Source organism: Chlamydotis macqueenii, chromosome 8, assembly GCF_036417535.1.
Source record: "Chlamydotis macqueenii isolate bChlMac1 chromosome 8, bChlMac1.mat, whole genome shotgun sequence".
NCBI lineage: Eukaryota > Metazoa > Chordata > Aves > Otidiformes > Otididae > Chlamydotis > Chlamydotis macqueenii.
This window is the reverse complement of record NC_141563.1, coordinates 17341894-17457936: the sequence shown is the minus strand read 5'-3', so window position 1 is coordinate 17457936 and position 116043 is coordinate 17341894. Positions and strand designations below refer to the sequence as shown.

Below are 116043 nucleotides of genomic sequence, written 5' to 3'. Positions count from 1 at the left end.
TGAAATTACACCACTAAGAATAAGCATGTTACCTCTCTGTGGTGTTCTTTGGGAACAGCATCCAGTGAACATGATGCAAACCACACATGTTCTTTAGTATTTGCATGCCTGCATGCCCTTACTGAGTTCAGTTCAGTGTTCCCAATGAAAGGGTGGCTGACAGAAGAGCAATTCATAATTCTTAACACTCTATTCATGTGATTTTATTTTTTTTCATTTTCATGCAATAAACAGGCAGAAGGACAGGCTGACAATACTTCCCACATCACAAAGACAGAAAGCAAAACTGATACTGCATTTCTTAATGTTAGACAACATATTGTGAAAAAAATTACACAGTATGTAATTATAACACACTAATAACATGTAGGTCAAGTTTTTATTATATCCATATTTTAAAGTTTCCCTACCCTGCTTAAAGTACAGTGCAAGTGTGCTCTCTTGTTCAGGGAGATGTGTTACAGATAGATGCATTTAAGGGCAAGCTAATAGGCTGAAGATACATGAATTGTTAGAAATGTCTATATTCACACTATTTATTTGAACGGTTAGCAAGTATTTGAACTCCCTTTCTGAAGTTCAGTACTTAGAAGTTATGATTAGGGAAGGTCTATATTATAATATCTCCGCTTTTGAGCTGTTGCAGTACGGGGCTGGGAAATTTTTATTTTCATGACACAATGCATGACAGATGTCGTTTGATCGAAAACATTAACAGGATTGTCAGCCACATTATTTTTTTAATATGCAAGAGGCATATAAAGTATTTTTCATAATGTACTGAACTTCCCAAAATTTTTGATAATGATATTGAGGTTTATGTCCTACTATAGCACTAGCTTTTTACTGTGTTCCTATATCATTATTTGTCATTTATCATTTCAAGGTATGTCTTGTAGCTCCTGTGGTTTAGAAAGTAGGAGCAATATGGTAGAATAAATTGTTCTGACTTGATGAAAACACTTCAAAATTGAAAGTGTGGCTTAAGAGCTATGACTGTTGAAAAAGATTTTCACAAGGTGTCAAGCTATGTACATTGGCAATAACACTCTTCCAGTGTTGGGGAAAAAAAAAAACAAACCCCATGGGAAATTATTCAGTAAAACCTTCCTATGTTATGACTCATAACTTTCCACTGTTTTATAAACTGCATTGCTGATAGAGACTGCATCTTTGTCACTGCTAGTTTATTTTTTTAATTGAACAGTAAAATTTCAAAGATAAATCACCACTGTGTACACAAAAATACATATGTTATGGAACTTCTAAACATGCCCATATGTGCTTCTGCACAGATTAGTTGAGCATAGTTTTAGTGACAGATAAATATTTTAAATAGGAAAAAAAAATATGTGTAATATTGGTTGACTTTGCTGTTAAGTAGCAACAAAAATAAGATTTGAGGTTATAACTGGGGGAGGTTGGTGGTTTGTTTGGGTTGGTTTTGTTTTGTTTTAATTACAAAGCTACTCAACACTTTGTCAAGCCAGATAGTTTAAAAACGAAGAGGAAAGAAAGCAATGTTAAATCTAACACTTATGAGGTGATATTTATCTAGATAAACTCTATACCTAAGTCATAATCCCCTAAAAATAGCTGACTTACATTGACTGATCCTGAACTGTATTTTAATTCATTAGTATAATTCATATTATACATTCAAAAACTTCTAGTAATGCAAAGTTATAATTGGTAAAAAATGTTTTAGAAATAAGCTAAACAACTTTAGTAAGAACTATGAATCCATTGTGTTCCACTTGATCCATATGGTATTGAGACTTTTTTTTTCTTCCTCCCAATTGAAATAATTTTGACTGTTACCAGTGTTCATACAGTTAATAGCTCTTGATTTATTCAAAGATTATTAACTTGAGCATTCAAGTAAAATAATGTATCATTCTTGCACTGCATGTTGTAATGTAAAATGGAAAGATGAGTTTTACATGTCTGTCTAGCACAGCAACAACTGATTTTAGAAAATGTCATTATTCATTTATTTCTGAAATGCACAAAATAAAATTATTTCAGAGTTAACCTTTTCATGTGGTTGTCTGGAAAAAAAGCCAAACATTAGAGATGCTGCTGCTTGTTTGGTTGTTGGCAATTTTATACACATCAGAGAGATCATTAACTCCTCAGGTCAAATATTAGTAACAAAAAGTGCTAACAAAAATAATCAATTAATTAAAAAAAAAACCAACCAACAAATACATAAGCTTGAGCCCTACACACAGATTCTTATGATTGTGTTGATGTTGGCTGTCTCAGCTGGGTTTGAGTGGGATTGGGCTAGAAGAGCTCTACATGTCCCTTCTATAAATTATTGTGTAATTTTAAGTTACAGTATTGCAAATTCCCTAAAAGAACAGTCCTAAGGTATACTGACTAACAGCTGCCCAAGTGACGCAGTAGTTAAACTTGTCACTGTAGAGAAGGAATTACACTTGCCAGCTCTGCTCTGTAAAATCAGAGTCTCGCAGCACAGGTGACTCGGATAGATAAAATGTCTTTTGCAGCTACCCCCTTGCAGTGCATGCTTTATAAAATTAGGATTTTTCTAACCCTCTGTTCAACCATTTCCTTTAAGTATTTTCTATTATTCTATTCTAGAATACTTTTGATTTAAAATATCCTAGTGAAAAAAAAATTGTTAAGGAAATGTAGAAATGACCGGTTTCTGAGTTGCTAAGAAGTGGGGGAGCTGGTAACTTGTAGCTGTGAAACGTCCTGGCACCTATAGGAGCTCCATCGAGGAAAAAAATGGATGAAGTGTTAAGTGTCGATGGGGCAGGTTTCTGCTGCGAGCGGGAAACACATTTTAGTCAGAAAATTTGAGATCTGCCCGCATTGCCGTGTTATTGAAGGTCACGCTGGAGAGAAAGCTACCCTCTTCACCCGAGAAAGGCCTTCCCCTTTCCAGCCGGCTGCTGGCCGGGCTGCGGGCCCAGCGGCCGACCCTACGGTGGCTCCCCCGCGGCCGCGGCCTTGGTGCTGGGCGGCGCCCCCAGGCCCGTCTCCTCAGTGCCCGCCCGCCGGCGGGAAAGCCGAGGGGCGGGTGAGGGAAACGCGCCGCTGGGAGCGCTTTCTCCCTCGGCGGGCCAGAGCGCGGGAGGCTGCGCCGCAGGGCGGCCTGTGCGTCAGCGGCGTGCGGGGCAGCGGGAGTGGGCGACAGAGTCGTAGGGTGGGTGTGAGTGGGAAGGGACCTTTAAAGGCCACCCAGTCCAACCCCCCTCTACCAGGAGCAGGGACATCTCCAACCAGATGAGGTTGCTCAGGGCCCCTCCCAGCCTTGCCTTGGGTCATCAGGTTGGTAGAGATACAAATAATTAAAACTGTGTGCTCCAACCAGCCTGCCACTGTGTCTGGCATTTACTGCGGCTACTGCGTAGCTGTGCGTTAGTTCACATTTAAAAGCTTATTTGGGTTGCCTTCCTGAGCGTACCTCCCTTTCGGGGCACAGCCTGCATATGTCCCCCTCCGCAGGGCAGCGGAGCGCCTCGTAATGCAGGAGCAACCATTAGCAAAACACAGCCCTGCTAGGGCATGATGAGAAGAGTCACTCGGAGAAGCCTCCCATAAACCTGCGTGAGTTGTTGTTCAACACAAAAAGCGGGTGCAGCACCATCCAGGGTAGCGAGTGTTCCATTATGGGTGAGCTCCACCTCTACTAGGGAAACAGGTGAAACTTGCCCTGATGGACAGAAAGGTGTGTTGGTTTTTTTTTTTATTTTAAATGAGCCTGTAAACAGGAGGAAGGAAAACGGATTTGCCTATGAGTATTTGGTTATTTGGTTTGTTGTGCAAACTTCGGAGCTTATACACCTTTAATTTTAAGGTAGCAGCATGAGGGAGAGCTCAGCCCTGAGAGTTACTCACTGTCTGTGAGACTTACCTGTGTGTTTGGTATTTCACAGAAGGTGCTTGCTAAATTAAAGCAGAGGCTTTGTGTAAAAAGGCAGCTGTCCAAGTGGAGCGGTGTCCATTTAAAACGGTGAAAGGGAAACTTGATTTCAGAGCATGAGCAGCATGTACAATGCTGAACAAGGTGCAACTTCTTTGTTACTTGTTTTAGTAATTACTGTTTCTCACAGGGCCAAATTCCACAGCAGAATTAGCATGCAAACTTGCCAGCAGTTGTGGTAAGAAAACGAACCTGAGAGAAATACAGGAAGAAAACTGTGCCGCTGGTGGTTAGTCAGGTGGCACTATTCGCCATCTGTACTGCTGCAGTCTTGTAAGTTTCTGTAGGCACTTCCACAGTCCTGTTGCCTGGGATGCGTTTGTCTCATTCTGTAATGCCTCCTTGAATGCTTTTCTTTCAGAAATGTTTTTGTGATATGTCTGTGCTGTCTACAACCTTTCACCTACCAGTGGCTGTTCACCCTGTACAGTAATCTCAGAGTACTATACAAATGAAGTTTAGGATTATTGACTGTATTTGACAAATAGTAAAATTGTTTACCTCAAGTCATGTAAGCTTATGTAATTTGTGAGACCTAGGAGCACTTCCCTTCTCTGTGCCTGTGTGTGTGCCACACCAATATCTCAGTACAACTTCAGACGGAGACACTATTCTCCCTATAACTCCTTTTTGCCATGAGAATGAAAGCTGGCCACGAAAGAAGAGAACTGTGCTGGAGCCTGGCAAGGGTCTTAAGTTGGATGGCCTGAGCTCCAAGTACTAGTAGAGGTAAGTTCCTCATATTAAATTTTGTAACAAACATAGATTCCTATATTTCTGAGTTCTAAGTCTGATTTCGGCAAATAAACCAGAATCTAACTTTGTGTAGTGCTGAAAAACGTAAGATGGCATCTTGTAATCAGTTCTAGAGGAAGAAAGATACTTGCAATCACTTAGGACTCACAGACTTGTACGTACAGTTATTTTAAAGCATGATGCTCTAGAGTGGGGAATGATAACAGTGGAAGTCTTTTTTTAAAGTGTTTTTTTAGAGTCACAATCACATATAAATCTTTCTTTCAGCATTCTTGAATTTTTATTTCTTGCAAGTGACCTCTCAAGGGAAAGGTTTCTACAAAATGAACAATCTGTTCTGTTGTAGGGTATATTTAGGAGCTGTTTGAGCTGTTTTTAAAATGTCTTTGTAATTGTTCTTACAACCATTTTCTGTAAGTTCCTACTTACAGCCTAGACCTGGAGAGTAGTATCTGCTCATATAACATGCAATAAAAAAATTGTTTTTAAATGCAAAAGTATGTCTCACAGCTGCTTGCATAACACCCTGAAGAGTAACATAATAACGAGGTAGTATTGTCTTAGCAAGATCAGTCATTGGAGGGCATTAGGAGATGAACTGTTGTTGAGATGTTTTGTAGTATTATGCCTGAGGAGAGTTTGGAGTAGAATTTTGAAATAAGTTGGTATATAAGTTTTGTGTGGATGTGAATGATTGATTTAAACATTGTGGGTGACACAGGAAAGGCTCTTACTTGAATGTATGGTAACTCAGAGACTAGCACTGTGGGCTGGCTGGAGGTAAACGTCTCAGTAGAAAGCTGGGGATAGAACCGGTAAGAATAATGTAACTTTTAATCGTAGCTGAAAAATTAACTTTTCCAACTTCATAGCAGTGGGTGGCGCCACTTTGCCGCTTTCCATTGTTAAGGCTCGTGCTAAGACTCAAGCTCGGTTAAGACCGGGCTGTTCCGTTCTGAGAAAGGCACTGTATTTCTGTACAGCCACATTCGCTTCTCTGTGTTTTAATGGCTGAAGTCTCCGATCCCGCGGGTCAAAATCGTAATAATTGTTTTAGATGTTTAGAAAACATTTTGGTGATATATACTTACGTTGAGGAAGCGGAGAGGATTAAATTTTTGACAGTTTGATGTTTTAAAGTGATAATTGAAGCTAATGAGTAGATTTCAGTATTAAAAAGTTCAGGAATCTCTTCATCTCTTCAAGAATCTATTTATCTCCTAAAGAATGGGAAATGCTAGGATATGAAACAAGGTGTATGTTAAGCTTTTTTTTTTTTTTGCATCACAGTTCATCTAATGATTCTGTAATTGCTCATATTTGTATCTGTCTCCTTATGTTTTGTTTATATACAAATAAATTTAATGTGACAGCTGAAAATAATTATGCCTGGGCAATCTTTCACTATAACTGTGGTTATTTTAAATTAAGTATTTTGTTACATGGATTTTTTAATGACATTCAGCTTGCACACAGCATTTTTCTAGGACAATCAATTGCAAATGGAGAGGCTAAAATGATGAAACTGTAATTGAAAAGTAATAATTTGGACTCAGGAAAACTGTGTAGTGCTCAATTTAGTTGCCAGAGTTTGCTTTGAATGCCTTTGTTCTCATGAAGTATGAAAGATTCATAGGCCTGAGATTTATGTTGTGATATTGTTAGTTAAAAATAAATGTAAGGCTGTACTCTGGGAATGAAAGCCAGTAAAGGAGAAGTCCAGATAAGAATACGTAATCTGGACGTACACAAGCACTGAGACGTGGTAAGAAAAAAAGGATAGAGTGATATGAGTTAGTAGATCATTTTAAGTGGCTCAGAGCAGCTTTATATAAAATACAATAACAAAATAAAAAATAGAGTCTGTAGCTGAAAAAATCTAGAGGTGCATCTCTCCTACAGCTTTAAGTTCTAGCCATCAGCTTTATGTGTTTTTAACGGGCTACATTTTCTAGCAGTTTTTCCAGTTGCTGAAGGTGAGTGGGAACGCCACATTTTCCAGATAATTTTGTAATTTGTAAAGCCTGTAATCAGACCTACTGTGACAGCTGTTAAAGAGGTAGTTTTGCTTTCTAGTAATGACTGTCTGGCTAGTACTGCTCCAGGTCTCTCCCCAGGCCTCTGGGGGCCATATTGGTGTGTTTGGTGCAGTTAGGTTACTCCAGAGCTTTCCCAAGCCCTCCAGGTACCATTCACTTAAATTTAAGCTGGATCAGAGTAATGTAGGGTAATTTAATTTCCATGCCTTGAGTAATCACAGGTTTACTTTTGCATAATTCTGGCTTTGGACAATTTATACACCTTTAAGCAGCAGTTAAAAGTAGAAATCAGAAGTATTAATGCTATAAATTGTTGTTTGTTCCAGAGTAGGGGAGCCTACACTGTGATTTAATACATTGTCACAATAGGTTCTTTAAAATAGTCATACATAGGGGATTTTTGCCTTTCTTGAAATAAGAAGTGGTACTTTTGTAAGAATCAGTACAGAACAGACTCTTAATTTCTCCTGTATTCCCAAAAAGTTGATACAATTGTGTACTTTGAATTTTCAAATTGGAGAAAAGAATCTGCAAGAATATTAAAACCAAATAAAAGCTAGTTGATGAAAAGGTGTATGTGTTAGTAGGAGTAGACAGGTCTTCATCTGATTGTTTCTATGATGGTTTCAAAGCTGACCTTTGCACAAAAATTCCCTAAAAACATGAAGAGTTTGAAGATTTTATGCTGGTGTTATTAGAAAGTTTTATTCTGTCTGTGCTGGAAGATGGACTAGAGAAGTTTAAAAGTTATAGTATTTAAAAAGTAAATGTTTATTCGTTTAGTAGCTGAGATAAGAAGCCTTCAGTCAGGTAATTAAACCTCTCTTCCAAATTTCACCACATACTTTTCATCAGTGATGAAGTAATTGCACTTAAATATTTGTTGAGAGGGAGAGCCACAGCATTGCTGTTTGGAAGAGAATCTCTTGGAAGGCGTAACTTCTGTGTTTCAGTCCATGCTTCAGTGCTTCCATTTTAACTTAAGACTGATGGTCTGAAGAGCAACCTCCTGCTTGGTGGTTCGTGAATCCTCCAGAAGAGTCAGATGTGGTAATGATTAAGGGAATAAAATTAGAATATTTTTCTATGTTGTACCATTTGCCTTGATTTTTCATGATCCTCTTCTGAAAAAATGATCAAAAGTGACTAATAGCCTACTGTTCAACAGTATTATAGCAAAGGTTTATTATGTTGTAGAAGTTTTGAAAAAGAATAGGCATTTTATTTTAAGCATTATTTGTAGTTTTTAACTGTACCATAATATCTTAGCTCATCACATTCATGTTGTATAAAAGAAAACCAATTTAACACAATTTCTGTTAGACTAGCAAGACATCTATTTGTAATTGTTTTCATGCTAGAAAGCCTTTACTCAGAAAGATTTTGACATATTTAACTCTTCGACTGTATCCATTTTGGATTCTGTAATCCCGTATAATCTCATTGAAATTATTAGACTGAGGTTGCTTAAATTAGCAGTATTAATGTTGCATTGAAGTAATTGCTTTTACATATATATATGTGTATTAGTAGATTAATTCTGAGATGAGTCAACTGAATGCAAAAAGCAGGGACCTGGGTTACAGTTTATGAGGCAGCTTTGCAAAGAAACTTTTTTAAACAATTTTAAAATTTAATTTTTTTCTTTAATATGAGTAGAAGTTAATTTAGGGGTTTATTTCTAGTTTTACTTATACTGTAAGCAAATAAAAAAAATATTGTTTTGTTCAACAGGAAGCAGACCATTCAGTCTGGAATAAAGTAATCCATGTGTGAGACTGAAGAAAAAGTCAGTAAAATGAACAACAAGAAGAGTATTCTCAAGTTTTCATGGAGTGTCTGTTAATGTATGGGCTGAGGCTGCACAACAAAGGTATTCTGTAGTCTGTTACCATGATGTTAATGAATGTAGGAATTGAAGAGTGCCTTTGTTGGTCACAGCTGTCCGTGGACTATATTTCCAGATCCTGGAAAACGGAGGAGGAGGAGACGGTGGAGGTCGAAATGTGGTTTGATTTGGAAATACTGCCAAGTGCCTGGTGAGATTTGTACTTCTAAGTACTTTATATTCTATTTTTTTATTTCCCCAACTGCATAGTATGCCCTAGCAGGTGTCGCAGTCATAGGGCTCTAGTGATATTATACCAAAATGTAATAGTAGTCTGATGAGGAGTTCTGGACCGCAAAAGGGAAGAGCAGCTTGAGAAACTAATTGTAACCATGGATACATTTCCAAACTTATTTCAGTTGTCATCTGGTTTTCACTTTTGAAAAATAGAGACTTTTTTATATTGAAATCTCAAGGGAAAAGAACTCATGTAGAGGCTGAAAAAAAAAAAACCAACATTTTCCACGTGACTGACAGGGTTTGTTTGTGGGTTTTTTTTTTTTTTTTATTAGCTGAACTAGGAGGAACACTAGTATGCATGAAGTTTTTGCTGCTCTCCCATCTTGAATGACACAGTGGTTCTTCAAATGTCTGTGCAGCACTACTTTCCCTTCCTTTAAAATACACATCCATTCTGAAACTCTGACTTTTATCCACAACTATGTGGGAGATAAAACATTACTTGTAAAACTTGAGTCCTGAAATGACAATATTATGCTGATACATGTCAATATTTATTTATTTATTTGTATTGTTTATATGTATATATGTTCATACCATTACACAGATTTAGCATAACTGCTTCTTTACTGGAAAGCAAAACATACTTGTAGCGTGAAGTTAGCATTTGAATGTGTAGCATTTAACTGTGAGCCTGTCAGAAAAAATAAAAAAACAATCTTTTAGCAAGATAGCATTGAGCAATGTTTCTGGGAATGCCGGAATTCAGTGCTCCATAGGAACATAAAGCATTAGATCAGAAGTGTGGGGCTCAATTTCTGTTTTTGTCCAAATTATCTTGTATCTCATGAGGATACAGAGCTTTTACACTCCATGTGGAGGGCTTTTAAATCTTACATTGTGAGGTTAACACCTACTGCTTATTTGCCCTTCTAGTAGGGTACTCTGTGTCTCTGACTGGTCTCTCCATTAGAGTCACCTCCTTCTCCTCCCTGTCCTCTGGCTAAATGGAGGAGTGGATTACTAGCAGAGGAATGCAACACTTCGAATTTGCCATGTAGGTGGTAATTGCTGCATTCCAAAGATATTACCACAGCAAAACCCTCAGAAATACAGGTACTTCAAGTAGAAAGAAAGTATAGCTTCACTTCCAGAGGTTGTTAATGTTTAAGTTATAAATCCTGTTTAGTGTGACACACAGTAGGCTTTAACTTAGCTATTTCAACTCTAAGGAAAACCCAAATAAATAGGTATCTGTTTCCTCGAGTGGCCAGCTTCTCACACCAGTTTTCCCTATCAGTTCTAATACAAAGTAATTATGATGATCTCAGCCATTTCCTTTTCCTTGCCTTCCTATTTTCCATTACATAACTATAATTATTATTGATTACACCTAATTAGGACTCATTGTGCTTCAAAGACATAATACTTGGCCTCTGCCTCCAAAAGGTGATAATCTTACATTTAGGCTTAACATCATGACTAATAGCAAGAGACAAGGGGACAATTAGATGGAAGGCCAAGAGTGACCACTTCAAAAAGAGATGATCTTTGCCTTAGTTAACTAGCTAGGTGTTTGTAATTAAGTAAACTCTGAGTTCAAAGCATTTTCATGACTAGTATATGGAAAGGAATACTACTAGTGTGAAGTGGTTTGTTTGTTTATTTCAGGAAAATGTGTTATCTTGAGGGCAGCTCTATTTATCCAATGTATAGAGCCTATGCGCTTCCTGGTCTTGTAAACTGAATGGCTTCCATACACAGCAGGAGCTCCTCTCTTCCATTTCACAGAAAGGTACCCTATGAGTCATGCTTCCCTGTAAACAAGCTCTCTTAACATGCCTACCCCTCACCTGTTTGGACCTCTCTATTACTATACTGTCTTCAGTTCCTTTCTGCATTTCCTTCTGTACTCAGGTCTCTGTGTGCCCCTTAAACTTAGGGTTACCTGATAATGAGACAATGATAGGAACTAAACTTCTTTGTATATTCCATTCCCACTGTCTTCCAAAACAGATTCTCCTCCTCAAAATACTGGGATTTGTGTGTATTCCTATGTTATTACTTCATCTAGGAAATTGTTGATATGTCACTCATTTTGCCGTGACTTGAATACTACGTGGGAGACCAAAGTACCTGACAGTCGAGTACTTGAGAAAACAAAGATTCCGTAGTCTAGTAAAAATTATGTCATCTCTGGCTTCATCTATAGGATTGAGAATTTTGGATGTTCCAAGGCCTGATTTATTAATCAAGCCTCAGGATTGGAAGCTTTGCCAGAAGGATGTGAAGGTTTATAAATTGACTTTGCAAGCTCAGAAGTTGGTATAAGCCACAACTAACACAGGAAGACTGTGTTCTGTCTGATGGAGGAGTCATGATGTTCCGGGAGAGTGATTAAGAATGAAGAAAAAAATAATAAAGGTCGAAAAAGAAAGGTTAAGAGGCCTAGTAGAAATGTTTTGTCTTCAGCCTCTAGGTCCTTTGATATCATGCTATCTGTAACAAGCAGTCTTTGCAAATCAGGCTCTATAGCTACTTGCAGTACCAAAGGATGTATGATATATTAGCTGTTCTGAGGCTTTATGCATGGCAAATTTTATCCATTACTGCACTTCTGTCTATTGCCATGCAACAGGAATTACAAACAGAAGCCAGATGCTTTTGATCTGAGGATGAATTGGTGGGCATTCTGGGGATGATACTGGTAGGCATTAATGGACTCTATCCCAATCAAACAGTTGCAGACTAATGAGTATAGGTGTGCCTGAAAACATAGCTGTACTAAATAAATTACATTTCTAACTATTGCCAAGGGAATAAAAAAACCCCACAGAAATAGAGTATTAGGTGCATTAAATATGTTTGTATTTACTATGCACTAGGTACATTAGGTAAATAAAGAACGTCATCGTATCCTAGGATAGAGTGCACTACAGGAGTTTCTAAGCAAAATGAATCTGTGCTAGAGTTAAATTGTTGTGCATTTCTCAGTTTAATTTTTAATTTATTTCAGATATGATTCCAGACTTACTTATTATTTTAAAACAAAATGGAAGACTGTTTCAGCTCTGAGGAACTAGATCCATAGAAGGTAAGTTGTTTTTTTTCCTTATAGTAGAGAGATTTCAAATTGTCCGTAAATAAATGTTAAGAATACTGAACAGAAATTGTTACCTGGGTATTCCTTATAGTGTTAGCTGCTGCAGGAGTGGGACTTCACCTGGTTCTGCCTTTGAAAGTGAAAACTCAGTGCAACCCTTGTGACATAGCCTCATGAGAACACATCCTGCAGTGATTTCTCACTGCTACGCAGAATGAAAGGAAGGGCTTGAGAAACAGTCAGGGAATACCTTTGAAACTCTCTAGACTCTGATTGACTGGCAAGTCCTGAGTGCCAAGACACACATCCTAGTCCTAGCCCATCTGGAGGAGACCTCTGAATATTAAACAATAAAAATCAACTGATTCTTCTGAGAAAAGCCATAGTTAAACTGTTTCTTTTTGAGGTTCTCTTGTGCCTTCGAAGTCAATAACTGGATATTAATGTATTTGTATTAAGGCAATATCTAGAAGCCCCAACACCATGTTCTTGTGTTGAGTGTGATGACATAAGCAGTCATAACTCTTGCTCCAGTAAGCTCAGTACCTCTGATTGCAAGCATCACTTTTTATTTGTTTAATAGATATCTTTTTATTTTTACAAATATAAAGCGTCCAAGTGCTTCAAAATGTTAATTCATTATCCAGTGAAATTAGAACCTCTTTAAGTCAGCCAGTCTAGTAAGAATTTAGCCCAATAGATAAACACAGCATCTCCATGTTACCCACTCCCTGTAGCTCATCAATAACCTTCTGCAAAGAAACATGAGAGGAATCTTTTGCTTTGTGCCTATCACCAAAGTCAGGCTATTTTAGACCAATAAATGAAGCAACTTGAGGACTCTAAAATATTTGAAAAGTCATTTACGCTTACACAGAATCTGAAAATACATTACCACCAAAAATTTATTTAACTTACACTTCGAAAGTTTATTCTCAATATGATATAAAAGCTATCTCATCTGCTTCAGAAGTGATGTGAAAGTGTACTCCTGGTCTGAACTATAGCATTAATACAGGTGCAGCCGGACTTTGCTTAGAATCAGGAGGACTGCCTGAGTCTGAGATCCAGCTGTCCTAATCAGTTGTCTGTTCCGGATTACAGTTCACATTCTCAGATTCCATCTTGGATCATTAAAATCTCCTCATTAAATTTTTGTCAGAAGTGTTACTTGACAGTGACACATTTATTTGGTTTGTTGGACAAACTTATAAAAATGTTTTTGCTCAGTCTTTGATATTTGAACTTTTTAATCTACAATTGAATTTACAAAACATATTTCCTTCATCCAATCCGAGGCGGTCCAACTAGGTCGTAAGTGAGATTTTTTTCCAATTTCCAGGTAAATTCTTCAGAACTTCTTGGGACAGGAGAGGAAAGTAGTGTCTTTTTAGGTGATCACATTCACATGCTTTCTACTGCAATTATCAATAGCTCTTTACTAAATTCTTATTTAATTAAGCTCAAGTTAAGCTACTGATGCTTTTAGGAGTAGGTACACCTTTACGAATCTCCTTGATTTATAAGGCTAAAGATTCTACTGGTGATTGTTTATTTTAAAACTATGAAGCTAACATAAAATTATCAGAAGTAACCAGGTAACAATGATAGCATTGTTCCCAAAATCTCTAATGTGTGAGCAGATGTTTTCTGGATGCTGTTTTTCTTGGACTACTCTATTGTAATTTTTATTTTGTTTCTATATCTTTTCTAAAAAGTCATTGTTACTGTGATGAAAACGGAATGCTTCTCTGAGAAAGAAGGCCATAACAAAAACATTTTCTTCAGTTATTGTTTCCTCTGTGGTTCGAGTTGCTGCATTTCTATGATAAGATCTGCACTGTCATACAGATGATCATTTTGATGGTCATCTTTTAAAATGTTAAGTCAGATCCTGTAATCTTATACATATTTCTGAACATTGAAAATTCTAGAAATAATCCAATAGTAATTACTGTAAATAAAAAGAGGTCTGTATGTTTGAGTTATGTTTGTCTTATGAAAGTTTAGTGAAGATACAGATAGAAATTTTATTTCCTGACTGACCATTTTATACATTGGTTTTAAAAATACATCAGGTTAGTGTTATTATATGATTTTTTTGCATAGTGATGTTCCTTTGGGTAGTCTAGAAGTAGCTCACAAGCTGAGGATATAAGGAAAGTATTGACTGTCAGCAATAGTGAATCTCAGCTGTGCTGAGATGTACTCATGCCTAAAAGATTAAAGTAGCTCATGTCCAAGAAATAGCTGTAGTTCCAAGTCATTGAGAAATCTTCATCTGCAGAAATTAATTAGTTGAGCTACCCAGCAAGTTTTTTCTTCTGCTGCTTCAAAAAAGATGAATAAATGGAGATGAAACAATTACTGGAATTTTCAGTTACCAATCTAACCACCTTCAGATATTGGTATGCATCAGACTTCTCGTAATTTATCAATACAGAACAAGCTTACCATGTGCAGGGCCACTGCTCAGTGCCACCTGCCTCTTCCCATGTCACTTGCGTTCATCCCCATCATTTTCTTAAAGTACATTTCCTGTCACCATACAACTGTCAAGTGCTTTAGGATGAATCTGCTTTTGGAACTGGAAAAATGGTTTGGGTATCAAGTTGAAAATGGAGTTATGATGCAATGCCACCCGTTCAAGCCCTTGGGAATAACTATCACAGGACTGATTTCAGTGTAGCAAGCTATCTGCAGAAGTGATAATAGGCATTGCTCAAGCTTGTCACACCTAACTTCTTGCTTCCCAGGCCATATAAATAAATAGTCGTGTCTGCATATATAAGTGTATCCACACCTCTCCTGTCGCATTATTTCTGAGCATAAAAGGGTCCTTCATCTAAATTAGCAGATAGATTGAAGCAGACACCCTTCTATTTTCATAACACTAGGTATAATTTTTATATACTTGTAAGTGGAGAGGATAATTACCGTTGCTGGTACCGTCAGTGACATTGCTGTTACTAGTTCCCAAGCTGCATTTTTAGGGACATAGTTTTATTCAGTACCAGAAAAAAACAGCTACTTAAAACTTCAGCTCTGTTAATGATAACATTTTCTCTCACATTCAATTCAACCTTTTATTATTTTTTAGAAGTGTTTTTTGTTTTTTTTTTTTTAGGAAAACATATTCTAGGAAATAACTGTAGATTTTGTACTTTTACATTTGCCTCTTGTCTTTCCAATATACTGAATGTGCTGTACAGTTAGTTTATGGTTTTTAGTCTTGTTAACTAAAAGTACACTAGGTTCTCATATAGTATATGCTATGCTTTTAATTTTAATTCTTCATTAGCACTTCAGTTTTGTAGGATCCACTGACTTTCTGTGAGTCAAGCAAACAATTTATTGAAAGGTTTCCATTTTTCTCATTTTTAGCGCTGAAATAATATCAATAAACTGTAGGTAGGAAGCAGGAAGTAGCTCAGGTTACTAAGGTGTGTTACCAACTTCCCAACAATCCAGTTCAAGACTAATGCTATCATCTGCAACTTTGGAATGCAGCAAATAATTTGCTTTATTGACCGTTGATGAGCTTGGAAAAAGTTTATGGTCTAGAAGTATCATCAGTTCAGTGTGAGCTTCTGGAGCACAGAGCCAGGAAAGAGTAGATATCCTTAGGGTGCTGCAGGATCTGTTCCTAAAATTAATTGTAGGGTAAGCCTAATGAAACTGTTCAAAACAGGATATGGTGAAACAAAGATCACTCCCTCAGCTCCCTCACAAATCCCTCCCTGCTCTTTCTTCATTCTCTCTCAAAATAGTTGGAATCAGAGTGCCACTAATGCTACACTTTCTATTATAGTTTCTGGGTTGCTGTGGTTGTTAAATACTGGAGACTGAGACTTACATAGATGTGACTTTCATCTGTCTCCCATATTTTTTCTCTTTTTCTGATTTTGGAGACTATCTCAATTGTTATCCACCATTCCTATTTGCTTAGATAGAAATTCAGGGTTGTCCTGAACCAGTATTTCTTTATGACTGTGAAGATTAAACCTGCTCCTACGTTGCAATAATAAACTCATGGTTGCACCGTGTTCCAAACTTTTCACCCTAGTGAAAAATGTCTAGCTTAGCAATGCTGCAGCCTTCATAGAGTATCTAGGTCTTATATTACCCAAAAGTTTGAAAAGCTTTATTTCACAAGATTTCTGATATACAGGAAGAGAGTCAAAAAAGCTTTGATTAAATTAAGAGCCTACTTAGAAGATTGTGTCTTGAAGACATTCGAACATATGCTTTCTGTTTTAGCTGTAAGTGGAAAATACTGCTCTAATTTACTATTATTATAATTTCTTAAAGATATTAGCAGTTTAAGAAATTGTTATTTAATGGTGTGAAAGGTCTCCCTCTACCACTTCTGAGAAGCCCAGTTTGTCATTTCTGCAAGCAGCATTGCAATCAATAGCCATATCATGGCTAACATCCTAAGCCAAAGACAAAAGAATAATTACATTTTGGTTCAATCTCATTTTTGGTATTAAGGGAGTTCTATAGTGGAAGAGTCTTCCCTTTAGCTAGAAAAGCAAAAGCACTGAGATTAGGTCCAGGATTACAAATTCAACCATACAAAGCTATGAGGTTTGAAAAATAATCACTATTCTCAGTATTTAAAATAAGGTGATTTTTTTTTTTCTTTTTGTCATAACCAGAGTGAAAAAAGGGAATCTGATATTCTTGTGCAATCACTTCTGGCCCTAAAGAAAGTCATTATTGAATCATGAGAGTTGGCAATACTGTGTTGTTTAAATAAAAATTTATTTGGGTTTTTTGTTTGTTTTTTTTTTGGCAAAAGCCTATCAGTTGTATGCCTCCAAATGGCTTTGCCCAGATTTTCTACTAATTTTTTTCCTACTTTCCACTTTGTTTGCATAAAGCTTCCATGGCATACTGAGGACCATATCTATCATAACTAGCTTGTGTTTCTGTAGTGAGGAAATGAGAATCAAGGCTACCATTAACCAAGAGGCTAGAAAATTTTGTGATGTGTCTCAGCCAGCATCATAGTAATTTAAGGGACATCTCAGTTCCCTAGGGCTCCAAGTCATCACCACACAGGTCAGTGTTAGCCCTTGAAATTTGGGTTGCACCCTTCCCACAAAGTGTTCCTCTACAATTAAAAGACACTTAAACACTTTCAAAGTATAAATTATAAATGTATAAAACTTTAGGTACCTTGCAGCTAACCACATAAACATGACAATTTGAGGTTTATTATATATATGAATTATACAGAAAGCTAATTTTTCTACTCTAAACTTTTTAACACCATAAATTACAAAGGCAAATTATAATTAATTTTTATACTCTTCAAATTATAAACTTCCTGAAGTTACCCATTAAACATTTAATATTGATAGAGGAAAAAGGAGCAAATTTCATTCAGCGAGTAGCTAGGCCATTGATCGTTTTGTTGGTTAGCTATGACTTGCTCTTGTAACTGTCTGTATGGGGGAGTTTATATGGGGACAAAACAAACAGCTTCTGACGTTCAAAGACCTACTCATTGCTCTCACCAAAAGTTGAATGGGAAAGAGCTGTGTTTGAAGGTAGCACTTAGTTTTCTTCTGAGTCCTTTAGAGCTACTTTAGGGTCACTCAGGCCTGAAGCTTTGAAAAGATTAAACTGGAAATTCTATACTGTTTACAATTCTTGCTTTGAGGACTCAGTCTAGTGGAGGGCTTACTTCTCTGATTTCCTTTCTCCTCTTTTACTTCTATTACTTCGGCCATTATAAGCTCCTACCTTCTTAGCAAGGCACAACAGTTTGTACAATTTAAGAGCTCTGCAGTCTTGGCACAGTAGTTTCTGAAGCTGCATGGTGTGGTATGTTCTTTATAATTTCACACGGGTCAAGTTAGATGGAAGGAGAATCTACTGGGGAGTTTGAGAATGAGCTGGGCATACTATACAATGTTATATCCTTTTTTACCACCCGTATAGGCAAATACATATCAAGAGCAAGATTCAAGGGAAAATAAGTAATCTGTAATTTCTTCCTTTAGTGTTTTAAGTGCCTCTTCACATTTTCCTAATTTTTTTTGCATGAACTTGTCATACACATTCTTCTCCTTAACACTTTTTTTTGGGGAGTGGTTTATTTTTACTATTTTTTACATACCAACTGTATGGTACTTTGTCCCTGTACAGTCCTTCAGTGAGCATTTCAGTAGAAGAACTAGGCCAAATTTTAATAGTCCCAGCCTTGCCTGTTCCAGTTTATCCACTCCTAGCTGTACAACTTCTAATACCTACCTTAGTCATGCCAAGCTTACGTTTTTCTCCACTGAGTGTTAGGTCCTGCTGGCAGACATTGCCTTCTGAGTTGAAAGTAGGGCTCATTCTCAGTTGTAAACCTCTGTGTTGTTATAAGCAAGTGTAGACTTGTCAGTGATGTCAGTTTATACAGTGTAGTTACTGCATTCCTTTTGCTGAAAGTGAATATTTGCAATTTACGTGACCTCATTTAATTTTAGAACCACAGCTTCTGGAGTATAAACACGTATTAGAAAATCCCCATCCTTAATGGATGATCAGCTTTAGGTGTTGGCTAGGCCTTGTCATAGCGTATCTATTTTACAGCAATCTGCAAACAGTTGAATCCTTCTTGTTTTAAAATTTGGAGTAAAGTTAATCCAGGAGTTTTTCAGAGGTTTAATGCTGTCTCCTGTAGTATATCTGCTATGGTGTGTCTTGCAAAAGCCTGTATTGAGCACTTTAGAAAACATATATATTAAAATTGTCCTTGTCACAAAGGCTCACCGGAGTACAGAAACAGGCAGAAAACAGTAAGAGGAGAGTAGCAGTCCATTCAGGTGCTTCTGCATCAGATTTGTAACCTTCACATAATAATTAATAATTTGTCATGTACTTAATGTACTGCTACTAGCAGAAACAGAAACAACCAGAGCGGTCCTGTGTTACAGGTTCCTATTTCAACATTCATTTGTGATTGAATTCTTGAAAATTGCTATAGTAAATGGTAATTTTTTCTTCTTTTTGGGATTTCAACTAGTTATCTCATGTGTGTTTGCCAAGGTGCTGGTTGTAGAATTAATATTTAACCCACTAATCTACTATATGAGTTCTGACCACTTATAGCTGGTCTTTTGTTTTACGTGAGTTGACATGAATCAAATCATTTGGTGATGGAACTCCAAAGTGCAGCTACCTACAAATCTACTTATGTCTTTTGGCTCCACTCAGAATTGCTCACTTTCCAACGAGACAGCAGTGAAATGGGCACTAGTGTGATGTTGTGGAATGTCCTGATCATTAAAATATGAAACCATGAAATGTGACTTAGGTGTGAGAGGATCCTTATTCAGCTGTGCTGCTGTGGAGAGATTGCAAAATGGTGTAGTGAAATCTTAAAAACTGGTTAGCTAGCTAGCTGCCCTGTGTTTGACAGAATAATATGTGAACTTCATGTTTATCCCAAGATCTCTCTCATATTTTTTTCTGAAAGACAGATCTCCTGTGGACAATGTTTCCTAGAGAAAATTCAGTTAAATTTCGAAAGCATTGTGAATTGAAATTATTAGATAGGATCAATGCTAAAGTTTCTAGTGCCACTACCATTAGAAGACTTTATTTCTGCTATGATTGTAATAACATTCCTAGTAATCTCAAGAAAGCCATACCTTACCTTTTGAGAACGTGTTCTGTAGACAGGGATACAAGCATAGCTTTCTCTGTCTCTTATATACTATTTTCTCTCTTATATAAGCTGTCCTAATTCCTTGTTATTTAGTAACATGTATTTGCTGAAAGTGAATGCTTGATTAAGTTCCTTTTTCAAGTAAGAAAGTGGCTTGTTTTTTTCCTATAGTCAAGGTACTGGCTATGAATATCACTAATTTTTTAAGGTATCAGTAGTGGAGTATTAGGTATTTACAAACAGTGTATGTAAACAGGTATATTTACTTTAGGTGACCTTTTAATTTGAAGAGAAAACAGCACACGTTCATTGATGTTGTACCAACATTAACACATCACAGAGGATTTAGGTGACCAATATTAATCCCTTATCATAATTGAAATGAGGATTGCTGTGGTGGAAGCAGAAGCATGAGCTTCAAGTTGTTGCCCAAAATTAAGTTACTAGTCATTTTGTCAGCATGAGTTTGAGGCTGTAGGAGATAGTCACAACATTTTTCATGTTATGCTGGCCAAAAGCAGCATAGGAGAGTATTTGATGTCATGCTCTCTTCTCAGTTAAAGGGATATAAACCTAAAAAAAATCAAACACAGGAAATATTGATGAGAAGGAGGGAGAGAATGGGACACTGGAGAGAGGTGAGGCTTTGGGAAGTTAGAACTGCTGAGTATATGTGTCTAACATTAGGTATCTACATCCGTAGAGAAGTTTCAAAAAAGGTTATATGTTTTTTTAAGCTATTCTAAACATCTGTGGTTCGCACTGACTGAATGAATTAGATCATTTTTCACAAATTCATTTAGAATCCGAAGCTATGTTCTCGAATAAGAGTATGTGAATGCCAGATACATTAGTTCAAGACCCATTTTCTTTTAGAATATCAGAGGGAAAAATCAACAAGGAGCTAATATCTGTGCTATCTATGACTCTGATCTGTCATACAGTGGGATGTACTAGTCTGTAGCAGATTTCAAAGCCCATAGACATGTTTCTAAACCTTTTGTAGGCTAGTGCTTGCAATTAGATTCTAAGACTAGAGAAAGCATGTGTCATTCTCTAGATAAGGTATCTCTTTCCACAGATTTACAGGGTGTTAACAATTCCTCTTGACTTTGGGGTCCAGACAGTATGAATAGATACCGCAAGTGAAGTAAAACACAAATTTCTTGGCAAGTGACTCACTTGATTAGCCAGACTTGTCTATGTAGTGATATTGATGTTACAAAGTGACTCTCCTAAAACCTTCCCAGCAAACATAATCATGCTATTACTCTTACTCTGACAGAAGCTTCCTTCTATCCAAAGAGCTCAGCACATTTCACAACCATTAAGCCTCCCAATGAAATAGTTAAATATAATTATCCCATTTTCTAGATGAGGCATATAGAGATTAGTGACTTGCTAGAGTCACACAGGAAATTTGTGACAGAGCAAGGAACAGATAGCAGCTCCCCCAGCTTGCATGCCGGTTCTTTTGTTTACAAAAGGACTCTTTCTGTCCCAAAGAAAAGTTACGCCTGGTTATAGAGCAGCACTACTAATGCATGAACTGAAAAGGTGGATTACTGAATCAGTGTAAGAAAAAAAAAAACCAAGAGTGGCTCTGTTTATTTTCTACTAATATAATGGAGGAACTGAGCTATTACTGGTATAGGATTGCTTTTAAGTAGAGATAGGTTATGAAGAATGCAAGAATCCTAGACCTGATTTTGAAGAAGGTGAGGGAAGGAAAGGGGAATTTCAGCAGTTTGATGCAGCACCGGAAATCTAGTATGACCAGCACAGAAGAAACAGCTTTAATCTGGTCTTGAGTCTTGAACATACTGACTTATTCTTGGGCTTCTTGATTTGGCTGTGGCTGAATGCCAGCATTTCTGTTTAAACTGAGCAAAATGTAGTCTTCGCTGTGTGGGTCACTGGGGCTGATAGCAGTGTTATCTCTTCTCGAGTCTGTGAAAAAGGCATAGATGAGTTCTGTGGCCCGTATATGTATCCATGGTAATTCCTTTGCTGTGTATGAGGAGGCCTGTATTTAATTGCTAATTCATGGGCTGTGTCCAGTTTCTCAATCTATAGTTTAACACAGATAAGAGTAATGTTTCTCTCTTTCCCCATCCAACACAGCTAATTTCTTCTTATGGCTTAACCACAATTCCCCCAAATTCACATTGACTATTTGTTACTGACCTCAGCTTTTTACTTCACAGAGTTCGTTGCTCTATTTATTGTCTGCCATGTTAATCTTCCAAAAAGACCAGCATAGAGTGGAAAGACTCTTTCCTAATCTGCATATGAAATACAAATTAACATAATGTAAGTTAAAAATAAATTAAATCACAAAAGGTATTTCTGCTATCAAGGTCTTTTGAAATTTTGAAGTGTATAATTTACAAACTATTGAACAGTAAAAAAAAAATTCCATTGTTACATGCACAAAGTAGAGTTTTGAAATAAAAGATTCAGGGTGTTTGTTCAAATTCAGGAACAGAAAAATTAAGGTGAGGAGGATATGAAGAAATTTCATAACTCAAGACAGAGTACGGGCAAGTGAAAATCTAAGACAAAGCTCAAGTTTCTGCTTTACCAGCAAGGAGAAAGGGAAATTATGATCAGCACTTAACTTTTTCAGCTTAGACATCGCATGAACTAAGTACACTAACTATTCTTATACACACACACATAATGAAATTACATAAATGCTTATACATAAAATATATCAGAGATTATTATTGTAAAGATACTGTAAAATTGAAATACTTTAGCATGTGTGTTTTTTAAGATTATTTTTGCAATTTTTTTACTGTAAGGGTTATCTACTTAGACATTTCCATCTGTAGTATAACAGTGTCTATACAGGAGGTATTACGCTGTTTGTGGTTTGTCTGTATGTGTATATATACACACATAGTATGACATGAATTGTATGAAACTTTAAGCGGATTTGTATTGTGTAGGAGTTTTTAAGTGCAGGAGTACAAATTAGGAGGTTTGTGTCCTGTGTGTGTTCTGAGAGAAACACGTATGTATCTTTGAAAATAATTACTGCATGTATTTATTGTATGGTCTATGTGTGCAATATTATCCTGTCCAGCTGCAAAGTTTTAAATTAGAGGAGTCCATTAGGAGGAATTCCTGTCAGAGGCAAAAATAAAGTAGAATCCTGGCGATGACCAGGAGTCCTAAATAAAACAGCAGTAAAGCCATTAACTGGGGATCATGCTCAGCCTGCGTCTGACCTGGGCTGATGAAGTTTCTTCTTTCAGCCAGGGTTACTGTGGAAGAGGATACTTATGAAATCTTAAAGATGCTGGCATACGCAGAGAAAGGGGTTGAGTGAACTTTTCAGGGAGTGTCACTGAGTGCTGACAAAGACTGACGCATACCATGAGTGGCAGCAGACTTTCTGTATGACCTTGGCCGAGTCACTTAATCCCTCTGTGACTTGGTTTCCTCATCTGTGGATTTAGATACAAATAATAACACTTCCCTGCTTCATAAGGAACTGTGGGGATTACTTCATTACTGTTTTCAAGGTGTGTTCAGAGACAAATAGAAAAAATGCAGTGGAAGCGTGGTTATTTATTGCTGGAAACCTGTACAATATCAAATGTCTTGTTGATCATGTCCTGGAGAATATATTATTAACTGGCTATTGCTTGGGAATCTGATATTGTCAGAAACTGCATGAGCCCATCATACCTTCTCTTTTTCTTCTGCTTCCTTTATGCTCTTGTATTCAAGCAGTTGTGCACATGTTGTTAGGTAAAATTAGACAACCTCTCTGCCTATCAAAAAAGTATGCCTCTTTCTGTGATGGCTGCTTTTTGGCATCTATGACTGATGAACTTGAGACTCTCCAAAGCTACTATCACATTATCTTACCTAGGAAGTTCCTGTATAGATTGACATAAAGATAAGTAACAAACGTCCTTTAGTTATAGTTTCAAAGAAGAGGATCCCAAGTGTTTAAGTTGATTTTGAAGTCCAAAGGAATGTTCACTAGTGTGAGAATCTCCCTCGTGGCCCAGGAAATTGAAAGAAACTGTTGTAAGCTGCAGCTCTATGCTTATTAACGTAAGATCTGTGTGTTGTCTGATCACATAGTAGTGCAGATTTAATGGGTATCAGTTATGGACATGCAACAACATTTTTCTCAAATTAGCCAAAACTCAGTTAGCCTAACCAGCCAAAATTTTTGAATGAATGAGAGTGCATAAGCAAAGTGAGTTTATACCAGTCAGTGTTTTGTATCATGTAGCTACAATATTTTTGACCCATTACTGTCAGATTGGTAGAAGCTCTAAAGCTAAACTTTTATTACTGAACCTTAGCTGCTCACTCATGAGTGTCCCACACCGGCATGTATAAGCATTGCATTAGCTCCACTGAACAGGTGAATCCTCTAGGCCACAGGGAATTACAAATTGCAGGTAAACGTATTTCAAGTATGCTTGGAGTATTCTGGGTCCATAGATACAAATTACTTACAAACAGAATATACCCGTGCGTGATACTTATAAGAGAGAACATTTAGCTTCTCTCTGACTGTGAAAACAACGGATTTTGATTGTTAATATTAAGGCTCCAGTTTTCTTTTGGACTGCATACCTTAGTAACGGGATCCCTCTTCTGTAATGTCTTCCATTCTGTGAACAGATTTTTACATTTACTTAAATCTGAATATGGAGTTTGGTAAATCCCTAACAAATGGCAGTCGCTGTGGCTTATATGAAGTATTGCATACATTTGCAGTCACACCCAAGCACTCACCTTAGAAGCATATAGGGACAATACTGTTTGGTAGCTTGCACAATGCATGAGATAAGATGACGCAATGTTCACATATCATTGCTGTTGTATGTGCTGTTCATGTCAGGTGTTTCTCCTGAGCAGCACGTAAGTGTATGGCATCAATAAGCGACACACAGTCTTTTTTGCCCTCATCTCTACTGTGGCAAAAAAGTTCAGTAGAAGGTAATCCACTTGATCACTCCCTTTCTACTCTTTTGTATTCAAGTCACACACCTTTTTTTTTTTTTGCTCACTAATTCTCATGTAAGGCTCCCAGTGACATCATATGACTAGGACTTTCAGGGTGTGGAACATTATGTTATTTATAGAGTACCAGACCTACATTAATGTTGGCGGGGTTTAAATCAGAAAAGAAAAGCACTAACATGAGCAAAGACAAGAAATTAAAGACAACAAGGAGTTGGAAATTTTTAATATGTAAGAAAGGATAATTTTCTTTTTTTTTTTTTCCTAGAAAAATATATAGAATCATAGAATAGTTAGGGTTGGTTTACTGAATTATCAGATAGTTACACATTTTTCAAGAGTACGTTTCCTGTATTTCCATAAGAGTGCAAAATACACTATGTAAATTTTAGTTGGCTCTTACAATGCAGTATTTTAATGTAATAATCTTTTTCTGAAGAACAACACTATACTTAGTTATAGCTAGAGCTATTTTGAGCACTGAGTAACTCTACTCCATGATCTGTTGGTGTATTTTTAAGAAGATCATATAATTATTGAACGTAGGAAGTATAATGTTCCCTTATAATAAAAAAAATGTAGCAATACTTAAAGGGCTTGGAAATAGGACATAAATATTGACACAGTTGTATAAGGCAGAAAAAATACTGGTTTTGAAGGAAAAGTAAATAAATATAGCTCTTTATGTAATCATTATCATACAATTCACATATAGCTTATTAAGAATCCGCAACACTAAATTCAGACTATAGAATATGTTTCAAAATGAGCTACAGAAAGTATGCTCGAGGATTGCAACAATGATAACATCCTCCTAATAGCACTAATACTGTACATGGAGCAAACCACTTTCATTTGGAGATGAGACAGAGGATATTGCAGAAATTTCCTTTGACTCAGGAAGGCAAATTTTATTTTAAACATTTATAAGAATTTGTCTTGGCCTTCCCTTTTGAGCAAGGAGAAAACAAAGAAAAGGACAGGGAGAGCTTGGGAAGACAGCTGACACTTAAAAGGAGGCAAGGATGTTCAGTAATAATAGTTTTCTTTGTCAGAATGGTGGAAAATAGTGTTTGGAAGAAACATTTTCTTTCTGTCCCGTCCCATTCACTTTTATTGTGAAACAGAGTCAGTTTGGAGGTCTCAACAAAAGATGTATTTCATTATAATCTCACCTCTTCGTATCCATACAACCACTTTTTATGCACATTTTCTCAAAAATAATTTTAGAGTGGTTACTGTTTTATCATTCATTGTCTCCCAGAACACATGAGGTATCCAAGCAATTAGTTTGTAAATTCTCTTGCAAAGTCCAAGACTCAGTGGTGCGTACTGGAGACATCAAAGCAGTTTGATAATGATACCAGTCCCTGACAAAAATAACCCTCACATCTTTTACCTTATTTATGTATGTATGTTGACATTAGCTGAAGCTTTGTTATGCTTTCTACCATTTCCAGTTGCAATGTAAGTTACAAGCTCAAAAATAATCTTTGGCTCAGAAGTTGTAGAGAGCAAGCTGAAGGCTGTTAAGGGTCATGAGGGGCAGTTGGACATCCTAATGTCAGTGAGGAAAAAGAAAACAGACTGCTTCCTCTGATGTAGTGTAAACAGCCTTTAGTAGAAATAAAGTATTTCTAGAAAACTCTGCCAAGGTTTGCAGTCCTCTATTCAAGAAGATACTCTTTTGCTTAGGTGGGTAGATGGCCTCCTCTTTGTCCACCATGTACCCTTTAAAATTTCCACCCACTGCCCAAAGGAAGGGATCCCCTTCCTTTCATTGTCCTGGACTCTGGCCTCTGTCCCATGTTCTCTGACTTGTGGAAGATTCCCACAGGAATATGCATTGAAGGCATTCCAAGCACCAGGGAAGTCCAGATGCATACAGCGTCGGGTTGATGTGCACTTGTAGAGTAGTTTCAGTACACAGCAGACTTTGCAATCATGGTTTCACCAGAGTCAGGAATTCACCACTAGTTCAGTCGATATTTAATTTGTGGTCCAGGATTGCTCTTTCAAGTGTGGAGACCTGCAAAAGACTTTTTTTTTTTTAACTGGCAATTCTGGAATACAGGTAAATTAATACTGAATCACTGTCCCATGTTTGATTCAGTGGAAATAATGTTTCTTTGAAATAAACCACAAGCAGTATGTTGTGTAAGAGCTGTAACAGCAGGTTTACAACTCTCACATTGTAACCTAATGGTTTGAGTCTTTACCAACTTACTCAGTATAGTACTTTAATAGTGTTATAGGCAACATAAGCATATTGTTTGTCTTATCTTTGCTTGTAGCTATAGTATTACCGAGATTACAGCAATTCATTGTCTGACATTTATATAGCTGCTCATCAAACCAAATATTCATATTCATACTCATTGCTGCTCAGAGCAGCCTGGAGTGATAGTTCTGATCCCTCTGGTTACCTCTCAGTGTCGCCTAGCTGGTGCTGAAGGAGGTGTTGCATATATGCATTTGTAAGACCCCGTCTCTTTGTTTATGTGTTTCTAGTGCAATCAGTTGACATTCTTTTACTGTGTCATTTATTTGACAGTGTTGCCAGTATGCTATTGCATTTGTGGTGTGTAGTGTGCATTTTAAAATTACTAATTATAACAGTGGTATCAATGGTAAGTCTGGTGGTACAGTAAGAGAAGAAAGATTATGATCTCTTCCCCAGTGGATAGTAGCAGATAGGAAATAATGCCTTTCATAATGGAATAATGTAAATAAAATGCTACTTGTTAACTAAAAGTGATTAACTGAAAGAGAATACAGTTAGTTAAAAATGCTAAATCTTAAAAATAGACAATGTTCTTAAAATGCTATCAGCATTTTTAATTTTAAGTGCATTTTAAATACATAAACATCAAGAAGTTGAAGAAGTTTCTTATGAACAGCCTTTGATTCATGGATTTCCTGGTATTCCTTGGTTAAATAGAAATGTCTGTCTCATGTCATCCAGCTTTTGGACTTCACCCAGCGGAGAGCTTGTGAAAATGCTTTTGAAGGAAAAAAAAGCCAACAAAGCTGTTTAGTCCTTAATGCGGGTCAGATGCAATAACTTCAGATCCTTCCCACAGGGTACATGAGGTAAAATAGCCTCATTAACTCTTTGCTGTGAGAAGATGCTTGGTGGTGTTATGATGATTGGAATTTTCTATGTCTTCTTCAACTGTAAGAAAGGAGTAAAGTGAAAAACTAGCAGCAGAATACTCTGAAGTCAAATTAAACAGACTAGCATAGAATATTTTACTGGAACTGCTCATGAAATATTAGTAAGATTAGATTTTAGTCAACATACTAGTTTAGGCTATCAAACTTCAGAAGCGTTACCTATCCCAGATGCCTAGGTAAAGGTCAGAGGGGGCATGATTCACCTATGAGGTGTGTGTGTTGTCATCATCCCATCTGGGCAGGAGAGTCCCACCTGTGGTGTCCTAATTTCCACGGCAGAAGCATGGTTGGCCCCGATTGGCCGCGCTGGCTCCCCGCCTTGCTGTGGATTGGCCGAGCCTTCCACCTCCTCTCTCTCATCTTGGCTGGGGCACCTGCGCTGCCTGGCTGCAGCTCTTCCACACTGACCATAGAGGGACGGGAGGATGCCCACACATCATCACTCGGTCGATAAGGTGTGTAGTTGGGGATGTGGTGGACAGGGAATACGCTGACTGGTGATACTGATTCTCAAAGGCTAAAGAGTAAGTCTGTGGCTCATCAAGAGCATTTAGGAGGAGAAAAGGAGAAAAATATTCGTAAAGAATGGGACTAGAAAGGGGTATATAGGACTGAGTCTTAAACTGTTGGCAGCATGGACTTGCCAGAACTGTGTTTTTCAAATTACAGAAAAATATTTATCATATTAATTAAATGCTCTATATGTAAATGCTTTAAAAACAAGTTTTTTCTATATTCAGAAGTTTGCCCAGGGCTCTGGATAAGCAAACCACCAAAGCATCTCTTCCTGAGTCCACTAGACTTTGAACACAGTAGCCAACTAACTAGCACCCACGGATTTAACTGTTGGCCTGAAGTCATACTAGGCTAAATGTGGAAGAGGATTCTCAAGGTAGCATCTCAGGTACTGCAAAGATCAGGGCCATATAGTCTCACAGAAAGAAGAGATGGTATCTGTGGTAAAAAAAGAATTAGAATTTTTCCATCAGATGAAGGAACTGAGGATACAGTTAATTTTTCATAATTATATCCAAGTAGAAATTTGCAAATAATATTTATTTGCTAGAATTCCCTGTGCTTCTGTTTTGTAAATATTTACTTTTAGTTTCTTTACATTTTTCATGGAGAAATGGTAAATTTGTGATGCAAGATAACATCATTACCTTGAATACGTATTGGAACTTTGGTTCCATGGAAATTATTTTCTGCTTCCCTCAAGTCTGGACTTGGAATTTTCTAAGACGCTAATATCTCTCTCTTCCCCGTCTAAAACCTAGTTCCAAAGGAGGGCATGATCAGACTCTTAGGATAGCTCTTGAACAGTTAAATCAGAGAGCTGATGCAAAGAGAAGGCATCTCAGCTATGTTTCAGCTTCTTGTGCTTGTGTTTATGGCTCTCTTCTAGCCAGAAAAAGAGGAGAGGAGGTTTCAGGCTGGTCTTGTTTTGTGGCAGAGTGCAGCTCGAGATGATTTTCCAATCCCAGCTGAACCAGTGCTAACGACTCTGTGCTTTGAAATAGAACATCTAATTAGAAACAGATTCTTTTTTTCCATCTCTCCATGAGTCAGACAAAGATTTCAACAACACATAGGCTGGTTCATGTTAAATCACTGTTTACCACATCTGTTGATATAATAGCACCTACATGCTGTACTTAAAATTTAATTAGAGGTGGGCCATGTCAAAATTGTCAGAAGAGATTGGATAACCGCACCCAGCATACTGATACCAAAACACAATGCTTACCAGGATCCCGTTTAAGTGACATTTTCATTAGACTTTTGGGAGAGAGAGTTTTCATCTGCTTTAAAGACGTGATAACTTGCATATATAGCTTTCCTGATTGCTGCACTTACCGGTTGTGACACCGTGCAAACCTTCATCATCACCCTATAAGAAATCTTTCAACACTTCGCAGTCACTTGTTTTATTATCTATTGATTCAGTGACTTTTTAAAAAGTTGTTTAAGGTCAAAATTAAGGGCACGAGTGTTTGGAATTGTGTACTGAAGTTTTTCCTCCTCCTTCCAAATGATTCTGTTACTTGTTTCATTAGCACGTACAAAACTGAATGGTCTTACGCATTTGTGCACAAATTAAGATACACAGATGACACAAAGTGAGCATATCTCTTTCGTTGTATTTAAAATGCTTTTTAAAATCTCAAGTAAATATCTCCATTCTTTCTGTTCCAGCCTATTGTATCACACAAGGCAATCCTGTAGCAGACAGGCATGAAAAATAGCATTATTAAATACTTGTGACTTAACAGTGGTATCAGCATTTTTGTAACTAGAACAGTGAGATAGTCATAAGATGTAATGGCCTTGGTTCTGTGGTTGAATGTTTAGACTTGGAACACGGCCCAGAAAATCTAGTATTAAACACCTGGGAATACTGCTGGGAAATGTTTCCTTTCTTTCTTGGAAACAGTTTACTGTCAGTATCAGTACTAAAGGTGCATTATAAAGAAAATATAAATTTTCTTTCCACTGACAATGCTTGAAGACTGGACTTCAGTCCTGCATCTTAATTATTTTTGTGAATTTCTGTATTAAATATAATTTGTTCTTAACCCATAGGAAACATGCACTAACAATTTGGCATTTTTAAATTGTTTAGACATTTCAAAGGACTTTGCAGAAGTCTTTTTTTAAGTCTTTCAAGAAACAAATATTTTGAAAAACTTCTAAGAGTTCTCCAAGTTCTCAAAGTTAAATAACTGTAGATTTCTTGGCTGTCTCTTGGAAGTGGGAGTAGGCAAAACAGTCAAAAGAGAGCATGCTAGTCATTGTTATATCTTCAAAAAGCAGTTTGAGAGACCAAGGATTGTATCTTAGTTCTTGAATAGCGAAGGAGCTAAGCTGAATCTACCGGCTCAACAACAAGGAATTTCTTTAAAGCCTTTTCTAGTCCAAAGCTGTAATGCAGCAGACATGGCTGTTAATGGATTGCTGTAACGCAACCACAGTGTGTAAACTTTCATTAATAATTCAGTATTTTAAAATAGAAATATTTGTGTTATTTATTGCACTGTTCTGCTAGTGTGTACAGGTATTTTATTTTAATTTATTTTCTTCAAAATACGTGAATGCAATGAAAGCCCACCTTTCTAGGCTTGATCTGTTTTCTGCCCTGGAGAAAAGCAGGTATTTGTCAAACATGGCAACTAGTAAAAAGAAGTTACTATAAAGTCTATTGTCTTTTTGTTCTACAGATGACGAGACACTCCTGCTTTGTTTTTCTGTTCTGTGGGATATTTTTGCCCGGAATCCTTGGTTTCCCACAGACAAATACTTCAATTGATTGTGATTCTATGTTACCAAACTATGAAGCTGAACCGCAGTCATCTGTACCACCATATGTTATTACTGCATCTTTTAATAACTTTGACCCAGGAAATGAAATCAAAGGTAAATAATCTGAATGACATAAAATCTTTTTCTGTGTCTCCCAGAATTACTAGTCTTCACCAAAATTCCCCCTTTTCCCTCTCAGTCTAGTTAAATTACTTTTTAAATTTCAATATTTTTCATCTATACCTGAGATATTAATGTTTTTGAAACGTTTTTAATATATATGTACGTATATATTTGTATAACTAGAAGTATTTTTTTTCTTTTTCCTGTTTGATAAATATACCATAACTTCATGCTATAGTTTTTATTACAAAATGAAAATGAAATGGGACGGCTGGCCAAACTGGACTAATAATTAGTTGCTCTTTAAATTCATACTTGAGTATTTGCTGTTGTATCAGTGCTCTGCAATACAAAGGTATCCTACTCATTAGATCTTCACATGCTGTCATCTTACAGGAAAATAAAAATTCAGGATGCAGTATAAGACAACTCAAGAGTGAGACATTTTGAGTCATCCTTCTAAGAGCTGCATCCCAGATTTTATCAAATTACAGGGAGTGGAGCTATTGTGGTTTAAACAACCTTTTTGTCTTCCTAATCTGAAATTGCTCTCTGGATGGCACACTTTGACAGCCTTGTTTCCCCACACTATGATGCCATCTCATGGTGCTGTCACACATTAAGTGGCTTGTGAATGCTTCTTTTTCTAGCCATTTGCTAGAAGCAGCATGGAACTGGAAGTGAGTTGTAACCCATCATGTTTGTTGTATCTCTGCAGCTGAAAAAGAACATTATTCACTAAGTAGCTACTGTTTAGCTGCGATTCTGTTTTACTTGAGCCTAGTAGCATGCATGTGCTTCCACAGAGTGATATGTTGACGGAAGAATGGAGAAGTGTTAGAGTCCTATTATAGCTGTCATTCTGGGAAAAATGTGTGAATAACTCCTTCAAGGATGCAAGGGCTGTTTGATTACTGATACCTATTTTTTAAACAGTATTGCCAGGAAAATGATGGATAGATTTAAATATATTGAAAAAATATTGAATCCTAGATGCTGCTAACCTTTTTGTTTTGTTTTGTTTTCCCTAACTATGCTTTCCTTGCTTTAGCACTACTTTTCTATTGTAAGTATCCAGTACCTGCTCTCGGGGAGCTGCATCAGGTTGCCCTTTGAGCATATTGCCGTTTCACCTGTGGCATGCCACCTGCCAACGCTCTTATGGTCACATCTGTGACCTTTTCCTTTATCATCATTCTCTTGATAATTAATAAAAACTGTAATGAATCCCAACATCTTTTAAAATTGTAAAAGGTTTTAAGTAATTTCTGTACATGCAGTCTTGTGCTTTGGAGTGAGGGAAATTAGTTGTTAAACATTTAAGAGGTTTTAGTTGTGTATGGAAATTAAATTTCTCAAAATGTCTGTTTTCACAGTGACTCTAAATGCACTGAAAGATGTTGGTTTTAGAGAATTTAATCTACAAGCTCGAGAAATAGAAGGAGATGTTCCTGTTGGTACTTTTAAAATTACAGATCCAAACACGAAAGGCTTGGAGTGTCATAATGTGACGGTATGTGTTTGGTCTTTGCAATACTTACTTAAACTTGATTTCCTTTTAAATACTTTGGTCACAATTAATAGAAATAGTGAGCATTTTTTATATGGCAAAGTTATTTCATCAGTAGAGTTTAAAGATTTAGACATTCTCAATAAATAAATCTGTCTTCTATATGGGATATGAATCTAACATAGAAGCTACCTGGCACTTTTTAGGAGGACACCAGTGTTACCTGTTGTAGTAGAGGCAGTCCCCCTAATAATATAGGTAAAAGTCACTTTCGCATCTTATATAATTATATGTGTTTCTTTTTAATTGCAGAATTCAGCAGTAAGGCATGCAAATTCAGATGTGAAGCAGCAAGTTACAACAACATGGATTGCTCCACGTGATGTTAGAGATCTTCAATTTATGTAAATAATTGTTTTTCTTTTTTTTTTCCTTGAAATTTTATTTCTATGGATTATTTTGACATGGATCTGTCTTGCTGTTTCTGATGTTCTTGTCTTGCCATAATGATGGATATTTTAATAATTTGTCATAATTTCCCACTATGTCCATTAAATAACATGATTTCCATTTCAAGATATCATCATAAAAGGTAAACACAGTCCTACAGATGTTAATATATGTGAACAATTCCAATAAGCACAGTGTTATTAATGGATTTTTGAGTAAAAAGTTTTTATATTGAACAACAATATGAATGTAACTAGTTCCCTGAATAAATGAAGTTCAGATTCTTTTCAGTTATAACTTTTTTTATTTTGAACGGCAGAAGAATAGTAGTTTGATATAGATGCTTGCAAGATAAATGTAAAAATAAGTTTACGTCCCATAACTAACTGCTGAAAACAGGAGAAGACAAATTTATCCTACATTTAATGCTACTTTTCTTGCAGATTTGAAGCTTGTGAAAATATCACCTAGTCTAACAAAATGTATGGTTGATGTAATTGGAAAATATCTAAATATTTGATAGCTTGATATTGTTTGAAGTGTAGATTTATGATAGGGACATCTTGGCCTTGCTTCACTAAATCTTGAGGAATACAAAAAGAAGCAAAAGAACACAAATTTGAAACGCAATTACTTCCACTTGTTAATGTGATGAAAATCAGTTCACCATCATAGATGTAGATTGTCAGAATGGGAAAGTTGTGTAACAATTTTTATGGATATTTGAGCTGATACTCCCCACTGGAGTCAGTGCTTCTTCAAATAGTGTCCATTCCTCTTCTGTTCCTTCTCAGCATCTATTTTATTTATCTTCAAAATTATGTTGGATGATAATACAGTAACTGGAAAAGTGTTCTGGAAAGTGATTATGTTCTTTTCAAACTTTTACTGTATATCTTTAAAATCAAAATAGAGTGGATTTTCTTCTCTGAGTGAGGGAGAAGGGTTTATTTGTATTTTATACTGAAATATTTTCATAGAAAAATAATGACTAACTTATTTTCTGTCCAGTGCAACTGTTTTTCAAGATGTAGAGAAATTCTGGGTTGGAATTCAAAGTGAAACTCTCACACCTACGCGTTCTGAGTCAGTTAATGGGACAGGAAAAAGTAAAAGGAAGGTATGTTTTGTGTGTATTTGCAGACTAGAAATTAGTACACTAAATTAAAATATCTTTGACTTGATACAAGACATACATTCCTTGTCATGAATTCATTAACTAAAATGGCCAAAATCATTAGATATTTTCAACATTCAACACTTTTAATTTAACTGCCTAATCATCTTAATAAATTGATGAAAAAAATAAAATAAATATTATTTTTCTCTCACAGAAATAAGGAAGCATATAATCTAGTTATCAAAACAATGCATAGCATAAAGACAAAGAAATGAATATTGGTCATAAGGAGAACTGCTGTACTTCTGGTGTACTGTGCTGTTCTTAACTGCCAATCCCTCGCAACTACAGCTGTGTACATATTCTTAGAAATGAGTTTGTTTATTTTTTGGCCAAGAGTTATGCTTACATGAAACATCTTAAACACAATAGGCAGCTAAAGTGAAGAAAGTCTGTTAAAATCTGTCGTATTGGTTCTTGACTGTAGCAATACTGATTTGTGTCATCTGGTGATCTTACCAAGAATGAACACTTGTCTTTTGTCCCTCGCCTCACTGAACGTACTTCTTGTTTCCTAAAAGCTGCTTTTTTTTCCCCAGTAAATAATTTGTAAATGTTTCCTCATTTTTTTTTTCACAGCTTATGATAGAATTAGAATGTAACAAGGTAAGGGCAATTTTTCTTCAACTTCTCAATTTTCAATTACTTCAGTTTTAGAATTCCTGTCCTATTGGTCCAGTCATTTCATGGTTGTAGAATGAAGATTATATCATACCATTCAAATTACTTTGCTAGCGAGATCTTATTTATGCTTACATTTTTGTATACAGTTTTGAAGGTATTTTTGATTAGTTAATGTCAGTTCTCTGATCAGATTGTTACAGTATGTAAGGTATTTTAAGCAGTGAAACGCTTGACTTCTTCACTCAGGCTAGGAATGTGAATTCAGTTGATTTTCTGTTTAAAATAATTGTATATTGATACACCAGTCAGTAAACAGTAACTGGAACCTGTACCTTCTTGCAGCGTGGAGGGACTTACACTACACAAGGCCGATGCATCATGGTAAATATTCTTTCTCTAAAGACATTGACATACTGCTAATAGCCCAAGATCTCAAGACCTAGTCAAAAGCTGTTTCTAGTCACATCTTTATCCCTCTTCTTGCTCAATTTATTTTTCTTTTTGGCAATTTACCTTGGTTGATTAAAATCCCAAACATTCTGTATGGTTGTTGGCCTTGTTACCATTTCCTCTACAGGTTCTCTCTAGCTAATCTGGAGTAACTTTCTATTAGAAGTTTTCTTCTTTCTGTCTTCACTTTTCAGTCATAGTGCTTGCTTGCTTTTCAAGATCACTTATTTCAACAGTTCTGAAACCTTACCTTTTGCAAATCATGATCTAGATATAAAATTCAACTATTTGATTTTTTTTTCCTGTAAACTATGACTTTCAGCTCTGTGAAGAAGCCTCTTTTTCTCCTTTTTCCTTCCTTCCAGCAAATATGCCCTACATTTTGTAGTGCCTAGTGATTACATAGTCATATCAGTCAAAAGTTTTCATCTACTTTCAATGGTCATCTCCTTAATGATGGAGGAGACCAGATAAAAAAGGGTGCAAACAGCAGAATTATGTTAATTTATAAGAGCTGTTTTGGTATAGTTTTGCTTACTTGACTTTAAAGATCTCTGAAATAATTTTAGTAGTATGAGTTGGTGGAACGACGTCACAGAAAAATACTTTGTGTTCTTCCTTTTCCCGCTAAGTAGATCTTTCTTTCCTGAAAGTAATTTATATAAAAATAAATTTTCTGCAAAATAATAAATTACATTTTGGTTTCTTTACAGGTTGGACCTTCCAGTTCCTCTCAGAGCAGCTATTCAGGCAGTCAGGTAAGAGTACTAACTTCCAGCATTTGTACATTGTCCTTCAGTAACCTCAAACAACTAAAATTCTGTAACTACAGAGTACTGAAATATCATCTCTGCTAGTTAGCACAGAATGTCAGAGTTACTAATCCAGTAAACTGTATGTTCCGTACATGTACTAGGTTCAACTACCTACACTGTGTTGAACTCAATAGCTTGCTGTCAGTATTCTTACCTATAAGATGCTCCACCACCTCCGATTTCACACATTAAGCATTTTTATCAAACGATAATTTGGCCCTTCTGAGGAAGAAAAAAAAAAGATTTCTTCCATCTTCCTAGAGTATTCCTACCTGCATGTGCACATGTGCATGCAAATACAGTCACAAACCATTTGTTTTATAGTTTCAGAGGCATCTGGCATAATGAAAAAGAAACTGTACTTATTATTAATTGATTTGTTAGGCATTTTTCTTATTTCTTTTAGTAATGAAAACAAAAGAACTAATTATACTTGTGTTTCTTTCTTTTCTCCACAAAAATATGCAAAATTTCTCCAAACTTCACTGGATATTCATGTGTATATTAAAGCTCCAGTATCACTTTTAACACCAGATTATGTTTGCAGTTGAAAATTTGGGGATCTCACTGTCTAATTAGGCTTTTAAAATTTCTAGGGTATTTATGTCTGCAATCTCACTGATCACTTTCACTTCTTTAATCACAGAAATGTATACTTGCTTTTTGGTTAATTATCTCCACGACCATAATGTGCCTATTTATACTTGAACTGTCAGATGCTTTCTGGTATGTCTCCAGTTTCCTGAACAGAGCTTCTCCAATGATATATTTCTTACTGCTTACTAATAACTATATTTATTAGTGAATTACCTAGTAATATTCCATTTGTTCAACCTTCACTACTTGTAAGTGGAATTACCAGACTCTGAGAAATGCCAGTTATTTTGATGTATATACTAAATACTGATTTTCTTCATTGTATTTCTTTCATACATAACGTGTACTCTTTTTTAAGAGTTGAGTTTATTATCTTGTCATGTAAATGTAAATGTCATGTAAATGTAAATGTCATGTATGTAAATAACCTGAAGTTATTTATTTTTTCTAAATTATAGACCGTTTAGTAAAACAACTTGTAGATTTTGAAAGGTTGCATGACCAATGGAAAAGTTATATGAAAACCAGGTGGTGACTAATGTTTCATACTAAATTAGAATTTTAACAGTAAGTTGCCAGTGAACTGGCTGCCTCTGTACTTGCTCATACACATTGTTAGTTGCACAGATTTTCATTTTCATGCTATAAACAGCAGGGTGCTTTTTTTTTTTTCATTCTGACTCTCTCCTCCCCCCCGCACCCCCCCTTTTTTTTTTTTATATGGAAATAATTGACTTCTGTTTTTATTTCAGAAAGGAGTAGTCTACACGATCAGCAAGAGTGGATGTGGCCCTGTAAGCACTTTTCTTACATTTACATTTTTGTCCCCAACATATCTATATTCGTAGTAACTCCTAGCCTTCAATTGCACTGTTTATGAGCGTTCTGTGGGGGTTTCTCTTGCCGCTAGAGAATAATGAAGACAGAGCTAGAGGATTAATATTACAGTTTATTCAATGATATGAAGTAGTTAGCAAACAGAGATGTTAAAAAGTTAAATAGAAACATACAGATTATAGAATCATGAGAAAAGGACTGGAAGGGGTTGCGTGTTAGATTTACGTTGCACTCATTATATAGGTTGTCTATTCTCCCTTTCTACCAAGACAAGACTGGTGTGAATTGGTCTGCATGTTCAAAGTTGTTCCTCCTCTCAGAAACAATCACACAGATATCTATAATAACTAAGGCTTTTTCAGTTTTTCATTCTTTCATGCAGCGGGGATACTTGTGAAATTATGAATCCTAGACAGGTCAAACCAGAAATAGATGAAAGATGCAAGAGTACTCTAACGTGGTGCTGAATAGATAAAAAACTTAGCTGAAGCATTTTTATTAAGATGGTGACTAATTGTACAGACTCAAATATCTGTAGATTTATGTCAAATAATGTCAATATATTTATTGACATTATGTCAATATAATTATTTGGATTTATTTTCAACATTTACAGGATAAGATTTTATAATGCAAAGTTACTATGTTCAAACATTTACTCAGTATAAAAAATGAGAAAAAACTTGAAAATTAAATTAAACAGCCAAGTTTCTTTATATGTCAATGACAGCGTTTTTTGCTTGTTTTTCATGGTATAGCAAGTAAAAAAAATAGCTAGTCATGTAATTCTATTGCCAAGCACTGTCGGTTGTCACCTCAAACTAGAAAATTGGGGATGACTCAGTGCTAACAAGGACAATGTTTCAAAAAATGTAAAACATTCATGTCATCAGTACTTGTAAAATGTAAAATTTGTCACAATGTGTATTGGGTTTTTGCAAAGAACAACAAAATTACAGTTTTGGGGAGAATATTGTATTAATAATAATAAGTGAATTTATAGAATTATTTTATATAATTATATATATAATTTTATATAGAGATATATTTCTATTAAAATAATGTCTTGGCAGTGTCTGTTTTAAAATATTTTCTGAGTACCACTAGACAATCAGTTATATACAAAGGGCTAATGTGCCTTTCTCTTATATTCACACGTGGGTTCTCACACATTATTAGTGGAGAGTACACTACTATCATCTATTCTTTGCATGTTCTATGTAAGGATTGGTCAGAACTGAGGGTTTCTGAAGTGTACCTTTTCTTCTTAAGCAATTATAGAAGAGAAATAACCATTTTCATTTTTTTTCTTAGGGAGGTGCTGCTGGTGCATATAGTCAACACGCCTGTCAAGATGTAAGCTGGTTATATACATATTTACTGATTGTCCACTGCTATGCTTCTCAACTCATCTCCTTATTCCAAATTGCATTTGATTCTCTTCTACAAAGTTGTGTTATTCTTCCTAAATATGTTAAGGACAATGGTGACAGTCTGAGGTTAAAAACCAAAATTATAAGTTGTTACATTGTCACTGCCTCAAAGTATAATCATTCATGTTATAGGGGCTACTCATCACTTATTATAAATGCTTAATTTGTTAGCCTATTAAAATTTCAGAATTTTTACTGCATAATGCTTTTTATCTGTTACAGTAATTGTCTTTGGATATTGCATATTGTGCAATATTATTTGGGTTTTTTACAATCTTTGAGTATTAATCCAATAATTCTTTAATTAGATAAATTTCTGTTGTTAATCTCATTTACTTCATTTTCACCTGAAAAGAGGTTTATTTTAAAATGTAACATATTTTCCATTTTTTAAATCATAAAAGCAAGTAAAAAAATCTATCAGGACAGCGTTCTCTAATGCCTATTAGGAACCGAAACCCTAGCCAAAAACTGCTTGATCATATGCTTAACTTTAAATACATCATTATTTATACTAATTCCTAAATATTAACTATATTTTATCTTTGTTTAATATATAAGTGTAAACTATATTTGTGATAGAGCAACATTAATCTTATGACTACAGTAGGATGTTGGAAAATTTTACTTCAGTTATCTTTAAGCAAGTTCAGTATACTCTACTATTGCCCTAGATTTATTTAAGTATAGATGAAATGAGTTTGATTTGAAGTGTACATCCTCTAAGGAAAAAAAGTTATGACTTATAGATATAATTAATAGATTATTATATAAATAAATACCTAATTTATGTTTTTATTTTAGAGTGCATCCAGCAGTGGTCTTACCTATGGCCAGGTAACTATGTGCTTTCCAACATGTTTTCAGTTTCCCAAGCTATTCAGAAACTAAGCAGTTATGCCCAAATTTTACCAAATAATAATAAATTTCATGGAAGGAGATAAAGGAGAACTGTCTTCAAATGGTTAAATAATAATCATGTCTGGAAATAACTTCAATAGATGAGTTACATGGTTAATGTCTGTTGTGATACCAACTTGATTAGAAGTTACTTAATTCTGGTTTGCACAGAAACTCAATTATATTTATTCTGTAAATGAACACCAGTTACTTTTATTGTGATTTTCTGAAAGTCAGTGCTTTCTTTGATAGTTACTAAGAATTAAAAGTATTTTTTGTGGCTTTTGCCTATGCAATGGTACCTATAGGTTGATGAAATTGAAAACTTTGCTGCATGTTATTTTATGCTTTATTTAAAACATTTGTATTCTTTGTAAATGGGCGCATCCCATTTATTCCAGTTTATATTTCAATGGTAGGTTTTTTAGTTTTGGAGGGATAGGTTTGGGAGTTTGGGTTGGTTTTTTTCCTAACAATTATTTTATTATAAACAAACTTCCAATTTTATGTTAGATTAAACATCTGCAGCTTTTATACAGTGCTGTGTAAAATTAGCAAAATAATGGTGATTTGCAGAAAAAAAAATATTTATTAAAAAGTTGTTTTATTTAAAAGTTGGTTTATTTCAGTTGTTCATTTATTAATTGCCAATACATTAGTATTTTTCTTCAGAACCTTATTTTATTTGGTACTTTAGGGAAATGATGTTTGCTATAACATTATTGTGGAAAATAATGCGGTAGTTAATTTGTCATACATTTACCTAAGCAAAAAAAAAGATTCTGTGTTCTTTACAGTCTGTCCCTTCAAGCAGTTCAGAGTCCAGTAAGAAGGTAAGCACTTCTTTTCTTTTTGATTCAAAGGGAAAAAATTCTTACAGTCATAACTTGGCATGACTCCTTTTATTTCAGCAGTACTACAGTTCCTTTTACCAGTTAAGACTTTTCAAGTTTTTAACCCAGATTGATTAATGTGATTTGAATCAGTTTGATTCCTAGATGCCTTGTATTAACTAGCTGTGCTGTGGTGGCTTTTGTTGGTAGTGGACTTAACTGTGTATAAAATAGAATTTCATACAAGTTTATGGAAATTAGGACTTTTAAGGATATAGATTATGTAATTATTACTCAGATGAGACTGGAGAATGAGCGTGACTCAAAGCAAATGAAATCAACAGAATTCACATTACTGTTGAATTGGACTCTCAGTATTGGCATGGACTCTTCCGTTCAGTTCAGTGCCTGGGAAGCTCAGGGCTGATACTGTGGTGTGTCCAGTAGACACACAGTGTACCCATTCATGTCTTCACATGTATTTTTTTTTTATTTTAATTTGCCATTGTTTTAAGAATGCAAAACATACTGATAGATTATTTTTTTAATAACTCAGTTTTAAAAAAGTATTACTTCTCCCTGTTTTCTATTAGAATTCTTTACTTCTGATAGTACCAACTCTCCTCTTCCTTTTTACACCACTGGGTAATACGAACTGTTGTCAGTTTAAAAAAAAATAAAAGGAAAAAATGCTTCTAATTAGAATACATTAAAACCTAAACAGAATATACTACTACTGCATTTGGCTTTTTTTTTTTTAATGGACTCAATATTAAGCCTTTTTTTAGCATAATACTGAATAAAGAGAAAAGAAATTTCCAGTTTGGAGTGGAAAGTTGAAGATCAAGAAGGACATAGAGTATAGGCCAGTAGATATGGCACAATACATGAAATCCTGCTTCTGCCTCTACAGCTGAGACATTGTGTAACTGGGAGCAAGTCTTTTATCTCTTTATGCTCTAGTGTAAACTATGTATATTCTTCTTTGCTTGGTAATGTGTATTAGTTTTTTTAAATCAAAATAGTATTTTATAAAAGTGATCATCCATAGCATTATTATCAGAGTTTGTAAATTTAGACAATTCAGTATTTGTCATTTTCCTAGCATATTTAACTATTAAATAAACTCTATGATGAGTAAACAGCTTTTTCTGATTTCTTCATAGGTAGTGGTTGTTGCCAACAGCAACCCGTTTCCACCTGTGGTAAGCCATTTTTCTCTACAATGCTCGGAATTTTGACTCAAAAAGCTTTCAAATATCTACAGGCTTAATTTGTCAGAAAGATTCCTGGTGTATGGAGACAACTCTTTAGCAGGCAAGGTTTACCATAAGTGCATAATTATCCTCAGGGAAAGCCAGTAGTAAGGCAGCTACAAATCTCATGGTTCTATGATTGCTGTCAGTACTTGCAGAGATATTGGATTAGCTGCAGATTCCAGGTCTCTCAATGTATACAGCTTCTGTGTTCCTGAATAGTTTTGATTTTCTGTTTCTATTGCAGTTTTCTTTTGTAAATTCAATTCCACTCTCATTTTTAAACTATGAAATTTTCACTCTGCTTACTTGGAATTCATACAGTTAGTCAAAAGTAAATTTAGCCTTAAGGTGCTTAAAGTGAGGTTGTATGACATAACATTTGATATATATGATTTTCTGATGTCTCGTTTCTAATCACACATATTATTGTTCTAACCTGAATGAAGGTTAAGATGCATTTGCTCTATGCTACCCTTTCCGCATCTTTCTTTCACATTTGGTTGTGTATTGCATCTAAAAGATAGGGCTCTTTTTCTGCTGCAGTATTCTGTTTGGACAAGCACTTGTGCAAAATAATTAAAGATTGTTTTGTTTCATTTGCAGCGTCATACCTACCCCCAGGTAAGAATACTTTTTTCTTATGATTTCTATAATTGTAATATAGTTCTTATGAGATCAAACCAGTTGCCTCAGGAGGGTGTCTGCTACCCTTTTACATTTGTTCCTCATGCCCCAAAAATCAGCAAATTATTGCATTAGGAATTGAATTCATATATGTGGTGATCTATGTCTAATCCAGGTGACAGTGAGACAAGTTGAAGGGATGATGATGTCTTACCTTCACTCACCACATTTGGAAAAGCCAGGCTGACTGGTAGAGCACTGGTAGCCTGTGCTCTGCTGCTCTGCACGTAAGCTGTAATAGAAGCAGATGCAAGTGTAAAAATTACTTAGTAGGGTCAGGCTGCCTCCCCACACTTTCAGAACTGAGGATAGAGTTTAATGCTGGATGTTGAGAATTTGGTACTCAGTACATCACACATACAACCTTTCCCTTTATTCCGCCAAGCAAAATAGTACAACTCGATATTTTCTGTTTAACTGCATTGTATTTGAACAAGTCAAATTAAATGTTCTCTGTTGTCTTTTGGTTTGTTTTTTTTTTTCAGAGTTTGGGAAGTTCTGCTACTAGGATCATAATACAGGTAGAAATGCTTTCCCCATTATACTTGAGTTTTAACTGAAGCCCTGTCTCAGTAAACTAAATAATGATTTGTCTCTTTGGGAATAAATAAGCATGGAAAACTCATGGATATCTTAAACATCCACAAACTACAGTGGTGGAGTAGAGCATTTCTGTAGTTACAGCAAAGTGGATATCCTCCTTGGTTCCTTATTAAATACCTTTCCAGCTGTTATCTACAGTCATAAAATATGAAAACCACTGTGTGCTAATTCCATAGTGCTCTCAAAATTGGCAAAATTTAACCATCTCAGTCAGGAATCTCAAGAAGGCAGATGGATTTCTAGAACTTAAGCTTGAATGTTATTCAATATTAAATCCAATATGTATAAATCATAACCTGCATAGTTCCATGTTCATTTATACAGTCTATTTTTTTTTTTAATGGAAACAACTAGTTCAGCATTACATTTTTAAAAATCCTGTTAGTTAGTGTTTAGGTGAACTTTTGTTTGCTGTTGTATTTACAACATTGCTTCTTGATAACCAGTCGCTTGGGAAGTTGGTTTACAACTGAAGGTCATTAAAAACATGTTTGTAAAATATTATACCTATCATGCAGACATATTTTTTCTGGGTCCTTTGCAATTTTAACCTGTCTACCACTCTTCAGAGTTTAGGCTTCCCTTCCTTCATATGATAGTATTTCACACTGTGACAACAAATTCTCACTTTCATTGAAAGATCAGTAGCAGGTTACCCCAGCTGAAATTTGTCTTTTGAAAATCATTGCTTTCAAAATGTATAGCATTAGATTACTCCACAACTAGTGATGAATGCTGGCAGAGAAAGGATTAAGATTTCCTTATTATTTTATGTCTGAATTTAAATGTATAGTGTCTTGATTACATGGGTTAGGTATTTCCAGTGTGTATATTTCAATAAAATTGAAGAATATTTGATTGCTCTCATAATCGACGTACTTCACGGGAATTGAAAGATTCTCTACAGTGAATTTTACTTTGGTTAAATTTTAACTATGGCTTTTCCAGTTTTTGTTTTGACAAAGCCTTTGTCAAAAGTTTTTTTTTCTGCTTATTCGTGAAAAAAATCAGTCATAATATGAATATAAATGGATATGAGTTTAATGGCGATTTGTGTGATATGTTTGAAGGACAGAATTATTTAAACTAATTTGAAATACCACAATATGACACAACAATGTATTATATGATGACTTTTCATTAAGAAAATTACATCAAGATGTATAAATACTCCTATGTGAATTTATGAAGAATCTTTATATACTGAAGTATTTAACATTGTAGCGCATGGAGATGGCATAAATAAAGTAAGAAAGGGCATAAGGAACTCTTTCTGGCTTTCAAACTATCTAGTAGATATAAGGATAGAGTTGCCTCTTGAAAAGTCTTAGTATGTGAGCAAACCTGTTAAAAATAAATAACCTTTTTTTTTTGGTCCTGGGTAGAGTGGACAAAGACAGCAAAGCAGCAGTGGCAGTACTTACGTTCAGGTAAGTGAACTTAAAAAGGACTAGAAATATTCCTGTAGACTTCACTAAAATGGGGCCAGCACAAGTTGGAAATAAATTATTTCCTACATTTAAAAATGTATTTGACAGGGTGCAGATACTTCTGTTTCTCTGATTTTTTTTTTTTTTTTTTAATAAAATTGTCAACTGGTATTGGTGTTCAAATATTTTTGTTTGGAATGCTCACAAATGCATTTCCATGTGTTATTGGTTGAAGTGACATGACTGTATTCCGCTCCATGTGTCCTCTAAAAGGTGCACAAAAGTCATAGCACTGAGAGGAAATGTTTCTAGGCTCAGTATCACACCATAAGTCCCATTCTGGTAGATTCAGACCCCATGTATATTAGATCTCAGTTTCAATAAGTCATGAAGGATAGTTGCTTATCCATATCAAGAATGATGGAGAATCATAACAGTGTCCCTATGTGCAACAACTTTTTAAGCCATGCAGATAAACTTGTCTGAAAAACAAGCATATGATTTTAACAAATACTAACATAATGATAACATATATTGTTACAGAGTAACACATGAGAATATTCATACTATGAACTCAAGTATGAAGGCTCTTTAAAGCCTCCTCCTCTTTGAGGGGGAGGGGGAAGGAAAATACCTGTCAATATTCTCTGTACCACTATACAGAACTAGGAAAATGTTTCAGAAAGGTAGGTATGACTTCTAGAGATCAAGGCCACAGGGAGGCCAGTACTCAACATCACAACTACTCAACATGCAAAAGGTTGTCAGTCTGTGTCTCATTTCATTCAGGGCTTTTGCTGAGAATAGGACAACCTGCTGCACAGATGCTAGCATACTGCTCTGTCTCCTTTAGCTCAGGAAGAGCGTTTTTGGGAAACCCTTGTGCAGCTGTATTTGCATAAACCTTATGCTCCTTATAGACAGGTGGTAATTATCTTCTCTTTTTTTTAAAGGGTTCCCAAAGCAGCCAGTCCTATGGCCAGGTAGGATTTTTTTTTTTCTGAAATGTATTGAGTTTTTCTGTAGGGGCCTGCCTTATAAATGGACTTTGGGTGTTCATTGTTTTTTTGCCTTCTTGGTGTTTCTGAGTGATCTTTGATTTTGGTTTGTAGCACTGAATTACCATGAAGGAAAAAGAACACAGTAGTGAGGAACTTTTAGTGGAAATGGGCTTTTCTGTTGCAGCTTTGCTAAGAATATGGCTTTGTTTACTAATGAGTTCTTACCTTTCTTACAGGCCTATCAACCTCAACCTCAAGGTGGCAGTTCCTATGGCCAGGTAAGCATCAGTCAGAATAAGAGCACTGGAGAAAGTGGAGTGCCGTGGCACTGCAAAAGCACTTAGCAATCCCTCAGAATTTGAACTTTAAAGGACATTTTCTCCAAAAGTGTGTAGTCTCACACTCTAAAATGTATCTACATGACACTCAATTATCTGGCATCCCAGCACGTGAAATCATCACACTCAGCATCATGGTGAAGGCCAGGAGGAAGTCCAGGCTCTTCATACTGCCCTGCATAGCTTTAGGATGTAGTTGCTTGCTTTTCCTAATGCAGGCTGGATCCCTGACAAAAGGGAAGTAACCAAATGGTGTTCTTGTCTTAGGGTGGGCCAAGTTACTCAGGCAGCAGCAGTTCTTATGGCCAGGTAAGCAGACTGTATATTCTGTAGGAAGTTCTTCACTGATCTCTCTGTGGCCACCATGACTGGCAGATTTCTGAGAGTGAGGTTTCCTTTGGTAGTCTGCATCTCAATTTGATTCAGGGCTTTTGCTGAGAGTAGGACAATCTGCTGCACAGATGCTAGCATACTGCTCTGTCTCCTTTGGCTCAGGAAGAGCGTTTTTGGGAAACCCTTGTGCAGCTGTATTTGCATAAACCTTATGCTCCTTATAGACAGGTGGTAATTATCTTCTCTTTCTTTAAAGGGTTCCCAAGGCAGCCAGTCCTATGGCCAGGTAAGACATTTTTTGCTGCAATGTATTTAGCTTTTCTGTAGGGGCCTGCCTTATAAGTGGACTTTTTCGGGTTGGTTGGGTTTTTGCCTTCTTGGTATTGTTTCTGAGTGATCTTTGATTTTGGTTTGTACCACTGAATTACCATGAAGGAAAAAGAACACAGTAGCGAGGAACTTTTAGTGGAAATGGGCTTTTCTGTTGCAGCTTTGCTAAGAATATGGCTTTGTTTACTAATGAGTTCTTACCTTTCTTACAGGGCTATCAACCTCAACCTCAAGGTGGCAGTTCCTATGGCCAGGTAAGCATCAGTCAGAATAAAAGCATTGGAGAAAGTGGAGTGCTATGGCACTTCAAAAAGTTGCAGATTTTTTTTTTCAATTTATATTGAGCTCTTAAAAAAAAAAAAACCCAAAACAGCCTCTGAATACATTTCAGAACTTCTGTTGTGAAATTGGCAGTTGTGGTTTTAATGGGTGTCTGCGGGAAGCATGGGTTCCCATTGCTATCTGATCTTTTCCATGGGTATGGAACTTTAAAATCTTTGGTTGAAATAGTCTATATGGTGCTGTTCCTATTCCAGTTGATTTACATGGTACAAGACAAATTTGTAGTCAGTTCTTTACTGTCTTCTTTCATCTCAGGACAGAGAAACAGCGTTGAGGAGCTAAAGGACATTGTGTCAAGTCCTCAGCTGCAGGAAGATTTGGTCTTAGACCTTGCAGTTGATGAATGTTTACCTCCCTTTTGTTTTTATGTGAATTAAAGCAGCCTTAAGATAGCTATGAATTTTGTCACAATTTGATGTGAGATAGCAGAAATAGACAAGATATTTCAAATCCTTTTTGGTAATCCCTGTCTTCATGACTCTCCCAGACAGCTGTGGCACAGGTCTGCATCTACATGAAACCTCTGCTCTCTTTTGACATTATGTTGAAGGCAGATTGCATCAGCAGCTTATAGTTACTGAGAGTAACTTTATATTACTGAAAGTTTTTCAAAAGGCACTATCATCCTTGACTAATTCATTTGAACAGCTACTTTTAATTGCATCATTTTGTTTCCATTTTATTAATCTGTTTTTTAAATAGGATTCTTCCTTATTTTTTTAAATTATTTTTCACTTCTATTTTGCCTCAGATTAAAGGAATTGTGCAACTGGGGCCCACGAAAAATACAAATACAGGAAGTCAGTATTAACCTGCCATTAGCCATCTAAGCCCAATGTCTGAGAAACAGCAGGCAAAAGAAACATAGTGAGAAAATGTTGCATCCCTTCAATGTCCTGGAAAACCTTCATAAGACTAGAGTCTCATCTGAGATGGATGTAAAACTAATCTATGATTGTCGTTTCATAAATACAGTATGATCAGATGTTCATCGAGAATAAGAAATACAAAAATAATTCTAGTTAAGCAACAGAAACTATAAATTCTTTATCTTATTCTAGGTTTTTCTCCCCACAAAGAGACAAACATGAAAAAGGCATCTATTTCACAAATACAATAATTACGAATCACTAATTCCTTTCTTACAGGGCTACCAGCCTCAAGGTGGCAGTTCCTATGGCCAGGTAAGCATCAGTCAGAATAAGAGCACTGGAGAAAGTGGAGTGCCGTGGCACTGCAAAAGCACTTAGCAATCCCTCAGAATTTGAACTTTAAAGGACATTTTCTCCAAAAGTGTGTAGTCTCACACTCTAAAATGTATCTACATGACACTCAATTATCTGGCATCCCAGCACGTGAAATCATCACACTCAGCATCATGGTGAAGGCCAGGAGGAAGTCCAGGCTCTTCATACTGCCCTGCATAGCTTTAGGATGTAGTTGCTTGCTTTTCCTAATGCAGGCTGGATCCCTGACAAAAGGGAAGTAACCAAATGGTGTTCTTGTCTTAGGGTGGGCCAAGTTACTCAGGCAGCAGCAGTTCTTATGGCCAGGTAAGCAGACTGTATATTCTGTAGGAAGTTCTTCACTGATCTCTCTGTGGCCACCATGACTGGCAGATTTCTGAGAGTGAGGTTTCCTTTGGTAGTCTGCATCTCAATTTGATTCAGGGCTTTTGCTGAGAGTAGGACAATCTGCTGCACAGATGCTAGCATACTGCTCTGTCTCCTTTGGCTCAGGAAGAGCGTTTTTGGGAAACCCTTGTGCAGCTGTATTTGCATAAACCTTATGCTCCTTATAGACAGGTGGTAATTATCTTCTCTTTCTTTAAAGGGTTCCCAAGGCAGCCAGTCCTATGGCCAGGTAAGACATTTTTTGCTGCAATGTATTTAGCTTTTCTGTAGGGGCCTGCCTTATAAGTGGACTTTTTCGGGTTGGTTGGGTTTTTGCCTTCTTGGTATTGTTTCTGAGTGATCTTTGATTTTGGTTTGTACCACTGAATTACCATGAAGGAAAAAGAACACAGTAGCAAGGAACTTTTAGTGGAAATGGGCTTTTCTGTTGCAGCTTTGCTAAGAATATGGCTTTGTTTATTAATGAGTTCTTGCCTTTCTTACAGGGCTATCAACCTCAACCTCAAGGTGGCAGTTCCTATGGCCAGGTAAGGATCAGTCAGTCATTAGTTAGTATAGAACATATATGTGATGTTCCCATATATGTATTGAGAATTTGATGGCTTGGTTTTTGCCATAAATAGTAAATTCTCTTTAGAAGTAACTTTTTTTTTCATATGTGTCTGGGAACAATAGGCTCTTTCCCACATAGAAAGGAGTATGTGTAGGTGTCAGCTTTTTGATGCACTATAATATTCAGCTTACACACTACTTTATAGGAAAATTTACAGGACAATGTAGCTGGTCTTATACCTTTTAAGCAGTCAGGCACCTAAATGGAGAAAAGGAATATTTGGATTACTGAGCCTCTCTTTTTTTTTTTTTTTCCCTAGCAGGGTGGATCTGCTTCTAGTGGCAGCAGTGGCTGTGGACAAGTAAGTCCTCTTTCTCCAAACTAGTTGTAAACTAGACTCAGCTATCTTTGTAGTAGTAATGTGTATTTCAGTAAATTAGTTGGAATCTTTTGTTTTCATTATTGCATGGAATTATATAGCAGAGAGATCAAGAAAGGGTGATATTGTCGGTCATTGTAACCAAAATGAAGTGGCTTCTCCCATCTAGTGTTACATACATAAGATGGACAAGTGGTGATTCATCTGTCTACTCAGTAAACAGATAAAATCTTTACTTGGGAATGATTTTTGGATGTTGCTCCATTTAGTTCCTATAGAAAGCAATAGGATCAGAGAGTGGCTCCTGTGGAACAAGAATTAGATTAGTAGTGTTCATCCTGGTTCCATTTCAACTTGTGTATGCCTACAGTGATGAGGTCCCAGGCGAAAGGGTCATGGATGAGGCCATAATAGTAAATCTATGCCCAAATAAATATATTGGGGAAAGCAATGAGAATAAGAGAGAAGTATAAATACAGACATTTTTAGCAGAAATATTAGGATTGGTATGAGTTAAGTACCAGTGGAAATGCACATGAAGACATCATAAGAAGCTGTACAAGAACACAGTTAACAGCGATTAAACTGATAAACACTGAAGAATGTGTTACTTCCACCAAAGCTGTGTTACAAATTGACTTATCAACAGAACACCTGTGCTTTAAAAATGGGAGGGTGACAACCGAGGTAGAACACATTGTGTGTACTGTTTCTCAAACTATTACATCAAGAGGAAGATTGGCTGTGGCCAAAATATACCCAAAACACGGAAATGAAGGGCACTGGGCAGCAGCCTTGCGTAAGATCTACGATGGGTGAATCTAGCAAGATTCTGAGGTAGATGGTCACACAGCAGTAACTGTTGATTCCTAAAAGGACTGTCCAAAAAAAACCTCAAAAACCAAAACCAAAAAACAACCCAACCCAGTTCATCTTTACCAATCAAGAGGAACTAGGATGATACAGAGAGATATCAATTACCAGCCTACCTCACTTTCCATGCGGCACCTGCTTTGATCATGCGTGTGCATGCGCCTTGGTGCTTGTGAGTATGTGGGTATGGGAGCGACAGAGGGTAAAGCCACAGACTTAAAGGGTTAAATAAAATTAAACTCATCCTCTGTAAAGTTTTATGCTGAGTTTTGTTGCATTAATTCTCACATAAGTAATTTCAAGAAAGCTAATTACTTTGCAAGAAAATGAAAATTTGGGCATTTACCTTTTGGTTTGTTTGTTTTTGAACAGGGTATTTCATATGACAGCAATCCTTGCCACCAGGTAAATGGCCTTCCTCCTCTCATTTTAAGATGTATCCAAAATTAATTTTGCCTCAATTAGTACCAACTTCATATTCATAAAGTGCAAATCCATGTAGTCTTACCAATGATGAGACTGGAACTCACTGTCTTCCTGTACACAAGAAGGTCTTTTTTTTTCACTTTTTCCTAGCATTATGTCTGTGAAATGTCTACCTCTATAGGATATGAAGGCTAGATTCTGGAAAGAACAAGTCCACTGCAGTTGTTCAACTGGCACTACTTAAATCAGGGCTGGAGCTTACCAGCTCTCTGTGAAATTTTCCCTTCAAAAGTATCAAATATTTTAGGACTGCCACTTGAGGTTCCTGAAAGAGACTGGCTTAACAATTCATTTAGGATGTGCCGTGAAGTGTATATTGCTACATGTGTATTTATAGAATCATAGAATGATTAGAGTTGGAAGTGACCTTCAAAGGTCATCTAGTCCAACCCCCCTGCAAGGAGCAGGGACATCTCCAACCACATCAGGTTGCTCAGAGCCCCATCCAACCTGGCCTTGAACGTTTCCAGGGATGGGGCATCCACCACCTTTCTGGGCAACCTATGCCAGTGTTCTACAACCGTCAGTGTAAAAATTTTTTTCCTAATATCTAATCTAAATCTACCTCCCTCTATTTTAAAACCATTAGCCCTAGTCCTGTCACAACAGGCCCTACTGAACAGTCTCTCCCCATATGTCTTGTAAGCCCCCTTTAGGTACTGGAAGGCTGCTATAAAGTCTCCCCAGAGCCCTCTCTTCTCCAGGCTGAACAGCCCCAAATCTCTCAGCCTGTGCTCATAGGAGAGGTGCTCCAGCCCTCTGATCATCTTCATTTATTACAAGTTTCAGCATCAGAACTCTAAAAACCACTATCCTAAAATATTTCTGCAATGTTGAAAGAAACAATCTCTGTAAATTGTAAAAATTAGTAAGAAAACAGCAACAGATTGTATTTTTCTTTTTAATTCATGATACTTCTCCTGATTCTTACTGATTTTTCAAAAGATATAGAAAAATTTGTTTGATTCATTGTGTTAACAAGTACTGTGTTTTAGCAATATAAATATATACTATATTCATAAATATACAAACAACATAGATGCTGCTATAATATATTATTATAATGTGGTGTAATATATACAATAGACTGTATGTAACATTATTCTAACTTGAAAGAATAATATATGATATAGGTATACAATCCTTTTGTAATAGCTTTTCAAGTTTTTTTATAGAGGAGCTATTTATTTCTAAGACTGAAGGAAACACTTAGATTTTGGTCTAAAAACTGCTAGAACATTCAAAGATGATACTTTTAATTTCATTCCCTTTGCCTTTTCTGAATGAAGTCTCAGCCCCATCTTAGTGAATGGCAAATATCTCACTTCAATAGCTCAGAATTTCACTATTGTTATTATGCACTTTTGACACTAATGCTCCTACAAATATCTTTTCTGATTCCACTTGGAGGAGGTACATTCCTCTTCTAAAGAGGGCATGTCGAAACATACTGGGTGTTTTATTTAAAATCTTTTCCTCAAGGCCAGTGTATCTTACAGCTTGCTGTCTAATACTGCTACCAGGGGAATTTTTCATTCAATTTGTATAAATTAGATTTTCTATAGGAGAAAAATGATACATTCTCTAGAGACTGTTGTCCTGGTTTTGGCAGGGATGGAGTTAATTTTTCCTCTCAGTAGCTGGTATGTTTTGGATTTTGTGTGTGAAGAATGTTGATAAACACCCTGATGATACCAGTTGTTGTGAATGAGACCAAGGACACCGTCCTGCTTTCCAAGTCTCGCTAATTTGCAGATGCAGGAAGCTGGGAGAAAGACAGACAGCATAATTGATCCAAACTGGCCAAAGAGAGTATTCCATGCCATAAACGTCATGCTCAGTATATAAGTGGGGGCAGGCGAGGGTGGGTATCTGCCTTCCTGGCATCCATCCTTCCTGCTTGTTTTTGCTGGCATCGTTCCCCCTACCTTGCTGGCTCCCTTTTGCTCCTTTGCTTGCCGCTCGGTTTTGTTTCCGTGATCGCTGCTCGGGACGGGCTGTATCGCTCATTGGAACATCGGGTGGTGAGAAAACACATATTGTTCACTTCGTATATTTTTAATATCCTTATATTCTGTTATTATTGTAGTTTTCCCTTTTATTTCAGTAAATTGTCTTCATCTCAACCCACGAGTTCTCCTTCCTTCCCAATTCTGTCCCCCATCCCCCTGGGGAGGGGGAGAATGAGCGAGAAACTGTGTGGTGATTTGGGCTAAACCATCACAACTGTTCAGAATGAAACTCATCAGTGTACTAGGCATTACTGAAAGATAAATGTTTGTGGTTCTTTGGCATATGTCTCGTAGTATATACCTTTCACTATTGGCAGTCTGTGCTTACTATGCTAGAAATTGTATCTGTATTGCATATCTGCCTCTGCTCCTTACTCCTTTTAAGCAAGTATCATAGCTTTCATTAAATATAATCCATAGCCAAACAGTAAGTGTTTAAAGCATGCGTAATTTATGTCTACTTTACAGGATGGATCACAGGGTGGTCAGGTGGGTAGATGTTTATTATCTATTCATAAAATGTTTTTAAGGAGTTCTAATCTGGAGTATCGTTTTCTTGCTCGTGAGGGTATAGACTCCCCAGCTCCAGCCTGTAACTCATTCCCTTCAAACATACTTTTTGTCAGCCCTGAAATTCTACTTACATAGAAAGAACTTGGCAACTAATAAAGCTAGCTCTGTGGATTCTGATCAAATTCAGCTCTCCGGCATTGTAACAGTTGCTGTTTTGTTTTCACAGGGTGGATCATACTCCTCACAAAACTATGGTGGTAGCCAAGTAAGCACTAGATTACTATTTCCTCCTGCTGAGGTTTTGCTTCACACAGATTCTACAATAGCTTATCAATATCCGATCTGCAGTATTGTAATATTAATTGTTTGGGTTTGTTGTTTTTTTTTTTTGTCAGCAGAGTGGATCATCATCCTCACAAAATTATGGTGCCAACCAGGTAGGTAGACCTTGATGTTCTTCTGGTAAGAATTTTTATCATATCTAATAAGTTATCTAGAAAGTTGTATTTGTTCAGAAGAATCCCAGGCAGTTGTTTATTCCAGCTTTGCAGCCCCCAAACGAAATCACAGTTTCTTCTGAAGCAGGGTTTGTATTTGCTTGTTTTATAGGGCGGATCCTTCTCACAGAACTATGGTGGTGGCCAAGTAAGTAATGCTCTGTTTCCCTACTTGTATGTCACATCATAGAAGCTTTAGCCTCTGATGAAAATCAGATTTTCTGTATCCTACTTTTCTCTGATTTTGGTTTCTTTGTTTGTTTTAAAGGGTGGATCGTCCTCCTCAGACACCTATTATGATAGTCAGGTAACTAGTTCTTTCTTTCTCCTAGTTATATATTATTTCATGCTAATCTTTGTAGTCTCTGCATCATTTTTCTCATAGATGTAATAAAACATAATAGTTTCTGTGTGCTTTTTGTTTTGGGTTGGTTTTGGTTTTTTTCTTTACTGAAGGATGGAACATTTCCTGTAAGCAACTACTGCAGCCATGTATTTGGCTCTTTGTCCTCCTTATAAAGATCTTACTTTAACACAGCAGCTTTTTCTTTGCATGAGCCTCAATTCTATCTTGCAGAGTACAAAATCAAAGAGTATTTTTAATAATTCTTTTTTATGAGGAAATAATTAGTATCTGATGTCCTTCTAGGACTCACAGGATTTCTCAGATGATAATCCCAATGCTTGTGATGATGTGAGTATGCTTCAATATATTTTAATCACAAAATTTTTCACATAGATGAATGTGGAAATATTGCACTGTTAGATGCAGTCTTGTGAGCAGAATGATCCAGAGAGAATGCTGAGTTCCTATATTAATAGCTGTTTCAGCAACTGCATATTTTCTTACTGAAAATTGTCGTGTAAACATTTACAGATACATTTTGTGCTTTTAAATGCATTTAACTTGGTTAAATGAAATATGGATAAAAATATTTCAGTGGCTTTACACTAACAGAAGATTTTGACTAAGATCTAGGGATACATTTTACAATAATTTTCCAAAGAAAAGAAAATCCCAAAGACAAGCTTTAAACATATACAATGAAAGAAAGAAGAGAGATAACAGTGGCAGATATTCCACTGCTTCTTATGTTACATTTCTACCAGTCTAAAGTTTCTATTAAAATGTTTTTCAGACTGGAATGGTATGATTTCAAACTAATTTTGGCAAAGCTGGAGAGTATGTTAGCAACAAATTATTTTTGTTATGTTTGTATGCAGTATCAGAAAGAATCGGGTTCCTCTAAGCTTGCTGTATTTAAATAATTCTTAAAGAAGGAAATAATTTATTATTTTCCAGAATGATACTACCTATAGTGCCAATAGTCAGGTGAGTGCTTTTTTTCTTCTGCAGTATTCAAATTCTTATGATTAATTACAGTGTTAGTAACTAAACATTTCTACATTAGACCTGTGGGCCTCTAATTGTAGTCTGATTGCTTTATAATATCTGACAAAAAGTTAGTTGAAGAATGAGATATTTGATTTTATATTTCTCTGTATTCATCCCCTTCTAGCCATTCTCAAGGCTGCTGCACAATTATTTAAAACTGCACAGTACTTCTAAGAATATATACTAACACAGGCTTTTTGTATTACATACACTGGGACTGGATAGATATTTTTGGAATCTGTGTATATGAGGCATGTAGCTGTCTCAGTCTTTTTCCACTTGTTTTAATTTAAACTTGCATATATGCCAGTACTGTAAAGTAACATTTATCCCCTGGTAACAATCCCTCTGTCAAGACTTTCCATCTGTTCTACAAGCAGAAACTGTGATTGGCCTGGATAGATCATGACCAAGCCAATATATTGTGTAAATAAATTACATTTTCCCATATTCCTTTCTGATTGTAGAAAAGCTTTTCCCATCAGCTACAGCCTTCTTTTGTTTTACTGCCATCTAGAGTAATCTTCTATCATCAGCCACTTGCCTTTTCTTCAGTAGTCAGAAATATATTTTCCTCTCTAGTATTTTAGCACTGCACCAAACGTGTATACTAGGAAGTAAGGAGGCCTTCTGAAAACATCTTTTGATTTTGCGTCTATTTACCTTGAATGCATTGCATCAGGTATAATGCAAAAGGTTCTGCATAAAAAAATCCTTCAGCAGCAGGCCCTGTTTAAGTCTCCTCCTTTGCTCTTCCTCCTTTGCTCAGAAAAGATGCTATTATTGCCTTGGTTATCCCTATCCAGTGCGTACTGCTGGACTTCATTGTAAAAGAGTTTGCTTCTGAACATACTCACAAAGAAGGGTGGAGAATGTTAAAAAAAAAAAAAAAAAACAACCCACAGAACAAAACAACGAAGTTTATTATACAGGTTGTTCTCTAAACTACAGTGGTTGAGCTGAGGGAGACTCCACTAGCCAGGAACTTCTGATGAAGGAGTGATAAGGTGAAAACAGATGAAGAATATCTTTTTTAAGACTCTTACTGATAGTAAGATGATAGCTGTGGCAGTGTGTAGCTGATGGCAGACTGCAGAACTCCTGAGAAACTGGGCAAAATTCAAGTGATGAGCTTGACATGAACTTTTTGCTTTTGTTAATACATCCTTTACTGATACTTAAGCCGATTCACTTCAAACTGGAATCACCCTTTGAATGAACTGTAGACATAGCTTGGTAAACAAACTGGTTTATACTTTCAGAATTTCATACTGAATTGTGAAAACAAACAATCAAACAAACAAAAAAGCACTAAAAGAAAGTGAGGCTTTGCTACCTCAGTGTTTAGCAGATGTATTTTATGGTGTAGTTCGAATTTTGTATTGGTTCCACAGGAATAGGCTGATGTGGTTTGCATTACTCTTTGTACAATATGAGGGTTTCAGCAGATAAATGACACTTTCCTTTCCTCTCTTGCTCCAAAACTGGTCTATCAATGTTAGTTACTTCTATTTTCAAATAACTCTAATACAATATTTTCCACTGTTTTATTTAGTGAAAGTGAAGTCAATTCTCTGGACATTTTCCTGTCCTCAAATATGCCACCTTGACAAGTTTAGGTAGATTTTTGCTAAAAGTATTCTATGTGGATGGCTGCATCTATAAAGTAGTAACTGACTTCTGGTTCCTTTACAGAGTTCTGGTTGTGCAAACAAGAAGGTTGTTGCCCGAGTAAGTTTGTTTGGTTCTTTTTTTTTTCTCTTTTTTTTTTTTTTTTTTTTTTACTGCTTGTAGGATTTTTGCCCTAAGTATACCTAATTTGTCCATATTACACCTATCTTCTCCCTAGTTATGTTTGTCCTAATTAATATTCTCCTTTTAAAGGAAAAAGTAAAATAAAATGGCTTAGCCATTTGCTCTTTGGTTGAATTTACTTGAAAGGAAACATATATATGAAAAAAAGACAAGAAAATCCTGCTCTGCGATATAGGACCACTCAAATTCCTGTTCTTCAGGAAGCACATACGGAGTTGATCCAAGTTAAAGTTGAAATTAAATGAGTGTCATACAAACAGAGGACAGCTAAAATTTTAGCTGAAGATGAATAGTGAAGTAAGAAAGAGTAATGTTTGGTAATTTATTCTGTTCAGCATACTGTAGAGGACATACAGATATGTGTATTGTGTTGCTTCAAGTCAGGCTCAGCAATAGCCCATAAAAATTACGTGCAAATAATCTTTTATTTTATAATAAAGTATTCCTACCCAATGTATGCATTACAGGGTCTGGAGTTGTTATAAATAAATAAATAAATAAATAAATAATACGGAGAAAAAAGAAGGGCTGTCACTGACCATAGAGTTTTCATCTCCTAATGGTAAATGTATTCATTTTTTACAGGATACATCACATGTTTTGAGCAGAAGAGACTATGATGTACAGGTAAACCATTCTTGTCACTTCTTCTGAACTACTGCTGGTTTCACAGCTGCTTGTTGTATTACCTACAAAAAGAAGAATAAGGATGTAGTTTCCATAACAGAGTATTATGTTTAGAGTTAGGTAGTTCTTTCCCAATAGAACTATGTATTTTAATTTATTACCCTTACAGAAAAATAAGTAATTTCTTCTTTCTTCACAGAATGAGTCTTCTACTTCAAATAGCAGCCACACTAACCTCCAGGTAATAACATAGTGTCTACTGCATGATCTCATTGCAAGGAGCTTTCCTTGCAATATATAAATATATAAAAAATGTATAAATTATATTTCATTTCTGAAAATTAGATTCCACTAATTTATCTGTGCTGAAGGGTGCTATTTTGATTTGTCAGCGTTTTCCCTATGATGTTATAATTTTGCACAGCTGTAAATAATGATAATGGGCCTAGAATATACTGTCTCCTCTATTCCTTCACTCCATTAAGCAGGTAAGCAATGTAGGTGGTTTTTTACATACATTTTTTAAAAGTTGTTTGCAAAACATAAATTAAATAGTTTTAGAATATTTTTTTAGAAACATTCCTGCTCTAGTGATGGTAATGGCCAGATACATGAATCTGTTTCATTTAAAATTTGATAACAAGGTACATTAGTGATTATGTACTTCTGTTACAAAAGTAGGTCAAATTTTCATATTCTGTAGACTTATGTACTGCTGCAGCAGTGTATATGTTACAGAATTATTTGAAATTTAACTGATCCAAAGTGGCGCCTGATTCTATTTTCCTTCAGATTTTGTACTGTATTGGTAGCCATCAGCTTCCCGGAGATCTGGAATCCCACTATGCACAGCATTATGTAGACGTAACACTAACATAGTCCTCTGTCTCATAGAGTTTGAAGTCTAATTCAATAGTACAGTCAGATCTCTGAGCTCCAGAGAGTAACAGTTTTCTTAGTTTTCCTGACATCCATTCCCTGTGTATTGTACCCAGTCCTATGTTTTCACAGTGATTCATAAAGTGAGTTCTGAACAGATGTTTGTTGGTTCAGGAAAGTAGTACAAAGAGTTTATCACCTTACTTCTCACTACATACATACATGTTAGATTCTGATAAAATGCTTCTATTAAAAATAATTGGTTTTTTCACAGGTTGGATCATTTATTGCAACCAGTGGTGGATCAAGTAGTCAGGTCAGGATTTTCTCTATTTTTATCTAGTCTTGTCCAGACAGCTTCCTGGTAATTAAACTAATTAAATTCAGGACTTAAACTCTAAGTCCAGTAATTTTGCATAGGAGATTGGTGATGTTATGCATTAAATTGTAAATGAATTGACCCTGTGCAGATTAAATGTATCTGAAATGGCTCTCTGGAATAACTTTATAACACTGTTTCAGTTTTACACATAGTTTATTGGTGAAAGCACAATGGAGATTCTCTGTGCTCTTAACTACTCAGATAATTCTCTCTTGATGAGGCATCTGTAATTGAGATATAGCACTGAGAGATATAGTATCAGTCTAACTTCTAAAGCAAGCATTAAATGTAGAGTTATGCTGTCCCCTCATTTATTCTAGGTAAAGGAAAGGTCACAGCTAATCTGCAGTTCCACAGTCTTTCTTCCCCTAAACACAGTTTCACATGAGAAATAAGATTTTATTTTAAACTTCCACAAAACAGTATTTTTTTAAATTTTTTAAATTTTTTTTTAACTTACAGGGTGGTTGCATTTGTCCTGATGGAAGCACTGGTAATATACAGGTAATTATTTTTCCTGAGTTTATACTTTTGTCTACGTAATGGAGTACTTTGAATTAAACACCTATTAAGTATGGACACTTGGGTAACACTAAACATTATTGATAATTTCCTTAGTATGGACAGAATTATATACAATGAAATGGAAGAATGAGTCCCACTTTACTTTAACTGCATAATTACCATTTGGCCACAAACTTTCTGTAACTGTGGTTTGTAATCCAGATGCTCTGTCAGTTCACTGTTATGAAAGTAATTATTTATTACTTTCAAACACCAGAGTCTATATGACCTGTAATAACCACAGAATTTAATTGCATCCAACTTAGGTTCTTTGTCCTTCTCACTGATGCAATAAAGCTTATTGTGACTAAAATGTCAAAATTTGATAAATATCTTAAAATGCAATCTCTTAATATTTAAACTATTATTTTTCATAAAGAGAATCACTGCAATTCAATGATCGGTGGCACTGGATAAACTTTCATCTTAGGTAATAGCTCTGTGCCAGGAAAAAGCCCAACGAATGTGGTTACATGGGCATTATAGAGTAGCTTTACAAGGCTTCTGGCTTCACCAGGTGAACATGGATTTTAAAAACACCTATCTTCGACCTGAAAACTTATTTTTGAAGCTTTTCTTGGAGTTGAATTTACATAAACCCATTAGAATGGTGTAATATTTTTTAAGTTTTCAATTTCAACAAGAATCATATTATTTCTATTAAAAAGCATGCTTTTAAAACAAACTAATTGTATAAAGAAATTACTGCTTTCTGAACTTAACTGTCATTAACTTTAATATATAGCAACAGTAATTCTGGTCAGGTAAAATACCGCCTCTTTCATATAATTGAGACTGAGCAATAGTCATGACCTACATCTTTTAAAATAACTAATACTGAAACTTCATTGAGAAAAAACTTTTTTATTTGTCGTGTGATTGTAATGCTATATAAGCATATCCATTTATGAGGAAAAAGATGGACCTCTTTATGCAAGTTTTCATCCTAATAGGGCCTTTTTCTTTGCATGCTTAAATTTGTGCAAAAAGAAGCAAGCCACTACAACTTGGCTGGGAGGAGGAGAGTGTATTTAGTTGCTCTCAAACGATAATTTTCAACATTAAGAAAATAAGACATCTAAATTGGACACGTTAGAAGAACAGTTCTCGGTGCAGATGTGTCCAGTTTGATACACAAGAGACTTGTATTTCAGTTCATGATAGTATCAGCTGATAGAATTAATTTATGATAAACTAGTAGTCTTGATCTTTGTCTTCACCCAAAGGTAAAGTTCAGCAATGTTTACAAAGGAAAAGACTGAATTAAAAACAGGACTTACTTTCATTTTCTGTCCAGGGTCAATGCTCTATCTATGGTAATAGCAGTGCCTAAAATTAGTATGTAAACTCATCAGCCATGATAGACAGGTTCTTTCTTGTGCATAAAAAAGCAAGATATAGGTAGATGTGTATATATAAATAAATAAGCATTAATAAATCTTACATAAAAGAGAGTTATCTACTTCCTTGAGGGTTCTTCAGCCCAGGAGGAAAATTCCTGCAAAAAGCTTCCTTCTAAACTTAAAAGCTATGAATTACACGAAGGTCTCTTCAAATCTATGAAAGATTATAAATTAAGAGTCAAAGCTATACATATTTAAACCATCTTGTTTTGAAGGAAACAATAGGTTTCTTTTATGTGGATCTCCAAATCCTTCACAGTGCAGTTATTCCACTTTTTCTCTAAGCTTCATCTAAAGACAAAAGCTCAGTCTGCAAATAGTCTCTGAGGAAGCAGTGTAACCATGGAATAATACTTTGTCTGTTTTGTATATGGATGGGATATGACAGTAATAATGGATGTTATATACTGGTAAATAGTCTTCTCTTTTAAGTAGTGATCTGAAAAAGCTGCTCTCCTATACCCTATTTACACTTTGGGAGTTCAGTATTCTGTAAATTTTTAAGAACATGATCAGGGTCATGATCATCTATAAAAATGCAGAGTCTACCAGGTACAACATAGGATTCTGTGATTAGAAAGAGTAAAATGAAAATTTATTATTTCTTTCAGGTCTTTTAACCTGAATAGAATCATACCTGCTAAAGGTTTCCTTATCTTTAACAAAAATAACCAGTATTGTCTTTTAATGATTGCAGTAATGTCGTTTTTGAAAGCTATATTTTGAAAGAATAGAAATTCAGAAACAGACTCAGTTAAAAATCTGTTTGCAAGAAGATAGCTAGTCTGTGTTTTCATTGCAGGGAGCCCCAGGTTCTTCATACAGCACATATTCTGGTAACCAGGTAAACATTCACATAAAATGCTCTATTCACAAGCTCTGTCTAAAACCTTCCCTGAAGGAGCAACCCAGTAACCTGTTCTGTCGTCTGTACAGGGAGGGCCTTCCTTCTATCCTGGAGGATCCTATGGGCAGGTAGCTGTTCTTCCTCCTTTACCAAGATAACAGACTCCCATCATCCTGGTTCCCAGAATCCTGATATTGTGGGTGCTATGGCATGTTATAATTACAGACCTGACAGTTGTCCCTTAGAGTAGAAAACTTATGATGTAACCTGATGATGTGAACTTTGACAGAGAACAGTATATAATGGTATCTGCAGTTCCCTTGCAGAATTCAAATTTCAGGCAGCTAAGAAAATTGCCACCAGAAGACTTCTTCCACTTTAACAATATTGGCCTTGATTTTTATTTAGGTACAGAAAAGTTAGGTCAACGTTGGGAGAAATGGTGTAAAGTGAGAATCAGATACACTGGTATTTAAATACTCATCTCGTCTGCAAAAAAAAAGTAGCTGGTCTGTGTTTTTCTTTCAGGGGGGCCCAGGTTCTTCTCACAGCTCGTACTCCGGTAACCAGGTAAATATTCTGGTCATTGTGCCTGCACAGGGGCAATCTAAAAGTCTTCCCTGAGAGAACATTTCAACTACAGAACAGTAAATGTTTGTGTTTTCTGTACAGGGAGGGTCTTCCTTCTATCCTGGTGGATCTTACGGACAGGTAAGTGTTCTTCTGCATTTGTAAAGGTAACAGACTTCTGTTACCTTCATTCCTATATTCCCTATATACTGGCTGTTGTCAAATATCAAAATACCCAAGAATTGAATAAACCATTATGTAACTTACAGCATGAAGTCTGTCAGAGGAAAAGCCAAAATTGTGTTTACAACTTCCATGAAATGCTCTTTCATCCAGCTAAGAAAATTAGGAATAAAAAGTTCATTACTCTTTAACAATATTGACCTAAAGTGAGAGTCAGGTACCTTGCTATTTACACCATCCAGTTTGCAAGAAGGTAACTAGTCTATGTTTTCATTGCAGGGAGCCCCAGGTTCTTCATACAGCACGTATTCTGGTAACCAGGTAAACATTCAGATAAAATGCTTTATTCACAAACTCTGTCTAAAACCTTCCCTGAAGGAACCACCAAATACAAACCAGTAACCCATTCTGTCTTCTGTACAGGGAGGGCCTTCTTTCTATCCTGGAGGATCCTATGGGCAGGTAGCTGTTCTTCCTCCTTTACCAAGATAACAGACTCCCATCATCCTGGTTCCCAGAATCCTGATATTGTGGGTGCTATGGCATGTTATAATTACAGACCTGACAGTTGTCCCTTAGAGTAGAAAACTTATGATGTAACCTGATGATGTGAACTTTGACAGAGAACAGTATATAATGGTATCTGCAGTTCCCTTGCAGAATTCAAATTTCAGGCAGCTAAGAAAATTACCACCAGAAGACTTCTTCCACTTTAACAATATTGGCCTTGATTTTTATTTAGGTACAGAAAAGTTAGGTCAACGTTGGGAGAAATGGTGTAAAGTGAGAATCAGATACACTGGTATTTAAATACTCATCTCGTCTGCAAAAAAAAGTAGCTGGTCTGTGTTTTTCTTTCAGGGGGGCCCAGGTTCTTCTCACAGCTCGTACTCCGGTAACCAGGTAAATATTCTGGTCATTGTGCCTGCACAGGGGCAGTCTAAAAGTCTTCCCTGAGAGAACATTTCAACTGCAGAACAGTAAATGTTTGTGTTTTCTGTACAGGGAGGGTCTTCCTTCTATCCTGGTGGATCTTACGGACAGGTAAGTGTTCTTCTGCATTTGTAAAGGTAACAGACTTCTGTTACCTTCATTCCTATACTGCCCTTGAAAGAAGGAAAACTCTTTCTTGAGGGAACCAAATCAATAAACTTTTTTTACTTTCTGTATAGGAAGGGTCTTCAGTCTATGACAGCAGCAGTGAATCCTATGGTCAGGTAAATAGCCTTTTTATCTCTTTGTATAAAGGGTGCTGAGGGCCGGTACCCTGCCTCCTATATACAGCTGTGTTCTGTATTTTGACTCACGCTATATTTTAATGAAGGTGGTTTTTTTTTTTCTTTGCAGAGTGAATTTGCGTATACTTTTAACTAAGTAGCATAGGGGAGTTAAAAGTGAGGTGCCTCCAACTATCAAAATTTATTCTCCTTAACAGTGCTGGGTTTGATTTATCTGCAAGATGAAGGTCTCTTCAAAAGTTAAAATAGAATTTGAGTTAAAAATAAGCCTAATTAGTGTTTTACAGGGACATAACTATGAGTTGCTCAATAGCCATTCTGATAAATAAGTAAATATTAACATTTTTAAATCTCCCTAGAGCAGCATCTCTGCAGTAAGAATCCAAACAAAAAAGTCCATTTGCAGTATGAAAATTATTTATGTTTTCTGAACAGGGTGGATATTCCACATATAGTGGTGCTGAATCTTATGGCCAGGTAAATATTTATTTGCCTCATACATCAAAAGTTTAAGCTTCCTGTGTTTGTTCTCATGTGTGCTGGGTTCTATATTTCAATTATTTTTAAGTGATGACCATGGAAATGCCATTTTACCTTTTTGTTTCTCTTCACTTTTATTTACCCTTTTACAACTCCAAATGTTTCCATAATGGAGGGAAGATGATGCTCTATATACACTATCCTGCTTATTGTGCCATTGTGACTATTGAATCCTTTAACTACTTTATTGTGAATCTCATTGTGGGATCATTCTGTAGGGAGCACCTTATGTTTTGCTCAGCATTAACCAGCCAAAGTCATACCAAATTATTTACTAAAAACAAAAGACACAAAATCCAGATTGCTTTTTCATAGAAAATTGTGTTGTGCTGCTATTTCTAGTGCAAGACCCAGAAAGAAAATATAGGTAATAGAATTTTTGAATGTAAAGAATGGTTAATTTTGCAAATCAACTTTATCTAAAATTTTCCCTTATAAAAATGCATGTTTACAAGGAGGTGTTTTTGTAACCTCTTCTGCTTAAGTAACAGGTAGCATTACGTATTTTTGCTTTTCTTGCACATTCCCTGGTTTAGGAAAAATTGGAGGTTCTAAGTGTCTGGTTATTTTTATTCTTCTATTTTATAGTCTCCGCAAGTAAGATCATGTAAGAGTCATTTTCATTTATTTTTTAATGAAAATAAATGGTTTTGCATTATTTTACAGGATTCACCATCCATAGGAGGCAGTGAATCTGATGACAATGTAAGCATTTCGTCTCACATGTATCTATATCAGAATTTACTACCTTCTAAAGTATCTAGGTGCTTACACGTAGCTTTACCTTATCTCATCATCTCATCCTCAAGAGCTCCTTCACAGTACATTCTAATAATCTGTGTTGTTTAGTAATTTTCTGTCAGGACTTCTTTGAAATGATACTTTTTCTGTAGATAAAGGAAAACGTAGATTTAAAATTATGTCATTTGTGCTATGGTATGATAAGGACTTGGCAAACTAAAATTGCAGTTATGACAGTTCTGACTTGTAACAATCTTTTTTTTTAATTGGTTATTAGAAGTAGCATTTACAAAGGAAGCTCTTTCCTTTATTTGGCAATTTCCATTGAAACTCAGTATTAGTATATGCTCATGATATACAAAACAACCAGATACTCCTCACTTCCAACAATTTAATTTGGCTACTTTCTCAGTGGGTTAATTTAATACAATAACACTAATTTAACATTGCAACAGCAGTACTATCAGTATGTCAGATCAGCCATTCTTGTTCTTAATGGTTATATTTTGATTTCTTTCCTTAAGAGTACATTTGGTATATGTTTATTACTCTGGACTCTCATAACAATTCCCACAAACTAAAACTTTCAAACTTAATTGCTCTTAAAATACAGATTAATTTTAAAATTAAACTTTTCCTTGTGTTTTTCAGAAAACACATCATATTTTATCCTGAATCATTATCTCATTTTGTTCTTTTTCTACAACAACCCTTATCAATACTACACAGACTAGTTCCCTCTCCTTCTGTTTCCAATTCACACTACACTTCATTCATGTTTTTCCAGTGCCAGACATTTAAGAATCAAGTTCCTTTATCTATATATTGCATAGGAATGCTCTGTTTTCATGTAGTGCAGCGAGAACTGATTACTTTTCTGTTTGAGAACATGTCTTTTCTGCTGACTAAAGTATATTTTCTATTAATGCTGGTGAAGTTGTTTATAAAACTTTTCAAGTTTAATGTCTCATTTTCTCAGAGTCTTGAGTAATAGACTTACTAGAAATCCAGTTAAAGTACAGTCAATTTTCCAGTGTCCTGGTTAGTAGGAAATTGTTCTCTACAATTTTTTATAAATTCAGCTGTGCATTTCAGCCACAAGTATAGCATGTCATTAGTTTTCACGCAGTTTTTGTATCAAAATCTTCTTGTGGATATTCAGCAAAGCTAAAATATGATACTACAGAGAGCCCTAAGGCCCTCTGAAAGAAACTAAGACGTGCAACATTGGTGTGTACCACTGAGGTCTTACAAGAAGAAACAAGACAGCTTTTAAAGTGCTGATGTTTTCCCCTAGAGCATTCTAAGAGGATATAACATAGATTGAAATGTGATCTCATTTCTTTATTATGCTGTATCAGTATTCTGCTTTCCAAATAAAGAAATGCTATTCCCCTAAATGAGCAGAGAAAGAACTTGAAAGAATGCTGCTTATCCTACAGCCTACATCTTTAACCTTCCCAACAAGACATGCAGACAAGCAGTAGCTTTCTTTGCCTTCCACCCCTGCTTAGAAAAAGCAGAAATTTTTGCAATGCAGTAACTAGATTCTAATATTTTTTTTAGGATTCCACCTCGCCGTCTAGCAGCCGGCAGAGTGAACGGGTAAGCATTCCTTCTTACATGTTGCCAGGGTGTCTGCCCCAGTGCTTGGCAGCTGTTAGCCATCTAAATTACATCTCGTGTGGAAGCTGGTGTGCCAGCTTCCAGTGTGGGACAGAAAGTCCTCAAGCACAGAGGGAATGAGGATATGGCTAAAGTGTTGAAATACCGCTAGAAATCCCAACTGATGATGAGATGTGCTCTTGAATCTCAAACTTGTCTTACAAACACAGTGCCACAATTTACTTGTTCAGGTTCTTGTACTTTTTTACTCATTGCCTGACTGCAGAAAGCTTCAATACCATGATTTGCCCAGCATTTATTCTAAATGAAACCTTTTGCTTTGTTGTGCTGTATGACTTCTTTATGAAGGTGTCCATTTACCTGTCATTTTTACATGGCACTCATTTTATTTACCCTAATGAGAATTAAATGACACAGACTGAGAAATTATTTTGTTGGAGATATAACTCCTTAATCATTGTATCCAAAGGAATATCTTTCACCAAAAGAGCAATTATCAACAGGCATAAAGGGGCATGTGCTGTTTTATACAGAAAGATCTTTTTGTTTTTGTTCCTGAACAATCCATGAGAGAAAAATGAAGGAATGTGGAAAAGCAAGAAGGAATGTTCAGCTTCCATCCTGATCTTTCCATACTACAAAAGAAAGGAAGTTTTTGGTTTTTTCATGTAATTTCAATACATTTTTCCAGGATTTTTATTCCCCAGGAGGCAGCCAGTCAGGTGGACATGTAAGCATCTATTTTATTCATTATTTGCAGTTTCCTTCCAAAATGGTTGTCCTATTTAAAAATTATCTTGATGAGTAAATTATACCCAACTGTTTATCTCCTAGAATTTCTCATTACATCTGATGACATATCTTATGAAACCAAATGGCAAACTGTTTTTTAAAAAGAGTTTAAAAAAAAAATTAAAAATCTATATATGACTATTCAACAACATAGTCTTGTTTTCCAGAAGCCATTTTAAACAAAAAAAAAAATTTGGTCTACTTTTTACAGGGATCATCTTCTCAAGGTGGTGGCTACTCCAGTGCACAGGTAGATGCTAACTCCTTGTATTTTTTACCTGAAATACCTGTATACAAAAGCTTGAGTCCTTACATATTGTATCAGAGCAAATTTTTTAACTGGGAGGAAAATTATTTGGTACACGTTTCCTTCTACATAAAAGTCCAAGTGTAAGCAGAGTGGTCAAGATGCAATTCATGTATTAACTGATGTTCTAACACCAGGAAACAGATTATAGTAATAAATATTCAGTGTTAATTTATATTTGAAAAATATAAATCTATATAAGTGATTTTTTTGTTTGGTTTTTTTTTCAGGACTCATCCTCATCAGGAAACAGCCAGTATGGTGGGCAGGTGGGAAATTTTTCTCCAGTGTTGGTTTTCGGGTTGGCGTTTCTTTTTTTTCAATGTCCATATTTCAATAGATATTACCAGATTATTAATACGTAAGGTTCTAGACTACAGTGGGGTTTTTTATCCTCATTAATCTCTCTATAGATAAAATTGTGTTTTTAACAATATAGATCTTTTCAAACATAGTTTAGAGAGTAAAAGAAAATACATTGTAATCAAATACGCATGTCAAAGAAAATATTTTAAATTAAAATATAACATTTACAGGGTTCAACTTCTTCAGGAGGCAGCCAATCTGGTGGACAGGTATGCTTTTCTCTCTCCACACAGTTCAGTTGTGCTAGTGCAAATATGAATGCTTTCTCATTTCCTTAGGGTATAGCTTCTTTGGGAAGCAGCCAGTATAGTGGACAGGTAAAACTTCTACTTTCACAGTATTTGCTGTGTTGGTACATAGCTCATTAGGGAAACTGGCCTGTATTTGTTGCAAAAAAAAAAAAAATAAACCAACATTCTAAGAAAGAATAGCTTTTAAGCCAAACTGAGTGAGGATTGCTAAGTATGGGTCTGTCTGGTACATCATATCGTGATATGAGCAAACGATGCGAGGGCCTGTGTGACTGCACGGAAACACTTCCTTACATAGATCGTGGGTCTAAGAAGCCCATTTTTGTTGTTATGTTTAAACAGAAGCCATTTTAAAGACTAAGGACTACAGAGAACAAGTGAGAATGTTACTTAGTAACACAGAAACAATTAGTTACTCTTTTTTTTTTTTTTCATCAGGGCTTTTCCTCAGGAGGCAGCCAGTTTGGTGGACAGGTATGCTTTTCTTTCTCCAGACCGTTCAGTTGTGCTAGTGTCAGGCACTCACAGTTGACTTTGCCTATCTTTCCTTCACAAGAACTGTTTTCCTTCACCACTGTCCTTCTTGCCCAAAGCCTCAGCAACATGTTGGTTTCTTTCTCCATATCATTCACACATCCCGCAGGCCAGAGCAGCCAGCAGTAACAGTCTGGATGGCAGTTGTATTTGAGCTTCTGTACCTGCTTTGGTGCTGAACATTTTTCTTCTTACACATTTCATGCAGATTGAATGCGGACAGTGAGACACTGAATGGTGAACCCCTGGCCACCTCTCAGTTAGTTTTATCAGAGTAGAAATCACCTATTTTCTGTAACATCTGTAGCATGAAAGAGTTCTGCATGTATTCCAGGTATTCTGGCCTCTTCAGGAAAAAAAAAAAACCTGCTTTCTGTAGTACTACTTAGAATTTTTTACTCGTCTTTTTGGTGAGTAAGGTTGTAGATAACAAATTTAAAGATAACAAAATTAGAAGTTTTTTGCCCCATCAGAGCAATAAGTGTAGGGATAGTTGCATAGGATGAAAGGAACAAAATATAGACAAATTTCTAGATGCTGAGCACTTGCGCAGGTATGAATGTAATGTTACAGCTTACATACGTGGGATTATAGAAGCAGTAATTTGAGTTGAAATGAGTCCCATTCATGCTCTTGATATCTAAATCTTTTTCTGCGTTCTTTACAGGGTGGATGTGATTGTTCTGGGGGAAGTTCTGTAAGTGTTATTTGTTCATTATACATTTTCTTTTACTAAATAATTTCACTGGAAAATTATCTGTGGTCCTATTTATTTCTAATTTATTTATTTGAATGTACTCTTAATTTTATATTCATTGTTCCTTTGGTGACTTACATATTACTGACATGGTAGGAGTTATTCCTCATTATGCCAAGATGAACAATACAGAATCATAGAATCATTTGGGTTGGAAAAGACCTTTAAGATCATTGAGTCCAACCATAAACCTAACACTGCTAAGTTTACCACTAAACATGTCCCTGAGCACCACATCTACATGTCTTTTAAATACTTCCAGGGATGGTGACTCAACCACTTCCCTGGGCAGCCTGTTTTAATGTTTGATAATCCCTTCGGTGAATAAATTTTTCCTGATATCCAATCTAACCTCCTCTGGCACAACTTGAGGCTGTCTCCTCTTGCCCTATCGCTTATTGCCTGGGAGAAGAGATCAACACCCACCTCACTACAACCTCCTTTAGGTAGTTCTAGAGAGCGACAAGGTCTCCCCTCAGCCTCCTTTTCTCCAGACTAAAAAATTCTAGTTCCCTCAGGTGCTCCTCACAGGACTTGTGCTCCAGACCGTTCACCAGCTTCATTGCTCTTCTTTGGATACACTCCAGCACCTCAATATCTTTCTTGTAGTGAGGAGCCCAAAACTAAACACAGTATTTGAGATGCAGCCTCATCAGTGCTGAGAACAGGGGGACGATCAGCTGGTCCCTAGTCCTGCTGGCCACGCTATTTCTGATACAAGCCAGGAACCTCCAAAGTTGGCAGCAAGGTGTATTCTCTGAGCAGTGGCTTTCATTTACCATATGGTATTTACAGAAATGTGTATCTCTTCTCAAAAAAAAAAAAAAAAAAAAAAGATTAAATAGCAGAATTAATTGACAAAAGATCTATAATGAATGGAAGCTAAAATAATGTCAAGTCTACAAAATTGCCAACCATAAAAAAATTGTCTCAGAAATCAATGTTTACCAAATTAAAAAAAAAAAAGTACTGAGCCACTTCTCAATTTGTGCTTTTAAGTCCATATGAAATTATTTAAAGACTGTGAAATAGGGTAATACATGCTTTCCAAAGCAAATCATGTATGGTCACAATGTAGTATGTAAAGGACATTCCTGCACCTTGGGTAGCATTCTTACTTTCTAGGGAATGAGTTATGGGTAGATACAAAATGATACTTTGTGATTTGCAGTCTTCCACGCTGAAAAAGACTATTTGCTATCTTGGCAAATAAGAAAAATAAGTGAATTGTAAGTGTAATTTAATTTCAGACTGTGGTATTCTTCCTTTAAAATACCATAGAACAGGCATTCTAAGGTTTTGTTTCATTTTTAGTTTATGATCAAAGACAAAGAATAATTTTTCTTTTTTTTTTTTTTTTTTTTTTTTTTCTCCTTTAAAGGGTGGATCCTTAGTCAGAAGTGATTCCTCTGCAAACGTAAGCAATGTTCATCAGCTTTTAAGGGTGCTCTCTGTTGGTTTTGTCATTTGAATGGCTAGAGAGGTTAAAAAGAGTCAGTACCTAATAGAAGTCAAACACTTGTGAAAATAACCTACCTTAGTTACAATCAAAAATACACCCAGGGCATTCATGCAGCACTCAGTTTCTTTTTCCATTTGAAATAGTACTTGTTCCAAGAGAAGTCTTTGAATGAAAAATGTTGCTTGGCACAAACACAGGTACATAACAATATTAATATTTACTCTGGGAGTCAGTTCCATTGGCTTCCTTAGAATTATGCCAAAATATCCTCTAAGGACATGGATTTGTGTGTTTCTATTTCTCTTGGATGATTTACTGCAAGAAAGCTAGGGCAGGCTAGATTTTTACATTTTGATTGGATTTCAAACACAAGCAAAAAAAGTTTAAAATAGAGATTTATATACCGCTGTCCTTCAAGAAGTTTTGCTTTAAAATAGTTCTGCTAGAGAAAAATAACTGGTGGTTTGGTTTTTGTTTTTTTGTTTTTTTTTTTTCCAGAGCTCATCTTCTTCTGGAGGCAGCCAGTACAGTAGCCAAGTAAGCACTTATTCCAAAAGGAGAGCCAGCTTGCCACTTCTAAAAATGATGGTTATCCACAAACTCAATTAAATTCAGTTTTGATATGGGAACTATGTTTAAAAAGAAATTCATCACTGAGTTTGATAGTTCCTAAAAATTATACGCAAAGGCTTTTTTAGCAAATAGGACCCTTGTTTTTGTGAAACTTGCATAAAGAAGGTCACACAAAAAATAGGTGTGGGGAAAGAATGAATCAAAATTTAGCATTTTTTATTCCTAGTGGACCTAATTCCATTAAGGAGAAAAACAAATCCAATCTACCGTCTTTAAAGAGACCTCTTGTTGTATAAGGCTTCAGTAAACTTGCTTGATTTGGTTTTCAGAGTCCTGTTACATAGCCCATCTTTAATTGCTAGCTTTGTCCCAGGATTCAGCTTTCCAAATAAAGTAATACCATTCTCCAGAAATGAGCAGAGAAAAAACTTGAAACAATGCCACTTTAACCTTCCCAGCAAGTCACACAAACAAAGCAGTAGGGTTTGTTTTTTTTTGCCTTCCACCCCTGCTTAGGAGCTCAAGTATTTCCCCAAGGTACCTTGTAAGGCTTGAACTCTAGTTATTAAAGGATACTGGAAGTCCTGCTCACCTGCCTTCACTCTTACCTTGCTCTCCTGCTCCTGTTGTCTTGGAAGAGTCATGTTTTGATTTAAGGAAATCCCACAGCAGGTAATTAACTTATTTGGTATTCTTTACAGGATTCATATTCCTCTGGAGCTAGCCAGTATGGTGGATATGTAAGTTCTTACTTTTAATATTTTATATGACATATTTGTTTTACCATTATGTGACTCTTACCAAGTACAGGATTACCTAGATAGCTATTTCAATTTAATATTTCAAGAAACTTTATAGTGATCTATTCTCTGTAGTAATATTGTGAGTTCACAGAAGACAAAAATACAGAGTTTATTCTGGGAAGATTACAAACAAATGGTCAAATAACAAAATACAGATCTTTGCCACTCATCCTCACAAATTAGATATTCAGAAATAATTGTTTTTCAATATTTTTTTTCAGGGACCATCTTCTTATGGAGGCAGCCATTATGGTGGACAAGTAAGCATTAATAGTCCCCACTTCTGTAGTTTTGACCTGTGCAAACGTGTAGTTCATTCATTGTCTATGTGGCTGTAGCTTTATTTATCTTAGTCTAAAATCTTCTTAGTTAATCTTTCTCTGTAGTGTTATGGTGCTACTGTGATTAAACAAAACAAGTTGAAATTAAGACCATTATTTAAGACTAAGAAAAAATAGAATGTGAAATGCATGGTTGACTCAATTGGCTCCTGAAATTTGCAGGACTAGAGGTCATGTCTTTCTGAAATAAATTAGTACTTCATGAAGCTGACCAAAATTTTTTAAAAGCCTCATAAAGTGATTCTATGATTTTATGAAATGGGTGTAAAGAGGTCTCAGTTTCCTTTTCTGTTGATATTCAGGGTTCACCTTCCTCAGGAGGCAGCCAGCATGGTGGACAGGTAAGAATTCTTCCCTTGTAGTGTTTACTGCTTTATCTATGAGACTTGGTAGTTCTCTGTGTAAAAGAACATTTTAAGGAGATTGACCTTTTTTTTTTTTTTTAATAGATTTTATTTAATTTGTTGCCAAGTGGATAGTAGTTCTAAATGTATGTGATACAAAGCCTCAGGAGATATTTTAGAACATATAATTCCTGATGCATCATGGTAATTCCAGATGAGTCTCACCCCTTTTTGCACAGTTTGGTTCAATCCACTCAGTTTTGCACTGAAAAAAGGCACCTCTCCTTCATATGGAGCATGGTTTAAAGGAATACTATGACATGAATATAGAGATAATTTAATTCTTTTTTGTTCAGGGTTCACCTTCTTCAGGAGGCAGCCAGTATGGAGGACAGGTGAGAATCTCTTCCTGTGTAGTCCTTATCCTAACACCCAGCTTCTACATCAAAACTCGATACTTTTCTAATGGCTGAAAAAATAATATTTCGAGTAAACTCTGTTAATCTGGTAATAGATGATCAGGTGTCTAAAGATATATGATCTGAAGCAATACAAAAACTATGAAGGGCCAATACTTCAGTTGTATCACAGTAAATGCAGTTCTGGCCTTGCTCTACCCTCTGACCTGCCCTCCTCGTTCTGGACCCATTTCCCTTCTGCTGCTGGTGTGGTTTTTTAGCTCTAACAGTAAGGAGTGGCTGGAAGCAGATTGCATAGAATACATAAAAGAATGGGTTGAGTGTTTATCTTTCCGTAATCTTTCATTGTACAACAGAGAAAGAAAATAGTCTTTCTTTCACAAACCCTTAAAGAAGCTTTTTGATAGAGAAATAATTGGAACCTTTGCTTCAGGGCCCATCTTTCTCAGGGGGAAGCCATTATGGAGGACAGGTGAGAATTGTTTTTCTGTTTATGGGTTGTTTTTTCTTTTGTTCACCTTTCTCTCTTTTCCTGTTTTGTGAAAAACAGAGTATTTTAGAAAGGAGTGGCTTACAGCAAACCAATGTTTAGGCAGAATAGATGAATATATGACCTTTCTGCTGTGTCAGCCCACTCAGGAAAGTAAAACGTAAAGAGGCTGCCCTGAGCACACAGTCCAGTGCAGCAGCACTACCCACACCTGCCTGAAGCCGAGTTTGATTTAAACTTTATTGTTCTGTTTAAACAGTAGCCATTGTAAAGGCCAATACATTTCAGTGTGGTTATAAAGGAAGTGTTCACATTCCTATGACACTTAAATCCATGGAAGACAAATAAAAGTGTGACTTTCTGTGACAGATCATAAGTTAAAGAACGTTCAGCAAATGTGAATGCTTTCTCATTTCCTTAGGGTATAGCTTCTTTGGGAAGCAGCCAGTATAGTGGACAGGTAAAACTTCTACTTTCACAGTATTTGCTGTGTTGGTACATAGCTCATTAGGAAAACTGGCCTGTATTTGTTGCAAAAAAAAAAAAAAAAAAAAACCAAAAAAAAACATTCTAAAAAAGAATAGCTTTTAAGCCAAACTGAGTGAGGATTGCTAAGTATGGGTCTGTCTGGTACATCAGATCATGATATGAGCAAACGATGCGAGGGCCTGTGTGACTGCACGGAAACACTTCCTTACGTAGATCGTGGTTCTAAGAAGCCCATTTTCATTGTTATGTTTAAACAGAAGCCATTTTAAAGACTAAGGACTACAGAGAACAAGTGAGAATGTTACTTAGTAACACAGAAACAATTAGTTACTCTTTTTTTTTTTTTTTTCGTCAGGGCTTTTCCTCAGGAGGCAGCCAGTTTGGTGGACAGGTATGCTTTTCTTTCTCCGCACCGTTCAGTTGTGCTAGTGTCAGGCACTCATAGTTGACTTTGCCTATTTTTCCTTCACAAGAAGTAGAAATCACCTAGTTTCTGTAGCATTTGTAGCATGAAACAGCACTGCATGTATTCCAGGTGCTCTGGCCTCTTCAGGTTAAAAAAAAAAAAAAACAACCCCAAAAAAAAACCAAAAAAAAACCCCCAAGATTCTATGGTACTACTCAGAATTTTTTACTTGTCTTTTTGGTGAGTGAGGTTTTTACTGTAAGTTTTGAATGAGAAACTAGAAGATTATATTAAAAAAAAAAATGATCAGTAAGTGCACAGCAAGCCTGAAAGAACAGTAGAGAGAGAAATAAACTACTTTTTAGATGGAACTTGGTGAGTCTATGAGCACGATTTTATAGCCTGTTTTCTTGCAGTGGCACAATGTGAGTTTTATTTACTAATTTAGAGGCCTCTTCCAGCCATAGACTCAGGAAAATAAGTTTGGTTGTGTTTTATACAGGGTGGGTGTGTGTGCCCCGGTGGAAGTCCAGTAAGTATTCTTTGTCTTTATATATTTTGTGTAGTATGAACACATACTGGAAAATTCCCAAGGAACTACTTTCCTGAAATAATTCTGTCTGTGAATTTATAGGTATAATGAAAGGGTTTTTTTCACATTGTGCTAAAATTAGAAATTTTGAACTTGCTAAGGACAAAAATATTAAGTGACTTGCAACTGTAGTATTGTATTCAAAAGAAGCTACCCAGATGCATTTCTATTTTCAAACAAATACATGGGAAATAAATTGCTCTTTCCCCACACTGGATTAGACAAGTAATGTTTCCCAATATCTGTACTAAAGGAATACTAGTGCTGTTTCTGTAAAAGATACAGATATGTAAATCTGCTTCAAAGAATTTAATTTCTGGTTTGTAAGAGAGGCCTTGGACTTCTCTAAGAATCTGTTTCCCAAATATCTGCTGAGTTTTGGATTCGTGTGTAATAGTGCTGTTCTTACGATGATTATTAACAGTATGATTGAACTAGTGAAACTTAGATCTAAAATCCTGGCCCAAAATGCTTCCAACTGGGAGTAGAGCAACACATTTAAAAAGTTAAAGCTATTTTTCTGTCTAATTAATATATTCCCTATACTTTTGTATATACTTTTAAAAAACAAAACAAAACAAAACACCACTGTTTTGCTGAAATTCAGCTAATTTACTTTTGAGGGAGGGTTCAGTTATCTGCTGTCTCAGTATAGTCAAAATTGCTTAGATGACTACTTCTCTTTCTCCCCTTATGAAATGAAGCAAAACCCACATGCCGTCAGTATACCACTCATGATATATATGCCACTTCTGAGAATCAGAAGTGGCAAAACCTACATGTAAATTATCTGTTTACTTCTCCTTGCAAGCAAATAATCTGAGGGAATAAGGACGAATCAAAACTAAATCCTTTACTTGTTTAATCAACCAAACAGAAACATATACTAGTAATGAGTGTAAGTGACTTGGTCATTGCAATAGGTCAGTATGTTCTCTTGATTTCCCTCTACATGGCATTGAATTTAATACAGAGTAAACATTGCTATTTCTGTTGAATATAGGGCTCTTTTGGAGGAAACAGCTACTATGGTGGACAGGTAGGCAATTTTTCTACAGATTAGTTCCTCAGGAATAAACATGGCTCAGCTGCCATATTTGCCCAGAAGCCATTAAATATTGAGTTCAGTTTAGTCACAGAGATAGGGACAATAATTCCAGAGTGTGTGTGTGGCTTTTGTTGAATCATTCTTGACATTTTAGTTATATCTTTCTATATATGAGAGCCAAGATTTTACTTTGTAGTTACAGAAGCTTTCTTACCTCAAAAAAATACTGAAAAATAATTCACAGGGTTCATCTCATTGCATAAACCACTCATATGATCTGTGGATAAGTAGCTGTTTGCCACTGCATTAATAATTGTGTAAAGTTCTTCCAGTTAGTCAGTGTCATGAGTATTGTTTAGATTATTTTCAGGTTTTTTTTCATACCAGGTATTTAAAAGAATTATCTACAAAAACTTCACATTCTTTTTACAGGGTCCATCGTATTCTGGAAACCGTCAGTATGGTGGACAGGCAAGCAACTTTTCTTTGTTTTCAAGATCTTCTTACCACTTGCTATTTATTAAATGAAAAACACGATGCAGTGCATATACTGCCAGTCAGTTTTTCAGTGTCATTTTACTCTTAGTAAATATCTGAAGACAGGGGGCATTTCTCAACAACTGAAATGGAGCAGCATGAACAAATGTCAATTTAAAGAAACTGCATAGATCATAATTTTAGTTATTTTTCCTCAGAATGCCTCTTATCTCAAGTGATAATTTTATTTAATTATCTTTGTATTTCATTTTCACATTGCTATCATACCAGTTGAAAAATCTATTTTCTGTGTTATTTTTCAATTCTATTGAAATTATCAGAGGGTTTGCATTGTTTAGATTAAATACTTGGAAATTTGGTACAAAATATACCAATAGATATTGCTTTGAAAATATAAATTCTGGTGTGTCACCCACAATAATACTACTTTCCTCATCTTCAGCTGCAATTTGAGTCTCTTACTGTAACCAGCTCCCTACGTACCTTTTGTAGACTTAATAGTCTGTCACTGATCAGCAAGAAAGGCTGTCAGAATGATTCTGTGGCAGCTTTTTAGAAACATACAGCAAACAGAAGAAGAAAAGTGTCAGAAAAAAGACTGAAACTAAAATAAGTGACTTGAGATGGAAATGAATCAGACCTTTTGTGCTTGAAGCATGTTGTAGCATGAAACATCAGCAAGCTTTGAGTTTAGAATTGGGCCAGTGCTTCTCTAGAAATGTAATATTTTTGATCACATGAAGGCATACTGACAAGTGTATACTACAGATACTTCATAAAACATGGTTCAGATAAACAAAACAGAATAAATATTCTCATTCAAACCATCTGTAGTATGTCAAGTCAAGCTTGTTGGGTCTTAAGTTTATTGTACAAATACAGGTCCATGCCATCAGTACATTTTTGGAGCTGTAAAACAGGTTTAATACAATTCAGTTTAAAAAAACAAACTGACAGGAAAATATTTTGAGTTGGAGCCAGCAGCTTGTTGTAGCTGCTACTAATTAGGCTTTGTTGCCTGGGCCACCACCTTATTTGACTTTGCAAATTTTCATTTGAACGCCAACAGTTACAAAGCATGTGGACTGCCATAGTAATCCCATATGCTGGATGATAGCTGGCAATTATCTGTGCAGGATTCAGACAATAATGAGATTACAGAATGTTTAAAAACTGTACATTTAGTTTAATAGTCGTCCCTGAAATTTTAAAGAGCAACAGTAGCAGGTTTGCTGCTTTTAATACTTCCAGTCCTTCTTTGGCTTTTAACTTAAAAACTGGGTTTATCATACACAATTCAGAGAATTCTTAGTACTATGGATAGATGTATATTAACTTAATTGAACATTATTGCAACATTAAGCTTTATTTGTTTGAATAGTGCCACTTTATTTTTATAAATCTCACTTTTTGTATCGTAGAGGTAATTTTGGACAAGCTACCAATCAAATTAAGTAGACTAAATCTAGGAAATTACCGGTCTTTACAGTAATTTTTTTGAAAACTATTCTAATCAACTAGTTTTGCAAATTCACTACACACTTTTCACAATGCATGCTTTCCAGGATATGCTAAGAAAATGCTACTTGGATGGAGCATATTCTGAAAACAGTAAACTAAGAATAAAATATCATTTGTCTCAAGAAGCTTCTACACTTATTGAAATTGAGCTTGAGGGCATCCTCTCCTAAACTCAACAGGTCTCTAATAGTTTCATTTAAATCCAATATTATTTTTATTACTTCTTTTGTTAACTGAATGCACTTTAGTCCTGTTAAGAGCCTGAATTTTTTAAAATTCTTGTCTATCTAAAAGGCTCTTAACACTTTGAGGATTAAATTTTGGTTTTGTTTTGTTTTGTTTTTTTTCTCAGAGAACACTGGTTTATAAAACTAAAAAGATCTTTCACATTTTAAGAAGGAAGATCAAGAGAACTCCATGGTGTGGTAGCAGTTTCACTTTCTCTAAGTACAAATATCAGTGCCAGTCTCTCATTCAGAATATACAGAACAGCATTAAGTTCCCTGGTGAAGTATGTTGATGACAAAGAAAAAAATTTTTTTGAGAAAAAAGTGAACTCGGAAGTTCATCACATCCATGGCTAGAGAAGATCAACTATACAATTACCTTTATATTAGATATTTCCATGTTAGCTACAGAAGAGCTGATTTCTATTTCAGACACAATACAGTGGCATACAGACTTGTTTGCTTGACTCTTAGATAAAAATCCAGCATCAATAGCCAAAATCTTAGCTGTAGTTATGAATATTTTGGCCTGAGCTGATTTTCAGTTTAGCACAATAAATTCACACCTACCTGCACAAATTAAGCATTGCATTTTGTCAGACACGGTGATGCAATTGACAAACATCAGTATTGACACAGGAAATGTTATTAGTAACATTTTAATGTTATATTAATACAATCTTGTTGGTAGCAAAAAGAATTTTAAGAGGCATTTTCAATCTCTCTAAGATTTGTGATATTTCACAAATAACAAGATATTTGCTTATATTTTGAGTAAATGAGAGTATTATTTGAGTAATTATTCTAATTAAAGCAAATCTCTGAGTATTCAACTTTTTCCACTTAAGGAACAGCTTCAAAACCAAGATAATAAACATAATCACAAAATATCCATAAACCCAGCGCATTTATATTCTGTTTTCCTTTGCATTCTCCTCTTTTATTCAGTGTTTCAGGAAATGTATATAAACAAAAGCTACAAGTACCCTGAAAATTACAGATTGTAAAGCAAGGCCAGGTTGAATAGAGCTCTGCGCAAACTGATGTAGTTGAAAGTGTCCCTGCTGCTTGCAGGGAGGTTGAACTAGATGACCTTTGAAGGTCCCTTTCAACCCAAACTATTCTATGATAAATCTTACTAGCTCAAATAGTTAACAGATGTAATGGATGGTTATCTAATAAGGAGGTGGAACATATTTTTCATTAGTATTACTCTGTTAGCAATGTTTCACTCAACTATAGTAAAAAATAATTTAATTTATTTTTACTCCATTGGCAAGCATTTGAGTTCAGTATCACTTTGTTAAGAAGATCATTTCTCTTGTAGCACGGAGAGGATTTTTAAAAGCTGCAAACAAATTTTTCACAAATTACCTATCTAGAATAATAAAGATGCTCTTACAGTAATACACATGATGCTCTCTGAACATGTTTGACCTAGCAGAATATCACAAATAAAGTAGATTGTTTTTTTCTCTCTTGAACAGAGCCATACTTAAAGATACTTTATATCCATATATTTATGTCAGAGAACAGTCTTAGCAGATGTTTTGTGAGTGTTTGCAAAATTTACTACTTTCAACTGGTAAGGAACTTAAAGGAATTAAGTCAAAAGTCTTTCACTGCATCCTTTTAGCTTAATATACTTTCCAGATTCCTACTGAGATCTCCTGTCAAGAGGTCCTTTTGTGATGTGTCACTCTACACAGCCAAAAAAAAACCCAAAAATAAAAAAAAAAAGAGAAACTGCTGTTATTCTGCCAATGCTTAAGCCGCTTAAGTTTTCTGTGATTTTTTTTTTTAACAGGGATCTTTTCCCTCAGGAAGCAGCCAGTATGCTGGGCAGGTGAGTATATTCTCTTCCCATCCCATCATTCCTAACTTTCCCCGTACTGCCTGGATGAGGTCAGTTACTTGATGCTGAAAGAGACATTCATTTGGCCATTTTACTGAGCTTAAATAGTTGAGGTAATATTAATTAAAGTCGTTTCAGCAAGCTGAATAAAAGAATTGGTTACAATGAATTACTGCTCTGTGTAAAACATTCCTTTGAACATACTATAACAGCTATACTGTGTTTCATAACACTGCTTTTGATTCGGAATAACAAATTGCCACTGTTTTGGTGTGCAGGTACCCCAGTTACTTTTTGTTCAAACAACATCCAAATAAGTTTGTCCTCAGTACTGCACAAATTGTCTCAAGACAGTGATAGAAGATTTTTTCATTGAATTAATAAATGTTTGATTGACATCTTACAGGGCCCATATTCTTCTGGAGGCAGACAACACGGTAAACCAGTAAGTAAAAAAAATTTCAAGTTTACTTTTCTTTTTTCTTATAAGCCTGTTAAAAATTATATCCAGTTAGTTATGGGCTAGACATTTTTCTGAAAATTACTTAAATATGCAAAGTGTGTCACATGATTTACTTACCTGCTATAATCTCAATAAATGCAAATACAGTATTTATTTTCACACAGTTCCATAGTTTTGAGCCACTATTTTGCTCTCTAACTGAACTTCTAGTCAATCTCTGGATTAGTTCTAGTAATCATAGAATTAGACTACAGGATCTTTATTTTTTTTGGTAAGACACTTCTGAATAGTTACTTCTAAACAGTTACTTCTGTTTAAATTAATAGTAATAATATACTTTGTGCTCAGGGCTCACTTTTTTCATTGGTTTTATATGCGTTTATCTTAAGTATTTCTGGCTTGCCTTGAAGAAAATATTTTCTTTTTCTTTTTGAAGGAAATAATAATTGACATTTGACTGTGCATATTTTCATCTTCTGTTTCAGACCACTTGCTCTTGTTGTCATTAATTGCAGGAGATATAAATGAACACACCCAACATTTTAGCTTGTCTCTTATAGAAAATAAGGTGTATCCACCTGTTATTAAAAAGTGGGCACAAATGTTACATTTTCTTATACATGAATCATAAAGCTGAGGCATTTTGCTTAGTATATTTGATGGCATTTCTTAAAGAGTCAAGGCTTGTATGATTTCCTGTTGGCAATGATATCCAAATAAGCACAGCAACTTTGCCAGAAAACGGAGTAAGACTCTTGCAGAACTTCGAATTTTTCAGTATCTCAGTTACCTTCCTTATAGGAGCTTTCTTCAAGTAGTGGTGTAAAGGACTCTTAACGCTTACCTCCACTCCCCCAAAACCTAACTGTAGATTGATTCCAGGTGAATTAATGTTTAACTGGACCTTATTATTTTTTTCCTTTCTATGTATTAAACACATCAGAACTACCAAACAGCTCCTTCTTCTTGACAACTTTGAATTAAATTCTCTGACTAGTGCACCATTCAAAAGAATACTTGTAATAGAAATATATTAAATATTTGTATTTCAAATAAGCTTTTCCTTGGGATTTTTGGATGACTGGACACAAAACAGTGTTTGTTCTCCTGTGGTCCTTTATTCTAGACAGCAAGAATATACTAAATACAAATAGGCTTAGAGTTGAAAATGATTATCTTTTTTCAGGGTTCATCTTCCTCAGGAGGCAGTCATCAAGGAAAGCCAGTAAGGATATTCTTCTTTCAGTATTCCACAACCAAGCTAGAAATATGTATATTGGTATTTAAAATAGGTAACAATAATGAGGGCGAAATTTAATATTATGTTACAATGGTAAATATCTGAGAAAACTGACCAGTAAAAATTGGAATATTTTTGTCCCAGCTCATTGCAGGGAGGTTGGACTAGATGACTTCTAAAGGTCCCTTTCAACCCAAACTATTCTATGATTCTACCATTTTGTTCAAACTTGAACTTCAGGATGCGGCAGTATTCATTGGAAAGTGTTGCTGTATTCTGTTACTTACTCACAGGGAACATGCTTGGATCATTCTATTAAGAATGATGTATTTAAATACCAGAATAACTCTTTCAGTTGCAAACTTTGTAGTTCAGTCAATAAGATTGCTTTGAAAATCCTCTGAAACTTTATTCATGGAATAGAGAGGACAGTTGTGTTTACTTGAGACCATTCAATTAAAGTAGGGGAAAAAAAGTAGAAGGAAAAAGATAAATCAAAGTCAGTATCAAAACTACTAATACCTAGGGCATTTTCAAGACTGCTGTGTGCTCTTTGTACACAATTTACTAGGTGTCTCATACAACAAAAAAATAAATGGTTTATAATTATTTTACAGGGTTTCTCTAGCTCAGGAAGCACTTATTCTGGGAAACCGGTAAGAATAATTTCATCATAGCATTTTAATCTTCTTTTCTTAGTAAACAAAGAACCTGGGTGGTTGATAGAGCAAGTTTGGGATGATTTTGGGAAGAGAACATTCTGTATTAGTTCCATTTGTATTACAGCATATTTAAAGAAACTCCTGTGGAAAATACAGCCTCAGCCTGGGAAAGCTATTTCAGTATCAGTTACATTTAAATCTGAATCTGTCTTTCTTCACATTCCAGTTAGAGGTCTTGTTCTATTTTGCTCTCCTCTATTTCAAAATTTCTTTTATTTGTAGATTTTTATAGGCTCTGCTCAGTTAATCCTTCACTTTTTTTTTTTTTAATAAGCTAGATTGTTAAGTTTTTCACTGTCAAGTTACCTGGTTTTGCACTTGCCTTCCCCTCCACCCCCAGTACTCATCAATTTTTAGTGTCTGCTTTCAACTATGGGGATGAAAAACTCTGTATAGAATATGATATTGGAATGTAAGAAAAATAGATTTTTGCCCTTTCATCAATTTCAGATGAAATTTTCAGATGTAAGATGAGATAGTGTGTAACTAAAACTAATTACTTTATCTATGCAAAGCTACCTTCCTCTTCAACAAGTTAAAACCATGGTGTGGGTTAAGCTATTAAAATTTTGTTGATCACAGGCAAAACTGTGTTCCAAACCACTGGGTGGGAACACTTCTAGATTTATTTGTTTGTTTGTTTTCAGAATTCACCTTCCTCAGGCGGCAGTCAAGTGGTAAGTCAAGTGGTTGTTTGTACTGGTTTCTTCCTATACATATTGTAGAAGACTGAAAGTACTGTTTATACGGTGAGATATCTGTCAGATTTCCTGTATCTGAATAAAGGTTTGAGAATACATGTGCAACATAATAAATAGGAATAGTGTCAACAAAAATTAGGAAAACTGGGACCACATAAGTGCTTTATACTTTTGATACTGCCTTTCTCTTGAAAACTGAACATCATGTACTTTAGATGTGGCGCATGATCTTTTAACATCAGAAATGTCTACGTAATGGAATGGGCTAATAGGAAAAGATTTCTCTGAAACTTTCTATGTTTTTATAATAGTAATAAATAGAACCATTTTGAATTGGGTTTATCAAGTTGGTCTCTTTTTTTTTTCACAGAGCTCTGCTGGGAAACACTCCTCTCCTGGATTCCTGCTGTTATTCAGTGTTTTAAGTGCCTTTGCTCTCTCTGCTGCTACATCAAAATGGTCTATATGAACTTCTGAAGAGCTGCTTGGCATCCTAGACATGGATTATATTCAGTAATGTTAGATTAATTACTTGATGTAAGAAAAAAAAAATCCTTAAGTCAAATTGGCAGATGCTACTTGGTTGTTATCTTGTATGTCTAGCTAGTACGTCACGCCTCTCATTAGTTTCCCTTTGGTTTTAGTCATTAGTAGATATCATTAGTTTTGTCAGTGTTTTAGGCATCATTTTAAGACAGCATATTGTACCATACCTATATGATTTACTTCTATTTTTATTTCCAATGGGGAATGTGATCAATACCTACCTGAAATCTGATCGGTGTACCAAACAAATGCTTAGAAAATATTTGGTTATTAACCAAAGCAGAAGAGGTCAAACAAATTGTTTTGTATGCAAACTGAGCACCATGCCTGGTCATCATCACATAAACTAAGGCTAACATAAACATCTGATACGCAGTCCTTCATGGGACACAAGAAAAGATCCTAAAATAATATCAGAGTATTGGTTTTAGTCTATTGTAATCAAATGCAAGTTCAATATGGAGGTTGCAAAGCAAAAAAAAAAAAAATTACTCCATGGGACTGAAATTTTCTGGGGTTCATTAAAGTTTATTCATTAGAGAAGCCAAACAGCTCAGAGCAAAGAAATGCCGAGCTCTGTTCAAACTGATTGCAAATACCTAGAGTTCTCTGGAGACACATATGGGGCAGTGCACCCCAGATTAGGCTGATAGTCTGAAAGCTGATGAAAACCAATACATTTTCCCTTAGGAAGGAATGCAAATGTAATTAAATTCATAAAACTTACAGTGTCTTGGCTCCTTTTCTCAAGTATTTAGTCTAACCTGTGATACTCAATATATCTGCAAGTTTTATTTCAAGAATGATGCTGACAGCTGCAAGTACAGTAAATGTGGTCGTAGAAAGACCATGGCCCGCTTTTGAGTTCAGGAGCTGTTCCATATCTTGTGGCAAGCTTTTTTGGAGCTCACAGAGCCACCTTCTGTTGGTGCAGTGACCATTGCTCTGGCACCTTGTTAGTAGTGCTGCGTCCATTGTACTGCCCTCTCTACAGCTCCTGCGTCAGCCAGAGCCGTGGGCTAAGCTTGTTTGGCGTCAACAAAGTGCATTCTCCTAAAGCATCGTTCTAATTCATGCCTTGTTGAACATCTGCCTACTATTACAATTACATTTAGTAGTAGTATGCTTGTCTCCCATGGTTTGCAGTCGTAAGTGATGAAATGTATTTCCATTCACGTTCCGCTACCAGCCTCAGTGGGGCCGGGCTCTCACCCGTTTGATGTGCTGCACAGGGCACGCTCCCCTTTCCCTGATGGCTGCCAGTCAACCCAAGTCTCTGAAGCTGTCATTGAAGCATAAGGGAGTTTTGCCTAAATATGATCTTCAAAATTTGGTGGACAATTTCCTAGGATTACCCAATAAAGTTCCATTTGAGAGGCCCACATCTTAATTCGAACCAGCCTTGCACTTCTTTAATAAATTTATCGTGGATTTCATAGAAAACTCGTGTCATTCACTGCAGAACTCCCCCGTTAAAAGATGTTTCCCTCAGACGCTCCGCATCCGTCGGGCCCCTGACGGCCGAGCACTCCCTGGCTGGAAGGGGCTGCGTTGCGTGGCGCCGGCCCGGCGCGCAGCTTCCCCCCGCCCCGAACGGCCGCCGGGGCGCCAATGGAGGGGGACGGGCAGCGCCCTGCCGGCAGCGGGACCCCTCCCGCCCCAGCCGCCGCCAAGGGCCCGCCCCGCAGCTCTGTGGGCCCTTCCTGCCCCGCGTGGCGGTTCCTCACGCCGCGGCCGCAGCCCCTGCTGACCTCCGCCCGCCTCCACCTGACACGAACGCGGCCCACCGGCTCCCGTACTCGCAGGCTGTCGGGGCCCGTGGCGGGCGGGGCGCGCTGCTTTGCCGCGGCCCTGGGAACGGAGCGGGCGGAGCCACGGCTGCAGCCGGAGCCTTAGCGGGACGGGACCGCGGCACCCGGAAACACCGGGTGGCTGGGGCGAGCTGAGCCGGCAGCGAGGGGCGAGCTGGGCCGCCGGCCGGGTGCTGCAGGTGGGAGGCCGGGGCCGGGGCCGGGGCCGGGGCTGGGGCTGGGTGAGGCTACCCCGGTGCGAGCGGTGCGAGGGTTACGGATGAGGGAAAGAAGCCTGAGGGAGGGCTTTGGTGTGGGAGGAGGAGGCGTTTGGGGCTGGTGGATGGGGCGGGAAGCCGGTCTGTGGGAGCAGGCTGGGGAGGGGAAGAGTGGGCTTGAGGAGATACAGAGAGAAATGCCTGAAAATGGAATGGCCTGGGCAAGAGGGAGGGAGGGAGAGGGGGGGGTGAAGGTGAAGTTGCTGTGGGGATCAGCTCCCTGTGAAGTTGCGAAGGGGTACGGACCTGTGCCGTTGTTGCTAAGGCTGTGGCTCGCTTGCTGGGTTTCTTCTTCTGAGCGTGCGGCCGGTGCTGTGCTGGAAGGGTGCTCGCTGTGCTTGGTGCCGGGCTGTGTGTGGAGTTAACGGGCACGCACGCTTGTAGGGGTTGTAATGGCATCGCGGTTTCGTACTGGGTTTTTGAAATGCGAAATGCCCTAACGGTACAAAGCTTATGGATTAAGTCAAAAAAACCAGAAGATGCAGAGATAATAAATGTAGAAAGATCATCAATATTATGAGATAGACTGGAAAGTGAAAGATAAGCACCAAAAGGTACTCCAAGTTGTTTCACTTTATTATATCCTATAAACTGTATTTTAAATTGGAGCGAGGAAGGCTTGAGTACCAGAGAGAAGGGATTTTTTAAAGGAATGATTGGGTGGAGAAGGCTGAGACTGCTTTCTGCAATGGAGGGGTGTGTTATTTGGGACGTAAAGAACATATGCAACAAACCTTTCTAAAACTAAGTGAGCACCATAGTGAAAAGCTTATTTGCCATGGTGGCCTCTACGCAGGAGGGCTGGGATCTAAAGCAACCCTTGCTTTTCAAAGAACATATGTGCAGACTGACAAAATGGGGTTTAGAATGAATATTAGGTGATGGACTCCTTCTCCCAAAAGAATAAGTAACATCAAATTTCTTTAGAGGCTGTAGGGTGAGTTTGGAGGAGGTGATAGTTGTGGAGAAACTGATTTACAGTAACCTCTTCCTTTAGAAACTGTAGCTTATGATTCCCGTGTACGTTATCAGGCACTGTGAGAACTTGTGATTGAGAATTACACTTCTGGGAGATAAGGATCCATTGGTTTGGGGTGTGTGACATTCTGGTTTGTAGAAGTAGAATGCGTATTGAAAATACTGTTTTTGGGAAAGACTATGGTGGTATTAAGGATAAATTTGTTTTATTTAGAGCAATGTATTGTTAGGAGTGACTCTATGTCTTTAACAATTCTACAGGCTGCCTACACAGCCTTGTTCCTTCTGCTACTTAAGCTGGTGTTTGCAATAACAAGAAAAAGGCATCTATCATCTGAACTAGGGAAATCAAATCACATGTCTGCTTAAAACAGCTTCACATTTGACAGTGTTAAGTGAGGGCAACAGATTCTTGATCTTTGAGACAGGCTTGCTAGATACAGTTATTCCTCTCTTGTTATTCTTGGGTTGCTTGCCACCTGGGCTTACTCTACACCAGTTACTTCAGTTCATACCCATACGCATGCTGCTCGCGCAAGCTCAGTACCTTCACTGGAACTCATGAGGCTGCACAGCTGGATCACATCAATAGAGGGTGTCTCCAGAGCGGAGGAGAGATTGTGAAGATCTGTAGCTCTTGGGACCTAGCATAGTAATGTCAGATGGTTAGGAGTTCAGGATTTTGCCATTGAATTTTTGAACCTTCTTGTCTTGTATTCATACCCCTTTGGTACACTGTTCAGCTGTCTGATTTTATTTGTAATTACTAGCTTTCTGCAGTAAGTGTCTACAGATTTATTTTAGCTGTGGTATCTGGTTTGTGTTACTCTACTCAAACTAGGTCACCTTGACTGAGGGTGGCTGCGTTGCCTGGAGCACACAGACTTTATTAGTAATTCAGAAATAGCGTAATGGAAGCTGTAGCTGAACCCCAGCTGTATTCAGTGTTCAGTCTTTCAGCACCTTAAATCAAGCTCCTTCATTGGCCTAATACATCTGCAGGAGTCGCATTCAGGCAGTGCTTCGCTTCATGGCATTGCACTCCTGTGTGCTTTAGGAGGGATGGGCATTTGAACTAAAACTGAGAACTGAATGCCTCCTTGCTCACAGAATCTGAATGTGACTGCTAGGATCTGTCTGTACTGTGGTCTCTACAATGAGCGCAGTGTATGTACTGTTTGAAAAAGAGGGAGGCAGTTAAGGCAGGTTGTATCAAATTTCCATGCTGGCAGGCAGCGTTTGGCTTAATGACTGTTATGTCAATATAAAACTATTGCACTACTGTGCACAGAGTTGAAGCCTTCATCTTACAAGAAGTACTGGTGTTAGATTTAGCTGAATGAGGGCCTGAATTTCCTGAATGCTGAGTATTTACACTCAACATGTGATTTCTTTAATAGTAATAAAATCAAATTCTCATCAGTCAAAGAAATCTTATCTTTGCATTCTTAGGTTTGGTGTAAAGGGGGTGGGGTGGGCTGAAAGAGTATTGAGCCACCAATTTCACGTTTAAGATTCACAATGCCCAACTTTTCCTGTGTGACACATAGATGAGAATGGTGATTTTTCTTTCTCACAACAAAAGAAAAAAAAAATTCAAAAAACTTCTATGAGATCATAAAAAAACTCAGCAGTGTTAAGTTCCCTTTCTGCTAGATTTTCTGTCAGCCTATAAGCAAACCTTATGCGAGTCCCAATTGATTTATAGCATTGTGTGACATTAAACGTTAGTTAATATGTAATTGCTTTCCTTTGTTAGACTTGGCAGTGGTGGAATTTCCTGCTTGAGTGATAGGCCAGGGAATCACTGATGCAGCCATCCTTGGCAAAAGCCTAGGGTTTTGGAGCAAAATTGAGAAGAAATTGTTGGTTGACCTTTAGCAGTTACAAAGTAATGTGTAACTGCTCTGTGCGTAAGTGGGCTTCCCAGTGCTAAAAAGTGTCTGCATGATTTAAGGAAGGCCAAGGTAGGATTGTGGCTGGGGAGCTACATGGCATTGCAGGAGCAAGGTCCACCAGTGTTCCACTGTGTTGCGTATGAAATCCTTGTCATGAAAATATTATTTGAATGCAGTAATGTCTTAATTTTTTTTTCACCAGTTAAGAATTTTTTTAATGTAAATGCAGAAATTGGAAATACTGCCTGAAGGAAATCTTCATGTGAAAAACTCTTTGTTGCTCAGTTTCTGCTAGAAGAGTAAGGAAAAAACTTTGCTAGAGGATTTGCTTTTAATAACAATTCTGAAGAGGAATACAAGTTCTAAGAAAAACATAGCTTATTTTTTCCATAGTGTACTTAATACACATTATAATGTATCCATCAAGAAGACTGAGTAATAAACTGAAAAACAAAAGAAAGAGCAAAGTAAGTTTTTGAATGATGAAGTGATTTGCAGTGGTTTAGTTGAAAAGTGCCATGTATGTGGGGAGTAATAGCTGATAATTATAGATAGCTTATGGGGAGAAGAACCCTGTATCAAGTATGAGGAAGACAGAAAGCATTAATAGTGACATTTTAAACTGAGGCATCAAGGTTTAAGATAATTAGAAATGTTTATAGCATGTGGTTATACAAAATATTATGGAGATATGAAAGATTACATATTTGGGAGATAAGGGGAGAAAGAAATGCATTGTTGAATGATAGCAGTTAAAATATTCATATATATGTAAAATCTTGTTCATAACCCAGTTCAGCAGCACTTACTAGATTTGGAAAGGTTTATGCACCCTCAGTACCATCTGGGATATTTATCATAGAATCATAGAATGGTTTGGGTTTGAATGAACCTTTAAAGATCATCTAGTCCAACCTCTCTGCCATGGGCAGGGGCATCTTTCACTAGACCAGGTCGCTCAAAGCCCCATCCAACCTGACTTTGAACACTTACAACGATGGGGCTTCCACAGCTTCTCTGGGCAACCTGTTCCAGTGCCTTGGTTCCCTCATAATAAAAAAAATATATATACCTTATATATCCAATTGAAATCTACCCTCTTTCAGTTTAAAACCATTACCCCTTGTCCTGATACTACAGGCCCCAGTAAAATGTCTGTCTCTGTCTTTCTTAAAAGCCTCCATTATATATTGAAAGGCCACAATAAGGTATCCCTTCTCTTCTCCAGGCTGAACAACCCCAACTCTCTCAGTCTTTCTTCACAGGGGAGTTGTTCCAGCCCTCTGATCATTTTTTGTGGCCCTCCTCTGGACTCTCTCCAGTAGGTCCATGTCTTTCTTGTCCTGTGGGCTCCAGAGCTGGATGCAGTACTCCAGGTGGGGTCTCACCAGAGTAGAGTAGAGGGGCAGAATCTTCTCCCTCGAGCTGCTGGCCACGCTTCTTTTGATGCAGCCCAGGATACGGTTGGCTTTCTGGGCTGCAAGCGTGCATTGCTGACTCCTGACCAATTTTTCACCCACCAGTACCCCCAGGTCCTTCTCCACAGGGCTACTTTCAATCCATTCATCCCCAAGTCTGTATTGATATTGGGATTTGCTCCAGCCCATGTCCAGAACCTTGCACTTGGCCTTGTTGAACTTTATGAGGCTCCTTCTATCCATGTATTTCTATACATAAACCATTTGTTGTATTAGATACTACTTTTGGTAAAAATAAGGCTATACTGAGTCCAATAGAAAGACTTATGGAACAGAACTTTCCTCTGAGGAATGCAGTCGTGTTCTAGAAAGTAGCATGTTACTTCTGTGTTACCCAACACAGGGAACAGCGCCATGCACCTGCAAAAGCCTAGAAGGAAATCTTATTAAAAGAGATTCTTTGTGTTCTGTGAGCTAGCTCTTGCTCCACCTTCCGATTGTGCTTTTCCTCTTTATTGCCAGCTTATTATGTTTGTATAGGTGTAGCATCAGTGCTGCATTCACATCTCATTTGAGAAATACAAGAACTCAAAACTATGTCTTTAATCTGCTCTCTTCATTTCAGAGCAAATGCCTAGGAAGTGTGTCCGTACCTGTTCCACTGGAACCAAATACTTTACTGTACTTCCCACTCTGGTTTTCCTTTTGTAAGGCAGACTCAATCAGTATTTATTTTCTGGCAAATCCCAGACGTAGAACTTGGTGCACTGGCACACGAAACTTAAACTTTGCATTTTGCAGTTTTAAGAGGCTGGTTGTCTGCTTCTGTTTGGCTTTATGTTTGGTTAAGCAGTCTTAAACTCCTAATCGTAAAACAGAATAAGAGCTAGCAGTAGCAATAACTAATAGCAGTAACTTGGCTTTTTACTCTAAAAGACCATCAGCAGTGAAAACGTTTCACAGCTAGGCCGGAAGGAACATGATTCATGTAATGCCATCACTATGAAGATTGGAAGCATAATAGTAGCTAGTAATTTGGTGGTTTTTTAATTTAATTTTCCTTGTGACAGAGTAGGGAGGAATAAATAAATAGTTGCCAGTAGAAGTTATTTTCATGTCAAATCTTTTGGTAAATAGGTAGAAAATAATACAAACATTAACTCTGTAGCCTGTTGCAAAGGCCTCATTTTGCCATTTTGTTACTCTCTGTGTGTTTGTTTTCGATAGGGTGCAGCCCTGGGCCATCGCCTAGGAAGGCCTGTGCTTTTGGGGCTGGGTAGAATCCTAGGCTCTGCCAGAGAGATGTGAATGGCAGGATGGGAGCCTAAGCCAGCGGTTCCTTTCACCTTCCCGCTGTCGTGAATCTCTCTCCTTTTATCTGTATGGACTTGTTCTAAAGATGTGTCAGTGGTAAGTGGTAAATGGACCTTGATTTGTAGACATCATGACCCCAGGTACCTCAAAACTATTTTAAGTGACTTTTCAATTGTATGTTACAGTGAGAGGTGCCAAGTACCTGCGACTCGTTGGCTGTAAGGTAGCCTGTCACATCTGTTACCTGGTAGTTAAAATACAAACTAATAGCATGCATGACTCTTACTCTGAATTGCTCAGTCATTTGACAGAGAGCATATTGTTATTTTAATCTGTGAATTTAACTTGGTGGGTTTTTTGCGATGGGACTAATTGGAATTCATTGTTAATTGATTTTTTTTGGTTGTGTTAGCTACTTCTTGAGATAATGTTAGATGCTTGGACTTTTTTGGATGTTGTTTTTTTTTTCCAAGTTTTCTCTGATATTCCCTTGAAGTTTCAGAAATTTAAGGAAAATTAAATTTGATGAATATAATAAAAAGTGAGCCAGCTGTAGTGGCTCTAAGAAAAGCTTTCTTAGTAATTCAGGCTGCATTAATGAAATATAATGCAGAATACTGGATAGTTTGGGATACTGAAAGAACTTCCAATGTAATTGATGCAGAAGAAATGCACAGTCAAATAAACAATATTTGGATTATTTGTGCATGAACTATAATCTTTTTTATTTATAAAATAATAGTGAAAATGTAAGGCACCCCAACCTTAAAATTTCAGTGAGTCTAAAACATGCTAATCAACGAGATACTTGATGTTAGATGAAGGTGAGTCTTAACAGTTCTGTGCTCACTTTATTTGAATACATTTGCATCAGCATGGTGTGAAATTTCAGGAGTGGCTGAATCTGTGGAGTTGCCCATGCTTTTTTGTTCTTGCAGATGGTGTTAAGCCATGCTTGCTGGAAGGATCTCCATAATATGCAGTGTAACTCCAACATTTTTGTGAAATGTCTCAAGACAGTCTCTAGTCTCTGAGTTTAACTAAAGAGTATTTAAAATAAATTAGTCACATTTCCTTCTGGAGCTCTCTTTTTTAAATGTTTTAGATACCTCAAACTAAAGTATTTTTGTCAGATTTTGAGACTTTCTAAAAACTCAAGAATAGGACAAAATCATAAACTAATTCTTAATTTTGCAAAAGATTCTGTTACTATAGATATTTAGCAGCTAAGAAGCTCAAAAGTTTATACTATCATATCTTTAAAAGACAGATTCTTAAGGTTAAGAAAAGTCCTGTAATCATCATCTTGTTGATGTGGTAAATCCTGATTAATATTAGCAAGTTTTGTTAAGAATTGATAGAGGAAAATAAAATATATAGGTATTAAGTCAAATTGATTATGTTCCTTTTGGTCTAATGTATTTAATCTGAAAAGACTAGAATTTGCCAGTATTTTAGGAGGGAAAGTGCAGGGACGATATAAAAATAAAATGTAAAATATGAAATTTTAGCCTATGGTAGAGAAATTACTAAAGGAGATTAAAATCTGCCAGTCAGAAATTTATTAATTTTGTTGGAATGAATATTATGAAATGGAAATATGTAAACTGGAGTTGTTTAGTCTGGAGAAGAGGAGGCTGAGGGGAGACCTTACCGCTCTCTATAACTACCTGAAATGAGGTTGTAGCAAGGTGGTTGTTGGTCTCTTCTCTCAAGTAACAAGCAATAGGACAAGAGGAGACAGTTGCACCAGAGGAGGTTTAGATTGGGTATCAGGAAAAATTTATTCACCGAAAGGGTAGTCAGGCATTGGAACAGGCTGCCCAGGGAGCTGGTTGAGTCACCATCCCTGGACGTATTTAACGGATGTGTAGACGTGGCACTTAGGGACATGGTTTAGTGGTGGGCTTGGCGGCGTTAGGTTTGTGATTCGACTCAGTAATCTTAAAGGTCTTTTCCAACCCAAATGATTCTATGATTCTATTATTTTCCACTTTAAAAAAAAAAAAAAGCTGCTTCCTTTGAACAGGTATTTTTCAGACTTTGCACAGTATGGTACGTTGAGCTGAAGGTATTGCTTCCTGTACAGATTGTTTTGTTATGTTCTGTTTTCTCAGTCTGTAAAACCTTTTCTGGGTCCTCTTCCATTACACTTTTAAGGAGAACAACTCTTCACGTAGTATCCATCTGCATTTTATTCACCTGTGTCTACTGAAGTCAAATGTTACGTGGCTGTAAATATCATCTTGGCTTGCTGCATGTTGACTTACCATATAGACCTGTCTCTATTAACTTCTTCCTCTGCTACGCAGGGTGTGTCTACATGATACACTGAGTAAACTACACTGAAGCAGTTTACTTTTTTTGCCTAGACTATTAAATGAAAAGAATAATGAGCCTAGTCACTGAGTTAACAAATGTGACAGGCTACACTACAGTCAATGAGCTGCAGGTACCTAGCACCTCTCACTGTAATATACAGTTCAAAAGTCATGAAATTAATGCGACCATTCAACTTCTAGTCTTTGAATTAGCAAACCTACATCAAATTTTTGGAACAGATGCATCTTGCAGAGTACTGAGTAGTCTGTCCAAAGCCCAGTAAGAAATCCAAGCTCCGTTGTAACTCTATACAGGAAACATGCTGGGAACTTTCATTTCATTACTGGTTTAAGACAATCGAAGTGTGGGCTGTTACTGAAGACAATAGTTAATTTAATACATGACTGAACAGTCTGTCACAGTAAGGGCAGCAGGAACTCATGGGCAGAAGAGAGTGATTACACCTCTGGTAGTAATCTGTAAATCTAAACTGCTGTGAAACTGCAGCTGGAGACAGTTCAGCTGCGTGAGTTCAGCGCTTGGCTCCTTTTCTGGATCCGATCTCAGTTTTCACTGAGTTCTGTGAACTAATTGTAACCGGTTCGTAGGATTCCTATGCACAAAGTTCACCCAGCATATGATATTTAAAAGCACAACAGTATTTATTGCTCTATTATAGCCTTGCAGAAGCAGTTAACAGAATAAGCAGTTACCAGCGTATTGTTTTCCCTTTATGAGAGTCTTATCAACCCAACTAAGCCAGAGACACCGCCGAGCAGGAGGATGCTGATCAGCGGGGTCAGAGCAGAGAAGGGAGGCAGGCGTAGCACCTTCAGGGCGTCCCCTGTTGTTCATAGTGAGCTCTGAGTCCTTTCTTTCTCCCTCCGCTCCGAGCTGCCTCTGTTTATCCCCTCAGCAGACTCAGTGGCAGAGTACTGACCGGGTGTTGGTGCACGCGTGGCCAGCGCATGCAGCAAGGCCTGCAGAGTACATGCCCTGCTGGCTAACAGTGGTTCCCGGACAGCAGCAACATCCTGCTCAATAACAACCCTCCTAGCTCCCCTCTCCGCCACCTCAATTGTATGTATACCAATGCCCACAGCCTGGGGAGCCAAAAGGAGGAGCTGGAGCTCTGTGCCTAGTCAGAAAGTTATGTATCGTAGGAATAACTGTAACATGGTGGGACAACTCACATGACTGGAGGATTGCAATGGTATTAGGCTGTTTTGTAAAGACAAGCAGTGAAGAAGAGGAGGAGAAGGAGTCATGCTCTATGTTAAGAAGAACCTTTAGTGTATAGAAGTCAACTATGGCGATTGTGGAAGCCCTGTCAAATGCTGCTGGGTCAAGATCATAGAGTCGTGATCTTAGAGTAGGCATCTGCTACCAACCTCCAGACCAAGACAATAATGCCAGTGAAGCAATATTTAGGTCACTTAAGCAAGTTTCGGGTCAACAGAACCTGGTTCTTATGGGTGACTTCAACTACCCAGACGTTTGTTGGGAGAACAGTACAGCAACTCACATGTCATCCATTAAGTTCCTGGAATGCATAGAGGACAACTTCCTCATACAAATGTTAGATGTGCCAACCAGGAATGAGGCACTACTGGACTTGCTACTCACAAACCAAGAAAACTTGCTTTGTAGTATCTCAGTGATAGCCTTGGCTGCAGTGATCACAATATTGTGGAGTTAGGGATCCTGCTGAGCACTTTGAAGGACAGTACTAAGACAAAGGTTTTGGGTTTTAGAAGAGTAGACTTCAGCTCGCTCAGAGCTCAGTTGGGAGGGATTCTGTGGGAAGCTTCCATGGAGGATAAAGGAGCTAGTGAGTGCTGGGAGTTTTTTCAAGAATGCTCTCCTGGAAGCACAAAAGCAGTTCACCTGCTATAAAGGTAAGGGAAGTAGGTGGTGCAAGAAACCCCCTTGGTTTAACTGTGAGCTTCTCAGTCCTAAAAATCAAAAGGAAAGTGTACCAGAGATAGAAAAGCAGATGAATACATGTTGAGATCTACACGGGCATTGCTGGCATGTGCAGAGATGCAGGTAGAAAAGCAAAAGCTCAGCCTGAGTTGAAATTGGCCAGAGATGTTGAAAACTACGAGAAAGGGTTCTTCAGCTAGGCAAACAACAAGCAGAAACAGAAGGAAAATACTGGCATGCTGTTAAACAGGAGAGGTGAATTAGTCACCAACAATGCTGAAAGGACAGAGGTTCTCAACACTTTTTTTTTGCCAAGAAAGGTTGGGCCAGATGATCCTTGAGGTCCCTTCCAGCCTGGTATTCTGTGATTCTCTGAGTGTGATTTCTGACCTTGCATGTACCTCTTCATTCCTTCACGGGAATTGTTCTTCTGTTTCTCCTCCTTGTTCTCAGATATAGCAGATCTGTTCTTCAAAGATGTTCCTCATTGACTAACTGATCTTCTCAGTTTTGTTGTTGAGGATGTGTAATTCCACAGTTAACATCCTCTTGTAAAGGGTTATTCCACCAGAACCTGTGGAAAAAGGTTAGCAGTTCTTGACAGTTGTCTGCAGCTTTCTTCTTCTTCGTGCTTTGCATTTCTGTCTGATTTGTATTGTCCAGTGCAGTTGCATCTTTAGTATTTGTTTCTTCACTGAGTTAAATGAGATTATAGTTCATACAAAGTATCTTCTATTAAGATTCCTTAAAGGAATCCTTGTGTATTTCTTCTTCAGTTTCTTCCTCCTTTGACAATATGCTTTTACAAATACTTTTACAGCTAGAGGATTCTTGAGGTAAACAATATTATTGTGTAGGATACAAGTATGTACTTCATATCTCTGCAGCTCTTGGCAATTCATATTTGTTTGCAGGTTACTGCGGTGTCCATGCCACACAGATATTAATTTGACTTTGTATGCTTGACTGGAGAAAATCTATTAATGCTTAGAGACAAGATAAAGGCAAGTCAGGAATGTTTGAATAGCATAGCTCTCCAGATCTCTGAAAAGATAGCAATGAAAATTGTTATGAAATGCATGTTGAGCTAGAAAAATGCAGTCAGCAAGAAACAGCTTCAGTTTCAGATACAAATATTTAGAGATACCAGCACATCCTTCAGAAGTGTGTACAAAACGAAGTAGTTAATGAGTCAAAACTTCTGTGCCTGTAGGCGTAAAACGTGCATAGGGACAGCTCTGGCATGTGCATCCAACGAGTGCTGCCTGTGCCACCTCTAGACTTCCAAAAGCGAGAACTGTGTTCATTGTCTTGACTTGTTACTGTGTTGGTTTGTTTCTTTTTTCACTTGAAAACGTAGTTGTTAACTTTCAATTACTTGCTTTATTTTACTTTGGCATTATAAAACACTGCTCTGTTTTTTAATATATGGGCAGTGAAGGCAGTAGTAGTTAATCTTTTTATAGAAAGCATTCATTTCAGTGCATATGGAAATTCTTCATACTTAATATGAAGAATAGCAGAAAAAAATATTCTGAATAACTGATGCATTTTTTTTTGTGTTTCCTTATACTATATTGTGTTTGCAAAAGGAGAATTGCTTTCTCTATTAGTCTCCTGCACTAAGTTAATGCTTTAATTGGTGACAAAGGGCAAAGAAAACCATGAAAGTTAAAGTTCATGGTAGGGCTTTACTAATGTAGGGTTTGTGGTAGTCCGTGCAGTATCAGAAAGTAGGTGTAGTCACCTTGTCATCTACATTGAAATATTTTTTTTCTGAGCAGGATAATCAGCAGGACAGGTTTAGCACTGTCTCCCCTGCAGCTCCTCCATCTCACTTCTTCCCATCCAGCTCTGCTTTCCCACAAGTCTCCCTTTCCTCTAGCGTCAGGCATACCTCTCATTTTCATTTAAATCAGCCCAACCCTCACCCTGTGTTATACTGGCACTGTGTCAACTGGCAAGGCAGAGGCTGCAACCTGAAAAACTGTGGGGAGGCGGAGGAACAAGAAGATCTCTTCATTCTGGGAACAGCCCATTGCAGCAGGGGTACTGGGCATTCTGCAGTACCACAGTGTGGGGCTTTTTCACTTTGAAAATACCTTCTGAGCCTTCACCTATCTAAAGAAATCAGTGGTTGATTTAACTTGGGAGATTTCTTTTGTGAAACCAGTTATTGGAAAGCTAATTATCAGTTAATAGTATGTATTTTACTTTATTATTACTACAGATGGGAAATATTTAATTTCATTTCTCTATTATTTATCACTTCTCTTAATACTCTGATATGCTGCCCTATTGTAATCAAGTATTTGAAAAATATTTTTGAAGTGTCAATCTCTTTTTTTTTTTTTTTTTTTTTTTTTTTTTTTTTTTTTTTAAATCTTATTAGGTTTGTTGTTTCCCTTTGAGCTCCCTAGATAACTTCTTTTTAATATGCTGATTCCTCAGGGAAACATCTATCTGCAATATTACCTTTTAAGCTTTTCTTTTGTTTTGTGATTTTTTTTTTTTTGTTTGTTTCAGGAAGAAAACAGTCAAGAAATGTCTACCAACTTGAAGTACCTTTCCTTGGGCATCCTGGTTTTTCAGACCACAAGTTTAGTCTTGACCATGCGTTATTCTCGGACACTGAAAGAAGAAGGACCTCGTTACTTATCCTCTACTGCAGTAGTTATTGCAGAACTTCTGAAGATTTTGGCGTGTGTTCTATTGGTCTACAAAGACAGCAGTATGTGTCAAATTTTGCACCAAGTAATCGTCCTAATCAATATGCTGTATTGCAGTGGCAACTGCAAAGCAGCCATATGACTACAGACATACAACAAAGCATTTCCCTTCTCCTGTAAGAAAATAGTCTTGGAAAGATACTAATAATACTTCACTCCTCAACACACAATACAAGAATTTGTATATTTGCTGAAGAGAGTTCTCTTTAAGGAATGTGGATACTGAGAAGTGCAAGAATAAATTTTCTGCTAACAGCTTGAAGCTTGTGTTTGCTCAGGCATTTTAAGAAATTCATATGTAGAAGCAGGAAAAAAAGAAAAGCTTTAAGTGTGTCCAAAGCATGAGTGATAATTTAGAAACCTATAATAAGCAGCAGATGCAGAGGCAGGAAGCACTTTCATTACTACAGGAAGAGGCACAGTTTTAAGCTCAAAAAAAGTATATCCAGATTTACTCTAGTTCTTATTTTGTACATTTTATACTGAATTTATCTGGTTCCTCAGCATATATATTTGATCTTCAACAGCTTAAAATATCATTGTATATGCTTAAATACTGACTCTGTAGGCTCCTAAATGTGCACTTTTTAGGTAATATTCTTTAATGTATCATCTTCAAATATTTATATGATTTAAATAAGTTTTACTTAAAGTATTTTGAGTAATTGTTCCAGTTCTGATATTCCAGGCTACGGGAAGACAGTTTGCAGCCTTTTTTTCTTACATATATGAGGCTTATGAAAGTCAAATAAATGCAATAATTTGAGATCTTGATAGCAATGATAGCTGTAAAAAGGGCACAACAATCTTTAAGAACAGAACATTGCTATCTTTTTTTTTTCCCTCTCCTTTTAGTGAATGTCTATTTCTTTTATTGTTTCTTTGGGTAGAGTGCAATTTACGGACTCTGAACAGAGTGCTACACGATGAAATCCTTAATAAACCCATGGAAACTCTTAAACTTGCCATTCCTTCAGGAATTTATACTCTTCAGAATAATTTGCTGTATGTAGCATTGTCAAACCTAGATGCAGCCACGTACCAGGTATTGTACATTTGTATTTCTCTGTAAGTTTCAAAACCAACCATTAATTATGCAGTAGTAACTGTTTCTGGATTCTTCTAGGTTACGTATCAACTGAAAATTCTTACCACAGCATTGTTTTCTGTGTCCATGTTGAGCAAGAAATTGAGTGTGTACCAGTGGCTTTCATTAGTAATATTGATGACAGGAGTGGCATTTGTGCAGGTAAATATTAACAGGTGTTTATTCAAGGAACGTGGATTTCTATACTGATTATACAGCTTTCTGATTCTACCAGCTGCACATGAGCACCAGGGTATGGTCAGGAGCTACAAATCACAACTGGCCAGGGCTAGAGGACACCAGAAATGGTTCAAAGGCAGAAGATAGCACCTCTTTCATGTCCCAGTGCTGTACTGTAGAATGTGACAGGGCCTCTAGAGCAACCTGCAAATAACAATGATCACAGTATTTATTAGCACATAGGGATTCGCAGATCTTCTGTGCCAGCACAGTCCTGTTGCTTGCCTTGTGATATAGTTTCAGCATGGCAAATTTACTTCAACTTTTTCAAGAGGCAAACCTGGCCTCTATTCTAAATAGTGCAGGTACAGGACTTTTTAGTTTTTGGAGTACAGGATCATGGGATAAGAAATTATTCTAAGTATTTTTAGCAGATTTTAACATATCCTAGAAAATTTTATTTTAAAACTTAAGGATTTGAAAAAAAAATCTGAAGATTAAATTATATAGAATTTTCAAATTTAATAATTAAAAATTAGAACAAAGCATTCTGATAGTAACTAACAGACTCTGGTTTGTTCTTGTCTGTGGCATTGCATTTTATTCTGTTAACATCAGATATATTGCAGGATTCAGTTTTATAGATTTCAGCTTGTTTTAGTCATCTGCATAATCACTGCAGAGGGGCACATGCAAAAGACAGTTCATCCCATTTTAAAGAGAGCTGGCGTAAGTGGTTTCCTGACTGTCCTTACATTTGTAAGGTAACTGTTGGGTGGCAAAAGCTGGTGACTGTGAACGACCGTGTTAAGTCATGCTGGGATTCAGGAACAGTTACGCCTTACAAAACGTAAATCCTGGACCTGTTTAAATTGATGGGTGTTCTTGCTGTTCAGGCACAATTTTACTCCTTACAAATATGTAGAAAGAAAAATTATGGCTTTGCAGTCCTTTAAAAGTATTTATGGTGCAAAATACAAAACCTTACAAGCATATGTTTGTCTGTGTTTAGTAACTGGTACTGTTGCTAGAAAACAAACTTGTATTTTATAGATGCTCATGACTTGATTTTATCAGTGAATTTTATATAACTGTCTTTACACCCAGTGGCCTTCAGACTCTCAAGAAACAGCTGCTAAGGAACATTCAGCAGGATCGCAGTTTGTAGGCCTGATCGCAGTTCTTATAGCATGTTTTTCTAGTGGATTTGCTGGAGTTTATTTTGAGAAAATTTTAAAGGAAACTAAGCAGTCTGTGTGGATCAGAAACATTCAGCTTGGTAAGTTTTTAATTTTCATCATCTCTCAGACATGCTGCATTTTGAAGAATTAGGATGAATGTGAAAAAAAATATAAATAAAAAAATATCAGCAACATTTTAGTATTCTGCGTAAATGTACTATTAAAATCAAGAGTGTAAACTGCTAGATAGAATTCTAGCAGTTGGTTTCTGATCTCAACCTACTTTTTGATTTAACTTGCTTATAGAGTGTCTGTAAGTTTGTACAGAGTCTGTCAATTGAATTTGTATTTAAAATTTTCTGAAGAATGTTATCTTATGCAGGATTCTGTGTATCCTCTGTGTTTAAAAATGATTGTCCTTTGCACTAGTTCATAAGATCTGATAAATATGGATACTATTCCCTTTTCCTTTATTTTTTTTTTTATAGGAAAATTTAAAAATATGTTTCTAAATCAGTGTTTTGAGGTGTTTTAAAATTAATGTATTTTTATGTCTGGGTAGGCAGTTTTTATAGGTTGGCACTTTTAATACAAAAATCTGCTTTGTTTGTGAACAAAGTTGAGGTAATGAATTATTACTATTTCGGTACAAAGGTTGGTTTGTTTTAGTTGTCTAGATAAGAGGAATGTGCAAAAGACATGTTCATCTTAACTATTTTCAGTTCATCTTAACTATTTACTGCCCTTACCTGTTGTGCACCTATCAGTAAGAGAATACTTTCTATTTCCAAAGTAGTTTTGGCTCTTCTAGACCCTAAATGAGTTTTCCTTCACCTCAAAGCAGTCTTGTCCAGTTTATAGGGTTGGAAATATGACATCAGCAATATCTTGTTGTCCCTGTTTTGCAACAGGAACAAAACTTATTGTTGGAGTTGCCCTTCTTTCTCTAATGGAATCCCTCTAGTCTTCACCTGTAGGCAATAATTATTTATTGCATATTTGGGTAAATGCCTTCAGCAGAATTTGAACTTTCCAGCACGTTAGTAGAGACTCTTGGTCAAATCCATAGTACTGTAGAATTAAGTCGTGAGGATGACTTAGTGGATCAGGGCTGTGTACTGAGTCTGGTAGAATGTAATGAAGTATCATAAAAACAGGAGATGGTGTGTAATTAGATAGTTGGTAAAAAACTAGTATGGGCAAAAATGTCTGCATACAAGCTCTATTTTAACTTTCTTTTCCTGTTGCTGTTTTTTAATTATAAATGGTTTCAATTAAAAACACAGAACTGCATTTTGATTATATTTTAATTTTTTTACATGTCCATAATGCTTTGAAACTTGAGGATAGAGAAGGGGATCAAAACCTCTACTTAGTATCTGCCAGTATTTTTTGAAATTGTGTATATTAAAACTAAGTCGTCTTGAACGGAGTGTAGGGGATACATCAGGAAAGGTTATGTTAGGGAATTCTGAAGGCAGAGAAGGGTGGGTAGCTGGGGCTTGATCCAGGATTATTCAGTGCTCTGGATGGAGCTACAATGTAAGCTCTGTTGCCAAGGAAAGCTGGTTATTATTACTCTTAATTTCCGTGCTAAAAGCACTTTGGTGGGCAACAATGCAGGTATCTGAAACAATTTCCAATTAAACATTCATAATTGTTGAAAAATCAATCATCTCTTCCAAAACGTTCTTCGGGTTTTTCTACAGTGCACAAAAGTATGTATGAAAACAAAAGAGTTCACTAGTTTGATAGCCAACCTGGTTATATATTGATTTGCTTTGTGAAAACAATGAGAACAGAATAGATTGCGTCTAAATCCAGGCTGTTCAAGGTAATGAATAACTAGGACTGTGATAACATTTATGTCTGTGTTAATAGTGAGAATTGAATCACCTGATCTTTTAATTTATTTTTTGTCAGTGAGCTTAATTTGCCTCGATATAAAATTCAGTAGAATATGTTTACTATTAAGGTTGTTTTCAGTTCAAAAACTAAATTAATTTTGTTATATTTCATAGAGGGTTTCCTGATACAGCTTTTAGAAAACATTTAAAACACGAAATAACAATTTCCAAAATATGTTTGTGTATCCTTTCTCCAAGTGCATGGTAGTTGCACTCTTAAGACATTGTATCATTCAGGAGCAAGTCAGTCATCAGCGAGAGCTTTCAAATAGAGCTTTTCTTAAACCACAAACAACAAAAACCGTATGTCCAACCTTCTTTTCATTTTCATATCCATAGGGAATTATTAGAACTGTAGAAAAAAGTTGGAAAATGTATTTGAATAATTTTTGAAAAATTGTCCTTATTCAGTTTTTAATGCATGCCAGTATCATATTAGGGATGTATGAATAGTTGATTTTTAAAAAATTTATTTCAGCAGATCAATTGGAAAATAGAACTAATTTGTTTCATCTGAATAAAGCCTAAATTTTTAATTATGTCTACAAAAAGAATTATTTCTTGTGAAACAGAAGGTTTTATTTTGTTCAAGACAATACTGCCTTTTTCAGAAGCAAAGAAATGAGATTAAAATAGAGGTCAGCTTTTCATAGAAATGGAATGGGAAAAAAATGCTCCGCCTTTCCTCCTCAGGACTGGAGCCTACGTCAGTCACAGAGGAGGCGCTTGCATTACTTCCATGCCCGAGGGGATTAGGAAAGTTTTCCCATCTGATAGAAGAACACTATACTGTACACCAAATTATAAACTTTTAAATCTCATTTCAATTTTCTTTTGACATTGTCTCTCTTAGTGAACATTGATTGTGTTTGAGACTGGTTCAGAAGAATCCCACTTCAAGATCCCTGTCTGAATTGCCAGACTGATAAGTCCTGCTCTGGCTGTGTCAGTGACCATCTCCTCCAGGGAAGGTTTACCCTGTTTTTCTCTCCAGGTTATAGTGTGACCTCAGCCTTCAGTCGTGACTAGTTTCAGGAAAACTGAAATTGTGTTTAAGTTAATTTTGCTATATGCCGTAAACAAAATGACCCCGTTCTAGTAAAAAGCGATGAAAGCTAAGTATACAAGAATGTCCTAATGGAAACAGTTAAAACTTGTTGTAAGTGTGGAAAATAGCTTTTAAAAGAGACTCTCTATCTGAACACTGCGTTTGAACATGGTGGCTTTGCAAGTGGCAGTCCTATTTTAAAATCAGATGTATGTGAGCAGTCCTTCAGGACAAGGAACCTGTTTGCATGTTTTTCACCTGAAGCTTTTAAATCAATCTTGTACTTTCAGGATTTTTTGGTAGCATATTTGGACTGATGGGTGTATACATTTATGATGGAGAACAGGTGTCAAAGAATGGATTTTTTCAAGGATACAATAAACTTACTTGGATAGTTGTTGCTCTACAGGTGAGATACCTTGTATCACATGTTTCTGTGAAGGTACTTGGGATTTACTCTTCTAAAAATGCCTGGGGAAACTAACGGGTGTCATTGAAGCTACTGAGAACTCTATAGTCAAAAGTCTGATTTATTACTGTTAGAATAAACCTCTAAATAAAAACGTGGAAAATATATAGCAAGTATATGACTGAGTATTGTGCAGAATAAAAGCATGTAAGTATTATTTCCTTTGCAATGTTTAAAAAAAAAAAAAAATGCCCTTCCTCCTGTGGCTAAATGTAGTGAAGTATGCCACTAATTTAGTGATGGTAATATGATCAACAGTTTCTTTAAGGGGAAAAGAGGAACTCCTCCAATATTTATCTTCAACAGTGCATATCCATAACATAAAAGAAATGTAATGCTCCTAAACATAGTCAAAAGCTTTTCTTAAAGTAAGCACGTGTTGTTAAAATAAATTATCTCAGTGGAATTGTTAGGTTGCAAATTGAAACCTCAATATTTTTCAGGCACTTGGAGGGCTGGTGATTGCTGCCGTTATAAAATATGCAGACAACATTTTAAAGGGATTTGCAACTTCTCTCTCTATTATACTGTCAACATTGATCTCCTATTTCTGGCTGCAAGATTTTGTCCCTACAAGGTAAGGATCATTTTCCATGTATGCTGAAAAAAAGAAAAAAAGTTGAAAACTTAGTGCTTACCAGATATAACTGGAAAAACAAATTAAAAAACAACCCAAGCCACACTTTTAGAATGTTTAGAACTTGCACGTAAAAGTTTAGTTTCATGATGTACCATAACTAACACTTAGCTTTTTCAGTACAGTTGGCAAATCTAGATTTTCTGTCAGATACGGCCCCCCACAGGTCAGGAATAATGGAATCTCAAATCTTGGGTTTTGACAAGCCACTCTCCTGCAGGCTCTGTGTTTTAGTTCACTGTCCCCGTTCTCTTCCATCCCTCCCTGCCCGAGCTCCCAGTTCGTTCCGCGCCTCTGCCCGCACGCTGGAGCCGGTCCGCTGTAGCTTGGCCTTGCGCGGCCTTCGGCTCCGCTCTTGGAACCGGTCTGCCCCCTGCTGGCTCCCGTGGGTAACACCGGGACAAGGGGTGACCCAGTACACCCTGTCCCGACGTTCTGTGAGCCGGATTTCAGTAGCTCTGTGCACTGCGGCTTCTGTACATGGGTGCATTCTGGAACAGTGCTTGTCTTGGCACTGCACGTTAATGTAGAGAGTGTAGAAGTAATATTCCAACTTTCAGATCTATTAATAGGATTTTGCTTGTAATTGACCTATACTCCTCGCATGTTACACATATTGTGTAAAAATATTTTTTTAATCATATTTACAGCTTTTGTATCTGATATAAAGAAACATGTTTTTATCTAAAAGCAGTATTTACAATTAGCAGGAGTTTACTTAAACATTCAAAAAAGGAAGTAGAAAAACTGTTTAGGCTTAAAAAGTGGAAGACGTTGAACTTTAAGTATAAGTAGCCTATACTTATCCTACTAAAACAAATGTAGAAAGTGGTTTAAGAATGCTCAAATGGAAGATTAATAAGTAATTTACCAGCTTCTGCAAACATGGCGAAAATGGGAACAGTGGTAATAACTAAATGAGATGGAGCCAACTAGCAGTGTGTAGAATTTGAAGCCATTTCATTTAATAAAACTTGATTAACTTGGGTTAATCAAACTTAATCTTTAGTACCTTGCTTATGCCAACTGAATTTATTTGAACTGAAACTGAGTAATTGTTTCTCACTGCAACAAACGTTTTTGATTGGGATAATAGATGTGAAGTACTTAAATGCTTGAATGTCTTGCAATGAATTGTGTCCAGAAACAGGTTAACTGTATTCTGTATTCTTTGAAGGATTATCATGTCATGCACCGCAGTTTTTTGGGTTTTTTTTTTTAGGGTTTTTTTTTTGTTTGTTTGGGGTATTTTTTTTTGTTTGTTTGTTTGTTTTTTTTTTTTTTTTTTGCATTTGGTTCGGAAGATCAAATTGTCAACATTATCATGTCTTTATGACAAGGTTCTTTTCTAAAATGTGTACTGATTGTCTGTTGGCTTTGGATATTTTGTTTCAGACTTGTAACTATCAAAACAACTTGAAAGACTCGTGTCACAGTACAAAAGATGCCTTTATTCTCTTTTCCTTACATAGATCTTTATGTATCTGCCAAAAATTAGATTATTCTGACTTGCAAACTGGTTCTTAGGCAGCAGTAGTTTGTTTTGACATAAGCTTTGAACTTCAAAGCAAACAACTCCAGCAATGTGATGTTAAGAAAGGCTGGGTAACCATGGTAGTTGCATTTCTTTAGCTTCTGCTTGCATTTTGCACAGAGCTTTAGGCAAAAGAAAAAAAAAATGATTGGTCTGATTACTTTTGATAATTGTTCCATGAAACTATAGTTTTAATTTTCAGACTATGTCAGTATAATGATATATTACTTTGGGGATGCAAGTTTCTTATTTCAACTTCTTTCTGCATACTTCTACAATAAACTTATGCAAATTATTCTGTTTGTTATAAATTGGACAAATATAATTTATCTTTCTGTATTCGACAGGAAAAATGTCTTTTCTTTTGATTGTGTTACATAAATAAAATTGCATCAACTAAAACAAGCTAACTTTTTTTTTTTTTTTTTTTTTCCATTTCTTTTCTATTCAGTGTCTTTTTCTTCGGAGCCGTCCTTGTAATAGCAGCTACTTTCCTATACGGTTATGATCCCAAACCTGCAGGAAATCCCATTAAGGCATAGCAGACTTCCTCATCAACCTGCTTCTCAAGATCAGGCACTAGGGGCCTTGCTAACAACGGCGTGTGGAAAGCGTCGTTGTGCACTGCAAGGAAAGGATTGCTGCCCTGAATCTACTGAAGAAATCCTTATGAGTAGTTTTGAACAGCCAGAGGGGTTAAAGGTGGATGATGATACTGTCTGTAACTGATTGGGGGGAACAAAAAAAAAAAAAAAAAAAAAAGAGGCAAGGGAGTGCCCAGTGCAACTTGCTAATAAAAACTTGAAAGGAACAAAAAGTTTCCAAGAAACTGCAATTAGGAATGTTTACAGCTTTGGGATTGCATCAAAACAATTTACTGTACTGACTGCTGCAGAAATATGTCCTATGCACTCTTCGAAAGAGCACATGACAACATTGTCAGATTGTATGCTTTTGCAATTTGACTATATTTAATCTTAGTAGATACGTTTTTAATTGTCTATTTACATGAAATCAGCTAAATATACATCATAGTTCTAAAGTGATGGTTCTAATTAGGTATTCCTTATTAAAACTGTGAAGATTGAAGTATGATTGAAAGACACTTTCACAATATCAAATATTTTTATATTTTTAGAAGGCTGATTTAATAACAGAAATCTGTTATTAAATTATAATATTATAATTCTGTTGCTTATATAAACCTATTGTAAGAATGTTAACAGTCTCACCTAAGTACACAAAGGGAGAAATTTGGAGTAAAAGCTGGAAAGGTGTGTTGATACTCCAGCCTTCATCAGGATAGCCTGCAGTGTTCCGACAGATGCAGTAACTGTGAACACAGGCCAGAGGCTACTGCACTAACCTGGCACTAAGAGCAGGGTTCTGATGGAGCGCTTGCTCAGACGTAATGTTCATTCTTTTTATTTTTATTGATTATAAATCAAGTTGTTGGTCGAAACTTTAAAATAGTTTTTATGCTTTAAATATCCTCTGGGGATTTTTTAACAACAATTAAAAAGAAAAAAGCCCATAATAAACATTTTAAATGCATTGTTGTTGTCTGTAACAGCTCCATCTGGAGCTATTATGGTATATCATCTGTGTACTGTACTGTACTTTATTACAGAGGTGTTTTTTAAACAAGTGTTGTTTACTCATGAACTCTCCAAGGCTTTTTCAGTACATTCCTATGTAATGGCTTAATTAGAGATAATTTTTAAAAATTATCTCTATTTTGTTCTGGGAGTCCTTGAGCCAGGAGACCAAAATGGGTTCTCTGGAGCTATTGAGTCTACTAGTGGAAATACTTTAATAGGAAACATAATAAAAAAGTAATTAATTGTGCAATAAGTAAATATAAAAGCATGCTGTTCTTCTGTTTTAAACAAAAAAAAAAAAGAAACCTTCACAAAGAAACCTAGATGCAATTAGAATTTAGATCAATTAGACTGTTACAAACACTTTACTTCTTGAAGTGTTTGCATGTAGCCAGAAACACCAAAAAAATAAAGCCAGAACTAATAAACAAAAAAGCTGTCTTAAAAATGACCTTTAAAGGTCTCTTCCAACCCAAACGATTCTATGATTCTAAATTACTTGTTTTCAGGACACCTGCTCACAATGGATATTAATGTAGAGTGACTTCTTACCCATGTGACACTTGTAAAAGTATACATTTATACAAAAACATACCAGTAATCTCTTAGCTGTAGAATGGCAAGTGGTAAAACCGTATAATTTTTGTTTTTTCTCCCTCGTGCTCCTTCTCACTTCTGTCTTGTGCTAATGAAGACTTTGTGAAGAGAGAGGTGTTTTAAAATGTTTACCAAAGTACCTCATCCTCTTTTCCACGTTTTAGTGGTCGATTGACAAGGAGATTCTGTAAGAGTGTAAGAGATTTTTAATGAAGTATTGTAAATGGGAAAGGAAAAATTCCACTTATGTCAGCCAGGTAAAAATAGTTTTTTCCTTCTGTTGGCAATGACATGGATTATCAACTTTTTGTTTATCTTATCAGAGCAAGACATGAAAGAAATTTCAGAGTTATGCCAAGGGCTTGCTAAGCTTTGTGAACTGTGAATCTTTCCCAGCATGCCGTAACTGCAGGAGCTCTGCTACTTGATAGTCAAAACTATTCTTATTACCCTAAATGGACATTCTATGTTAATATTAAAGCTTTTACCTGTAACAGTCAATGTGGCAAAATCTTTGAAACATTACATTTAGTTATTTTGCCACTGAAATCCAGCATGAGGTAAGATGTATGCGTAGAATGGTGGCTTGCAGCGTCGCTTAGCGTAGAATGGGAAGTGCATGACTGAAATGATCTGAGAAGTGCTGGTTGTAATATCTGAATTTCATTTTGGCCTACATAATACTTTTAATTTTATGAATCACAATAGTGGAAATGTTCAGGTGATACAACTGGTAACTTGCTTGAGGAATTTCTAAAAAAAAACATAAGCAGCAAGTTGGGAACATTTTAAAGTCAATTGCACAGGAAGGGACCAAATAGGCCAAATAACCACCGCGTTGCTGGAGTTCTCTGTGTATAATCCAGCTTTAATGCTTCATGTGCACCAGTCAATATTTGTCAATAAGCATCAGTTTAAAGGAAAGAATAGAAATATGTGCTCTATGCTTTTGAATAGGATGTCATACAGCTTTGGAAAACAATATATCTGCTGTACTAAGGAAGGGTAACTCCTGTCTGTAGATCAGTGACTCCTCCCTGCTTACAACTGGCAGTTCCATTAAATTTTCCATTAAAGTGTCTTATTAAAAATAAGTAGAGGGATAGATCTCTTCATACACTTGTTGCTGTAAAGGAAATAGGACTTTGCATTTTGAGTTGTCTTTCCTTAGCCCTTTACAGGTGAAGGAAAGACTCTTGTCTGAGGCTCTCCAGGTTGAAAAGCATTGTTCTAGATGGAGGGAAGACAGCGTATGTTTCTTGAGAACAGATTTCTGATTTCTGTAACCTTTGCAATCTGAGAGCATATGCACATTTTCTCACTGAGATACTTTTGTATCTGGATTTTTAAATGTCAAAAAAACAAAACAACCCCCAGCCAAACCAAACTCAAACAAAAAAAAAAAAGCAAACCAGTTTTAAGTCTGTAACTCATTAACTAACCAAAGAAGCATAGCTAGCACAGAGCATTGGGAAGTAGGGGATAGTGTGCTTTGAGTTTGCCCTAAAAGCAATCTGTAGGAGTCTAACTTTCCAAAAATAAACCCGTCTTTCTGAACTATTTTTCTGACTTTCAGACAATAGATTTGTTAGTTTAGTTGTCTATCTGGGAGGATAACCTCTCCTTAGCAGAATTTTATTTAAATATTTATAAAGTTATAGCTAGATATTTATTTGCAATAACTTGAATTATGTGGGGGTTTTTTTAAGACTTGCATAATGAGTGTACTAGTATTTATTGAATACTTAAATATTTGGTAGTTTTATTTGAGAGTCTCTGGGATAGGTGATAAATGGTCAAACAACTAAATGTAGAACTATCTTCAAAGCAAATCAGCAGTTCAGTAGTGAAGAATCTTGAGTCTAATAAAGCAAGATAAACTTTTCTTTAAACATTGTATTTCTGTGCTAGCCACAAGTGCCCAATAATCCTTTTTCCTCAAAGAATTCAGATAATTTTATAGTTCTATTCAACTTCCTTGTTTTAGACAAACTATAAGAAAACTTCACTTTTTGTTTACTTTAATAATGGGTAACGTTAAGTTCCAGATCCAGCTTCTACAAAATAACACCTTGGCATTTTTACTGTAACTTTTTAGAAACTATTGTGGTTTTTTTCCTAAAAGAACCAATCTTATTCTGGTAGCACATACTTGTGTTTCAATTACTCATATAGTCCTCTCACAGTTTTTTAGAAGTACGTAATTGTTTTGTGTTCCTAACTTATTTTTATAGCTGTAATTCAAAAGACTGTAATGGATTTTGTTAAATTGTTTTAAAATTGAAAAATGAAACATTGCATTTCTTCTGACTTTTGTTGTCGGTAACTTTCATATTTTAATATATTTCATTATTAGCTGTGCATGTTCTGTCACATTTAAGCAAAATCCAAATTTTCCAAATTTGAAGTTGTTGCTCATTTTCCTACTGTTGACAGTGTTTCTTGCTGGATGTTGTGAATGAGGAAGATTATTAATTGTTTTCTTCACTGAAATCCATGTTTTGTAAGAATGAGATATTAAAGAACATAAAGGGGGTTTTGTGTATTAGAAAGGTAGTGTTTATCTATAACATGGTATTACACCACGTATGAGGTAGTGTATCATTACCTATGGTGTTCAGTTATTGTAAGAAAGTACAAGAAGTGTTTCTCTTGCCTTTGTTTTCATTGTTCTGTTGATTTTTAATGCTGATTCTTTTCCACGGGAAGTTACTAAAGAGTTCTGCTCTTCCCAGGTAAGCTTATTAAATGTTTTTTAGATATCTAGAATTAAGTTATTTTTACTGGAAAAAATGCAGGGGAAAATTCAACCAAATAACTGGGATTAGTTAGATGTAATCTTCTGCTCTGGTTACCGTGAATCCAAATTTCTGTTCAGTTTAATTTATAACTTTTTCTAATTATTTCCCAACAGATGAATTGATAACTCTTTCTAGAAGAAAGAAAAAAAAAAAAAAACAAAAACCAAAAAAAAACTAGAACAAAACGAAACTGTCCTGAGGTGCTGTTCAGGGCTTATTCTTGAATGTCTGCTGCACATTTGCATCCAAGAGTACACATGACATTTTTAACTCTTGCCTTCAATCTTCCATCATCATTCTGACTGTAATTAGCCATATCCGTTTCATTAGCAATTTATAGCTCAGTAAAAATTGCTTATATGCTAAGCATATGTTTATATTTGCTGCCATGAGTAACACTTTTAAAGATTTTTTTAAAGTTTGTCTTTATTGTCATTATATTTAAATTTAGTTTTAAATATCCAACCCCAAATATAAATAATATATTTGAACATTGTAGCAAAATTTTTGAGTGTATTAGGATTTTTTTTATACTTTTATGTTGATGTTTGTGTGTGATCACACTGAATACAATTCTAATATGTGGTGTTTCCAGGCAGTTTGGAAACATGTTATATTTTTGGTATAACACTGCTGAACAATGGAATGCATCTTACATGACCTCATACAGTCTTTTTTTAACCCATATTGAGGTGAAATACTGGGCTTTTTTTCTCCTGTATGTGTAGATAATGTCACTATAGTAATAAACTGGTTAAAATTAAGTACTGGCTTTATTAAAAATATGATATAAAACTGTTTGAGAGCTTTGTAAATGGAGAGGCTTGCTTTATGCATATTTTTAGCAGGTATAAAACAGTGTTTTAATTAACATTTATTATTTCAGAATATAATTTTTTGCATAATTTTGTATACACTCCAGAAGGCTATTGTTAAGACTTTTGTTAATGGTATCCTTTAACTTAGAGCTTACTGAATTTTGCCAGAAATTTAGTTTTGACTGAGACATGCTTCTTTTTGACCACTGTATCATGACTTCTTGTGAATCGCATTCCAGCAGTGTTCTCTTGGCTGGCTGTCTCTGCGTTCTTCTGGTCTGAAACCCCTGATCTCCTTGCTCAGGACTGTGGTTCCTGAACTGGAGGTGGTAGGGAGTGTCTGGGTATCAGGTACCACCTTACAGTATGGTGTGTAACACACTGTCACGCTCTGTAGGAGAGTTTTGCCACAAGTTACCAGGAGGCAGTTGGTTATTCAGTACCTATTTTTCCCCTGTTTTAAACATTTAATTTTGATAGCAGTGTAAACTACTGTACAGTATACCCTCTCAAGTACAACACAATCCGTTGATTCATGTTACAATTTAGAAGCTGAGATTTTGTATAGCTATAATTCACAGTCTATCAAAGACCTGAACAGAGTTCACAAACATATCGCTGTAGATGGTGGATTACATGTTTCCCTGTCCTTTCCAGAAATAATATATATAATAAAATCAGGTAATTTCACCAGCTATGCACCAGTAATTTTCAGGACTCTTCATTTCTGTCAGTTCCTTTTGTCAATTCTGCTCTGATCTTAGTGATTGTGTGCAGCATGATTTAAACTGAAATTTTTAAGCCATTAGGTGACAGAAGTATATTATTCATTAACTAACCAAAGGAGCATAGCTGGTATAGAGTACTGAGATACGCTGTTCTTCGACTTTGGCCTGAAAGCAATTTGTAGGAGTCTTAACTGAAACCATGGAAGCCATCATCTGTCTGTGCTTTAGAATCAGTGGTTTCCCTTGGGGAGACGCTAAGTGCTCTGTCCATTTTCATTCCACTTCTAAAAAGACCGTAGTATCTTCTACAGCTAGTGGGCAGTATTACGCGTTTACTTTGTACAGAAGGTTTAACACTACAGGTGTTCAGATGTAACAGGCAATTTTTGTTTCTCTTCTCAGGAGATTAAATGTTTGTCAGGAATTTGTCCCTCAGTTAAATAATGGCAGAGTGGATTATGTCAGGACTTGTATAGGTAAGTGGAGTTTGATATTTGAAAACAAGTAGCTGGCTGAAATTCATGACAACAAAACCAAGTCATGTTTATCAATAGTTTATTCTGGAGGTGGGAATTCTTACTTGAATCATCTGCTCAGCCTGTGTGAGCAAACTTGAGATTTAAGATGCATTTATTTTGGGATAATGACACCAGTAACAGGAGTTGGTAAAGGTGTGGATGGAAAAAAACAGTTGTTTAATCTGCCTAGTTACAAAAAGTCTTTGCTGAGATGTAGTTGTGTTAACTTTTTTATGTGAGTTCCTTACATGTCATGTACATGTCTGTCTATGACATTGACCAAAATGTAACAGCACTCTCCAAGGAGCAGACTTGAAACCATAGCAAAATTTTAGGACCTCACTCCGTTTCAAACAGAAGGGAGTGAGGAAACCCTGGCACCTACTGCAATTGTCACATACTTGGCATAACTTGTTAAGACTTGTGACAAATGACTGATAATAGCAATGGCTGCAAACATCCTTTTTCCCCTATGGGCAGCCCAGTAGATCCCCATTTTGCGTCACGAGCTCGTGTCTACTTGCCTTTGTCTTGCTGTGAGATGAGTAGATCCATTGGCCTGAGTAGGGCTGCGCCTCATTAAATTCTGAATTCCTTAAAAGCTGCATTATAAGAGGGTGTTTGGTCTTACAGCTATAAGTTTAGCTTAAGCTTACACGATCTTCAGTGGTGAATGATTTACACCCCTTTGTTAACATAGTGGTGTTTTTTCTGTGAGGGAGCTAGAGTACAGGGCTGTACATTGGGGCTGGGGTTCAGCATAGCAGCCACTGTTTGTATGGACAGAGATGATGTTAATGCATGGCTGAGGTTTTGGGGCAAACGAGGATGTTGCAGGAGCTGGGGAGATGGGGATATGCAGTAAGAGGGAGATGGGGATATGCAGTAAGAGGGCTGGAAGATAGAGGACTGAGTGAAGAAGAATGTAAGAGAAAAGACTGGTGTATGGATATCGCCATGAAGGGCTGTATCTGAGATCATGATTGTAGTAGTACTGGATGTGGACAGATGTTGCTGTGTTTAGTGCTGCCAGACATCAGTGGTGAAGGAATTTAAACTATAAGCCACAGAATAATTAATAATAATAGTACATGTTTCTAAAATATTTTCTCCGCTAACGGGTGTGATGCCTTGGGAAAGCTGATCCCTCTTATCTTAGTACGTGCAGGCTCCGTGGGAAATCAGAACCTGAAACGGCCTGCCCATTTAAAGTTGTTAAAGCTTTTGTAAGCCAAGTTTAAAACTTGAGAGTAAGAAACCTCCAAGTTGGATTCTTAAGACGGATAACGTGTGGTTATGTACTTTGGCTGTAGGAATGTCTTTCGATGTCTAACAGCTATACCCAGTAAGAACTGGCCTTTTTTTTTCTCCTTTTTTCCAGGCCCCTCATGCGGCTCAGGGGGGCGGAAAGGGCTGGAAATGGGCTTTTGGGATGGGTAGGAAGGGGGCAGCTCAGAGCATTGGTGCATGTGGAGGTACATGAGAAACCGAGGCTTCTGAGGGGTGGCGACGGCCGCCATAATGTTCTGTAAAATGCCATTGTTGTCTGGATGGGGAAGAAAGTCGAGTGTCTCCAGCAGCACAGGTAGGGGCCCGGTGTGCCAAAAGATGGAGGTTGTTCAGGGAGAAGGTAGCA

The 116043-nt window shown here is 36.5% G+C and overlaps 2 protein-coding genes across 2 annotated transcripts; both read left to right on the top strand.

The window, feature by feature from the left end:
- Window positions 1-11863: 11863 nt before the first annotated feature.
- LOC147599948 (uncharacterized) lies at window positions 11864-86044 on the top strand. The gene is made up of 67 exons (XM_086753093.1): window positions 11864-11918; window positions 30990-31185; window positions 32571-32707; window positions 33017-33108; window positions 34166-34274; window positions 34914-34940; window positions 35301-35339; window positions 36122-36166; window positions 37573-37614; window positions 38972-39013; window positions 39895-39927; window positions 40788-40823; window positions 41990-42028; window positions 42686-42703; window positions 43252-43287; window positions 44755-44799; window positions 45753-45782; window positions 47014-47055; window positions 48977-49006; window positions 49263-49304; window positions 49650-49691; window positions 50955-50987; window positions 53549-53569; window positions 53820-53858; window positions 53992-54030; window positions 54203-54238; window positions 54359-54397; window positions 54740-54784; window positions 55394-55423; window positions 57182-57217; window positions 57887-57928; window positions 58128-58169; window positions 59082-59123; window positions 59652-59693; window positions 61959-62000; window positions 62093-62131; window positions 62532-62573; window positions 62676-62714; window positions 63036-63077; window positions 63618-63659; window positions 63762-63800; window positions 63929-63973; window positions 64430-64471; window positions 65201-65239; window positions 66842-66880; window positions 67593-67631; window positions 67905-67943; window positions 68231-68269; window positions 68537-68575; window positions 69819-69848; window positions 71290-71325; window positions 71869-71907; window positions 72645-72683; window positions 72968-73006; window positions 73390-73428; window positions 73788-73826; window positions 74284-74322; window positions 75185-75220; window positions 75738-75767; window positions 76831-76866; window positions 77308-77346; window positions 80929-80967; window positions 81383-81421; window positions 82626-82664; window positions 83297-83335; window positions 84049-84078; window positions 84473-86044. Exons 2-67 carry the CDS (start codon window positions 30990-30992, stop codon window positions 84569-84571), a joined length of 2940 nt encoding a protein of 979 aa, XP_086609219.1. The 5' UTR covers window positions 11864-11918; the 3' UTR covers window positions 84572-86044.
- A 470-nt stretch (window positions 86045-86514) lies between these two features.
- Window positions 86515-108940, top strand: SLC35A3 (solute carrier family 35 member A3). The gene is made up of 8 exons (XM_086753094.1): window positions 86515-86638; window positions 99099-99303; window positions 100192-100346; window positions 100428-100550; window positions 101676-101847; window positions 104995-105113; window positions 105617-105750; window positions 107796-108940. The coding sequence occupies exons 2-8, from the start codon at window positions 99117-99119 to the stop codon at window positions 107884-107886; spliced, it is 981 nt and encodes a 326-aa protein (XP_086609220.1). The 5' UTR covers window positions 86515-86638; window positions 99099-99116; the 3' UTR covers window positions 107887-108940.
- Window positions 108941-116043: the final 7103 nt, after the last annotated feature.

Excerpts from the sequence above, each read along its gene's own strand:
- LOC147599948 (XM_086753093.1), top strand. The coding sequence starts at position 30,990 with ATGACGAGACACTCCTGCTTTGTTTTTCTGTTCTGTGGGATATTTTTG. Across the intron at positions 45,783-47,013 it reads GCAGCCAGTCCTATGGCCAG|GGCTATCAACCTCAACCTCA; the intron begins GTAGGATTTTTT and ends CCTTTCTTACAG. Across the intron at positions 62,715-63,035 it reads CTGGTGGATCTTACGGACAG|GGAGCCCCAGGTTCTTCATA; the intron begins GTAAGTGTTCTT and ends TTTTCATTGCAG.
- SLC35A3 (XM_086753094.1), top strand. The coding sequence starts at position 99,117 with ATGTCTACCAACTTGAAGTACCTTTCCTTGGGCATCCTGGTTTTTCAG. Across the intron at positions 101,848-104,994 it reads GATCAGAAACATTCAGCTTG|GATTTTTTGGTAGCATATTT; the intron begins GTAAGTTTTTAA and ends TTGTACTTTCAG. Across the intron at positions 105,751-107,795 it reads CAAGATTTTGTCCCTACAAG|TGTCTTTTTCTTCGGAGCCG; the intron begins GTAAGGATCATT and ends TTTTCTATTCAG.